Source organism: Hyaena hyaena, unplaced genomic scaffold (assembly GCF_003009895.1).
Source record: "Hyaena hyaena isolate Hyena2069 unplaced genomic scaffold, ASM300989v1 scaffold_1168, whole genome shotgun sequence".
NCBI classification, from domain to species: domain Eukaryota; kingdom Metazoa; phylum Chordata; class Mammalia; order Carnivora; family Hyaenidae; genus Hyaena; species Hyaena hyaena.
In genome coordinates this window covers 262,346-406,524 of record NW_024081800.1, presented here as the reverse complement: position 1 = coordinate 406,524, position 144,179 = coordinate 262,346, and positions in this window count along the sequence as shown.

The following is a 144,179-nucleotide window of genomic DNA, read 5'->3' as shown; positions in this document are numbered from 1 at the left end:
AGAGAGAGAGCAAGAGCAGAAGAGAAGTGCAGAAGAAGAGAGGGAAAGAACGTTAAGTAGGCTCCTTATTCAGCATGGAGCCCTATACAGGATTTGATCTTACTACCCTGGAATCATGACCTGAGCTGAAATCTAGAGTGGGTCACTCAAATGGCTGAAACACCCAGGCACCCCAAACATCTGTTTATCTTTAAAATGGGTATGCTGATAGCTTGCACTATTCTTCTGAGTTAAGAGAGATGCATATAAAGGGTTTAAGATAATAACCAACACATATTGGTTGGCTCGTAAATGCTAGCTATTATTAATATATTGCTATGCTCAGTCTTTTAGAGCTGCTATCATTAATTTTAAGCTGTCAAGTTTCACCTCCTGTGAGTCATCACAAAATCTTTATTTTCATCCCTGATGTCTCCTAAGTTCTGGTTCAATATTTCCATCTGCCTCCTTCGTAGTTCCACTTGAATTTTTTGCTTTTTAATGTACTATCACCACTGGGAAATGTTGTAGTGTAATGGAATTAAACCTAAAGTGAGAATCAAAAGATTATGTTAAAAAATAAAGTTGTGTTTAAATCTAACTTTAGCATAAGTTGTGTGACCCTGGCATGCAATTTAGTTTCTTCCTTTTCAGTTATTGAAAAGAGAAAAGGAGAGAATTTAATTCAGTGAGGTGTAGAATGATTTTCTAATTCTAGACATAATTCTGCATTCAGATTATAGATTTATGAATCGTTGATGGCCTTTCTCAATCCCTTTGTTGTCAAAAAACCCCAAACAAACAAAGAACTCTCATGATGGTTTTCTTCCATATGCCCTTCTATTCTTCCTTAATACTACCTTAGTTTTGGGTGTTATTGTTTAATATCTGGGCTATTACAGTATCACCCTGGCTGGCCTCTTTGACCAAAGCCTCCATCCTATCCAATCAATCCTTCATGATGCTCCTGCTTGGTTGTCCTAAAATATTGATTTGATTATTTTATTCTCCTCCTCAAAAACGTTTATGACCCACTATGACTTTCAGGAAGAATAGAACTATTGTATTTGACATTCAAGGACAAGCAAAGCAGGTCTAATTTTTAGCTTTTTTTTTTCTTGCTCATAGTTCACCATTTCAAACAAGCTGTTTGTCAGCGTCAATCATGACTTGTGCTTTTTTACCTCCATGACTTTTCTCACACTCATTTATTTCTTTTTATTTTCAACACTCCACTCCACATACAATAGTTCGAATATAAATTTCACCCATCTTTCAAAGTCCAGCCGAAGTGCCTCCCCCTGTCTGAAGCCCTTACAGAATGTTTTCTTTGAGCTGCTTTAGAACTTATTTCAGTACAACTAATATATCATTTATAACATATTAGTCTGCTTTATAATTATTTGCATATATATCTTCAGACCTCTATTTGATTTCAAATTTTTGGATGAAATAAATCATCACCACTGCACCTCGCATGATGCCCGGCATGCTGAATATCTTATAAATATATATTACATGACTTAATACATTTTTTTCCTAGTACAAAATAAATAGGGCTTCCTTTCTTTCACTTTAAATGTTACCAAAAAGTATATGATGAGGCCATTGACATTTTGCAGCATAGATTTACCATTAAAATATATTTTGTTTAGAAACAGCAATAATATTAAGAGGTCTTCACATTTATACATCTTAATGTGCACGAAAGAATGAAAACCATTCAAAGATGCTGTTCAAAGAACAGAGAAATAAAAACTAAATGAGAAAATATTAGTCAATGCTTTCTAATGAGAATTTTTTTGAAAATACACGACAATTAAATAATTACATAAACTTTGAATTTGTCCGCAAGCTTGAATTAGCACAGGGTAGCAGAACTGGATTCCTTTCAGAATGAAGTCAAATGATAAAAAATTCAAAAGCACAATGTAGCAAATCCCCTGGAATAATCATATTAAGATAAACCTTTGCCTGGAATTCTAACTCTTGAGTAGAATACTAAGACGGTCCACAAAATGATAAGCAGGAGAGCCTTCATCTATAAAGATAAAATGACTCCGTAAAATATACAGTTAGTGTTTATACATATTCTGCATCTGACTAATGATATTCGCTAATGAAATACGTGTTTGGCTTCAGGTGATAAACATTTGTTAAACAAATTTTTCTTCTGGTAGAGGGATCTGGGCACTAAGAGGTGCTCCTTGAAATTTAAATATATTTTTTTCTTCACCAATAAAACACAAAATATTTAATTATGCTTATGTGTGAAGCAACTCGCCCTGAGCTTGGTGATTGCTGTCTGATGACATCTTTTCTTAATCACAAGTTCTCCCAAGCATTCGGGACAAAGGCTGTTTTTGTCCCTGATATGTTCTTGTGACATGAAACCCCCACACTAGTGGAGCATACTGGTTTGCTTACTGATGAAACTGGTTCCGTTAAGGATGACTATCCTAGGAATACTTAAAAGGGCTCTTGAGAAATAAATGAAATGAAAAGAAAAATATTAGAGCTAGGACAAGGTTAAGACATATCGGAAGATTACATATGTGATGTGTGAATAAAACGTAATACAAAATTGAGAAGAACACTTCATATAAATAGTAAAGAAAGGCAATGACATTGGTTCCTAATTAAGTCTAAAAATGTGGTTTTTCAAATTCTTAGACATTGCTGTAATGTTCCTAGCATATAGGGCCACAAACAATGAATATTTTCTTGACAAATGAGTTCATTGAAGATACAAAAGAGATTTTCCCATCAGCCAAGCTGACGTTGTTTTATGTCTCCCCATGTCACAGATATCTTGATCTTACATAAATAGTTCTAAAAGTGACAAAATATGCTATATTCTAGAAATCTCGGATCCAACAAAAGCATAGCTTAAAATTTAGATCAGAATGTAGTTCTAATGGAAACATACACATAGAAGATGTTTACTACTTTTCCATTAAAGTTAATTTTCCATATATAGGCTATTTATAGCTTTAAACCAAGAACTAAAAACTTCAGAAAACTACATTGAATATAGATAGCCTGTATGATATGGCTACTTAAAAAGTGTTTTTCATTTTCTTGTCCATATTTATTTCATTCAGAATTTCTTCTTACTTGGCACCCACAGTTTAAAATACCACAATTTTAAATATGATTAGTGTCTGAAGATTAGATGAGACTACAAAAAAAGCAGTAAAATACTTGGAAGTAACTTAGGTCTTTTATTATTTTTTTTTTCCTGGAAAACTATAAGCATTGTATCACTGAGATTTGGCAGGCTTCCCTACCTTCCTTGATAAAGATGTGAAGCTTGGTATTATTGAGAGGATAGTGGATCTTTTCCACCCTTGGGCACATCAGCTGACAGAAGGGTGCTTAAGAGAGTAGAGCTGCTCCTTCCTTTTCACAGTACTTGAAGCACTGGGACAGTACCTGTCCCAATGAAAGGGATAGAAGATGTTAACACCACAGGCAGAGGAGAGGATCATTCTCCAACTTGTCTACTCAAAACAACCAAAGCTGTACATTTATTATGTGTGAATTCCAGTCAGTCCTGAAACTGCTTAATTGACAGTTGGAGAATTGAGCCACGGGTAAACCTGAACTTCTTCAGAGTTTTATATTGTTTGACTAAGAGAGCAATGAAGATTAAAGGTTTTCTGATCATTGACAGTATAAAACTATCAATATATGTGGAATAGGGTAGAAAAAAAATTGTAACCTAATTAACTTTTTTTTAAGGCTAAAGAATATATTAAGATATGCTTATATTATAAAAGCCCTAACTTTCAATTTGTCTAGCCATAACCAATACCTATTGATCCATGTATCTATCTATCCTTTATCCATCCATTCATCTATCCATTAAAGAGATTACATGAAGCTAGCATTATGAAGATATATGTGACATTCAGAATTCCATTACTGACTGTGCCTGTAATCGTAAAGAAACCATGTTCTCCTTGCAATGAGTAAAAAGTGATGATTAGAATTATACTCAGATAGATTTTCTTTGACATTTCAGCTGCAAGCTTTCTATCTACTTCTCCAATCTGTATTAATATTAATGTAATAACCCTCTCTGACCCATAGCTGCAGGCATTCTAACTGAATCTGCATCTTCTTTGCACAATACTACCAATTTTAGGGATGTGAAATTAGCAGGAGTTGCAGTGCAATGGGTAAGTGCCATTCCTCACCCCACTCTCTGAAATCTTACTGAAGCAAGAAAAAAGATCAGGAGAATGGGATAATCTTGGGTCCTTCCTGAGTGCCAAGGTCAGAAAATGTGGATATTAAAGGAAAGGGAAGAACTAAAGTGTTCCACAGCAGGTAAGCAAAGATACCATGAGATAGGATCTAAAGTTAAGCAAGAGTCGTATATAATAAGGGTTGCACATTAATTTTTTATTTTTTATTCTATAACTTGTAAACAAGTATGGTTACCTATAAAGAATAAGAAATATTCAGTTAGGCAATGATTAGTCATATCTATATATCTATACCTGGACAGAGAGAGAGAGAGAGAAAGAATTTTTGCTAATTTGTTTGGTTGGGCTTTTTTCCCTCTTTTTGACCTCTGTGTCTATGTGTGGAGGTCCACCACATTTCCTTTCTTTCTCAGTTGTTTTCATCATCCCCGTGGGTTTCTTAACACCAAGAAAAGATGTGTACAAAACACTAACATATATCCATTTATTCTGTAGAAAATTTCCAGAACAACTACCTTTCTGTTGGTGAGTACAACTGTCATAAACCTCATGGGAAAAACTCTCCCCTACATTGTAGAAATAACTTCTGTGCTTGCTACACACAAATAAGGTTGTAGGAGAAGTAAACATATTAAAATCTAACTTACTCCCAAGAGACTCCATAACATTTTTAGAACCAAGAAAATCAGAGGAAAGGTACAAGCATTCACATAGCTATATAAAAGTTTAAAAAGAAAAAGAAACATTTTTTTCATCAATGATTTCATATATTCCTCAGGCTACAAAGGAAACCAAACTAACTGAACAAAAAATTGTAGAAGCATACAAATACTCAGATGATGGAGATGGTTAAATGTACATATTTTAGAAATATATTTCCATTCCTAATTCCCTCTATGTATAAGAGATAGAAAACCCTTCAACATTATAAGAAATTTTAAAATGGAAGGGAAAAAAACAATCACTGTCCTCCTGAGCAGCATACTTTCCTCATCACATCACATAATGCTGTTCTGGCTGCCAACCATTCAGTCATCTACCACAGGCAGGATTTCCTCTCGCTGTGCACCATTCAATAGAGCTTTTGGACTGCCAGCTATCTTGGCCGCAGATTTGTTGGCTGTCTGTTTTTGTCTTGAACCATATATACCCTATTCTGCATGTTTGATTTCCAAAAGCACCCAGCAATGTCTATTTACAATAGATTCACATTTGCATGTGGAATTTCTTATTGTTTGTCACACAAGGAAGGAAAGAGATATACTGGTAGGTAAAAAAAAAAAAAAAATTTAAGGCGGTAGCTAAGACTCCTGGATAAGGAAAGTAATATAGGTAAAGCTGACATTTCTACTGACACTCAATGATTCAAAACACAAAATGAAAACAAAAACACAAAAAAGTGTTTCTCTTTACTCTAGCTCTTTAGGCTTCCACTGTGATTCTCTTTGCCTTATCTTCCCAAAATATCAAAACATCTCATGGCATTCACATGAAATCCAGAGGAAAATTCTATAGTTTGGTGAATCATGTATAGAGGTAGGCATAGCAGTCCTAAACAAAATTTCATCTATATTCCACACACTTGGGGACCATAATATATTTCATTTGTATACATATTCTTTTATCCTTTAATGCAATAAGTATGACTGAATAAATAGAGAAGCTCCACAATATTATTTACTCTCCAGTCCAATTCCTAACCCTGGCTGCAAATGTAAATCACTTGAAGCTAAGCTCTGTCTCCAGAAATTTCATTTTTAACTTGACTGAGATTTCTTTTAATATTTAGAATTGATCTAATATGGGTTAATCCTCAAACACTAAACCACTGAGTCTATTCATAATCCTACTAAAAAAATAAAAAACAGAAACAAAAACACAGAACTAAGTATACTGAAAAATAAAAGAAATTCCCAAAGGGTTAATCTCTCCTGAGTTGCTACTTACAGGCTGCTCCCTGATTCACCAGTACTCTTCAAATAATGGTTTTCTATTTAGTTATTTTAGGAGGCAAAATAATGCCCCCAGAAGACAGCCATGTCATAATCCTCAGAACCGGTGAATAAGTTGTTACTTGGCAAAAGGGCATTAGATTGTGGATGGAATTAAGGCTACTAATCAGCTGACCTAAAAATAGAGAAATTATCCTAGTTCACCCACATGGGCCCAGTAAAACCACAAGTGACCTAAGAAGTGGAAGACTGAGGCAGAAGAGGATCAAAGAGATGTGATGACAGAAACTAGGTCAGAGAGGGTCAATATTAACTGGCTTTGAAGATGGAGGAGGGATGTTATGATTGAAGGAATGTGGACAGCTTTAAACAGAAATGGTAAGGAAATAAATTTATTCCTAGAGTTCCAGAAATGAAGGCACCTCTCCTGACACATGATTGTACTCCGGGAAGTGGTGGATTTATAACATACAAAACTATAAAATAACACATTTGTGTTCTTTTAAGCCACCAAATTTGCAGCAATATTAGAAAACTAATACAACTTATTTATTATGGACCTTTAAAGTTTGCTTACCAGCATTAAAATAAAAGTGTAATTTAATTATTGTAAACAATTTAAAGCAACTAGCAATAAGCCAGAGATTCATATATTCATGCCAGTTGGTAACCTAATCAGTAAATTCAATTTCACATAAAAAATAGAAATCTTCATATATGTGTGGATTACTTATAAAAACAAATTTTGGAATTATAAGCAAATAAAAACATTTATTAAAATAGTATTTCACCTTTTTAAAAAATAGAGACATAAAAATTTAAGTAGATGGGCATGTAAATCATCACCTAGATTGCTATGTGAAAGAGATTAAAGCACCAGACTTGACAGTTAAGTGAAAAAGAACTACATACTACTTTTGCTAAAACTAAGAAGAGATATAATTTTCTCTTATATTGGAAGCATTAAGTGCTCAGCAGGGAGCAGAATGATTTAGGATAGTAGAGGTAGCATAATGTTCTGGAAAAGAAATTAAGATAAAATTAAGCTGCATATCAGAAATGGTCTCAACAAAATGCAGTAATCTCCCAAATAAATTGGTAGGATCTTTACCACCCGAGAACTTTACATAATAATGACTTTTAAGATCAAATACTTGTTTCCTAAATATTACCAAAGACCTGGGAAAAAAAATTGCTTAGGGTCATAAAATTATATACCTACCATTTTCAGAAGGGAGGTATCCCCTAATATTTACATCAGAACATACAAGCATTTAAAAATGTACATATGCACTTGACTCTTGAACAACACAGGGTTGACAAGAAGACCTATTAATAACAAAAGTAGTAGATTAACAAATATTTTATGTTATCTGTATTAAATACTGTATTCTTGCAATAAAATAAGCTAGAGAAAAGAAAATGTTAAGGAAGAGAAAATATATTTACAGTACACTGTATTTATTGAAAGAAAATTGCTTATAAATAAACACAAATCAAACTCATTTGTTTAAGGGCCAACTATATATATTATACACATATATACACACATACACACATATTTATATACACACGTATACACACATATATACACACATATATGTATATACACACATAATATGTAAAATATATGTATTTTTAAAAATTTGTATATATGTACACACATATATACATATATATGTACACATATACGTATATGTGTATATATGTATATGTGTATATATATGTAAAAGATACATTTATTTTAAAGACAATCTATATATCCTTAAACTGCTACAATTGCAACTACTAGAAACCACAAGTTATGGCATCCCATTGTACACATGTCACTGTTAAGAAAATATTGTAAATAAGTATTGAATATTGAAAGTATTCTCCACCATAAAATAATATCCATGTTTCTATAACACAATGAATTCCACCTATATCTAAATGTCACCATACATGATCTCAAAATTATACAGATCAACAAAGACATGGAACTGTGCCTGTCCCCAACAGCCATAACTGGGTAGAGTACTCTACAGGGTTTTGCCTTAGTAGTACAGAATAAATAGCTGAAGTTAGATATGGCTCTGGTTCTATTATTAAGAATAAGACCCAAAATGATCAAACTGTTTCCAAGTAATATCAATGAATTCCAGAAAAACCTCAAGAATATTTATGGGAACACAAAAATATTCAGCATCCAACAAAGTAAAATTTAGTGTCTAGCATTTAATGAAAATCACCACCCATTTAAAGGAGCAGAAATATATGATCCATGTTAAGGAGAAAAAAACAAATTAATTAAAACAGAATTAATTATTACATGTGTTGAAAATAGCAGACAAAAACAATAAAGAACTTATTATAACTATATATCACTTTTAAAAAGCCAAGTAGAGGGGCATCTGAGTGCCGAATCAGTTGGCTAAGTGTTCAACTTTGGCTCAGGTCACGATCTCACGTTTCATGGATTCGAGCCCCACATCAGGCTCTGTGCTGACAGCTCAGGGCCTGGAGCCTGCTTCATATTCTGCCTCTCTCTCTGCTCTTCTCCCACAGGTCTCTTTCTCTCTCTCTCTCAAAAATAAACAAACATTTAAAGAAGTTAAAAAAAAAAAGCACCAAGTAGAGACATGAAAAATATTTTATAAAGATCCAAATCAAGGTTCAAGAGATTAAAAACTACAGGGGCGCCTGGGTGGCTCAGTCGGTTAATTGTCTGACTTTGACTCAGGTCATGATCTCACGGTTTTTGAGTTTGAGCCCCACGTTGGACTCTGTGCTGACAGCTCAGAGCCTGGAGCCTATTTCAGATTCTGCATCTCTCTCTCTCTCTCTGACCCTCCCCTGCTCACACTTTCTCTCTCTCTCTCTGTCAAAAATAAATAACCATTAAAAAAATTTTAAAAGAGATAAAAACTACAGTACAGGAACTGAAAAATACACTGGTTGAGAATAAGAACAGATATGACATAGCAGAAGAAAGGATTAGTGAACTTGAAGACATAGCTATAGAAATTACCCAAAATAAAACACAGACAAAATAAAAAAATAAAGAAGAATTTCACTTGGGAAATATGGAGTAGATATACATTTCCAGAGTTTATTTCTCAGTTCTTCTAAAAGCCTTGGACATTATACATAAAACAAGCATAAGAAGACTCTATATGAGAGAAAAGATAAAAGATTGTCTAGGAACCTTGGGACCAGAGGAAAGACATAGTGATAATGTACCTGGATTTTCTTTTTGCCTTTTTTATGCAACATTAGGTGCTGAGAAAAACAGCAATCTTGAAATGCTAACAGCAGCAGATAAAGAATCCCCAAGAAAATGCTCCTCACTTCAGGTAGTTAAAGGATTAGGAAAGGAAGAGCCTAACAAGAGTTTTAGATAATAACCATTCTATGTCAGCCAAACACCACAGAAGAGACTGTGATCCTTCTGCCCAGAAAAGGATGATTTCCACCTTCACCACGCTGTAACTAGTACCCAAACCCTCCTTCCAAGGTGGTTTCAGAGAAGGTTGAGTAGATAATCACCACTAAGGTTGTAATGAAGCCACCTACTTGCACACTATGATGTCAATGGAGTCCATGTGGGGAACCTGGATTTCTACTCTATCCTGGTGATAATAAGGCATTCTTCTTCCTCCCCATTGGAAGGGGAAAATGTCAGAGGAAGCTCAGGAGACAATCAGGACATGCACCACTGTTGAGTAGTAACAAAGACTCTTCCCCCCCACCCCCACCCCCACTTTGTCTGTTAAGGCCATGTGGGAACAATTATGAGTCACCGTGCCCTTTCCAGACAGGGTAGAATCCACAGAGTTCTCATGGGGAAAAGGACCCCCAACCCTATCCAGTAGTGACAAGGAATACATAAATAACAAATATCAGGAGCAAAAGAGCAGATATCTCTATAAACTCTGTAGACATCAAAACATAATAAGAGAATGCTATGAATGACTCTATGCACATAAATTTGACAACTTAGTTAAAAAAGACCAAATTCTTGAAAAGTAAAAACTACACAACTCACTCAACTCGAAATAGAGATGTGACTAGTCATCTGGTGCACAAATATTTTTTTCTGGATTTTTAAAATAGTGAATTCAGTTCCTTCAGACCCAGATGATTTCAGTAGAGATTCTACCAAGTATGTAAAGAATTAACACCAATTCCACACTCTTCCAATCTGTTCCAGAAAACAGGTAAAAGGTAATACTACCCAAAACATTTGTAAACCCAGTATTATACTGACATCAAAACCTGATAGAGCTAAAATAAAAAATAGTAACAATACCAAATGCTGGCCAATACCAAAGGATATAGAGGAATTGGATCTTTGGTACATTGTTGGTGGGAATGTGAAGTGGTAAAGGGACTCTGGAATGTAGTTTGACAATTTATTAGAGAAACAAAACCTATACTATGACACTATCTGCCTGGACATTCACTCCAGAGGATCAAGAAATTACATCTACACAAAAATGTACACATGATTATTCACAAGTGTTTAATTGTTAAAAGACTTGTATTCTGCATATATGAAGAACTTTAACATTCAATACTAAGAAAGCATATAACCAATAAATAAAATGGGTAAAGTATTTGACTAGACATTTCACCAAAGAAGACAAATCATGGCAAAGAAGCAAATGAAAAGATGCTCAATACTTTAAAAGATGCAAATTAAAACTATTATATAATATACACTTATCAGCATGCTTACAGTTAAATAAGGATCATAACAAGTGCTGGCAAGGATTTGGAGGAACTGAAGCCCTCATACACTGCTAATAAAATGGTATAATCACTTTGGAATAATTTGGTAGTTTCTTTAAAAGTTAAACATTCACCTTTCATCTGATCTAGTCGTTTTACTGTTAGGTATTTATCCAAGAGAAATAAAAGTATATGTCCATACAAAGACTTGTACATAATGTTGATAGCAGTTTTATCTGTAATGGCCTGAAACCGGAATCAACCCAAATGTTCAGCAACACCTGAACAAGCAAACAAAGAGGGGCATATCCATGCAATGGAATATTTCACAGCAATAAAAAGGAATGGATTATTGCCACACTCTCCAATGGATAAACCTGAAAGTAATTATGCTGACTAAAATAAATCAGGGAAAAAGAAAGAAAATATAGTATGCTTCTAATTACATAAATTTCTAGATAATACATTATTGTTTTCAGGCATGAAATGTTTCTGTAATAAAAATTTTCTTTAAAAAAATTGAGAAACTGAATGATAAAGACAATGCAACCAAATTGAGAAAATGATTACAAGGGTATGTGTATATCTGACCGGTAATATCTCTAGCTGTTTTCTTTATGGAAAGAAATGTTTGAAAAGACTAGGAAATTATAAGCAAGAGTCAATATAAAAATGGGGAAAACAATAAGAGTAAACACTAACACATAATAAATGTGTAAAGATTAATATAGTTTAAGCCTAAGAAATATAAAACAGAATCATGATATTCTTACAGTTCTGGAGGCTAAAAGTCTGAGTTCATCAAGCCAGCGCAGTCAGGTTCTGGTGAAAGTTGTCCCCTGGGTTGTAGGACACTGACTTGTTCGATCCTAACATGACAGAGACAGAAAGAAAGAAAGCTCTCTCATGACTCTAGAACATCAGTCCTATTCATAAGGGCTCTATCTCCATGGCCTTATCTAATCCTTACTGCCTTCTAATACCATCATATTGGAGGGGTAGCATTTTAACATATGAATTTGGGGGTCAATATAAATATTCAGTCTGTAAAATCACTTGTCATCTATCATATTGGGCAATATTAGAAACCAATATTAAATATTGACAACTAGAATTGCTATCTGTCGAGTGGTGAATGTAAAATTTTAACTTGATGAATTTCACAAATTGCTCTCTTAAGTTACTGTTCTAATTGATATTTCTGCCAGCACTGTGAAAAATCCTCTCTTCCTAGTCATCCAAAGCTGGTACTATCATATATACTTTTTATATTTTTCAAGTATCATGGGTGAAAACATTGCCCTAATTTCATTTACGTTTCCTTTATAATCTGTGGGGTTGAGCAATTTTGCACATGGCGTCATTTTCTGTACAAACCTGAACTTTGAAACATTACCTTATTGTAACCTAATTTGTTAAACATAGCGGTGTGAATGTTCTACTAATTAATCCATATGGATATTTTCCAGCTAATAAAATTATTAACAATGAAATAATATTAACATGAATATACACCAAAACATATATCAGTCATCAGATAATTATATATTGAGTAATAAGTATATATATATATATGTTTTGATATATATATAACATATATAGATATATATAGATAGATGGATATAACATATATATATATATCTATCTATATATATCAGTGAGTTCTAATCCTTTTATTAGTGTGATCTCATAGTACTTAAAAATATTTAAAATTACTTTCAACTTAAATTGAAAGTTTTAATATGTTATAATATTTTCAGGTAAAAAAAAAGTACTGTCTTTTTAATTTACCACTAATGTTTAAACTCCTATTCTTTTCTTTTTTTTTTTTCATGTTTATTTATTTTTGAAAGAGTGAGAGAGCATGAGTGGGGGAGGAGCAGAGAGAGACAGAGACAGAATCCGAAGCAGGCTCCAGACTATGAGCTGTCAGCACAGAGCCTGATGTGGGGCTCAAACTCAGGAATAGTGAGATCACGACCTCAGCCAAAGTTGGATACTCAACTGACTGAGCCACTCAGGCGCCCCTAAACTTTTATTCTTTCATTTTAAGAAACACAGTTTGAACTAGTAATACAAAACAGGCAGATAGCTGTCAAAAGGTAGTTACCTTGGGACCACTTATGTGTAAGATTTCTGGTACCAAGTGTTTATATGTCATCATTCAAAAACTCAGAAAAATGAAGAATTTGTTAAATTCTTAAAAACACAGACATGTTCTTTAAAAGCCAAAATGTATCATAAAGAATACTAACAAAAAACCTTTTGTTTTTATGCAGTAGTCTTTTATACTAGAAGTACACTATTTGCACCCAGTTGGCCATTTAACATTGCTTACTTTCACTTAACACTCTGTTGTGTGACTAATGAGAAGGGCGAGGAAATGAGCAGAATAATGTTAAAGTAAGTTACGCTCCTTTCCAATTTTCTTTTCTACAATTGCACAGGCCATTGATATTTGGTGTGATTCATATATGTATTAAAAATTCCCCAGAGCACAGCATTCTCTTGTTTATCTCTAGGAGCTCTGATGATCCTTTTGATTAATTCCAAATTCAATTTACAGAAAGCTTTAGAAATGCAAAGGCATGGTTTCGATTTCTCCAGATCTTATTTGTCGAAAACCTTGTGCAATCTCTGCTAAAATATCAAGGATCACCTTTGATAGGTAATTCATGACCAAGGTCAAAGAGAGAGCCCTGCTCCCTGAGGGACCACCCACCTAGGGCTGGAGTAACACATTGTGAAAAATGATGTGAATTATGCATGCAGCAGTATAGCCATGACACTGTCATTTAGTTGATTCTAAAAAAAGATTTGGTGCACAGTAAATACAACTGATTTTTATGTATCTTGGAAGATGACACTTTATTATAAAGTATGTCACAGTCATCCTCTGGCTGTTAAGACATCTAAAGTCATGTTGGTTTTACAACCTTCCCTCCCAATTACAATTCAGAAGGGTGGTTAGTGACAAGTGTGCAGTGCTTTGTCAAACTATTCAGTTTATACAGATGGAATGCTGTTCCGCTCACTAAATCCATTACAAGTGCAAATATGTGGCTAAATGGGCCAGCGTTTGTTTTAGACGTGAGTGCAGCCAATAACCAGAATGTTTTAAAGAACATCTCCTATAGCTTTATTGAACACAACTCAACGTTCCACATTTCTTTCCAGTGATCATCTGCTCCCATTAACCCTTCTGCATCTTACCTTATTTTCAGTGCAGCACAAAAACAAAACAAAACAAAACTAATTCTCATCGCAGCTCTCCTAGGGGTTCAAACCCCTTTGGTTACAACTTTTGAAGGACAGAATGGGTCTAGCATTTTCGCATAGGGCTAGCTTGGTCTTATTCCTCTGATTTCAAAGGTAACTTTAGAGATTACTAATGATCCAGCTTATAAGTGAAGATAAGAAAACATGTTCTTAAAAATTCCTAGGGAATAGAAATTCTTCTCTCTTCAAGGGAAAATGCTGTGTTTACTGGACATCAGTCATGAAGGAAAAATGGTAGTCACATCAGCTATTTAAAATCCTGTTTTCATTACGCTGCCAACTGAATCAGGAAGCAGAGAGTAATGCAAAAGGGAAAACAAACGGTGTGTCCCTTAATACAGAAAATGCGCAGCAAGCACCATGCTGGCTGGTTCTAATGTCATTAATCTTTTCCTACAGTGCAAACTGTCACCATCAGGGCTCCAGCAACACATTTTCCCAGGTTCACATTAAGGATGAAGAACCACTGCAATGTTTTGAAATCTGTCTAGCTTCATGGGTAGACTGTCTTCTTCTTCCTAGATAAAAATCAAAACAAATCCATGGTAATGGATAATAGATCTGAATAGAAAAATATTTCTTGATTTTTTAAAATGATGTAGCCCAATTTATGTCTTTCTGAGCTAGAGCTAAGGGCCCTCTGTCTTAAGAAATTTACATTAAGGCTTGGCAGGGTCTCAAGTAATGACATTCAAGAAAACTTGAAAATGACCTTGCAGATGTTTTATCTTTAGATCATGTAAATAGAATACACTCTGTCTCCTAAATCCATGGCCTGGTTAATTTTTCTTTAAGTAATGATAATGCCAAAGATTTCCTAAAATGCTTGCCGAATGCATTTTCTGACTAAGGCCACATTTAAAAGATTTTTATTAGTAAAATATTCTTAATTAAATGATATTAAATATGAAAGTGCCATAAGCATAGGGCTTTTGTACAGGGTTCTAAAATTTGTCATTTTCCCCCTAGTTATCTGTTTCTTCTTCCATTTCAACATTCTATATCATCAGAAATCCATCAGGGTGATGGAGACCATACTGAGCAGAGTGATGAATCACAAAAGCTTCAGAAACCCCTGCCAAAGAATACACCATTTCTCACCGAAAGAGGAGCGAGTACAATCATGGCCAAAATGGCCAGTCTTGCTCCAAAGCACAATTGCATAAATCCACTACATGTATTTGTCCAGGAAGTTAACTGTGGAAAAATAATGTGACAATAAAATGGTGAGAAAGCAGAACAGTTGTGGGGAAAAAATTTGAATTGAAATATGATGAAGATAACAGAACATTCATTTAAAATATAATAACAATATGAAAACCACTGGGGCTATTAGCCTCAGGAGAAGTTCTAAAGCCTGAGCCTGGGATTTCTTCCCAAAGCAAACATGGAATTCACGAGATTTTCAGGTTTCTGTTGAAGATGTTTAGAATTTGTTCACTGAGGGATAAAACTGGGTCAAACAAGTATAGAAAACTTAGTTAAGTACATTAGGTTAAATTCCCTAAAAGACTTCTATTTACCCATATATTTATCCAACTGTATTTATAGTTTTTCTTTAATGTTTATTTTTTGAGAGAGAGACTGAGAGAGACAGAGAGAGACAGAGCATGAGTGGGGGAGGAGCAGAGGGACAGGGAGACACAGAATCTGAAGCAGGTTCTAGACCCTGAGCTGTCAGCACAGAGCCCGTAGCAGGGCTTGAACTCACAGACACTGAGATCATGACCTACTGGAGATCATGACCTGAGCCAAAGTTGGATGCTTAACTGACTGAGCCACCCAAGCACCCCACAACTGTATTTATATTGCTAAATACAAACCAATCATCCAAACCAAGACACACATTTTCTGTTTGCCTTCTGTCATGAGTTGGCTAGAATGAAATATATGATTTGAATGCTTGGACAATTTAAGAACATAACTATGGGAAAAAAATAGAATCCAAAGGTTTTAATTTCTAAGAAAAGTAAGAAAATAAAGTAGGCTTAATCTCAATGAAAAGATAATAAAATAAAGATCTAAGTAAAGAGGAGAAAGAAACAAGGAATGGTAGAGCAAAAGAAATTAACGTCTATATCTTATCCTAGGGTTGAGCAAGGTGCTTTCATTTGCCTTGCAGACTGTCAGATGTAATGCATGGAAAGGGTGAAGAAAATATGGCCTTTAGTGCAGTGCCATTGCAATCCACCCCTTAGAGTTGTGAGTTCAAAGGGGGAAAAATGAAAGTATCAGGTACACAGGAGAGACATGCTAGTTACATCGGGAAGAGTCATTAAGAGAAAAATATTTTAACAGACTATGGGGCAGAAAGGACTTCACACTAATAAGAAAGGGCAAACAAACCACATTTACTTAACTCAGTTTGGGTTATAAAAAAAAAAAGGTAGAGGAAAAATGCCACACATAGACCATGTGTTCATGCATATCAGCAAGCACGGAATATAAACGAGACCATTCTTTTTGACCTGAGTTAATAAGTCTAACAAGAAAGGAGAGAAAAATGTTATTTTACCCAAGTCCGAATGAGTTACATGTTATTAATACATGTGAGCAGGTGCCCTGTAGCACCTGGCTCTGCGAAAATTAGTTTTATGTTAGAAAAACACACACAAATAGCACTCTCAACCCTGTACCTACCAATCACATATGGTATACTCAGTTTTGACAAAGCCGAGGCAAATCAGATTGCCCAAGAGAGAGGTTGTCTTCTGTGAGTACCAAATTCTTTGCTCGTCCCTTTTCTGTTGTCATTTCATCCTTAAACAGCTCTTTCTGGACCCTCCTATCTCAAACAAGGTGGAGAACTGCACTGCACAAGAATATGGACTTTGCTTAACTGTAAGAATATTCAAAATGCATAGAATCTTCTTCCTGGGTCTGATGTTTCTTCCAGAAGGAGCAGGAAGTCTCGGGTCCTAAGCATGAAGCGGGCTGAAGCATGCTGACAGTTTTGACCTCAATTAGCCCCTAATAGAGCCCACATTTTACTCATTTTCCTATTAACATATGCCCTTTCCTTGTAACTAACGCATAATATAGCATCCTTAGTCTTTCATCTTTTTATATCTCTTTGGCAAGTGCTGCCTTCATCTTTTGAACAGTTTTGAACAGTGACTCATTTATCCGTAGATTGGCAACTGGCAACGAGAAAGATGATACGTGGGCATTAAACCAAATCTAACTCAAATCCAAGTTTTTAGGAATCGCTAACATAAACATTTCAGTTTCCCCCAAATTCCTGCCAAAGCAAAGGCAAAAAATAATTTTAAAAGAGTGATGTTTTTACATATACACACATTAACACATAGAATGTACAGTCAGTCAACTGGATCGGAAATATTATAAGCCTATAGTTATATACAAACCAGTAGGTAAGTGTTTCTTGAAATCTAAAAGTCATATTAAACTACAGTAGTTATCTTTAGGGGCATTTCATTTGTTCAGTGCTCAATATCCAATTGTGTTCTAATTTACCCACTTTCCTGAGTATCTGCCTCCTAATTCCAAACACCTGTGGATATCTCAAACTGGCTTTCCTGCTAGAATCTCAATTTTGACATAAGAAGAAAAAAAAAACCCATCATCTTCATAAACTTAACTGGCTCATTCTCCTGTAATCTTTGTGTCTGTGTACAGACAGAGCCACTGTCCTTTCCATACAACTACATGAGTTTAACCTCTGTTTTGTTCAGGAAGTCATTGATCCCCCACCCCCACCTCTCTGCCTCTCCCCTGCCTCCTTTACTCTCTTTTTCCACCCATCCCCACCTCCATCCAGCCCTCTATCAATTACTTTCTGAGTGTGGCTCTGCTATGGGTGTTATTCAGGTTCAAGGTCTTTTTATAAGCTGATTAGTAAGCCCTATACCTTGCATAGTAATTTGCACATAGGAGGTAGGAGTAGATTATTTAATAGCCTAGTAAAAATTTTAGAAATATTTATGTATTTATTTTGAGACAGAGAGAAAGAGCACGTTAGCAGGGGAGGGACAGAGAGAAAGGGAGAAAGAGAATTGCAAGAGGGCTCTACACTGACATTGAAGAGACCAATGCAGGCCTCCTTCTCAGGACTGTGAAATCTTAACCTGAGCCAAAATCAAGAGACGTTTAACTGACTGAGCCACCCAGGTGCTGCAAACCTAGTGAAAATTTTAAAGTGACTTGCTTATACTCACTATGTATAAAATTAAACTGTATTTTCCCATAGAAAATACTAAAAGCAGTCCAACTAATGCTATAAAAATCAATATTTCCATAGATTTCTTTTAAAATTATACTTTTTTTCTTGATAAGCAATCCTAACCTATGATTGGGATAGTAGACAAGAAAGAAGTGTTTTTTAAAAGAAATTTTAATTCTACAATAGATAATTGTATTATTTTCTTCCATATTCTCTTGTGGTTTTATACACATAAATATATATAAATACATATTTATTCCCAATTTTTTATATTTTTGTTAAAATTGGGAGTGTAAAGACAGTTTGTTTTGTTTATTTATTTTTGAGACATACACACACACACACACACACACACACACACACAGTGAGAGTTGGGGAGGGGCAGAGAGGGAGATACAGAGTCTAAAGCAGGCTCCAGGCTTTGAGCTGTCAGCACAGAGCCAGGCGAGGGGGTGGGGTTTGAACTCACAGACTGTGAGATCATGACCTGAGCTGAAGTAGGATGCTTAACCAACTGAGCCACCTAGGTGTCCCTAAAGACATAGTTTTCAATCTGTTATTAACATTTTACCTTGAGAATCGGTTCAGAAACAATTATGACAGCTGTGCAAAATTCCTCATATGTGAATCATAATGTGGATCTTGTCAGAAAAGTTGAGTCAACGCATTTTTTGAATTTGAGTTTCTGAGTTTTTGAGTTTACTTTTTTTCAGAGCTTGAGTGCTCTGGTCCTTGTATTTTCAGCAACATTAAAATCATTATTAATTATTATTGCTATACTTTTTAATCTCTTTCATTACAACAGCCATACTGCCTCTGCTGTATCTCACCTCCATCATTTAATAACTGCTGGCCTCGGGCAAGTTATTTGAGGCTTCTTGATGCTTCTTTGCATCAGGTTTTTCATCTGTAAGATGACACTAATAACAGTACTTTGTTCATAATGTTGTTGTGGAAGGTAAATAAGCTAATAGGTGTAAAGTCTTTAGAACATTGCTTGGCATATAGTAAGCTATATGTACATGCTGTTTTTATTTATATAATTTTATTTTAATTTTTAAATTTTTTAAAGTTTACTTCTTTCTGGGAGAGAGATAGAGTGCAAGTAGGGGAGAGGCAGAGAGAGAGGGAGACACAGAATCCAAAGCAGGCCCCAGGCTCTGAGCTGTCAGCACAGAGCCTGATGCAGGGCTCGAACTCACAAACTGTGAGATCATGGCCTGGCCTGAAGTCGGACACTTAACTGACTGAGCCAGCCAGGAGCCCCTATATAATTATAAAACTTTTATAGTATCAAATACATTGATCATTTCCACTGTGAATTCTTTAATAACTTACATGCTTACAATTTTACTTTAATATTAGTTTATAGTCTTATACCTTCCTCCCCATTTGTCCTAAAGGCTACATTTTCTGACAGGGCTGTGTAATTCCAAAAGAAAATAATTTGTAGAGATATTTATTTTCTTTGAATTCAGAGTAATGTTTACTATCTCTTACAATCTTTTTAAAGGCTCTACATTTCTTCCATTAATTGATTTGTTTCTCATGACTCCAGAAAGCAAAGCTATCATATATGCCAGTCAAGGATTTGCTAGGAAGTTCAAACTATGGAATATTCGGTATTGGCTTGCACTTGTGTGCTCACATATGAATCTGGAGATCGGGCTAACCTGCCCTTTGGAGCCCAGTGCACTCTGCATGCTACCATTGTCCAGACACTCTGCAGTAGACTGTGAGGGCCTTGGCAATGGGACCAAGTGCACCTTCATCTCTCCAGTCCCCCTGGTTAAGTGTCTTGGATGGATAGGCCACTCAGTCTGAATGAAAGAACGAAGGATACACAAATGTTGATCTATTAAAATATTCTGTCTTTCCCTTTAAGTAAATAATCAAATAATGTGAATTTGCTCTATAGATCATGACAGTATGGTCTGTAAACTTCAAACCTTCCTTCTTAGTTTATCAATGAATCCACTGCTTCTTGTGCTTTTCCAATTTCAAAGAAAAATATCACAGGTGCCTGTTGGTTGCTCTAGTCTAGGCCCTCAGAAGCAGTATGTGGTGGCCTTGAAGTTCAATTGACAGGTCAAGTCCAGACTTTGCTCCCTTCTAGTTGTGTCACCTTGCTCAGGTGACAATCTCCCTAGTCTCAGTTTTCTCATCTATGGACACAGATGACATCTACATCTAAGGATTGCCTTTGAGGAGATGGGGGAAAAAGCTCTAATGACATACCTGGCTCATCAGAAAATCTTAATTAAGAGCTCATATAATTCTTTTTTGTCACAGTCATTATCATTAATGATTACAAAAGAAATTCTAGGGAAAGAAGGAAGGCATGAAACTATTTTCTCTGAGTTGCGTAAGCCACGTATCAGAGGAAAAAAAATCACTGTGTATTTTAAAATAAAATCCCTAATTTCACATAAAATGTGTCTGGAAAAGACACAGATTAGTACCCATATATGAAAAATTTCCTTTTTCTGAATTTCCTTTTAGGTCTGTTTTTTTAAAGGGCACTAAAACAGAATAGCAATAAGGTAAGAAGTAGAAAACCATTACCTCAATCCAGGTTTTCTATTCCAAAATGAGCTAGTTTTCATGCAGATGAAGAAGTCTCAATATGTAGACTTCCATTAAATCTATAAATAATAAAACACTATCAATTTAAAACAGTGAAAGAAATTGTGTTATAATTCAATTTTCATTATATGGTATCTAATACATACAAAAAACTGTATTGGTGAAAATCGTACCCTTCATTACTTGCACTAATTTTTCCATTTTCTTGCCTCAAGGGAAGAACATTATTAGCATGGTTCTCCATCCACCACAACAATATTTATAATTGTCAAGGAAATGAAGTTTTGCCTCTTGATATACCTTCAAAAAGCTCAGCAGCATATTTCTCTTACTTTGGAAATAAGGAAACCTAAGCTTTTTTCATTAAAACAAAAGAATTTGGATTTAGACAGTTAATTTCATACATAATAATTTTTTCAACACATGAGCGCACTTTTCTCTCTGCTGTGTAGTATATCCACTCTTAATAAGGGAGAGGTGGATTAGGCTAACCTAATTGCAACATGAGTGATAAAGACAATTACAAGGGAAAGCAGTTACCATTTTTTGTACTCTAAAGTGGAACGGAAAGGTAGTGTTTTCTATTCTTCAGTTAAATTAATTTTGACAGAAGACAAACTATATTTAATTTTTCGAGGGGCGGGGAGAATAACCTTCCAGCTTTTCCTCATGTTTTGGTAGGAAAGTTCATTCTCTTGGGTATGTGTTTGAGAGTCATTTACTTACACTTACGAGGAATGCACTGGTACAGTCACTTTTGCTTTGCCCGATTCTCTGACTGTACAAGACTTGCTCCCACTCCATTGGAGGGATAGTGAAGCTAATAAACACACAAGCAAAATCCTGAACAAATCTGTGTTTTCAGTGACACGGGGAGGGAAGAGGCACATGCCCTCAAACTACAAAGTCAAGAATAATGTAGACAGACTTACCCCAAGACAAGTCACCAAATCGAGCAGGTATATCTGCGTGGTAACACCACCGCAAGAAACCTCCTTCTAACCTACAGTTTGAATCATCTGCATCCCTTTGATACACTGCTATTTTTTAAGGCTTAAGAATTCATTTGATGGAACAAACCCTTGCGTTGAAAATAAAAATATGTCTGGGAGGAGTCTAGATCCTTCACACATGTATTTGAATTTGTCCAATCAGGTTGCATTCCTTCCAAAAGGTAGCTGAGATGGATACATTGAACAAAATGGGAAAGACTTAAGGGTAGCAGGTAAATGTAAATACTATGTACACTGAATGAAATGAGGATGGTAGAACACAAATTGAGTTTCACAGAATTTGGCCTAGGGCAAGAAGAAACAAGGTACTGAAATGAGGCATGGAAAGTTGTTAAATTAATTAAAATAGGAGGTCATTAGACTGATGTGGCTCTAAAGCCGGGCCACCTGCATTAGCAAACCAAAATCTAAGACTGTAAATATCTCAAGCTTAGGAAACTGAAACCTAAGGACAGCCAGTCACTAACAGCCTACTAGGATTTAAGCTATAGCCAATCAATAAATTCCTTACATTGCATCTGCATTTCCTCTATGAAAGATTTTTCCTGGTCCCCTCAACAGAGCTTTCCAGTTCCCCTCAAAACCATTTCCAGTTTGGCACTGCATGATTTGAATTTATTTTTGCTCAAATAAATTTTTTAAATGTTAATATGCCTTAGTTTATCTTTTCATCAATAGCAAACTTCTGTTGTCACAATTTCAGGTTTAGTCCTATGTCCTGGAAAAAGGAGGCTTTCTTTCCTTATCACTGGACCACTGTAGCATTTGTCTCTGCTATTAGGGGCCAGAATATTTGGGCTGTTAATATAATTCATTCAAGCTATAGCTTCAATCAGCTTTGGGTTCGCCTAGGGCCCAATCAACTGATTATGTTCTTATTTGTAAGTAAAAGATGGGTCCAGTGTTCAGACAATTTAAGGATTATGTGTTACTGCTTTACTCTGAAGTATCACTATGATATAGTGAAACTATCTATAATCTGTTATGTTGTGATATATTCACTGAAATATATTTATTTATTTATTTATTTATTTTAATTTATTCATTAAAAATTTGTAGGGGCAAATCCAAATTAAAAATAAGAGGCTTAATATTCTATTTTGAAAATGAGGGAAGATATTCCCCTCCCCTCTTTTTCTTAGAATGGTTACATTAGAAAACTCAAAAGTACTTTATCCTCTCTTTGAAATGTGTGTATCCTTTTGAAGACTTGATAGGTCTTTTGTCAACTTAATGACCCAGGAATGTCTTTCTCAAGGATCTGGGAGCCATCTCTTTGAAATGTAAACATCAAGGAAGATGGTGCTCCTATCTCCCAGTTTCTGATGGATGTATGAAGCTTAACTTCAGTGGCCTTCTCGCTTCAAGTTGCAAAACTATCTCCTGTCATAAATATATGAGGAGTTTGTTTTTCCTCTGGATAAAACCAATTAGCTAACACATGATCATAACTCTAGTTATTAGAGAGTTAGGATGATCTATAGGTGAAAAATGGTGCTGTTAAGTCCTCTTGATGAAATTTTGGGGTGATGAGGGGTTCGTAGGGTCCAGAGCTGATGCCCAAGAAAGAATTCTTGAAGATGGCTTTGGTGCAAAGAGGAGATTTTATTAAAGCATGAGACAGGACCCATGGGCAGGAAGAGCAGCACTGCAAGTGTGGGGGTGACTGTTTTATGGAGTCAGGGAGATAAAGTCAAGAGGGAGTTTCTAAAGAGACTTTCACATGCTAAAGACATTTAACACATACTGCATTAAACAAAATACATTCTTAACATTTAAAAAAAAGACTTATTGGTGGCCTAGCTATTGTCAAGCTAAGGTTGCTTTTCCCTCTAGAAATACATTAAGACAGTAGGGAGTTCCTGGACTTTAGGCTATGATGGGATTGCCTTTTTCTGGCAAACTGGTGGAGAGTCGTATCAGTTTAACCTTTTTTTTTTTTTTTCCTTTCCTGTTTTGGGTAGCCTGGAGTGTCCAAGGAACACCAGACATGTCCCACCAGGGGGTGGGGAGTTGCTGTTAGCCTGAACTTGGCTCTCAGTTTGCTCCAGGCCCCCTCATTCCTCTTACATGAGCACTAGGTTTGGTTTATCTTGAAAACACGCATGTAATGGGTTGTATCTGCTTGGTTATAAAAAAAGAGTGTCTCTACAATCTTTTGGTTTGATAATCTCTTGTTAAATTGCCTGTGATACATGCCACATTCTGGTTTTGTTATACCCAGATCGCAGTATCCTCAACAACCAGAGACCACAGGGAGACCGAGTCACGCATGCAAAGGCAAAGGGCTTTATTACGGGCTCAAGCTCGGGCTCACAGACTTCACCAGTGCCGTGGATCTGTGCTGACAGCCCAGAGCAAAGACAGAGTGGGGTTTTTATAAGGTTTGTGACAGGGGAGTTACAGAAGTTGTGACGTGAGAACAGTGATCCAATCGTAATTATACAGCATTGTTGACAGCGGGTTTAACCATACATGTTATCCAGAGTATCTGTTACTTTTGGCGGGATCCAATTACAACATTTAGAGTACTCTTAAATTCAACCAACCATAGACTAATGGGTTAACTTTTACCTTAGGCAGCTAAGATTTATCTATAGTTGCTGGCCTTTCTTGATTGGGCTTTGCCAAGGTAGTGTGGTGGAGTGAATTGGTGGGCAGTTTCTTCGGCCTTGGGCTGTGTGTAGCTGCCTGATAGTTCCAGAGGGACTGAAACTTAGGCCTTCTAGTTTAGAGGAGAAACTTAAGGCCTGTCATGGAGTTTGTATGGTTTAGACTTGTGTCCTTACANATAGTTCCAGAGGGACTGAAACTTAGGCCTTCTAGTTTAGAGGAGAAACTTAAGGCCTGTCATGGAGTTTGTATGGTTTAGACTTGTGTCCTTACAGTTTCACATAGAAAAGTGTGTTGTTTGTTCTCCACTGCCTTTGGAGATGGTTTCTGGGTTGTGAGAAGATATTGTTTTTAATGACACTTCCCCAAGAAACTCAAATTTGTGATATTACATGATGCCAGCACTTTAATTTATAACTACCCTACCTTACACAGTATTTGAAGTCATTTATAAGCATAAATATCTTTAAATATTAACATTAACAATCAATTAATAAGTAAAAGATGCATTGATAATATAAGAGATTTTTGTAATGCATAAATGCATTTATAAGGCCTAAAAATGAAATAAGTTGGACTTCTCTATGGGCAAAGAATAAGGAAAACATGATCACTTCTAATCATAGTGGCCATGAGACAACAAACCAATTGCTCAGCAAAAGTGAAGATTTCCCTGGCACTGAGTTCTGCGACACATTTCTTTTGAATATTCATAAAAGGCATACCCAGTGATCTTGTGGAAAATAACTGCAGCTTCCTTCCTATATTACAAAAAAGATGGAAGAATTCCATGTAGTTGTTTTTATAGAGTCCATCAATGTGATTGAAGAGAATGATATCAAAATGAAATGTACTAAGAGCTGAAAGAAGGAGTTTCAGATTTATACTCCCTGACGGTCTGACTTGAACTGTGGTTAAAGTTTTGAATTTTGAGAATACTGGACTACTTCTCATGCATTCATCGTTGAATGTTGTTCCTTCCAAGCAGGCAAAAGTAATTCAAAGTTATATTCTCTCCCAAAAGCCTCGATTGCAGGCATTCTCTGCTGATACCCAAAGGCAGATCTACATACTTTAAAAATAAATCAATAAATTAGAGGTAAATTTCTTATGGAAATAATATGATCCAACCAGTACTTCTTATATTTAAGTGAATAGCTGAGGAAGTAGTGGCTAAAAGTCCATATATTCTTGAGACATAGCAAAAAAAGAAATCTTTGTGATAGAAAAAGTAAAATAAAAGGAAGGCAAAAATAAAGAACCTAGAGAAATTATGTAAAATACAACGATCAGCTTTAAAATACACAGATGAGCTTTCAAGAAGAAAAGTCCCAGGGTCCCCAAATTAGAGGAAACTGCAAAACAAAGAGCAATAACCTGATGCTGCAGTGGCCTAAGGAGGTTTGTCTTTCTCAGAATCCCAGAGGCTTTAGTTTAAAGGCCATCTGGGAACAGGAGATGAAGCTACAGAGGTGAGGTGAGGAGCTGGTACCAATGTCATCATATAAATCTGGGACACATCACTATCCCAGCAGTGATGGAGTGGAATGGTCTGGTTTACAATGTTTTCTTACTTCAATCCATACCCACATTTGCTAGATAACTAACTCCCCACCCAAAATGTAACTGGAAACCTGGAAAAAATCATGTGTCAAATGACTGAAGGCAACCACCCTACTCATCGGTAGATGATTATTTTCTAATCCCCTCTTCTGACAAACATCTGGAATTGCCTCCTTTCTTTCATTAGTATCAGCATTCTTTGTGTCATTCAACTCAAAATGTAGGAATCATCCTTTTAACCTGCATAGAATTCTTCTTTTAATATGTTTTTTTTCAGACCTAAGGGTTCTCAGCACCTTGATTTCCACACACACACACACACACACACACACACACACACAGAGACAGAGACAGAGAGAGACAGAGAGAGATAGTAAAAACTTGGTTTGTGAGCATAATTCATTCCGGAAACATGCTTGTAATCCAAAGCACTTGTATATCAAAGCAAATATTCCCAGAAGAAATAATGGAAACTCAGATGATTTGTTTCACAACCCAAAAGTATTCATATAATAAGATTACAATACTGCAATATAATAAAAATAATAAAGAAATTACAAAATTTAAGGAATAATAAACAAATTAACCTGCACTTACCTCTGAAAACCTTTGTGGCTGGTGTGAGAGAAACAAGAAAGAGGAGGGCTATTGTGCAGGACAATTTTCACTATAACTAGTGGAATCACTGCTATCTATTGGCTCAATGGAATCTTTTTCTGCCTAGAGGATACTGTATACATTCTCATGGATGTTGACTACAGTACAGTATTAATAAACTCTTGTCAAATACTGTATTTAATGTAACTGGCAAGAAAGCAGCAGAAGAAAGGATCTATATCTGCAGGAAGCCTCACCTAGAATAAAGCAAAGCATTCCTAAGCTTACTTTTGTATAGAAAAGCAAAGAATTGTCCGTAGGTGCTTTGAAGTGACAAAAAGATATGCTAGTATCAGTTGTGGGCAACTTCCAACATTCTGAAAAAAAAATCACTGATTTCTACTAAATACTTTGGCCTGAGAGTGAGCATTCGAGCATGGGAGATGATCACCCACAATCCCACAGAGGAGAGAGATTGAGAAAGAGAAAAGTATTGGCTCATACATTCGGCATCATGTACTACTCATACTGCAAGGTATTTCTCATTTATCAAGTTAAAATTTACTAGAAATGTTTGCTTATCTCGTGGAACACATGCAGAACAAGTTACTCCCAATCCAAGGTTTTACTGTGTGTGTGTGTGTGTGTGTGTATGAAAAAATAGAAGGGGAAGAAATATACATTTATTTAATTAATTGAGCACAAAATTCCCATTAATACAGATGTCAGATCTTACCTGAGAACTTTCATTTCCTTACTATAAAAGAAATATAATAAAACCAATTTTAGCTTGCAGTTGGCAAATGTCCTGAATATTTTTCTATTTCTAAATGTCTCTAAATTAATTTCTTTGCATAATTCAATGTTTCTTAATATAGGGTTTAGATAGGAGTAATTTCATTTGAGTTTTCTGTGGTTCTAGCCCAAATCCTATGTGCCTGAACCTAGGCTCGAATTTAATGACTAAAGAATCTAATAGAATTAGAGATAGTCTACTGCTGGTGACAGGGTGGAGGGATGGAATGGTAGAATATGAAATCAACAGCCATGTGAAGAGTAGGGTTTTTTTTTTTAAATAAAATTTGGAAGAAATACAAAGGAATTATGAAATTAGTGAGCTCAAGTGAGTCATTACCATTAAAATTTGTTTTGTACTTTTTTAACTGCTTAAGAAAATCATCTAAACCTTCTGTTTTTCAAACTTCAGGAGAGCTGGTAATCCAATTCATTAGCTTTTTCATAACAAATATTTGACATTTAATTTTAACCTGTTTAACCTTTAGCAAGTTTATGTAATTCTGTATTTATTCTCACACATATGGAAGGCCTTTATACATTATAATACCATCAAGATTCTATAAATTTGACTAAAAGAGCAGTTTATAACATTTATTCTTATATTATGAACAAAAATTTTAACAAGACTCGAAAATAATCATTGTGTTAACATCCTTAATTTTTGAGAAGTCTAACACCACCCACTGTACTAAAATCTTAATTACAACATAAGCAATCTAAAGGCAAGCCACAAATACACCAATAGTAAATGAAGATTGGCAAATAGCTACTAAACATGAAAAATATTCCATCTACTATAAAAATATACCACTACTCATCAGGAGAATGATTTCTTGTTTTGATTTTCATTGTCTTTTGCTAATAAGCAAACTAATAGACAAAACTAACTATAGTAAGTAATTCTTGCAAAAGCCCAGTGGGATAAGCTCTCACATCTTGTTTGTAGGAATGAAGGTAGAAGTTTTTGCAAAGTATTTTGGGAAAGCAGGCATACTCTGTTTAATGTTAGACCTCACAATGTGAATTTGTAAACTTGTTTCCAAAGCATTTTCTTTAAAAAAAGAAAGATAGATGGATATAACTATACACAGGTGTAGATACATTCTTTGTAGTGTAATCTTAACGTATATTTATTTTTATGCTCTGATTCCATGAAAACATCACCATTGCCTCATGTTCTGAGCCAACGAGAATCAGCAAGGCAAACACCACTATGTACTTTCGTCCAGTGAATATTAAAACATCACAAATGCTGTGGTCCACAAGTGCTCTGCATTAATCTAGCTTGAGTTAATATGATCTAAAATTGTGATGTTTACTTAACTACAGTCTTTCATTCTCTTATTTACTTCTTTTCTCCCATACTGACTGATAAACTGTAAAAGTGGGTAGAGTAGAGGAATAAAGAAAGTGTATAAATCTATAAACCTTCATGATAATTGAGCTAAAGACTGAGTCTGACACCATCCAGGAAATGGGGGAAGAAATGGAAGATAGGGATTAGCAAATGATTAGGGTTGGTAAGAATTCTATGGGATTATGTGCACATCACATTTGAAGCACAGCCTAGCTATGAATGGAAGTTGAGAGACTATGACCCGAGACACGTATAATGGAAGATCATTTGGCATCGTAAGATATCAAGAAAGGATCTCCATGGGGGCCTATGCTATACGAGCCCCTGTAGCTCTGATTCAGTTAAGAGCCCCATATCCAAGAACTCCTCTCCTGAGCTACGTTGGAGCATCAAAATATATATAAAAGTCCTTTATTAGATATTTATGTCCAGACAGCTATTTTCACTCACAGACATATGCCCTAAGAAAACAATCAACACTTTTATGTAAGAATGCTTACCACACATTACTTATGGTAGCAATAAATTATTTATGAGTAGATATTTAACAATATATTTAGAGGTGAACAAGACGATGAAATGCATATGATCAATTATTGCAGCTTATAACATGCTATTTGGGTAAACAAATAGCTGACATGAGGCAATGTAATGTATTATTGAGTATAAATCAAAGCAAGGTATATATAGGCAGTATAGTATTATTTCAATTTTGTCAATATCCTATATACGTGTGGAATTACATTTTCCACGATATAGTAGAATAAAATTGCAAAAAATATTAAGTGACCACTGGCATCAGATAAAAATATTAATAATTTTTGTATTTTTCTTCTGAAATTTCACATATATTATCATGATTATTATTTTTTTATAGAATACGTATTGACAAATGTCAATATGGCAGCTGCTCAGTTGCTCAGCAGTTTAAATTTTTTATGATATTTATTTATTTTTGAGAGAAAGAGAGACAGACAGAGCACAAGCAGGTGAGGAGTAGAGAGAGAGGCATACCCAGAGTCTGAAGCAGGTTCCAGGCTCTGACCTGTCAGCACAGAGCCTGATGCAGGGCTCGAACTCATGAACTGTGAGATCATGACCTGAGCTGAAGTCAGATACCTAACCAACTGAACCACTCGGGTGGTCAGCAGTTTAATTCTAAATTTATTTTTGTCCATGCTCTATGTGCTATATGTTGATCTACCACCACCACTGGTGAATTCACTATCTATTTGAAAACTTGAAATGTTAAATTTACAGATCACAAGCAAAACAAGTACAGTGCCAAACTTCATATACTGTTAGCATTTGGAGAGTCCTTGAGAGATTGTTTTTAGAAAGAATGGGCCTTCAGGAATGCACCAGTTTCTAAATAACTAACAACTTACAGTATTTCTGACCTTCCAATTCAAGAGAATAGAACTCCTACTACCCTACAGTTTCAAAAATAATCCAAAAGTTGGAAGATATTGGTGGGCAAGAATGTCTTCCCTTTGTCTCTCAGTCATATTCTGGATACTTGGCCACTTCCTGAAAACGTCTTTCCCTGTGAGCTGAATTTCTATGTGAGCAGTGGCCTTATGTTTACCCTGCCCCCTATCATTCTATATGCTTAACATTTCATTTTTCCATAGGATCATAAATTCACCAAGAGTGGTGGTGGTATGTGTGGTGTGGTAGACGTGATGGCCCTATAGTTATAACATTAAGAAGATTAAAAAACAAAAGGAAAACTTTTTAAAAACTTCAACGTTTTAAAACAGGGAATCATACTTAGTGATTTTCTCCTAGATTCATGTGTCGGTAGAAAACAACTCTTAAGTATCCTGTCATCCTTTCCTGTTACTGAGCAGTCATTGCCTTATCTGTACCTTTTCTCCCAAATAAACCCAATTATCGACCAGCTTTGTTTTATCACATAACCACAGTAAAGCTTCCTGCCAATCAATTTCCTTCTTCTTACGAGTCAGTGAAACTTTTCTCTCTCCAGTCCCTCCCTACCTCCCACCATGCCCACCTCAGGACCAAAAATAACATCTGGATAATTTTATGTCATTTTGTGTAGCAGAGTCTGTTCTTCAAATTGCCCTAAGCAACAATAACAATAACAACAATAAAAACCCCTAAATAATTGCAAATTACATACAAGCTGTAATAAGTGCAATTAAACAAAATTCACTATGACCGTTAAGTCACTTGCTTTTTAGTAAGTAACATTAAGGCTAGAGGGATGACTGGAATTCATTTAACATAATCAAGGAGAGCTAACATAAATCACACTTAGAGAAAGCACTCGAACAGAGCCTCAATTGGGGTGAGACCAGGCAAATGCTCTTATGCCGAATACTTGCACAGGCAGAAAGAACTCAAAATGCTTTCCTTGGGAGTTTGGCAAAGACTGAGGCTCTTGCTGTGTATTTTCCATTATTCTGGAATAATTCATTAGCAAACATTACAAGTTGGTAGTATCACAGATATGCATTAGAAAAAAATTATTTTCTCCTTTGAGTTCATAAATAAAATACATTTAGTCAGTAACTCCAGCAAAAGAGAAATGCCACTTTTAAAACTATGTTATTCACTAAGTTTAATGAAATTTAGTTAGAAGTAAATTAACTGAATGTCTTCTAAAGCCGGGTACATAAAAAGATATCAGGACTTTTACTTGCGAAGAGTAGCTAATGTTTACTATGTTTGTTATGTGGTAAGTACTATTCAAAATATGTTAAATGTATTAACTCATTTAATACCCCTAAAGATATTAAGCACTGTTATTATCCCTGTTTCATGGATTTAAAAAAAGTTAGATGGAGAAGCTAAGTGATCCAACGTTACACAGCTATAAAATAGAGATGTGTTTCAAATTTAGGCATTCTGGTTCCAAAGTCAATAATGTTAACTGTAGGAGCACCTGGGTGGCTCAGTTGGGTAAACATCCAACTTCAGCTCAGGTCATGGTCTCCCAGTTCCTGGATTTGAGCCCTGCATTGGGCTCTGTGCTGAAAGCTCAGAGTCTGGAGCCTGCTTCGAATTCTTTGTCTTCCTATCTCTCTGCCCCTTCCCTGCTCATGCTCTGTCTTTCTCACTATCTCTAAAAAAAATTAAATAAATTTATTTAATAAATTATTATTATTATTATTATTTTAACTGTAAAGTTATCCTTCCTTTCAAGGTTTAATGTGTGTATGTGAGCCCACGTACTTGAAAGAGAAAGGGTATCATCTATACTCATATCTTCATAAAAAGATTTTTGGTGTATAATATCAGAGAAAAACAACAAAATACAGGATAGAATAGATTTTTGTCCAATACTGTATCTTTATTTTATAAATATCAATCACTTAAATTAGTAAGATGATAGTTTGAGGGACTGAATTATTTTTCCAAATAAAAGTTGCTAAAATACCAACCCCATGTAATATTTATCATGTCCCAGGCACTGTGTTTTATGATTATCTCAAGTGTTACCAATACCCCACATCATGAGGACTGTTATAACTCCCACAGATTAAAAAAAAAAAGTGAAATTCAGGAACACAGGAATTATCCTGGCTACTCCTACTATGTGGTTTATGCCATTCAAATACACATAAAAAAGACATTTTAAAAAAAGATAAATGTAAGTGTGATAAAGAACACTTAGGAAGAATAAATGGTGGTGTGGAGAACCAGAGGTGGAACGAAATGCCCTGTAACAGTTACTACCTGTATAGTCCGCTCAGGTGACCATAACGAAAAAGGATGTTATACTCACACAACAGAAATGTATTTTCTTACAGCTGTGGAGGCTGGAAGTCCCATATCAAGCGGACAACCACTTAGTTTTCTGGTGAGGCCTTTCTTCCTATCTTGTGGGTTGCTGCCTTCTTTCTGTGCCTTCATATGTCCTTTTTTCTGTGTGCTCATGGAGGGAAAGAGGAAGACAGAGAGAAAGAGAGAGAGAAAGAAGGAGAGAGGGAGGGAGGGAAGGAGGAAGGGAGAAAGAGAGAACACATGAATAGGAGAGAGTGAGTTCTGGTGTCCATCTCATTATCACAGGAGCCTCTCCTTTATGACCTCATCTGACTTTACCTCCCCAAAGGGCCTAATCTCCAAATATATGGTCACGTTGGGAGTTAGGGCTTGAGCATATGAATTTAGATGGAACACAATAGAGTACACAGCACTCTCCAGCAACCAAAGGTTTAGGTATAAGGGGAGAAGATGTGCTGTGATCCTTATCTGACACACAACAACAACAACAACAACAACAGCAACAACATTGTGAGCTCCTCTGGAAAAAAAAATGGATGTTTCATGGGTGTTTAAAGGATATGTCATGCAGAAGTTCACTGAGTAACACAATGAACTATTTCCTTTACTATAAAAATATAGAAATGTTTTTTATAGGATCATACCTTACTCTGTCCATCAAAAAGTCACCATTTTAGGAAGCTAAGCAATTATAATTCAGATGGGAAAACCTACTACTTCTGTATTGTGTGTCTAGAGTTCCAAAAAATACTTTTTTTTTTACTCATATGACAAAGTGGGGTGTCATGTAGCTAAATTTCATTAAGTACATTTATGGATAAAGGAATATGTTATGTTATAGCACTAGAGGAAAACTAACAATATTCATTTAAAATATTAATATTGTGTCAAAAGCTCTATTTTTAAAGTATTTGTATTTATTTTTTCTCCTTAAAGCTCAAGTTATACTTCTGTGAAATCCAAAGTCAGAATATTATTATATCATTTATCACTGATAGTCTGAAGGCAAAAGGTAATTTTATCAGTCTAAAATGAGTACCTATTATATGCCAGACATTACCTGAGATATTGTCTCAGACCCTGTCTAATTGATTTAGCAAATATTAACCAACTGCTATGTAATAGGCATATATGCTTACAAACATACTGTCTTGTAATGTACGTGGCTTTGTTAAATTAAATGATGTTTTTGGTGTCCCATATTTGCATCGTGGGAAAAAAAACATTAAAAACAACAGACATAATCATTAACATTTATTAAGCATGTATTCTGTTGAAGGTACAAGGGCTTTTCGAATATAGAATATGAATTCAGCCTGATGAAAAAATATAATGAAGGTTGTTATGCTATTTTATAGATGCAAAAGTTGTGCCTTCGAGAAATTAAATAAGTTGCCTTGAAAACATCATTAGTAAAGGTTTGAACAAGAGTATTTTTACTCAGGAGTCCAAGTTCATCACCACTATGCATTATAATGACTAAACTTTTAAACATTTTTGTAATGATTTGAGTCATATTCATAGTTACTTTCTTCTGACATATTATTCTCATTGTGGTTAGATCTCTTGACTGGGAAAAAATCTTTATTTCAACTGTTGCTTCTCAGAAAAATAAGAAAAAAATGTAAGATTTTTTCCCTTGTACAGATAACCATTGCAATGACATTTTAGGGAAAAATTTAAATGGATAGTAGAAAAAATATACACTATTAAGACTTGAATTTTATTGGTTTATAGATTTCATGGAGCATTGGCCCACGTTGTCGATACGTTTGTCAGAGAACTACTTAATTTATATAGAGATCTGAAAATATGGCCACAATGCCTTTCTTACAATATATACTTTGTCAGCGTGAGGGCCATCAAGGGTGGTGATGCTGATCTGAGAGGCACCCAGTGGTGGCCAGACGGTCTGGCCGGTGTCAGATCATCATCAGAAGAGTGGGCAGTGATCTGTCCTTCCCTTAAGACATACTCAACCAGTCACCCAGCTATTGTTCAACAACTTCAATGAAAAAGCATTTGTCTGAAAAATTGAAACCACAACCGTAACAACTTAACAAAGGCTGTAATTGGCAAACAATGGCCTTCTGGGCTCTCTGAGAACTACTTTAAATATTTAAGTCAATCTTATTATTAAAAATGAATGAGAAAGATCACAAGATGGAAGAGAAGAGGTAAGGAGTTTTACAAAACAATGTTTGTCACTATATGCAGGACTTGTCCTGGGCATACATTTAGTTTTGCTTAGTTTTATTTTATGAATTAAAAGATTATTATGCTCAGGCTGGTAGCTGACACAGAAATGAGGCTACCATGGAGACTTAAGAAAGATGTATTTTACTTGTATCAAACCTGGTACCATTAAACCAGGTTTATTGCACAAGTCTCGAGAATTTCAGTTTATTCTTTCCAATGTTAGGAAACCACGATAAATAATGTCAATTTCAAAAAAGATTAACACTTCACTGTGAATCAAATTGTATATATTTACTCATTATTTTCGGTTTATACAATCAACAAATATTTATTGAGCTCTATCTTAGGTATCTTTTTTCATTTAAGTTTATTTTTGAGAAAGGGAGGGAGGGGGAGAGAGAGAGAGAGAGAGAGAGGGAAGACAAGTGGGGAAGGAACAGAAGGAGAGGAAGAGAGAGGGAGAATCCCAAGCAGGCTCTGCACTGTCAGCACAGAGCCCAATGTGAGGCTCGAACTCATGAACCATGAGATCATGACCTGAGTTGAACTTGGACGCTTAACCAATTGAGCCACCCAAGTGCCCCGTATCCTAGATATCTTTCTTAATGTTAAGAATACAGTGGAAAATATGCAAAAGGTCTCTGCTGCTTATATTCTACTGAGGGGAAAATAAAAACATTAAACATGTAAAAGACCATGTCAAATGGTGATAACTGAAAAAATAAAAAATAACTGAATTGAGAAGGCCTTTGATAAAGAGGTCTCTCAGGGCACCTCCATAGTAAAGACATAAGAGAGGATGCCTAAATAAAAATAGGCATGGAAATACGAGGTGAGCATTCCAGGCTGGAAAAAGCCCTGATATGGAAGTGATCATAATGTGTTTGAGGAGTAGATAAAAATCCAAAATGGCTGGAACAAAGAGAGGGGAAGGGTGGTATGGCAGAATATAAAGACATGAACAACAGCCAGCTCTCTAAGTTCAATGTGAAGCCACTGTAGCATTTCATAAATGATAAATATATTTTAATATGACTAAAAACATGTTTTCACTACTGTGACAAAAACAGTGGCCTGAATTGCCAACAGTGGGATCTGGGTCTGCTCTGTCCAATATACACATGAGTGTTTCCAATACAATTTAAAAAATTCAAAATTTCAGTCACACTGAACACATTTTAAGTTCTCAATGACCACATATGGCTACTGGCTAGTGGGACAACAATGACACAGAACATTTCCGTCATTATTGCCATTCAATTTAGGTAATGGATAGCAATGGTGATATTGCTGCATTGGCAGTGAAAATGAAGGGAAATTGATGGATTTGGGATATGGCCTGAAGGTGTGTGTGTGTGTGTGTGTGTGTGTGTGTGTGTGTGTATCCCTGCATATCAACCATTATTAAAATTAAATGTAGAAAGAACTCTTCTCAATGATAAGATTTAGTAACGCTCAAGTTATTGATAATAAATAAAAGTACAACTATACCTGCGGCTCAAAAATAAATGCCATTCAAGTTTTCAGGTGTATAAACATGTCAATGTAAAATGACAAAGAATTTTAGGTCTCAAGAGACTATGTAGCTTACTTAGTCCAGTCGTCTGGAAATAGAGGCCAGAAGACGTTGAATGACTTGCCCAAGTATTACACTGTCAAGCACTGGAATTGAGAGTGGAAAATAGCTCTCCTAAGTCTCATTCAACGCTATTACAATAATATGCTTCCAACTCTATTAGTTGTGTGATCCATCACCAATTTACCCTCCTTGGAGACACAGATAACCTCATTCTTGTATCCTTAGCACCTATCACATTGGCTCCTAATAGATGACAATGAAAGTCAATTGTATATCTGAATACTAATGATGGAAGAAATAAAGAAGAAGAAACAATTAAAAGGCCTTTTAAATTTGTGTTCTGTGTGGAATGTATAATGGGGGATGCTATAGTTTGAATGTTTGTGCTTCCCTTCAATGTATATGTTGACAAGTAATGCCCAAGTTAAGCATTAAGAAGTGGAGTTTTGGGAGGTGATTAGGTCATGAGGCATTTGCTCTGGAATTAGTGCCTTTATTTAAAAAAAAAAAAAAAAAAAAAGGCATTAGTTCCCTGGCTGCTTCTACCCTTGGAAAATATGAGAAGTCTACCATTTGGAAGAGGCCACTCACCCGACCATGCTGGCACCTCCATCTTATACTTTCAGCCTCCAGAATTGTGAGAAATAAATTCCTGTTGTTTATAGGCCATCCAGTCTGTAATACATTTTCATAACAGCCTGAATGGGTTAGGACAGGTGGCAAAAAATTCGTGGTGATAAAAATTAAATCAGTTTACATATGTAATATCTCATTTATTCATTTATTTTTATATCTTTCACTGGAAAAAACATGGCATTTTAAACATATGTATAAACAAAATATATGACAACAATATTACAGGGTCAGGATGAGAGAAAAGAAAGTATACTATTGAAGGTTATTATATTGCATATGAAGTGGTATAATATCTCTTTTTTTAGAACAGCTTTATTGAGATAGAATTCATAAACCATCACATGTTTGAAGTGTACACTTCAGTGGGCTTAGGAAATTTACAGAATTATGCAACCATCACCATGAAAAGAAACCCCATATCCATTACTGGCTCTTCTCCATTCCCATTACTTCCTTTCTCTGGCCACCACTAATCTACCTTTTGTCTCTGTGGATTTGCCTTTTATGAACATTTTACATACATGGAACCATATAACATGTGGCCTTTTGTAACTAGTTTCTTTCATTCAGCATATTGTTTTTGAAGGTCTGTCCCTTATATTCTATATATCAGTGCTGTATTCCTTTTTATTGTTAAAGAATAGCCCATTATAGGGATATACCACATTTTATTTATTCATTCATCAACTGATGGATATTTGGATTGGTTCTATTTTTTTGGTGATTATGAATGATGCTGCTATGCTTATGTACAAATTTTTTGGTTTTTGTTCTTTTGTGGATATAATGCCCACAGTTCTCTTGGGATATAGTTAGGAGTAAAAATGCTAGATAAAGTGTTGACTCTGTTTAACCTTTTTTGAGGAACTTCCAGGCTTCTGCAAACCAGCTGCACCAATTTCCATCCCCACCAGCATTGTATGTGGGTTTCAATATGTGCCCATCTCTCCTTATTGATTCCACCCATCCTACTCAGGGAGGGAAGTTTGATTTCTTGATGGTTAAGAAGTCTGAGCACCTTTTTGTGTACGGATGACTGTTTTGCCCCAACATTAATTAAAATCCATTCCTTTGGTTACACAGGGCAGGAAAGAAGAAAACAGAGGATGTCAAGAGCACTAATTGATGTGACAAAAGCCAGAACTATATTTCTTATCAGAAATATATACTGTAATTTCTTGACTATGAGTATAGTAGTTAGTAAAGTTTTGAAAACATAACAGCAAGAGACAATGCACAGAACTATCCATTGTTAGATTTGTTCTGAGGCTCTCTTGTTAGCAGTGATGTTCCCTACCTGAAGGTTGTCTTTTTGGGCATGAAACAAAGAAGCAAGTGCTGAGATGAACAGTCACATGGTTGTGGATGCCACTTACCGATACTCTGCAAAGGCCAGTTATTTTGGAAGATGAGATGATAAGTAAGAGTGCTACCACTATTCACTGGACAAGAAATGGACTATGTAGGATACAGTGGTGTGTCCAGAAAAAGAAGTACAACTCCTAAGACTGGTGACTCGTGAAAAGGACCATATGCTTAAAAGTTTACCTAGGTTTAGCAGGTGAAGTGTATACTTGAAAGCTGGTCAAAGCAAAGCAAGTGGAAACCCTAGGGGAGAACTCAGCAATAAATGGTGTAGCACAGAAGCCCAGAAAAAATGTAAGGGTAGTAAATGCAACAGTAACAATCAAGGCTGGTGCTTTTCTGTGGTGAGGACAGTAATCAGACACGAAGAATGCAGGAGCTCAGACACATCAGTGGTAAAACAGCAAGGCCCGTAGTATACTCCAAGAAACAGATAATGTAGGGCTAAGATACAGGAGAAGATACAGAACTTAAAAAATCACAAAGATGCCTTGTTTCCTGGTTAAAACATTTTCTGACAAGAGGAAAGCACAAGGATTAAAGAGCACCACAAGTATGTTACACACAATCTAATTGTTTGTTAAATAAATACATCTATTCCTCCTCAGTGCTATGTTTTAATACAAATTAAAAAAAACATCTTGAAAATATTTACATTGGTCATCTTGGTGTCTAGAATGTAACTGATATTTAGGAGAGTTTCCAGGAGTGACACACAGACATGTTTACACAGGGAACTACTCTGAACTTGAAAGCTGATCAGCAAGGCCCGCCAATGAGTGCAGGATTGCACTGTTTTTCTAACATATCTGGTGTTCAATACTTATATGTTAAATGAATTAGACTGAGAAAATGGCAATTGTGTGAATTACTGTGAATGAGTTAGGGCTTACAAATTCACAAATACATATGCATTTTAAACATCTATCCCCAGGAAGACAACATAAAGGTAAAGTTGCATACTGCTATAGACATTGGAAGAACATTGTTCAATGAATCATATAAACCTTCTGAATCCATCAAACATCTCACCAAGCTTGGAATATAATCTATAACATACCATGTTGTGATGGTTTATTTTATGCATCATCTTCATTGGACCATGGTGCCCAGTTTGGTCCACATACCAAAATACTTTTTTTTTTTTTTTTCATTCCAAGCAAGCAGGTCTGGATAATGCTGTAAAAGGAATTTTTTAGTTGTGATCAGTATTTAAGTCAGTAGACTTTGAAGAAGGTAGATTAGAAGATCCCTCCATAATGTGAGTGGGCCTTATCCAGTCAGTTAAAGGACTTAAAGAGCAAAGCCTGAGGCTTCTTAAAGAAGGAATTCCTCTCAAGACCTCAACATAAAGTATCCAGCCTGAGGGTCTTGAGTATCTGGCCTGTCATACTGTCCTATATATTTCAGACTTGACAGCTCCCACAATGTGAGCCAATCCCTAACATCAATAAACAAAGAAGGAAATAAATAAACAGAGGAGATATATACACATAATAGGCGATATATCATCTCCTATTGGTTGTGCTTCTCTGGATAAGTTGAATACACATGTTTTACATTTTTAGTTAACTATTATCACCCAAACTCCCGGTTTTCAGTCCGGGAGGCCTGCCTATGTAGAGCTGGACAGTGATTTTGTTTCTAAACACAATATTAGTAATAATAAGACTACATTTCCCAATCAATAAAGATAATAAAAATTAGTTCCTAACATCAATGAGATGTTGTAAGGATAAATGAGAAAACATTAGAAATTTGTTCTGCAGTCTCCAGGGGGAAATGATTCTATATAAATAGAAAGTGTTATCACGTTATTCAAATACATATAAATGATCTAATACTTCATATCAAATGAAAATCAAATACTTTCATAGCATTCGCACATTAGATATTGCACTGGTAGGAAAAGGAAGCTTAGAAAAAACCTGATTTTTTTATTTGTTATATTTAGATGAATTGATACAGGAAGGTGACTTATGATCTTTGTGGGGTTTTTTTGGTGTTTTAATAAATACCTTAATATAATATAAATAAAAAGGTAATGGGAAAACGATGGCTCTAAATGTTAATTGAGGCACTTTAGAATTAGGGTAAGTTACTCAATAATGATTACCGATAATTGTTCTCTGTGTACTTGGAGAATGGAATTAAAATTCTACCCTGTTGATTAACACGTATCAATATGAGGACTTATTCTTTCCTGAAAATGAGTGGTAGTCACTCGATAAATTATGTCCTCTCCATCAGGACTTCTATTGGGGACATGGAACAGAACTATTGAAAATTCTTCAAACTTATGAGTATGTAATTGTATGTTGCAAATAAATTACACACTGGTGTTTGCACACATGCACACATGTGCGTGTACACACACACACAAACACACACACACACCTAACTTGATATATATAAGAGACCTTACTGGTACACCTGAGTGGGGCTCAGTCAGTTGGGCATCTGATTCTTGATTTCAGCTCAGGTCATGATCCCAGGGTTATGGGATCGAGCACCAGGTGGGGCTCTGTGCTGAGCATGGAGCCTGCTTAAGATTCTCTCTCATTCCCTCTGCCCTTCTCTCCAGCTTGTGCTCTCTCTCTCTCTCTAAGATAAAATAAAATAAGAGAGCTTTCTTATGTAAAATGAGTATATTATAAAAAAGAAAATTAACATAAAATGATCCTATTTCTCCTGACAATTGTAAGATAAAAAATAATGGTAAAGACACATTTATTATTCTATTAGAAAGCTAAAATGACAAATTCGTAATACTATAATGTCTACCAACAGAATATTTTCACTATTTGGCTAGGACAGGAAAAGTAACAGGCAAATCTGAAGTACATAATTACATAAATGCCCAGAATACCAGAAATGACTTGAGCTTTTCTTCCAAAGCAAAATTATTGAGAAATACTGCATTCCTATTAGAGTTCACAATGGGAATTATTGACAAATTAGGGGTGGACGTCACAGAAAGCCAATAATTATTTTGGTCTAAAGTGTCCACAAAAGAGATAGATTATTTCAAAATTGAATGAATATTAAATATTTGGTACTAAAGAAATAAACCTACATTCAATTGCAAGGGTAAATAAAATGTATAAAAGTAGGGGGGTGTGGAGAGTAGCTGGTAAGCTCTTATCTGCAAATAGCACTAGTAAATGTGAGAGTAAAGTGATGTTGGAAACGGTGTCCCTCCCATGATAATAGAGTCATTTGAGAGATGAGCCAAATGAAGCCAAGAGAATTAAAGAGGGAAATAACATTTACACCAAACCCATCCTCAACATTGTCAATATGGATACTAAAATCAGCTAAGATTAATAGGCTCTGTGATTCCAGAGAGAGTAGAGAAGGAAAATCTATAAATTCATTAAGAAAACTTGTGGTTTCTCAAAAAGGTCTGTAAATTAAGTGTTGCTAAAGTTGTATGCTAAAAACCAATAGATACATACATAGAGACAAAATTGAGATGTCTTGATTTTGTAGTAGAATACACTTTAAAAAGATTTAACTCTAGCCACCACAGCCTAAAACAAATTTTCACTATATAAGCTAAGGAAATCAGAAGATTTATGAAGCCCCAAACAAGATTTTAATTGCATAGTAGCCTTATTATCAAGTTAATCCAAGCCATTTCAAGAATGTTGAATTTCCCATTAACTCTGCGGTCTTGATAATAATTATTAATTAGCTATAAAATATCATTAGACTATATTACAAAGAACTTAATATACAATATACAAAAATTTTAAAATTTACAGATTTATATATTTGGGTTTGTACTCCACTTAAGGTATAAATACACGTAAAATGATAAAACAAAGTACTTATGTATTTTAGGTAATAGCTTATCTTTTTTTTGTTAGTGCATTTAAAATATTATCTTTGTATCTCTAAATTCCTTTAACAAAAGTATTAGAATACTCTAACTAGAAGTGACACAGGAAATGGGCATTTCTAAACCCTCATCATCTTATGGATAAAGAAACTAAGGCTCAAACACATAAAATACATTTACTGCAATTGTCATAGACTTTTAGTTCATAACCAGGATTAGAAGAGAGTGCCGTGGAATGTCATAGTAGTGTGATAATTTCTTTATATTTAAAAACTCTATTACTTCCACAGAGTGAGGTAAATTCTGTCTTCAAATGTAGCCCATAGGTTGACTGGCTGTGTGACCATGAATTAAATACCTTACTTTTCCAAGCCTCAATTATGTATCCATAAAATGGAATCATCCTAACAGTTAACCAATTCAGGTGGCTGTTCTAGGTAAATTCCATCAGCAGATCCTAAGCCCTGGGCCTGCCACATACTAAGTATCCATTGCCTCCTAGATGTCATCATCATTATTATTATTATCGCCACTCTTCCTGGCAAATAGCCACACAACAAATACTTGTTGACTGCTGGGTGAAAATAAGAAAAATAGAAAAGTGATTTTAGGGGCGCCTGGGTGGCTCAGTCAGTTAAGCGTCTGACTTCGGCTCAGGTCATGCTCTCACGGTTTGTGGGTTCGAGCCCACGTTGGGTCCTGTGCTGACAGCCAGCTCAGAGCCTGGAGCCTGTTTCGGATTCTGTATCTCCCTCTCTCTCTCTGACCTTTCCCTGCTCAGAGTCTCTCTCTTGCAGAAATAAATAAAACATTTAAAAAAATTTTTAAAAAGTGATTTTAGAGTATACCAAAATATATACTTTAAAAATCCATGTATAATTGAACAAAATGTGAAGGAAAAGTCCCTAGCTACTTTGCCTTCATAAATAGAGAATTACTTTTTCATTTCATTTTTTTCTAGAAAAGCTTATTTTTATTCTTTCAAATATTTGACATTAAACTATCTGTAGGTTTTGTGGATATGCATTTATTTCTTCACTGGATCTCATACTTAATGTCTCAGCCTACCAAGTATAATAAAAAGATTAGATATTCACAAATTCACTTCAAAGGAAGGCTCGCTGAATCACCTCCATTTGCTGATGCAAGGTAATCAATCAGTACCGACCAGCAGAACCATTACACCTTTCTCCAAAACAGGGCACAGCTTTTTTGCATAAGTCATTTTAACAGGAAAACACTCAAGTATTTCTATATTTCTTCTCAGAATTACTATTATCCACTTTATTTTCTTCTGTGATAAAGCAGAATATTAAGCCATAGAGTATAGACAATCCAGTTTAAAGGGAGAAGTAAGTTCACAATTCAAATATTAAAATACAATCAAAATGAAAAGACACTCTATGGAACGAGAGAAAATATTTGTAAGTCATATATCTGATAGGGGTTCATATCCCAAATATTTGAAAAGCTCATATAACTCAATAGCAAAAACAAAAGCTAAACAAAGAAACCTAATCTGACCAAAACATGGGCAGAAGATGAATAGACATGTTCCTAAAGATAGATAAATGGTCAACAGATATATAAAAAGATGCTCAGTATCACTAAGCATCAGAGAAATGCAAATCAAAACCACAACAAGATATCACCTCACATCTGCACCAGCGGCACTCATCAAAAGTCAAGGGACAGCAAATGCTGGTGAGGATGTAAAGAGGGAACCCTCGTGCACCGTTGGTGGGATTGTAAGTTGGTGCAACCACTATGGAAACTAGTAAGGAGGTTCCTCAGAAAATAAAAATAGAATTTCCATTTGATTAGCAATTTCACTTTTGTATATATAGCCCAAAAATTAATAATAAATAAATAAATAAATAAATAAATAAATAAAACCACTATGTTAAAGAGATAGTGTCACCTCTCCCCTACCTGGTGAGTCATAGACAGAGACTGTACCAGAAGGAGTTGCCTCATAAAGTCATCTTTATTTGCAGCAAATAGCGAGATCCTGGGAAATAAATTCCAAAGTTGTGACTCCGGGAACTGGGGCCAACAGACTCATTTTATTCGGGCTTGGGGTGAATATTCAGAGGGGAATTTTAACTTTATAATGAAGCTGGGTAACTACTGGGCACTTTGTGATGTAATGGAGGTTGTCTTCCAATAATTCTTTTCCAACTCCAGTAATTTGTTAGTTTCTAAAAGATGAAACTGATGGTTAGCCAAAGCTTCTAGGAGTTTCCTAACTTCAGGGTGTTGGGGTGTCATGCCAGTGACAATATCTGTAACCCCATTTTCATTGTAGCATTATTTACAGTAGCCAAGAAGTGGAAACAAGCTAAGTGTTCATCAGAAGAGAAATGGATGAAGAAAATGTGGTATATATCTATACACACACACACCCACACACACATGCACACATACACAATGGAATACTATTCAGCCATAAAAAAGAAGGAAGTTCTGCTTTTTGCAACAACATGAAGAAACTTGAGGTCATTATGCTAACTCTAAATATGTCAAGCAGAACAAGACAAATACTATATGTTCTCACTCATATATGGAAATAAAAAATAATGAACTTGTAGATCTAGAGATCAGATTTGTGGTTAGCAGAGGTGAGGAGGAGTGGGGGGATTGGATGAAAGTGGTCAAAAGGCACAAACTTCTAGATATAAGATACATATTTACTGGGGATATAATGTACAACATGATGACAGTAATTAACACCGTTATATGGTATATTTGAAAGTTGCTGAGAAAGTAAAATCCTATAAGTTCTCATCAAAAGGAAAACAAAACTCTCACTCTCTCTCACTAAATACAGTATATGAACAATGGATTTTTTAAATATTTTTATTTATTTCTAGAAGAGAGAGAGAGAGCGTGAGCAGGGAGGGTCAGAGAGAGAGAGGGAGATACAGACTCTGAAATAGGCTCCAGGCTCTGAACTGGCAGCCAGCACAGAACCGGACGCGGGGCTCGAACCCACGAACCGCGAGATCATGACCTAAGCGAAAGTCGGACGCTTAACCGACTAAGCCACCCAGGCGCCCCTGAACAATGGATTTTAAATGAATCTATTGTAGTAATCATTTTGTAATATGCGTAAGTCAAGTCATTACGCTGTACACCTTAAATTTATACAGTCCTGTGTGTCAATTAGATCTTAATAAAACTGAAACAAAAAAAAATTAAATGTAGAAGACAGGTATTCAGCATTGTCCTATTGATTTTTCTGTTTCTACATTTTTGTGCTTTTTTTTCCCCTTTTCCTCTAATTAATGTCCTATCTTTTTTTTTTTTTTTAATAAATGTTTTATTTATTTCTAGGAGAGAGAGAGAGAGAGACAGTGTGAGCAGGGGAGGGTCAGAGAGAGAGGGAATCACAGACTCTGAAATAGGCTCCAGGCTCTGAACTGGCAGCCACCACAGAGCCCAATGCGGGGCTCGAACCCATGAACCACGAGATCATGCCCTAAGCGAAAGTCGGATGCTTAACCAACTAAGCCACTCAGGCGCCCCTCATTTTTTTTTCTTTACCTGGAGGTAAAAAGCTGTAGAAACTTTTCGTGATGACTTTCTTGAGTTTATAATTTTAATAAATTTCTTTGTATTCCCTTTCAGCTGTATGAAGCTTTAAAAGCTCATATTCAAGGGGTGCCTGGGTGGCTCAGTCTATTAAGTATCTGACTTCAGCTCATGTCATGATCTCACGATTTGTGGTTTCGGACCCCACTTCAGGCCCTGTGCTGACAGCTCAGAGCCTCGAGACTACTTCAGATTCTGTGTCTCCCACTCTCTCTGCTCCTCCCCTGCTTGTACTCTGTCTTTCTCTCTCAAAAGTAAATAAACATTTAAAAAAATTAAGCTCATATTCAAAATAGAGACTATCATATCCCTTTCTAAGTATCCACCTAAAAGATTTGTAATTTCAATTACTTTAAGTTATTATTTTATCTGTAACTAATACAGCATAGATTCATAACACTACAGTCACTTTCTAAAAAGTACCTGTATAGATAAATTTTTTTAAAGTTTGGATTTGGTTATCTAAATCAGAAAGTTCACAAACTTACTAAGGCAACAAGGGAACTAATAAATATTATCACCCCAAATCATCATGACAGTAAATTGAACATACCCATTTCCTTCTTTGCTAAAATAACATTGTTTAAAATCAAACTACTAAAACAAAATAAAATTTCAGTTACTTCTAAAATACCAAAATTAATGTTTGTTCTTGAAGACCTGAACAAATCTATGGATTATGCAATTTCAACAGCACCTCTGCTTGAGAAGACACTATCCAAACACAAAAACAGATGCATATTTCAAAACGTGGAAAGAACTTCACATTCTTCAGCTCCTTTGTGGTCTCTGCTCTTTGCTACTGACATTTGTAAAGAATACATGCTTATAATCACAATTTCAACACAGAGTACAATTTTTGGAACATATCAGATGTTCATACAACAACCAGTAGTTGTGGGTTTATAGCTTTGAGCTATGTGTTTTGAGCATGCAAATATTCATTCAAAAATAGGCACTTTAGAGTTTGTGCAAACTCAGGCCTTGTCAGCCTGTAAGAAAGCAAGAACATTTATTTTAACTAATGGATTAGGTATTTGCCTAGTAAAACCTTCTAAGACAATTGGCAAATTAAACTGTCTTTTAGTTCTACCATCACCAAAGCATTATTGTTACTAACATAACATGGGATTGATATGTGCGCAAGCAAAAAAGACAGTAAAAAACAAAGGGGATAATACTCTAGCTTCAAGGGAACAAGCACACAAGAAAGTTGTAATCAAACATGAGGAAATTATACGTATATGTGGAAAAGTTTAAATAAAAGATTTGGTTGGGAATGAAGAAGCTCTTCCTTTGCGATTTCATGGAGTACCAAACCTAGAAAGAAGACAAATTTGAAAGACATCGCGTTACTTCAAGTCCTAATTGTACTCAGTTAATATATACATAAAATAAACATTTGGTTTTTGGCCTTCCTTAATTATGTTTTAAATTATATATCTTAACAACTTGTAAATACTGGATCCTTTAGAGCAATAGTAAATATTTTTAAACCCCAACAAAATATCTCAGACCTCAGCATCTGGTAAGGTGTAATGATATACATTTGTCTAGTATTCTGGAAGAGTAAATTTGCTGGTTTCACTCCATTTTCTTCTTGAAGTATTATACCACGAGGCATGTTTAAGTAGATAGTTTGTATCCTCACATTTAGTAAGCAGCCATTTTCTTTTTCCTTGTGAAACATCAAAGGCATAAGTGAATAATCTGTGATTCTTCTAAAACCATAACTATTACTAATAGAAATTACTAAAATGTTATCAGATTTGTAGTTTAGCATTTACTTAAAAAAGCAAAATTGAGTCTGGCAGATACGGAGAGGTTTAGGAAAATTATAGCCATCTGATTTGAAAAATCAACAAAAGTTTTCTTCACTAGTCTCAAAACAGAAAGATGTTACACATTAACAATTGGAGCCTGGTTCTCAATAATCATCTAGACTTAGAGAAACATCAGCAGAACTGATACTATTAGGGAAAATGACTCAATTTAGAGAATGCTGAGTGGATAACACTCGAAGATCTGCTTGATAGATATGAATTAGATGAGAGTGAAATGTGAAAGAGTGTGTCATTCTCTGCCCTCAACTTCTCTTGTCCACTTCTGATAATCACAGCTAATCGGGATTCCACTTGTCAAAATACCTTGGCATTAAGATGACAAGTGAAGGAAGTAGAAACAGAGGCAGTGGTAGGTGGAGATGAGGCACTGAGAGCAGCTAAGTGGACTCTCATATCTCATAAAAGAGGGATCAAGAGGGCCAAACAAAGAGAACCGACAGACTTCCAAACAGTAATTTCCTGTTACTTTTCCATAGCAGATAAATTGCAAGGAGTGGGCATGTCAGCCACTGTTCTGTTGGAGAATGAGTGAATGCAGGATTTGTAAAGGGTTTACACGGATTTCTTGAGAGGGACGGTAGTGAGGCAGTGAGGCAACAGGAGAAAGGGCCACCTCCAATCTGCATCCCTCCTGAGAGGTGTTCCAAGTCATGGCTGGGATGGAATTCAATCTCAGATGTCTGTAATCCGATTACTCCTCCAAACCATTCTCCTAAACTATCATCTCCTGATGGAGTCACTGCAGTTGCAAACAATTATGAGAGAAAAAAATCCTTTCCCTCAGAGGTTTTTTGTTTTTTGTTTTTAGGGTAGCAAATCTGTACTTTCCTGTCCATAAAGAGAACTATCAGGGAAAAGGAAATACAGAGAGAATTTATAGTTTCAAAGCCATTTACATGGACTTTCAGTTCACTCTCTTTTTCCACTTCTCTGTGACTATCAATGTTGTGTTTATCCCTAAATTCATATATGGTTTTTTTGATGACCAGAATACAATGATAATAATGCTTTCTGACCAGGAACTTAAAAAACAAGAAGCAGAGAAGGAATTAAATATTATTGGCCAGATGGCTATTTTCCACTTAAAAACCAGGCAAAGCACACTATAACTCTGCAGCTATATCTGCATTTGTTTTCTTTAAATTCACTTATCAATTGCATTATACTTTATTTCCTCAGTTTGAAAAGTTGTTTTTTTTCCAAATCCACTATGGGTGCCACTGTTTCTAAATTAGGTTCTGAATCAGAAGGTAGGTCAAGAGTATTTGTTTTAATGTTAGATTGTGCTCTTCTAAATGTATTCAAATTCAGATCAAATAGATACATCATCCTGTGGGAGGAAGCTTGGAAAGTACCTAGTTATCATGGTGTTTAAAATGATATACCGTATGTGGAAGCTCTTGATAGTCTTATGTTTTTTCCCATTTTCATGCACAATAACAATACCTGACAAGATTTAGAATGGCGCAAGTATATTGTCTGTCAAAGGTGCTTCAAGATTTATTTGGCTCTTAGTCGACTCACATTACTACAAGCTCTTTGATACACAGAGCACAAAGCAGCTTAACACTGTTGCTATTAGTGTTCAAACCACACTGAAAACACTTCATTAAACAGCCTACTGCAGTGTAATTGTTTAATAATATTTTGATTAGGTTGTTTAGTAGACAATCCATGCTGTAAAACATTCTCTTGCTGTCAAGTGAATCACTGGTAAAAAGGCAACAGCAAAATACTTAAGAGAGTCTCTTAGAAAAGAAACCAAAGTGAAACAAAACAAAATAAAACAAAACAAAATCCTAAGTCACTGTGCTCTTATTACCCACTGTATTAGTTTCCTATAGCTCCTGTAACAAATTAGCACAAGCTCAGTGGCTTAAAACAACATGGATTTATTATCTTACAGTGCTGGAGGTCAGAAGTCCGACATGGATCTCACTGGTTTAAAATCAGTGTCAGCAGGGCTGTGTTCATTTCTGGAGGCTTTAAACCAGGATCCATTTCCTTGTTTTTCCCAGCTTCTAAAGGCTTTCCATGTTCCTTGGCTCATAGTTCTCTTCCTTCATCTTCAAAGTCAGCAGTAATCAATGAGCATTTCTCATATCACATCAATCTGACCCTGATTCTCCTGCTTCTCCATACTTGTAAGAGTGGCCCACCCAAATAATCAAGGATAATCTCTTTATTTTAGGGTTATCTGATTGTTGATCTTAATTCCTCCTTACCATGTAATATCCCTAGGTGCTAGGGATTAGGATATGGACATATTTGAGAATGTGGGGGGAGGTTATGGTTATTCTGCCTACCATACTCACCATATTGCCTCATAGAGTCACATAAAACTCATATTTCACACGGAAACACACTTCTTTGGGTGAGTGGAGTGGGAATTTTTTTAGAGTTCTAATATTCAATCATCTTTATTTTATCACAGAATCCAGAATCTAATTTCAAAAGTTAATGTCAAGGGAGTGGATGTTCTGAACTCTTTTATTCAAACAATTGTTATTAGTTCCTTAACATGTGGAAGACACGATTCTATAAGCATTAGTTACAATGGTGAGAAGGACATTTTGTTCTTAGGAGAAAACACTAGGTATGATGAGTGATCCCATTTTTTCACAACACTCTCCCTACTGGTTGCTATAGCTCCCAAGAAGGAGGACATAGATATTGTTTTCATGAGTTCTGCTTTCATGGTAACGATTTTGGACTTTTTCATGATTGGAGGTCTTGCTTACTCTCACTGCTGGCTTCAAAAAATCCCAGCAAACAAAGTCCCAGTGAACCAGATGGCTTCACAGGCAAATGTTACCAGAATTTGAAGAAGAGTTGATACATATTCTTCTCAAACTATTCTAAAAAATAGAAAAGGAAGGAAAACTTCCAAATTCAATCTATGAAGCCAGCATTACCCTGAGACCAAAACCAGATAAAGATTCCACCAAAAAAGAAAACAGGCCAATATCCCTGATGGACATAGATTAAAACACACACACACACACACACACACACACAAAAAAAAACACCTCTTAATAAAATACTTGCAAACCAATTCCAAAAAATACATTTAAAAAATTCATTCACCATGATCAGGCAGGATTGATTCTTTGGTTGCAAGGGTGGTTCAATATTTACACGTCAATCAACATGATACAACACATCAATAACAGAAAGGACAAAGACCATATGATCATTTCAAAAGATGCAAAAAAAAAAAAAAAAAGAACCACCTGATAAAGTAGAGCATCCATTCATGATAAAAACCCTCAGCAACATAGATTTAGAGGGAACACCTCTTAATATAATAAAGGCCATATATGAAAAACCCACAGATAATATCATCCTCAATGGGGAAAAACTGAGAGGTTTTCCTCTATGGTCAGGAATAAGACAGGTCTGTCCACTCTCACTACTTTTTTCTTTTAACAGAATACTGGAAGTCCTAGCTACAGCAATCAGACAACAAAAAGAAATAAAAGGCATCCAAAAAGGTAAAGAGGAAGTAAAACTTTCACTATTTGTAGATGACATGATACTCTATATAGAAAACCCAAAAGACTCCACTGAAAATCCACTAGAACTGATCAATGATTCAGTAAAGTCATAGGATACAAAATCAACCTACAGAAACCGGTTGAATTTATAGACACCAATAATGAAGCAGCAGAAAGAGAAATAAAGGAATCAATCCAATTTACTGTTGCACCAAAAACAATAGCTCTACCTAGAAATAAAGCTAACCAAAGAGGTGAAAGACCTGAACTCTGGAAACTATAAAACACTGAAGAAAAAAATTAGGCAGGACATAAAGCAGTGGAAAAATATTCCATTTCATAGATTACAAGAACAAATGTTAAAATGTCTGTACTACCCAAAGCAATACTACCCAAAGCAATCTACACATTTAATGTGATCCCTATCAAAATCCCTACCAAAATACCACCAGTGTCTTTCACAGAACTAGAACAAACAATCCTAAAACTTGTATGGAACCACAAAAAAACCCCAAATAGCCAAAGCAACCTTGAAAAAGGAAAGCAAAGCAGGAGGTATCACAATTCTGGGCTTCAAGTTATATTACAGAGCTGTAGTGATCAAAACAGTATGGTACTGGCACAAAGGCAGATCATAGATCATTAGAACAGAAGAGAAAACTCAGAAATAAACCACACCTATATGGTCAATTAATTTTTGACAAAGCACAAAACAATATTGAATAGGAAAAAGTCTCTTCAAAAATGGCTTTGGGAAAACTGAACAGCCACATGCAAAAGAACGAAATTGGACCATTTTCTTATACTACACAAAAGTAAATTGAAAATGGATTAAAGACCTAAGTGTGAGCCCTGAAACCATAAAAGAAAAAAAAAAACAAAACAAGAGGTGAACACAGGCAGTGAACTCTTTGATATGAGCCATAGCAACTTCTTTCTAGATAGTATCTGGAGACAAGGGAAACAAAAGCAAAAATAAAAACAACAGCAAAAGACAACCTATGGAATGGGAGAAGATATTTACAAATGACATATCTGATAAAGGGTTCTTTGTATCGAAAATATATGAAGAACTTACAAAACTTAACAAATGAATACTCCAATTAAAAAATAGACAGAAGACACAAATAGACATTTTTCTGAAGAAGACATCCAGACTGCTAATAGATACATGAAAAGATGCTCAACATCACTGACCAAAATCAAATCAAAACTACAATGAGATATAACCTCATATCTGTCAGAACAGCTAAAATCAACAATATAAGAAACAACAGTTGCTGACAAGAAACAGTTGCTGAAATAGGAACCCTTTTGCACTATTGTGGGAATGCAAACTGGTGCATCCATTCTGGAAAACAGTATGGAATTTCCTCATAAAGTTAAAAATAGAACTACCCTACAATCCAGTAATAGCACTATGAGATATTTACCCAAAGTACACAAAAACAATGATTCAAAGGGAGACATACACCCCGATGTTTATAGCAGTATTATCTACAATAACAAAATTATGGAAACAGTCCAAGTGTCCATCGACTAATGCATGGGTAAAGGTGTTGTGGTATACATACATAATGGAATATTACTCAGTCATAAGAAAGAGTGAAATCTCACCATTTGCAATGACACAGATGGAGGTAGAGTATTTTGCCAAGTGACATAAGTCAGTCAGTGAAAGATAAATACCATATGATTTCATTCCATGTGGAATTGAAGAAACAAAACAAACAAGGAAGGGGAAAAGAAAGGGAGGGGGAACCAAAAGACTCTTAATTATAGAGAACAAACTGATGGTTACCAGAGGGGAGTTGGGTGGGGGAATGGGTGAAATGGGTGATGAGGACTAAGGAGTACATCTGTTGTGATGAGTACCAGGTGTTGTATGAAGTGTTGAATCACTATGCTGTACACCTGAAACTAATACTATACTGTATGTTAAGTAACTGGAATTTAAATAAAAATTATTTTAAAAAGTAGTATTCTTTAGTTTCACATAAAATAGTCGTTAGTTTCTCAAATATTTCTTAATGGCAATGAATGTTTACTGTAAAGGTTTGTAAAATTCTGTTGGATTATTAAATTTTGATATCATTTTGCTCAGTAAACAGTGTAGAAGTTTTCTAATTCCTTGATATTTTAGGCATAAATACATAAAATTTGAAATCTAATGGAATATTTTAGTTATATTATCATAAATTTCATAATAATAAAGTGCTTTAAATATTATGTACAATAACTTCCTAAGGTCACCAATTTGTGTCCCAAACTCTGGTTTTGAGTTTTTCAAGGTAGGGGAATCAGATTTCTGAAAACTTGTTCCTTCTTTATGAGTTTTGAATATTAAAGATATCTTTTTATCAAGCCCAGTTCTTTCACCTTAACACATTAATCTGTTTGGTGAAGTCGTGTTTCTAGAAACTCTGATAGTTGTCTTTATATCACTTCTGCAAATAGTTAAAGAAAGCTACACTTTGCCCTGGGATCGAATAAACACCCCCAGTCCGTATTATACTTTGTAGGTTTGATCCCTTCACCACCCTGATCATGGATATCTAAACCCAGTCCAGTTTATATCAGTATTTCCTTTAAATTCTTTTTACTAGAAGGAAATAGTATATGCTAAGTGAGATCTGATCAGATTTCCTCCAGGTCTGTGCTCAGATACTACATGTCCATTGATGTAGGCAAAAGTCCTGTTTGTGGTGTAAATCATCACAGTTCATTTTTTATCAGTATATATTCAATGAAAATTGCTAGTATTTTTATTTTGCTTTTTACTTCACTTAGTTTTAATACTAAGCTGCTTCTGTTAAGCCTTTTTCATTCTCTATTGGTACTATTAATTTCTTTTATTAATCTATTTTTAGTCTTTTATTTTGAATCTGAAAAACAAACCTCTAGATATGACTTCACTTAACTTCATCTTATTAGATGTAGCCAAGCTGACTGAGAGCTGTTGAGATATTGATTCTCCAAACCAAACCTGTGCATTTTCCTTCCAAGGGTCATGTCAACTGCACAGTTCATTAAGTGCCCTGGGTATCTTTATTAAAGTCATGTATAAAAAGCTGAATGGTCTTACTCCAAAGATGCCAACAAGGGTGGTCTTCAGTGCATGAAGTAACACACTTCCCACAATATGCACCTGGCTAGAATATTGGCTATTGCAGTAATCTTGAGGGCCCTGGCTTGAAAGCTAGAAACTTACAATTTTCAATTTTGCAAAACAACAACAACAACAGCAACTATAATTCAAACTTCATTAAATGTATGCTGTGAACCAGTCAGCCTCACGATCAGATCCACTCTCATTTGATTAATAATTTCCATTTGTCCTTTCAAAATGCCGACTACTAGTATCCACGTAACTGTTTGTTGATGTCAGATTTCATGCTGGCGTATGAAACTATGATATTATCATATTATATTAAGCAAAATATCTAGTTCTTGGTCTAATTGAATATTACCATCAGAGAACACAGAATTTAGAATTATTTAATTACTTCAGCCAGTAGAGATTTAAAAAATATATATATGTTTATTTATTTTTGAGAAAGGGAGGGCCAGAGAGAGAGGGAGAAGGGAGACACAGAATCCAGAGAAGGCCCAGAGCCCGATGCTGGAACTCACAGATAGCGGCGAGATCATGACCTGAGCTGAAGTCAGACGCTCAACTGACTGAGCCACCCTGGTGTCCCTAGTAGAAATTTTATTTTTAATGTTGAGTATGGTTTTCTGATTTTACAGAGGAGAAAACTATGTTCCCTGGGAAGTGAGAGAACACTGTTAATGACACACAGCTAAATGTTATCAGAACCAAACCCTTATTTGGTGGTCTTTCTTATGTTTTACACGGTGGCATGGCTTTCTGCAAACCTGTGTACCAGGTATGTTAAGAAAGTGAAAGCTGAAAACGTTGGAATGCAGCCAGGTCTTCCTGTTGCCCTAGTCATGTATGAATATTAGTCTCCATGCTTTCAGGAAATTACAAATTTCGACAATAAATTTCACGAAGGTTTACAAGATTCTGTGACTGTTTTAACTAATACTGCATTATCCTTATAGAGTTGGTATTTCAATGTAAAATGTTTCTGAGGAAAGGAAGGGCATAAGAAGGGAGGATCTGCCATCAGTTTATATGAAAATTTGCTGGTCTCTGGGGAGCAACCAAGATTTTATCCGTCATTGAGCTACTCCATGAGTAGAATATTTTTGCAAGATTTGAACTACAAAACCACTTACTCATTTTCATAGAATATCATTTATGTATGTATCCATGCATATATTAACATGTATCTTAATGTGACAAAGAAATAAAAGGCCACTTAAAGGCAGTGCTCAGTTAATAATCATGATAACAAAAGTATTTGTGCCAATACTCTTCATTATCTATTGAATAAAAATTATTAGAGTTCTTAGATTTATCTGCTGAAATATATAATCATCTGTTATTAAAATGATAAAGAGACTGCTGATCTAATAAAATTGTATCTTTAATATTGGGCAACAATAGTTTTTTTATTTTGTTCGTTTGTTTTTTTTTGAGAGATAGAGACAGTGTGAACGGGGTAGGCGCAGACCGAGAGGGAGACAGAATCCGAAGCAGGCTCCAGGCTCTGAGCCATCAGCGCTGAGGCCGATGTGGGGCTCGAACCCACAAACTGCGAGATCATGACCTGAGCCAGAGTCAGACACTTAACCAACTGAGCCACCCAGGCGCCCCGGGCAACAATAGTTTAATGACAAAATTAATTCCAATATTTTTTCTGGCTTTTAATGCATTTACTTTGTTTCAATATGTTGGACTCTACTATCTAAAGAGGATCCACTGAGTAAAAGATCTGCATTGAAGTTCTTGTTTTAACAACATCTCAGTGCATTAAACACGTTCTGAAGAACAGGAGATGTTTTAAAATGTTTATTTACAGGACACTTTGCGATATGAAATTCCACATAGAAATAAGAAACCCATTGAGAAGAGAGGCTTCATACAGCATGTATAGTTTGGAAATTTTCAAGTATAGTTTTATTGTAAAAAGTGCTACAATGACAGACTACATTTAAAAAGAGTTCTGGGGCACCTAGGTGGCTTGGTCCGTTAAGAATCCAACTCTTAATTTTGGCTCAGGTTGTCATCTCAAGGGTTTGGTTTGTGGGATCAAGTCCCCATGGCTGGCTCAGGATGATAGCATGGGGTTCTCTCTCTCTCTCTCTCCCTCTCCTTCTGCTCCTCCCCCACTTGCACTCTCTCTCAAAATAAATAAACATTTAAAAAATAAAAAGTAAATAAAATGAGTTCTTAGAAAAACAGTAAGACCCAGTATATGGGTTAAATGAGAAAAGTCTTGCTGTGAGGAACAGCCTTATATTTGGAATTTAGAAAGTTAGGAGAGTCCATTTTAGCTACGAGAAAGATTTAAAAGTGATTGTTTTCAGAAAATTTAGAATAGCAGACTAAGATAGAAGAAACATCACAGCAATAGAGTCATCATAATTTATCGCCTTCTCATGAAATCTTTATTATTTATATCCTAATTGACTTAGGAATAGCTTAATGTTGAACGTATTTGTGTTAACAGGATCCAGTAGTTATACATCATTTTTGGAAGCATAACTAGTTAATAAACTTAATTTTATGTGTGTACTTATACATAATATAAAGTTCTAAGAGCTCTGAAACATCTATTTTCTTTGATTAAATTGTCATCATTTTCCTTACATGATTGCCACCAAGTGTCATGTCTTGCAAGTAGCTGAGAGCCAATGTAATTCCTCTGTTATCATGGATAAATATCTTGCATAAGAAACGTGAAGAATTAAATGATTATCCAAGTCATTACCTGACATTTAAAAAGTGTGATAAATGTATAGAACAATTACTAAGCTGACATAGTTCCAGCAAAACAAATTAGCCTAAGATATGCGATCATGCTTACATCCTCATGAGCTGAACATTAACTATAACTGCTCCCAACTGGGAGTCTTTAAATGGTTGTGGCTCTGGCTTATAATAAAATCAAAATGATAAAACAATATTTAACTATTTCAGAATCATAAACCAGTATGGTAAAATATGCTGCAGAGCATGGTTCACTAGTCAGTCAGCACTTAGTCAGGTTTAAAAATCATTATTGAACTTTCACCTAATGGTTTCAAGTCTTAGAGTGCTTCGCAGAATAGGTTCAGTCAAAATCTAAATCTAATCACGGAAGTTCGTCTAACTAAAATAGAACAGGAGAAAGATTATGGTCACATCACTCTTTCCAGTGGTAAACACATGCATGACTAATGCATATTTTAAATTAACACCTGTGAACATATTTAACAAATATAACAAATCAAACATAACTCTTAATACGGGATAAGCTTAATCAAGCTTTGAACCTGGAAACTCTGCCTTGTAGGCAACTTAGCATATTGTCACTGGAGAGGAGAAAGAGTTTTAACTGTTTTTAATGACACTATTGGGAAGTGTCATATTTCTCCTTAATTCATTGAATTTGGATTTTCACCTAAAAATCACACACACAGTTTCGCTATAGGAAACTAAAGCAAAAACAAACAAGCCATGCTTTCATCATTACTTTACTTTCAGAACTTTTTAAAATATCTTAAGAAACAAAACAAAAATTAGCATAATCTACAATGCCAATGTGGCTAGAACTTAAAAATGCATATTAAGGTTTGAAATATTTTCAAGGAAACATATTTTAAATTGTTAATGACTGAGTTGCTTTTTGGCTACAATCCTAATGATGCAAGTTCTTCCCTGCAACCGGAGTAAATATAAAGGGCAATGTAAAATCCTTTCCTAATTCCAATTTTCCATTATCACTGCCCAAATATTTCTGGAGGGTAGTGGTGATACAAAGTTAGTGACCAATATAAGAATAGCTATAAATAGCTATTTATATTTACTTTATAACATCTGTCTCCAAATCAAGTTTTTTTTCTCCCTAAGACATGTGCTTCAATCTTTCTCTGTAACCATCTTTTCCCAATGATATGTGACAATATGAGGCAAAGCTATACCTACTGGAGCTAATTATAAATTCGATCTATTAAAATGGAGACTCCATCTTGATTAACCTGCAAGGCTAGAGGGTAAAAAAAGAAAGAAAGAAAGAGGAGAAACTTGAGCATTTAAACAGCAGAATTTTAAATATGCCAATATTGCTATCAGCAATACAAAGGTTTTGGTGATTAGATGCATATGGACACACAGAGCAAAACTGGTTCCAGATCAAATGCTCTTCAAGGATAAATGAGTTGATCTTGTAAGAAATGGAAGTAATAGTTAAAGAATAGCTTGCTAACTGAGAAAGGCCTCCACTGCCCCTAGGCCCTAAAGAAAGAGAAAGAGCTTCAAATAATTCGTGATACCACAGGGGCCCCTCTCTCACTGCCCAGCTCAGAATTCAATTTACTTGCTTGTTTTCGGTTGGGTTAAGTCAGAAAACAAGACAGATAGATGTGTCTTCTGTGTCGATGTAATACATTTACCTGATCTAAGGGAAAATTCAAAATTGATTTTCACCATGCTTTTGAAGTCAGATAAATTTTCCACATTCTAGAATTCATGAAGAGGTCAAGTCATTGATTCCTGTTAAAATTAAACAGGTGAGTAGCCTGTTTCAGAAATTAGAAAAAATAAAGTCCCTTCTTTCTAACCATGACCCAGTTGCACTTCTGGTGTATCCAGTCTATTAGTTTGAAATCATTTGAAAATTACTTTATAATTTTAAACTTAATGATCTCCATCATCTATGATTCATCATAGATACCTAGGAGATGAGAGAAATCAAGCTTGCTTTGAAAGTACCAATGAAGTTGTTGCAGTGCTGTGTTAATTCATTGACTCCAGCCCTTATCAATTTTTTAAAAAGGGAGACCTAAAAATAAATATGCAAAGTTTGAATATTATCATTTTAAGACTTAAATGACCCTTTCTCTAGATGGAGTCTCTTTAGAAAGTCTAATTAGGTCTCATAGACACCTAGAACATTATTGACTGTGTTGAACTGTCTATACTCCATTGCCAAGGTCTCTGTGGTTTTATTGTCCCAAATTGGCATCATGCTTTATGTTGTCAGAAGCAATTTATGCATAAGAGTAACTACTGTGGAGCAATGAAATGAGATCCTGAGTGATGAGTGATTTGGAAGATGCAAAATTTTTCCTTTAAAACATCAGTTACTAAATCCTGAGTTAATAAAAGTTTTAAACATATAAGTGTGTGTAGAAATATGAATATATGCCCAAATATCATAAAAAGCCATTGACCTATCACTCTGTTTAAGAAAGAAAAGACATTGCTGTTACTTTTTATGTGGTTTGTGTGTCTCTCTCCAAACAGATATCTTACCTCTCTCCTCTATATATGCATACATATTCGTGAGTTTTTGTAACCATTTCTGTGCTTTTCTTTATACTTATATCACCTATATTTGTATTCCTCAATATATACTATTTACTTATGTATAACATTTTACTTGTTATAAATGGAGTTGTACTGCTTATAGTATTCAGCGACTGGCTTTTTCTCCTCAGCATTATGGTCTAAGGTTTCATCCTGGTTTCTTAGAGTTGAAATTAATGCATTTTTTATATTGAATACTAAACCACTCCATGAATATGCCAAGAGGTTTTTTCTTCTTTTTACTATTGATATTGACTTGTGTTTTCATTTATGTTTTGATGTTTCTATTAAACACTTTGCTATGAACCTTCTTACTCATGTCTTCTGGTTCACATTTGAAAGAATTTCTTCAGGTCTATAGTTGAGAATGGAATTGCTTGGTTTAGAGTTAGCCAAACTTCACATTTATTAAATAATGTCCAATTATTTTCCAAATTGTTTGGTACAAATTTATACCATACAAGTATCATATGAGAGCTTATCATTGCTCTACATTCTTTCCAACATTTTTATATTGTTGAGGGCCTGATATTTTTGCAAATCTAGTGGGAGTGAAATTATATCTCACTGTAGGCTCACTTTAAATATTCCTAAATAATAATTAAGACAATCATCTTTTTATAGGCTTATGTGCTAGCTAAGTTTCATCTTGTGTGAAAAGACTCGTCAAAACTTTCTCTACTGGGCTGTTTGTTTTAATTATATTGATTTGGAAGAGTTCTACATGCTAATCCTTTGTCAGTTATAAAGGTTACATGTCTCTTCTCAGTTTATCTGATATTTTTAATTTTATGATGCCTTTACATAACATAATTTCTTAATTTTAATGAAGTAAATTTTATCAATTCTTCCTTAACGGTTTGTGTGTTTTCTGTCTCATAAATATTTTTGTGCCCAAAGAATATGTAGATATTGCCCTATTTTTGTATATGGTGTGAGTTAATAATTTCCTTTAATGTTTTTGTATATGATTAATCAACTTTTCCAGCATTATATATTGATCAAGAAAGGCAGAAAAACCTAAATTTGTCCACCTTTTGGTTTTATGCTTTTAAAAAAATTTTATTTTATTGTGGTAAGAACATTTAACATGAGATCAACCCTCTTAACAAAATTCTAGCTATAAAATGCAGAACGGTTAACTATAGGTACAATATTGTACAGATGATCTCTAGAGCTTAACCATCCTGGTTAACTGAAATGTTATACCTGTTGATTAGTAATTTTCCATTTCTCCCTCCTTCCAGCCCTAAGAAGCCAACATTCTACTTTTGATTCTATGAATTTGACCATTTTATATATGTCATATAAATGGAATAATACAGGATTTATTTTTCTATGATTGGCTTATTTTACTTAGCATAGTGTCCTCAAGTCTCATCCATGTTATTGCATATTGCACAATTTTTTTTTAAAGGATGAAACACATTCTCTTGTGTGTACACACCACATTTTCTTTATCCATTCATCCATCAATAAGCATTTAGATTGTTTCCACATCTTGGCTACTGTGAATAGTGCTGCAATGAATATAAGAATTCTGATATCTCTGTAATCAGTTCTTTTGGATAAATACCTAAGAGTGAGATTGCTGAATAATATGATAGTTCTGTTTCTAACTTAAATAAATTTTTAAAGTTTATTTACTTATTTTGAGAGAGAGTCAGAGAAATCAAGCAGTGGGGAGGAACAGAGGGAGAAGGAGAGAGAAAATCCCAAGCAGGCTCTGTCAGAGCCCGACATGAGTCCCAAACCCACAAACTTCAAGACCCTGACCTGAGCCAAAATCAAGAGTCAGATGCTTAACCGGCTGAGCCACTCAGACGCCCCACTCTGTTTGAACCCCCACACTCTTTTCCATAGCAGCTTAATTACTGTTAAGTATATTGAGTCTTACAGCCATTTAGTTTGTAAAGGGACCAGTTCTAGTCCCGTCTTGAGGGCCCAGTTTTTATGATCACTTCTGATGTAAACTATCTCAGCCTAGATTTTCCCTTCAATGAGGGCTTCTAGGTAAAGTTACATGTTCAAGTAGTTTCTATGGAAATATGCTTCCAGGGAATAGGAATGAAGGAAAGAGTGATTGACACATGAAATAAAGGATGCATTATCAACTTGGCTATAGAAAAATTGAAATTATTGAAATGTCTTATAAAACGTAACTCAGGATCATCTAACAGAGAAAAAAAAGGAAAACATTTGTCCATTGGTTTCTATTTTCTCTTGGTGACTAGATTATGAATTTCAAGATAGTAGAGAGGGATTTGTATCTGTTTCATTCCCATTCCTATACACCCTGCACTACAGTAGACCTTCAATAAATATTTATGGGATGAATAAATGAATTTTTTCATAATTATAATCCATTATCCCCTCAGATTTGCTTCTGCCTCTTTCTCCTTCGCCTCTGATCATAGAATTTTAAACATATGTAAGTTAGACTTTTTCATTATATCTTTTTTTCTGTTAATAACTCTTACATATTTATCATACTTCTGCCTACTATATAAAAGGAAATTTCTTCAGATATATCTTTTAGTTCACTACTGTACTATGCAGTTATGTCATAACTAAAATTTTCATTTCAATGATTATATTTTATTTATAGTGTCTATGTGGTTTTTCTTCAAACCTACCTGGTTATTTAAATCATTTAGTTGTTTTTGCTCATATTTTCAATGTGCTTATTTCATTAAACAAAGTAAGTCAATTACATATTTGCAATTTCTGATATTGATTGTCTGTTCTGAGCTTTCTCTCTGATTTCTCTGCAGGCTAGAGCTCATGGTAACTTATTCCCTTTGTATTTTGTAACTTTTGACTATGAACTTGTATTGCATGTAACAGTCTCCAACAAAATAATTTGAGGAGCTTTGAAGGCAGATTCTACAAAGAAGATTTGTATTTGTTTCTGTAAATTCACTGGTAGCATCAGTTAACAGGAACAACTAGCTGTAAACTAAATTAAAAGATTTGGAATATGGAGTCATATGAATGCAGACTAGAGGCCATAGTACGGTTATGTGAGTTGTGCTATTCAGAGAGGAGATCTCTTTCTGTTACAACACATCACTAACCATTTTAAATAAGTGAATTTGGGGGCACCTGAGTGGCTCAGTTGGCTGAGTGTCTAACTTCGACTCGGGTCATGATCTCAGAGTCTGTGAGTTTGAGCCCCGTGTCAGGCTCACGGCTTGTCAGCACAGAGCCCACTTCGGACCCTCTCTCCCCCTCAAAAATAAATGCAACATTTAAAAATACTAATAATAATAAATAGGTGAGTTTTTATGCTTTGGGGGAGTAAGTTTGGTCAGGTTTACTCTTATATTGATGATGATGCCGTTTTGGCTTTTGGGCTTATGCAAACAGGTACTCAATTAGACTACTTAACTTTAGTCAACTCTGGATTTGAAATTTATACTCCATTTTCCATATATCACCAGGAAAGAAAAAAACAAGTTCACCTATTTGGCTCCTGACACAAAACCCAGATTTAGTATCAGTCTACCATTTCAGGATACTAGATTTACTTAATTTTGGGCTTCTTGATATTCTTTGATTTCTGGACAGCTCATTAATACATCTAAAAAACCAACAATCTTAGTGAATATTTTTAGATGTTTTCAACAAGAGATTTTAGCAATGGCATCCAGTCTGACCCACTTCTAGAAATAAAAGATTAATGTGTAGTTCTTTATGATCTGCTAAAAATAGTAAAAATTATAATAAAATTACGATGAAGTATTCATTTATTGAATCTATTCTATATACCTGGCCTACAGTGAATCATTCGTATATATCATCTCAATTAATTTTTTATCAACATTAGAAGATAGAATGTTGTAAGGATTCCCAGCTCAGAAATGTATGTAATGAAATGCTGAATATCACGCAGACTGGAAAGAGAAAAGTCTGCATTTAATAGAAACTTGACTTCAAAAAATGGAACTATAACTGAAGATTTATTCTTTTGGAAATGATTCATTCTTTCAAGAATACTGTTAAATATTTTCTGGGAAATATAAATTTATTTATAGGCCATCAAGAAAAGAGCATAGGCCAGTTTTAGATGGACAATGAGCACATTTCACTTTGCTGCTGCTGTCCAATTGTCGTTCTAATCACTGCTAAGCAATTTATAACCCCAGAAACCCAATCACATATCATTTTGCATCAATCAACATGACAAGTCTATTACACCCTCACAAGTAACTCCTCAAACCTTGTTTCCCAAACCAAGATGTAGGGAACATTCATTCATCAGTGATGCCAAACTATTATATAATTCAAGGTAGAGGTAATTACCAAGTGTTGTTTCAAAGAAAAAAATGCAAAATGAAAACCAAATGAAAAATAAAATCCATAATCAATTTCTAAACAATAGTTTCCAATATCACAGAATATCCTACATATTTTACAATAAGTTAATATCCTTTATAAGATAAATTGCCTGATACCCTGGAAATCATTTAATTGGTACTCATTACCTACCCGAAGTACAGTGATAACAGAGCCAAAAATTTAACAAAAACAATAGCTTTTTCATAAAAGGTTTTTGAGGTACAAAAATGTATTCCATAAAAGATCTGTATGTCTTTTGTTCAGAAGTTACTAAAAAATACCCAGTAAGATAGTCACTGGAAGCATAAAATAATGACATATTTTTGATAAGCAAGAAACAGATAATGTTTAAAAAATAAGATACAAAAAGCCATGAATTTCAAGAAAGGAACAAAACCCCTTAATATCTCCCAAATCTATCAGTAAGATAAATGAAGATTTATAGATGGTTAAATTCCATTTAATTTGAATATTCACAAAAATATTCTTATTATTTTTAAATTAAAACAATGTTACGACAATGTTGATGTTCTTTAATTATAAGTATTTGTGAAATAAGTACTTACATTTAAACTATCAACAGTTGCTCTACAAATATCCTTTTTAGTTTTATCTCATCCCCATGTCTGCCTGTTTTAGGAACAGTATCTCATTTTATCTGAGTGCTGTTTCCTTCTTCCACTCCAAAGTTAATCAGTGACTTGAATATGGCTTTGATCCACAACCATCAATAGCTTCAGGGTGTCATCTGACGTTGATGAATTAAATGATATTCTTCTATTAGATTTTTGAATTTGAGTCCAAAGAGAACATTAGGTATACCCTTTTTCCAGATAGAAGAAATGAGATATAAAGTTTGGACAATTTCAATAGCTGTGTTTTGTATCACGTGAAGGTAGTCAATTGGTGAGAGAAGAGATTTTAGTAGTAGGAGGTCAACAAATGATTGAGGCATAAATTTCCTCCTTGTTATTTATTGGTTTTGTTTTTTGGGTTTTTTTTCTTGCTAGTTTTTTTTTTCCTTTTTGTAAACTCATTATTCTAGTATAAAATGCTTTTGCACATGGTTTTTAAAAACCTTTTCCTATAAAGGAATATTGCTTTATAAAACCAAAACAGTTGGGTTTCATGAAGAATGTTAAAAGTAATACCAGCAAAAAGTAATATCAGTATCATGAGACTTCCTATTAAGCATGTTGGATTGCCCATATGCCATAAATGCTTTTCTTCTTCAGGCTTCACTAAAAAGATAATAATAGTAATAAACTAAAGCATAATACCTGAAAACAAAGAGAAAGGCAGAGAATATACCAGTAGATAATAGATTTTAACCACCTTTGAAAAACATAGCTAATGGTCAAGTGATTAATCATCAGAAGCTATTTCCCATAACCTAAAGGCAAACAAGTATCCAGATTGAAAGAGTCCTTCAAATGCTGAAAGCCATGAGTGAAACACATGCACACGCACTCGCACCTACATTATCACAACATTTCAACCATTATAGAGAAAATCCAAAAATATAGAAGTGAGTTTCAAAGACAAAAAAATAAGAATTAAAATGGCTTCCCATAAGCAACATTGACTATTAGAAGATAACATTGCAATATCTTTCAAAATAAAAAAATATTTTTCAAAATGAAATTCTAAAACACACCCCAAATCTAAGACACAACACCATCACTCTCTATTTTCCTAAATTCTCTTCCATTTCTTCTTATTCACACTACTGTGATTTCTTCCTAACTCCTATACCTGTGCTTTTAATGCTTCCTGTCTGGTTTTTCCTTTTTTCTTCACAAAGGAGCCAGAGTGATTTTTTTCCAGAGTCATATCTTTGACATACACACCCAAACATGTCCAGTGCCTGCTGAACATGCTGTGATGGCTTCTCACTATTCTTAGGAAAAAGAAGATGTCCATATGTGCACTCCCTCCTCTGCAGTGCTTTAGCCCCAACTTATTTCTCATTTAACTTCAATTTTTCCCTCCCTCTCTGCCACAGATTTGCTGTTCTCAAACCCTTATCTTTACTGTGCTCCTTGCTGCAAGAATTTTACACGATACTATTCAGGGAACAAACTCTTCTGTTCCTTCTTCACATAGTAAATTCATACTTATCCTTCAGCCCCATATCAATAATCACTTTCTCAAAAAAAAAAGCTTTCTATTATACAACCTGATGGTATCAAGCACCTCATATATGAGGTTCTTATAACAGCTACAATTTTATATTTTTTGTGTAACTAATTGGATACGTTTTTTGGATACAATATGAGAACAGAGGCCTTGTTAATTGTCATATTCCCAAAATGTAGTAGAGTGCCTGAATCTCAGTAAGTCTCAATTATAATTTGCAAGAGAGATATATTGCTAGATGGAGGGATCAAGAATGAATAAATGAATGAATTAGTGAATGAATGAGTCCTGAGTCTTACCATATAGGATAGTGTTTCTTAGCTGAATTTAGTCATTTTCTTCATAGAGATCCTAGATATTTAGATCATATTTAGTAAAAAAAAAAAAAACATTTTTCCCCCTAAATGTTTATTTGTTTATTTTGAGAGAGAAGGGAAGGGGCAGAGAGAAAGAGAGGGAGAGAGAGAATTCCAAGCAGGCTCCATGCTGTCAGCACAGAGCCCGACACAGGCTCAATCTCACAAACCCTGAGATCATGACCTGAGCCAAAATCAAGAGTCAGGCATATAACCAATTGAGCCACCCAAGTGCCCCCAATTTTTGTTTCTGTAATGAATGGGGGTTTCTCCAAGCAGTTTATACTTGGTAATCATTTATGAACTACATTAACAAAATGGCTAAATCCACCTTCCCACCTGTCTTTAAAAATAAAGTTTTATTAGAACATGGCCATGCCCACTTATGTACACATTGTCTATGAAAGCATCAGTGTTACAGTGTTGAGTGGTTCAGACAGAGACTTTATAGTCCACGAAGTCTAATATATTTACTAGCTGTCTCTATACAGAAAAAGTTTACAAACTCCTGGACTAGAGTATAAAAATAAATTGAGAATGACAATGGAGATAAAAGACATGATATGGTTTTTATTTTAATGGGAAAGCCTGGAGAATTTCCTGAGGGAGCCAGAGTCTCTTTGCATATATAATTCTGGTTATTAGGCATCGATTTCAGCAGCATGAACACATCTCTCCACTCATCTACTGCCTTATGTTGTTGATGCTGAGGCTTTCAGAAATCTAGTTTCTATTTGCCTTCAAGCCATTTGTTTTTCCTCCCTAGTAACTTTTATGCTCTTTATCTGCCTTTTTTCCTCTAATAAATGGATTTACTCTTATTCACCCTTGGGACATAGTAGGGCTACTTCAATCTAAATTCAATATCTCTTTTGGTCTGGAAACTTTCTCAGTGATTAGTTCTTTGATTAGTTCTTAGCATATCCCGTATTTTTTCCCCTTTTTTTTAAACCACAGAGAATTTTTTTTCTATTCTCCACATTTTTAAACTTCTGCTTTTTTCCATCTCTTTTTTCTCTCTAGTCTTCATTCTTAGATATATTCTCATTTCTGTCATTTTATTCAGTTCTTCATTTGAATCAATAGTAATATTTTTCCATCTACTGGATTTTTTATTCTGATGACTCTTATTTTATTTCTAAATGCAGAATTGGTACATTTTCATATTCTGTTCATGATATTCTGATTTTCTTTCCTAAATTCTAATAGGCTTGGATTTCTTAGAATATTTAAAATGCACATTTCATTAATATAGTTCTATATTATCTATTTCCTTGAGTCTAACATCTGTACTTGCTGAGTTTGTTGATTGGTTTTTAATGCTGCTAAAAACAGACATTTCAAATTTTCCTTTTGTGTTTTATAATTTGTGTTTAGGAATTTCTGTTCAGTAGGAGTGTTCTTACTTGGGTGCCCACATTTTCTGATTGCAAACTATTTTGCAGGGGTGCCTGGGTGGCTCAGTGGGTTAAGCGTCCGACTTTAGCTCAGGTCATGATCTCACAGTTCGTTGGTTCAAGCCCGGCATCAGGCTCTGTCCTGACAGCTAGCTCAGAACCTGGAGCCTGCTTCAGATTCTTTTCATTGTTTTCTTTCTTAAATAGTTTATTGTCAAGTTGATTTACATTGCTTCGGATTCTGTATCTCCCTCTCTCTCTGACCCTCCCCTGCTCACGCTGCCTCTCTTTCTCTCTCTCAGAAATAAATAAAACATTAAAAAAATTCAAACTATATTACAAAGCTGCCGTAATCAGAACAATGTGGTATTGGCATTAAAACAGACATATAGACTGATGGAACAAGATAGAGATCCCATGCACACACAGTCAGTTAATCTGTGACAAAGGAGCCAAGAATATACAATGGTCAAGGAATAGTCTCTTTCATAAATGGTGTTGGGTAGCCATATGCCAAAGAATGAAATAGGACCCCTATCTTATACTACATACAAAATTAACTCAAAATAGATTAAAACTTGAATGTAAGACCTGAAACTCTAATACTCCTAGAAGAAAAGATAAGAGTAAGCTTCTTGACATTTGTCTAGGCAATGACTTTTTTGGATTTGATACCAAAGTCAAAAGCAACAAAACAAAATAAACAAGTGAGACTACATCAAATTAAAAATTGTACACGTTTTAGCAAAATAATCATATACTTAATTTTCTATTCATATTTATTTGTTCAAACAAGGCATGAGCTATTTTTTATTTTGCTCTTTGTTTAAGGAGTCACCTTTATAAAGCTAGACATAAAGTTCTGAGTTTTTCCAGTGGTCTTTTAGTGTTCCCACAGAGTGAATACTTAACAGCTGTAGCTTTCAAGTAGCAAGGAATCTGTAATCAGTATGTTTTTTATAAGTAAGATATATTGGTGAAGATAGACTACTGTAACAAAAAACATAACAAAAGTCTATTTCTTACTCACATCTCAGTCCAAATATAGCATCTGCCACACAGTGATTCAGGGACAGCGCTTCTTTCCATATAGTGGCTTTGCTATCTAACAGGGTCTCCTTATCTCCCTTTGAATTTTGCAGTTTGGAGATGAAAGAATAGGCGCCATTTTGGACATTGTATGGAGATTTTAAGGAGCCATTTCTAGAAGGGGCAAATTTTATTTCCATTTACGTTGCAGTGGTTAGAATGTAGTCACATGTCCTCGCGTCACCTTAAGGGAATCTGAGAGTATCTCTGTACCAACAAAAAGAAGTAAGCTTGATTATCTAGGCACATGGCATAATTTCTCCCACTTAAGATAATTGACGTTTCATGTTGGTATGTGTTTTTATAAGGGGCTTTTGTGGCTTTAAACAGTAGACTGCAGTTAAAATAAACTTTATAGTAAGAAGTATTGTAGAGGATCAGAATAACTTACTGATAGAAATGTAGTAATTTTTCAATAATAGATAGGCTATTCTGTTTAAATATTTTATCTGTAAACAGAGATAACCATTTATCTTCCCTGCAAATTTACACAATAGAATTAGAGAAAAGGCACGTCAGATTTGGAATACGTCTGCTTCCCCTAGGCTACATAGGAATAACCAAGGATAAATTAAACTCATTTGAAAACTACATGGACTGTTTCCTAATTGTGTCAAAGAGTATTATTTATATTTTTAAACTACTTGAAAAAAGTTTTATTTGCACACACAGATACATGTTAAATTGTTCAAACAACTGCTGCCTTTTAAAAATTAGATTAATTACAAATAGAATGATTGAGTCAAACAGTAATTTTCAGGGTTTTGGGGGTCTATTTATTCTTTACTATGTCTCATTTGCTCTGTCCAATTACTATGTTTGGCAGAAGTGAATATGCTTGAGGCAATTTCTTATATCTTGTATATATACCAAACAATGTGGAAAATTCATCTTCTATGTAGAAAATTTTATTTGCAGGTTTCACATAGAGACAATACAGTCATTCTAATTACAAAAAAAGGTATTTTGTAGAATTTAACATAAGCCTTGAAGAGGCTTAAAATATTTAGGTATTTGTCCCAACTCTCAATTTCCTTTGTCTGTATAAACTGTAGACTCACTAGAATGTCTAACTCTAAAGAATTACTTCAGCAATACCCGCAGAATAATTTATGAAGTTACCATTCCTTTTGGGGCTGGTGTGTAACTGGTAAAATGATCTTCCTCGTCCTTTTTCCTCAAGGCTGTTTCCTAAGGTGGCAGAATGCCTCTATTATTGTTTTACTGTAGCTATTTAAAAAAAAAATCTAGGCCCTCAGGATCTCATTCAAACTTTTGTTCCCAAGTACTTTAGATGAAATCAAATATCATGAAATATTTACAGTTTGTACTCCAGCTATGAAAGAGCTCTTTGGGAGAGGAATAGGGAAATAAAGACTAAAGATAAGAGAGCATAGACTGTAACCACATTCTGAAAAGTTTGGGCTCTGCTTGGTAGAAATTGTCTGCGTGGCTTAGATACTTGCTTTTGGCAGTTTCTGTTTAATGTCATCCTCTGTTGCAAGACCCAATTGCCAATAGCTGAGCGGAAGGTCCCTGGTGCCAATCGGCATTTCTGTTGCTGTTTCTGTTTGGAGGACAATTTAGGAAAAGAGAGTTGATAACAAACAGAACAGACCTCTTGAATTGGAACTGATGCCCATTATGTTTGTGACTTCCTACGGAAATGCTGATATAAAAATCATCTTTATGGGGGAGAAAGAATAGTTTATGTTGTCCTCGTGAAATGTGAACATGGTGAGCTCACTGCTGCACTGTCAGATTACAACAGAGTCCAAATTTAAATGACTGCAACCAACAAACAGAAGAATATATGTGAGCAAGCATAACACATTATGAACTGAAGGAGTTACAGGCCATACTTACATGCATTCAAAAGATTTGGACACATACTTACTGTGTATTCAAAACAGCACACAGGTAAACGCACACTGATTCTACTCCTACTTTAGCTACTCATTTGATATTGATATCTCCGAATAATCATTTTGTGGATGATAAAATTAAGTTCCCATCTAGTTTCAAAACTAAGACTTTGTGCCAATTTTATTTTAGCTCATTATAGGTCAGGATTATACAACAGAAACATAATGTGAGCCACAGATCGAAGCCACATAAATAATTTGGAAGGTTCTGTAGTATCCACATTAAAGAAAGCAGAAAGAGACCAGTGAAAATAATTTTAACAATATGTATTTTTAAGCTAGTGGATCCAAAATATTATCATTTCAATGTATAATCAATACTTTAAAGTATTAATAAGATACTTCATATTTTTTAGCACAGATTCTTTAAAGCTCTGTCTTTTATTTTGAGATCAGATCTCAATGTAGACCACCCACATTTCAAGAGCTCAGTAATCACATGTGGCTGTTGGCCGCCACGTTCAACAGCACAACTATATACCATCTTGATATCTATAGTTGTGAACAGAATAAGAAATAGTTTATTTTATCATTTAATAGCTGCATGAATGGATCAGCAACATCAAATCTGGTGGTTTCGTTCACACAGACTTCAATACTCTCACGGTTTTATCAGTATAATTTTAATATATTTCAAGAACACATTACATTGATGACTGACCATCCCTCTTTCTTTTAGTATGATTATTTTCTACGATACCCTGAGCTTTTATAGATATACACCATAACCTTCAAATTAAGTCACTTTTCTCTTAGGAACACCAACACTTTCAGCACGAAGGCTATGATAAAGTAAACACTTTAACAAACAGCTTGTTTCACAACGTATGAATACTAACAGAAAAATAGCATACAGCATGAGCTAATGGAACTAATATTTAAAACTATCTCCCTGAAAGAAAACACCAGGTATTATTCCCTTTATAGTGGATATTTACCAAGAAGAAGGGGAGGGGGTGGAAAAGAGGAGGAGAATGAAAAGGATGAAGAGAAGAAGAAAGTCAAGGAAGAAGCAGAAGCAAAAACAGAACGACATTCAACAAAGCAGAAAGAAGGGGGAAGAAGAGGTAGAGAGGAGCAAGAATCAAAGAAAAAGAAGAAAGAAACCCAGGATGAGCTTGAATTCATTCACTGGCATAAAATTGTTCTTGCATGCACTGCATTCCTTTCATTCAAACCACAGCTCCTGAACATCTAATGTTTTGAAGAAGGCATGGCTCTTGCTGAGAGCACCTGAAGATAGAAAGAACAGGTAGCTGGAGCTGAAAAAGACTTTGAGATCCATGCACACTGAGGAATTCCCTCTGCAGCCATCTTGACAGGTGTTATCCACTTAAATACTTCCAATAAACAAAAATTGACTACCTCTGAGGCAAGGCATTTTATCTGTAGAACATTGCATTCGCTGCTGAGTTCCCTTGTGAGGCCGCGGTAGATCACTCGTGCTCGTTGTGCTACTCTGGCCTCTGGAGACAATATAAATCTTTCTATCTGCTTCATAAGAGAATCCTTAAAATATTTGAAAACATTTTTCTCGTTATCAGCATCTTTTTATTTCTTTCTTCCTTCTCATAAAATACAATTTTAGCCTCCTTGCCATCCTGATCTTTGTACTTTATAGGTGCATTTGATGAATTCTATTTTTAAATGTTTTGCACAGCACTAAATATTCTAGATATAGTCAGTGATAAATTTATTGGATTGTAATTTTTCATTATCTGGGCATTATAAATCTGTTAAAGTGGCCTAAGAATGTGCTTACCATTTTATTAGCCACATTGTAAATTCAGTTCACTCATTGCAGATATTCCCTGAGAACCTACCATATGTTGGACTACGAGGGGTGGTTACAAAAGTAAATAAAATACAATTTCTTGGGGCCCCTGGGTGGCTTAGTCGGTTAAGCGTCTGACTTTCGCTTGGGTCATGATCTCGCGGTTCGTGGGTTCGAGCCCCGTGTCAGGCTCTGTGCTGACTGCCAGCTCAGAGCCTGGAGCCTGTTTCAGTCTGTGACTCCTTCTCTCTCTGACCCTCCCCTGCTCACGCTGTCTCTCTCTCTCCTAGAAATAAATAAAATATTAAAAAAAAATTTTTTTAAATAAAAAAAAAATACAATTTCTTCCTTAAGTAGTTTATGGTCCAATGGGGCAGATAGCAACTACTATACTCACAGGCCCAAGGTGCTGTAGGTATAGATGAGGAAGGTGCAGGCCAGTGTGGAATAGCATTGATCACATAATAACTGATCAACAAAAATCATCATATATTTTTTTTTAAATTTCTTTTAATTAATTTATTTATTTTGAGAGAGACAACATGAACAGGGGAGGGGCTGAGTGAGAGAAAGAGAGAGAGAGAGAGAGAGAGAGAGAGAGAGAATCCCAAGCAGGCTCTGTGCTGCCAGCCCAGAGCCAGATGTGGACTCAGTCTCATGAAACTGTGAGAACATGACCTGACCTGAAACCAAGAGCCAAATGCTCCGCCACCTGAGCCACCCAAGCACCCCCAAATCATCATACTTTTTCACCTGTAATGCCACCAAGTCCAATCACTTGCTACAATTAGAACTTATACAAAGTGGTTACTGAATCTACATGAAGGAATTTACACTTATTCTGGTTAAAATTTATCATTTTTCATTCACTTGTAAAATAGTGTGGAATGTGAATTCTGTCAGACATCTTTTCTGACTTTTATTTATCTGCAGGGTAGGTACTCTGTTTCACTCACGTCACTGATACAACTCAAAAAGTACTGGGAGCTGGGACACTACCATTAGGCAGAAACTAAACCACTAATTACCACTTATTAAATTGACTGTTCATGCTTCTGTGAATCCACCTCATTGGTCTCTCTCTCTCTCTCTTATTCACCAGAATGAGAGAGAATGCTGTCTCCAAATGATTTTTGAAATAACAGGATACTCATGACATTCCTCAATGCACCAACGAACCATTTGTAAATCAGCCTTGGATTTGACTTGGCATGATTCTTCTTAGTGAATCTATGCTGACTATGAACCCCTTAAGGTTAACTCATAGAGGTGACTGCCCTTTGTCATCTTCCATATATCTTTACAGATTCATATGAAAATAATTAAGAAATTAATATAATATATATATTAGAAATATATAGTATCTATGGGGCGCCTGGGTGGCTCAATCGGTTGAGCATATGACTTTGGCTTAGGTCATGATGTTGCGGTTCATGGGTTTGAGCCCCACGTTGGGCTCTGTGCTGACAGACAGCTCAGAGCCTGGAGCCTGCTTCAGATTCTGTGTCTCCCTCTCTCTCTGACACTCCTCTGCTCATGTTGTCTCTCTCTCTCTCTCAGAAATAAGTAAAACATTTTTTTAAAAATTAAAAAAAGAAATATGTCATATATAATATACTATGTAACCTATATAATATTACATTAATGTAAGATAGTAATTTACTCTAGTCCCCAAACAGTGATTGTTTCTCAGCTCTATAAATTATATCCATGGCTAAATGAAAAAAAAATATGTTTCCATGTCTAAAGCAAGGAATTAGGAGGTTTTTTCCTATTGAAAATTGTTATGTAACGGTCAGATATATTCAGAATGGTTCGGCTAACACAATATTTTAGGAACATGATAGGTTAAAAGACTTTTCAGAGCTGGTCAGAGAGTTTCACTAAAATTTATAGCATTATTTCAAAGAGAAAATGGGTTCTAAAATCCCAATAATGGATTTTTCAAAATAACTCTTTTAAACACAATCCAATTACAGGCTTAAATTGCCTGAAGTGTAGTTTCAGTTTCACAAAAATCCAAATGTATGTGTAGTTGTGTGTTATGAATACTTGTTTTATATACATTTCTATAAAGTGCAGGGAGAAGTGAACTTTGTGCACTTATAATAAATGCACAATTCAAAAAGATTATTATTTGCACTAAGATTATGCATTTTTAAAATTTCCAATCTTATCCATACATGAAATAAACTTTGATTATTTAGAAATTATCATTGATAAAGGATAATTCTCCATACATACTGCAGTATCATGACCGTTATTTTCAAAGTTTAAAATTTTTAAAAATTTTCATGTCCTCCATACATTTGAAAGATGTCCTAAAAGTAAATAATGATAAATATTAGGGCAATTTAGAGCTAAAATTCTATTCAATCCATACAAGTTAGCATGAATTTCAGTTGTTTTTAGGTAAGGTAAGGGATAAGGTATTTTTCTATCACCTACAAAATATAAGTGGACAAGTTCTAATATTTTAGTGAACGCTCAAGATACTGAGGTCAAGTGCCTCAAATATGTAGATTCTTTTCATTTCTTTGAGAAAAACTTCAATATATAACTTAAAAATAATAGTTGTGCTTTTTCCTATAATTATTAATAGCACCATTTACTGAATATTTCTGTGTAATCCTATACGTGCTTTAGGGAAGTACCGTCATTCCCATTTAACAGATGAGAAACTGTGGTTCTGAGAAATAAAACACCTTCCAAGACCACATAACTAGAAGAAACAATGAGGTTTTGATCCTGGTTCTCCTTGATTCCAAAGCCCTTGCACTTACTCACCATGATATGTGGCCTTTTAAGACCGTCATTATAGCCATTACAGTAATTACCTTATTGTTATTATGACAGTCATGGAACTACATTATTAGGAAGATGTTTGTCACTTCTTTATCACCAGACATTTAGAATTTGATTGCTGGGGTCAAGAGGCATTTCACAGACAGAAGTTATAACGATCGAATCCACAGAGGACGATTGTTTTAATCTCTTGCCCTAGCCAATGACAGTTGTTCTTTTGCTCACTGATTTCTACTTTTCTAACCTGTCTGACAGGCACTTGCCCGTCACTAATTCCCCTTAGGAACACAAGTGGCATTGCAGTTTTTCAAGACCACTCAAGTCTCCTGGATTCTATGCATGACATATGGTTTCAGTAGGGAACTACTGATTGCACGGTGAAGCCTGTTATTTCTTTCACTTTTCACTGCTCTGCTCACAGCGTGCTGGCAGCTGAACTGCGAACAGGATTTTAAAGTTCAGCATGAGATCCAGGAGCCCTGAAACAACAACAAGAAGAAAAGTGGGCTCTGGTTTTATGCTGGAGGCAAGTTCTGCTTTCTGTATTCAGAACTTTTTGAAGGGGAGCACTGGAAGTCAAAGAGACAGGAAATGAAAATGCTACCCAGACCCCTGCTTTCCACAAGGAAAAAACTCTTGCTCCTTTGAAATTGGAAATTTTTTTTTCCTTAGGTACTGATGGAAGCAAACTACAATACAGCTTTATTTCCTTTTCTGTGATGTGAAATGCCACAATCCCAGCCAAAGTTTTAAGAAATGCCATGACACACACAAAAACAGTTGCTGAAGGAATCCAGGCACATTTTTCTCTCCAAAAACATTCGGCTGTATTTTACATGAAAAATTACTACAAATACATTTGTCAAAAGTCCTCCCCGCTGTGACCCCTGGATCCTGTGACATCGATGGATTAACACTTGTAACCTTCAGTTCTAATTGGAATAAAGTCAATGTCTGCTTTTAGAGAAAAATGATTTCAAGAAAACCACTGTGCTTTTAACAACAAAGGTGAAATTCTTTGTTGTTACATAGGCATGAGAAGGATGATTTAGGTCTCTGTACATATTGGCTACGTGAAATGGTCTTACTCATTTGTATAGGGTATAACACTGACACTTGCAAACAACCCAAAACAATCAAAAGTGGTAAATTCTTGGTGACTGGGCCTACAACTAATGTAGAAACAATTTCTGACTCCCGAGCATATGCTATATAATTGAGAAGGAGACTGGGAGGAGGCACTTAGCATCTTCATCAGCAATGAGTAGTAAGGATCTTAGAGGCAGTATGGTCAAGTCAAATGACTCAGAATCACAGGAATGAAGTCACATTATGTCTTGTTATTTACAACCTGCTCGATATGAAACATGCTTCTTAAATTTTCTGAAATACAGTTTCTTTATCCATAAAATAGGGCTTAACATCATCTATCTCATCTTGGGAGATATTTCCTCATGGGTCTCTCTTATTTCTGCACATCTTCTGAGCAGAAGCGTTGGTAGCTTTGTTCTGCACTCCCTTTGCAAGAATGTCTGTACACTAAACAACACTGGACATGAAAAGATGGAGACTTTCTCTAGGGGAGAGGTAACTTTTATTTGTTCTCCTGGATAATAAAAATAATGTCTCCCTCCAGGGCAAAAGCTAGAAAGCTTTGCTATCAGCTTCCTTATACATACTTGTTGTTTCTGAAATTTGGGGTTCTTTTCCTGGAATGCAATCCAGTGAGGATAAAGATATCACATGGTCCTTGTTGCATTGCTCTGTAGGAACAAGGAACTGGCACAAATGATTTTACTCGGGCAACAACTATTGCTTTCACTAATACATTGGACTTTGTCTCTCAGCCAAGAATACCACACTCAATGGCCAGTACTCATGAATCAATGGAAGACTAACTTGTTGGTTTATAAGTAGAGTAAAATCTCAGACCCTTAGCACTTCTTGACATTTGTAGTTTCTGTGAAAATTAAAAATAAAATTGTTCCAAAATATTTAATAAAGTATCTTAAAAATAGAAATTATTTGATTAATTTTAGCTAACATTATTACTATCAACATGGCAATGATAGTGATTTCTATTCTGAGTACCTTGTTATTATGGGAAACAAATGAAGTAACTTATAAGCAATTAATTACTTTAAAATATTCTAGAAAAATAGACTGAGTTGTATGTTTAAATGAAGAAGCATTTATTAAACATCTTTGATGGAAGTTACCATCCAAAGATGATATAAGCAATTTGCAGCCTGTGGAATTGGAGAAAATACTTGCAAACCACCATCTGATAATGAATTAATATCAAAATATAAAAGGAACTCAATATATATACAACTCAATAGCAAAAATATATATATCCAATTTAAATATATATATACATATATATTTTTTTGCTATACACATATATGTGTGTATATATATGTGTGTGTATATATATATATATATATATACACACACATATATATATCCAATGGCTCTTTACATCTTCTCCAAAGAGGTCCAAAGAGGACATGCAAATGGCCAAGAGGTATATTAAAAGATGTTCAGCTTCATCAATTATTAAGGAAATGGAAATAAAAACCACGGTGAGATATCACTTCACACCAGTTAGAATGGCTCTTATCAAATTATACAACCGTTGGTGAGACTGTAGAAAAGAAGGAACCCTTGCGGACTATTGGTGGGACTGTCATTACTCCAGCCATTATGGAAAACAATACAGAGTTTCTTCAAGAAAAAAAAAAGAAAAACAACGAAAAATACACTGAGCACATAACCTAGTAATCCCTCTTCTGGGTATCTATCTGAAGAAAATGAAATCACTGTCTCAAAGAGACATGTGCACCTGCAAGTTCACTGTAGCATGATTATTAACCACAGTAACTAAAGCCTGGAAACAACATAAGTGTCCACCAATAGATGGAGTTATATATAAAATATACATTCATATATATTACATATTATTCATAGATTACATATGTATGAATATTTTTCAGCCATAAGAAAGAAGGAAATCATGTAATTTGCAATAATATGAATGGATCTTGAGGGTATTATGATAAGTAAAATAAGACAGAGAAAGGCAAATACAACATGATCATTTATATGTGGAATCTAAAAAAGCTAAATTCATAGAAATAAGAGAGAAGAATGGTGATTTCCAGGGACTGGAGGATGGGGAAAATGAAGAGATATTGGTCAAATGGTACAGACTTCTGCTAGAAGATGAATACTTTTTGGGGATCTCATGGTTAGTATGGTGATTAAAAATTTTTAACCAGGGGCGCCGGGGTGGCTTAGTCGGTTAAGCGTCCGACTTTCGCTTAGGTCATGATCTCGCGGTTCGTGGGTTCAAGCCCCGCGTCGGGCTCTGTGCTGACTGCCAGCTCGGGGCCTGGAGCCGATTTCAGAGTCTGTATCTCCCTCTCTCTCTGACCCTCCCTGGCTCATGCTGTCTCTCTCTCTCTCTCCTAGAAATAAATAAAAATATAAAATAAAATTTTTAACCAAAAAATTTATATATATATACATTAATATTAATTATTAAATTAATATATACATATAGAGATAGATATAACTTTAAAAATTATAATTTTTAAATTCTGTGCTCTCAAAGACCTCATATACTAGATTGAGAGACAAGAATTAAATCTATTAAAAATAATTAATAATAAAAATTTAACCTATAATCAAGAAGAGAGCTGATGTCACAAAATAATTTGTGATTCATTTGCCACATAAGTGATATATATAGTAAGTAGTTTGGAATTTAGACAAAGAGAAGTCTAAATGATTGCCATTCCCAAAGTCCCTCCTTATGGTAGATATTTCCTTATGCCAGGCATTTCACTTATTACCATAATCTCATTACTTTGACCCCTGGTATTTTAAAAACTAGGTATCTGATTCAAAGTCTTACAGGACCTAGGAGAGTACCCCAAGCTACTGTATTCTTGATGGTGATTTATGAATTGGGTCAAATCTTCCTTATTAGGGAGTTATATTGAACAGTAATACAAAATAGGAGATAGAGGGAAAAATAACAGAAATTGTGAGTTAGAAAATCCAGGAATCAGAGGAATGATGTTGAGAGAAAAAGAGGAGAGAATCAAGTAGAGGCAGGACGATAGCGGGACATGAAATTAGGAACACCCACTTCTCAGGAGGCAAACCAACCTAACAAGGCAATCACTGCATTGTTATGAGAACTCCTTCCAGGCTAGGAGTAGCTGTGGTAATTTCCTGAAGGTCCCAGTTATCAGTGAGTTCTGGTTGAATCTGCTGGGATTTCTTCCAGTCTCCCTTACTTGTCCATGCACTCTTATAAAGCCCTCATTAATTAAAATAGTTTGAATCACCAGTCTGGAGCAGAGAATCTAACACGTGGCTACTGAGAATAGCAAAATCTGTAAAAAGACTTCCCAGGAGGGACACTGACATAGCCCAAAATAAGCAACGACGTGGACAGACGACAATGAGGAGACCCATTTGTCTGGAAGAGAACCTCAGAGACAAGTTAAGAGTTGCAATCCTGTGCCAAATAGCAGAGAACCTTAAGAGCATGCCTAGGAATTCCAAATATTATGCAATTTATAATTAAGAGTATGAGATAAGTTCTTTTTGTGATGTAGAAAAAAGGACAAAGCCAAGGCTCTTCATCAATAGGTACGATGGGGACACTAACTCAGTGCAGAGACGTAATGAGTAAGGGCCCTAATGCCGACCACCATCTCTGAACTCTGAAAGGCAGGCGTGTAGCCCAGATCCACTTCCAACTAAAAATACTGTTTGTTTTAAAACTTCTCCTCTTTCTCTCTCCACTTTCCCTTCTCCTAAGTTTTATTTCTATTTGTGTCTCCCACCCCCACATATATGAATGAGGACACTTTCAACTTAAGTTCCCTACTGTTCATTTATATAATGCTGGAAGTTTTATAGCTATTTCTTTTAAACCCATTTAAACTGAGTTGGTTTTAATTTTATGTGTCTGTTGATCAGAGCCTGTGCTATAAAAGTTTCCTCACCCCCACCCCCAGGCTTACCTGAGCACACTTTAATCGGTAAAGGGAACCTCCATACTTCCATCATTACTTTGCTTTAATCATCATCTCCCCCATCTGTCTCGTCTGCTAATCTATAAACTGTTTTAAGTGAAAATTGTTTTTTAATCATCTACATGTTTCCAGAGACTGGCACAGTGCCTGCCATATTATAGGTACTAAATAATTTTTGAGTAAATGAACTAAATCGCTCTCCTCCAGTTTAGCATAAAATTTAAGAGATTCACAGGTAATGGTCTATAAGAGGCTATGTAATTTGCCAAAATCAATAATCATCGTCATTTTTGTTTCTGTTACACTAAATGGAATTGCACTGGCTAGTATTGTTTCTTCTTGATTTATATCTTCCCACGTGTCATTGTCTCATAGCAGCTGGAGGAGTACAAGAGATTTATGTCTTTTCCAAAGGCATAAAATTAATCTGATTTTTAATTATTTTTCCCAATAGCATATAAGCTTCAATTTAGTTTCTACTTAGGATCAATATTGATTTAAGTTACTTTAGCAGTTTCACCTTTTTAAAAAGGATCCATGCCACAGCCAACCTCATAAAATTATGGTCTAGTGCTCATGAATATTAATCACAAGCATTACATTTAATTTTCTCTTTGGGGTTTGGGAATGTATATGAATAGGCAAGGGAGGCAGGTCCTTCTTCACTAAATTAAACTGAGATCTCTACCTAGTGGTAAGCATGGTCCCTACTCAACCTCAATGTGCTTTCTAGTCTATTACTAACATACAACTTCCACAGGTGCTCAATCGTATTGTTGGTCATGTAGTTTATGCCTTAGGTACATCTTAGAGAGGACGAGAATGGTTTCAGCACAGAAATAATGACACCTTGCTATCTTTCCATATGGAAGACCAGCCGGGCCCCCACTGTTCAAAACAAGGCATGTAGAAAATATAGAAGAATTACATCTAACATAAGGTAAACAAGGCAATCCATGGGGACACGGGTGGCAGCCTGGAGCATCCATGCCACAATTCCTCTGTAACCATTCCTCCACTCTGTATCTGTGACCAATATGAGCTTGTTTGCTGAGCCTGGCCTCACCTCACAACGCTGCACAGACAATAACTCCTTGCACTAAGACTAGCCACCAGAATTAGAGCAAGTACATAAAGTTACCCTACAGTATCATATGGGTAGTCTTAGTCTACAAAGATTAAAACTCTCCTGTTTTTTTAAAAAATTATTTTTATTCATTTTGAAAGAGAGAGAGAGCATGAGCAAGGGAGGGACAGAGAGAGAGAGAATCTTAAGCAGGCTCTGCACCCAATGTGGGGCTCAAACTCATGGACTCTGAGATCATGACCTGAGCTGAAGTCAGATGCTTAACCTACTGAGTGACCCAGATGCCCCCAAACTCTTCTACTTTAACTGCAGGCTATGGGACAGTATCGCTGGATATGAATGTGCCCCTGATTTTTTCATACAGTGGTATACCATGGAAATCACTTACTGTGTTTCTGTATTTTGAAACATGTGCTCAGATTTTAACACTTCTGAAACTGAGATATGCACATGCAATGCTCTAGTGTTTGTTGTTTATCATTATGTTGTGTTCTGTTTTTGTTTAGTTTGATTTGGAAATCATTAAATTGATGATCACTTATGTAATAGAATATCAAATTTGCAAATTTTCAATCCTTTTGAGGGGTAATTGCTATAATATCTCATTGGGAGTATATTTTGAAATACATAGTGTCATATAATAACTCACAAGAAAATAAGCTTTATTATAATTAGCAAATCAGATTTCAGAAGCTCCATGATTATTTACAATTTGGTTTGCCTCTAACACACATTATAACTTAGCAACTAACTAGTAGAAATGGAATAATAGAAAATGATATGACAGAACTCCAGTCAACATAGATCAAAAGCAAAGATATATCGCTCAGTGTTAATATATAATAAAATAATATTTTCTCAATCATAAAAATAAGAAGATATATGACAAAAGTAGAACGTATGAGGTAGGTTTTATGAAATGACAGAGGTAGGCAACTTTGGAAGAATATAACTTGCCTCATTTTTATATTTGCCTAAGGCCTTGCTAGCAGGAGAGGTGCCTATATTTATGGAATATATAGACCTTTTCTACTTTTATCAGTAGTTACATAGAAATATTCATATATATATTCATATATATATATATTGTTCTGAGTAAAATGTATATGTTGTTGATAGTGTTCTAAATAAAAAATGTAAGCTAAATCTCCTTTTGCATAATTATTGTTTTATTTGCAGCAACAGAAAAGATAAGTTTATTCTTTCCCTCAGAGAAGCTTACAATCAAATCAGACTGGAATATTTATAGAAATGGAAAAAAGTATAGCTACAGTACACAGTCTAGTCACTAAGAGTGAAGTAGATAATGGATTTGAAAAAGAAAAGAAAAGGGTTCAGGCTAGATAAGATATTCTGCAAAATCTTCCTAGAACAAAACATCTAGAAACTCTAAGTAAAGCATTACAATATATCATTGAAAATGTCTATGTGTGCTTACAAAACAGATAGAAATTAACTAACAGCAGCGTAATAAATAGGCTTTCAAGTCACCAGGCTTTCAAGTGACCAAGAGTGCTTGCTGATATCAGAAATTTAGAGCTCTAGATTTCATGGCTTTTTAGGGTCAGGAGAAAAGTCCTTGGTCCCCATAATTTGAGGGGTTGTGGCATACATTCTGCATACAGCCAGGGCCCTTGAAAGGTACCTTTTAGGAAAAGAGAATATTGGATAAAATATCACTCATGAGCCAAGGGAGATTTATTTTCTCTATCTGGAAAGCCTCTTCTGAAAATTTATTAGCCCAGGCTTGCTTTCACACAGATGCTAGCTTCTACCTAAATGTTGTTCTTAGATACCTCCAAAGGAACATTAAATTAAATTAAATTGATCCTGGATTGGTAGAGTTTTTATAGACCTGAGAGAAACTCAAATTCTTCCTGAAGGAATATACCCTCAAAACAAATGTTGGTGTTCCCAAAGATAAACTCAACCAAACCTGAGTTCACAATCCAAAATTACAGAATACCTAAGGCAACAAGTTACTGTAAAGAAGAGTTGGGAAAAACAATTAAATAACAGTATTTTCCCACTTATCATGACTGCAGATAAAAGAATTCCTGTATCTTAAATATAAAATCATATGCTTTACACATTTAATAAAAAAGAGAAGATGTATTTTAAGTGAGCATGAAAGGAAATACACTAAAAATAAAAAGAGTTAAGCACATTTATGGGGTGATTGGGTGGTAATTGCAATTAGGCATATGACTCTTGATTTCGGCTCATGTCATGATCTCATAATTCAAGAGATTAAGCCCCACAGCAGGCTCTGTGCTGACAGCACAAAACCTGCTTGGGATTCTCTTTCTCCCTCTCTCTCTGGCCTTCCCTTTTAAAAATAAATAAATAAACATTAAAAAAAAGAGGCACATCAAATAACTAAATAGAAATCCTATAAATTAAAGAAAAATCAACACAGTAAAATTCAGTTGATCAGATAAATAGCTTTATAGGCTAGAGCAAAAGAAAATCTGTGCTCTGGAAAAGAGATCTGAAGAAATCAACTAGAACACTATATAGAAAAACTAAGTGGTAAAAAAATATGAAAAGATTTTAATAAACTAATGGGATAAAATGAAATGCAACAAAAATCAAATTGAAAGTAAAAATAGTTGAATAGAAAGAATAATGTGATAGAGAGAATAATGTGATAATGCCCAAAATATTTCAATACTTGGTGAAAATTATGAATACCCAGAGTCAAGACATATGAAAAGTATAAAAATTAAATAGAATCAAGAGGATAGAAATGGATTAGGAGAATTGTCAGAGTCAAACTCATAAGGAGACCACCAAAGACAAAAAAGAGTTCGAGGTTTAAAAAAAAAGTTTCCTTCAAAACCAATGTGCATTATTTTCAAAGTGTTGAAAGGAAATAACTATCAACCAACTATCTCTCATTAGTACTAAAGGATAAGTGCTAAATATATATGATTTAAAAAACTACATATCATTAATAAAAGCTATATTTTAAGAAGTAATATAATTGTGAAAGGAATGTCTAAGAGTAGGAAGACATGTTAAACAAATAAATTAGGATATCAAAACAAGTATCAACAATATGTATAACAATGATATGTCCTTTGTGAGTTTAAAACACAAATAAAGCTACTATACTAGATAACAATGTAAGATGAAGAAAACACTCAGAAGGTATTATGTTTTTGGATCATTCAAGAGGAAAGTCCAGTCATTAATTTACTGTAGGCATGATGAAAGTAAGATTTGTGTATTATTATTTCTCAGGTAATAGTCTATAAAGATAGTGTGGATATTACACCTATGTATAAAAAATGGAATTAAGAATTCAGCCGATCCATAAAGAGAAAGACAGGAAAAATTCAAAACAAACAGACAAAGCAGGACAAATAGAAAGCATAAAATAATACTGGGTCTCCTGAGAAGCTCCATCCATTAAGTGTTCGACTCTTAGTTTTAGCTCAGGCCATGATCTCACTGTTTGCGAGTTGAAGCCCTGCATAGGTTCTGTGCTAACATTGAGGAGTCTGCTTGGTATTCTCTGTTTCCCTCTCTCTCTGCCTCTTCCCTTCTCTCAAAAGTAAATAAACATTTTTTTTGAAGAAAGAAAGTATAAAGTAATACAAGCCAAAGGAAAAAAAAACAAAGAACTATTATTTTACTCTATTATTATCATACAAATATACTTTAAGGAAAAAAACATTATTAATCATAAAAGCCTAAATATCTAAAGATAAAATTTCAGTTTGGTAGAAAAGCAAACATTGTAATATTGATGCATGTGATAACATAACTGAAATATATATAAATAAAAATTTGATATAATTACAAGAGGAAATAGAAAAATCACCACAGAAAATTAAAATTCAGTTTTAATGATTGATAAGCTGAGTAGAAAACAAATGTATAAAGATATAGATTTAAATCACACTGTTAGTAAACTTGACTTAGCAAACACACTGTATACCACCCGAAATCCAACAATTATCCTTTTTATAAACACACATACAACATTTATCTTCAATGTCCATATGCTCTAGACCTATGCTTTCCAAATGTAGTCACTTGTGGCTGTTTAAATTTAAATCTAAACTAATTAAAATTAAATACAATTTATAAATGATATTAGTCACATTTCAAGTGTTCAATACCCACATGTAGCTACTGGATATTATATTGGGCAGCAAATATATAGAACATTGACATCATTGCAGATAGTTCTTTTGTACAATACAACAGCAGGAAAAAATTATATAGACATTTTTGCAGTACTAAATAAAGAAGAAATTACTGCAAATTCAAAGACATGAGTATCAACTCTGAAGGAGCAAATGACCCCTAATATCCAAGCCAATTATAAAAAATTATCTCTCTCGTGTAAACATTATTTCGTGGGCTTCAAATAAAAAAAATGATGAGTAACTTGGAAAAAGGATTTCATTATGCATAAAATCTAATAAAGAAATGATCAAACTATTAAGTCACAAAAGATTAGAAAGACTCATGGTAGACTAATACCTATTAACTAGCATTCTTTAAAGAAGAAAAAGTATGATTGTAATCCATTGAACTTTGGGAAGTTCTAGGAAGCAAGACATGCATTCAAAATATTCTTGACTAAAATATATAGAGTTAGATCACTTTTCTAATTCTTTAGTACTTTTCTATAAAAATACCTCAAAATAAATCTATGCAATATGGTCAACTAATCTTAAACAAGGATGCCAAGAATATAAAACAGGGAAAAGATAGTCTTCTCAACAAATAACGCAGGAAAACTGGATATCCATGTGCAAAAGAATGAAACTTGGTCCTTACGCCATACACAAAAGTCAACTCAAGATGAATTTGAGACTTAAACATTTGACCTGAATTCCTAGAAGAAAACAAAGGGGATAAGCTTCTTGACATTGATCTGAGAAATGATTTTTATGAGTGTGACACCAAAATCATAGGTAACAAAAGTAAAAATAGATAAGTAGAACATCAAACTAAAAACTTCTGCAGAGCAAAGAAAACAATCAATAGAAGAAAAGGCAACCTACTGAATGGGAGAAAATATTTGTAAACCGTATCTCTGATAAGAAGTAAATTTCCAAGGTATATAAGGAACAGTTACAGCTCACAACCTAACTAATAAATGGGCTAAGAACATCTTTCCAAAGAAGACATACATGTGGCCAGTAAGTATATGAAAAGATTCCCCATGTCAGTAAGCATCAGGGAAATGCAAATCAAAAATTACAATAAGATATCACCTCACACCTGTCAGGAATGCCATTATTAAAAAACAAAAGACCACAAAAGACAAGTTTAGGTGAGGATGTGAAGAAATTGGAATGCTTGCACACTGTTGATAGGAACGCAAAATGATGTTTCTGCTGTGGAAAGCAGTATGCAGGTTCTTCAAAAGCCGAAAAAAAAAATAGAACTACCATACAATCCACTACTGTGTATTTATCCAAAGGAATTAAAATCAGGGTATTGAAAAGATATCACTACTTCCATATTTATTGTAGCACCATTGGCAATAGCCAAGATGTGGGAACAACCTAACTGCCCATCATTGGATTAAAGATGTTTAAAAATGTAGTATATAGGCAATGAAATATTATTCAGCCTCTAAAATGAAAGTAAATCCTGCAATATGTGACAAAGGTAACATGGATGAACCTTGAGGACATTATGCTAAATAAGCCAGTTACAGGACAAGCACTACATGATCCCACTTATATGAAGGGTCTAAAATGGTTACACTCATAGAAGCAAAGAATGAAATGGTTGCAAGGGGCTGGAGTAGGGAGAAATGGGAAGATGTCAATTAAGAGGTATGAAATTTCAGTTAGGCCAGAGAAGTAAGCTCTAGACATCTGCACAGCATTGATGCCTATAGACCACACCACTGTATCCTACACCTAAAAATCTGTTAAGAGGCTAGATCTCATGTTAAGTGTTTTATCACATTCAAATAATAAAAGAAAATACTCAGACAAATCAAATACTCCCAGTGGAACTTAAACTAATGCTGATGCAGCTCCCTGGAAAGCCACAAATTGTGTTGCTTGTAGTAAGTTGAATACACACCCAGAAGATATCTCATCCAACTCTTCACCCTGCTGACTTGTGAGCAAGTCTTTGGGTCTTTTTAGGTCTCAAGGGAAAAACTCTGCAGCCCTAGTTGCCTGAACAGGACCCAATACACAGTAGGAGCCAGGAGAAAAATAGATGCAGAAAGGGATAGATGAAGGGGTAAACATTTTCCACATCTAATATTCTATGATATCATGTTCTCTTTTCAGCATCACTCGGGGTTTTAGGAGTGGTGGAGAAGGTCAAAGAATTTCTGGAGAGAATCAACCTCATGCCATGAAATATACTTTCATTTCTCTTCCTGGGGGAATTCTCAGTCCTTTCTTCCTGAGATAATAAGAGCCCTGGAATTAACTCCTACTGAACTGGAGAAACTTCAGCTGAACACACAACGTACCCATGATGGTTTTCAACAAAAATCTTCATTCTATTTTGAAATAAGAAAGATAGTGACCTTTTGAAAATACTTCTTGCCTATTCACAACAGAAGTCCTCAGTGGAAATTTGCTTTCTACCAAGATAACTCAGAACTCTGAATCACAAGAGAACGCCAACAGAAACAAGCTTAAACCGAAATGCAAATTTATTTGTAGATATTCAGGTTTTGTGCATGGGTTACAGAAATGCAGTTGACTGACAGGGTTTCCAGTACCATCAGAGTTACCTTCCTTTTGCATCTTTGCTCATTTCTCTCTCTGTCTTGGTTTCCATTGCACAGTTACCAGTGGGAGAACTTGGCCAAGCTTCAGTGATGTGATCATGCCCAGCTTTGATGAATTGCCAATGCATGCACCAAATTAATTGTGGCCAAAAGAGTAGAGGTGATTTAAGAAAAAAAAACAAAAAACAAAAAAACAAAAAAGAAGTCCCTCTACAACTATGTTGAACAGGAGAATGAGTTTGCCTGGAAAAGGGAAAGATGAAACACTGGGCAGCCCCCAAACAATAGATGGTTTAACACTGCTTTAATGGGCTATTTTCCTACATACGCTTGTATAGAAAACAACTGAGCCTCAATAAAACAGTCCCTAAGCAGCTTGCATTGATTCTTCACATTAAAAACAAGTAAAACAAGACTTTTGCAACACACATTAAAAACATTTGTTTTCCCACATGTAGGAATACCACTTATAACACCCAAATGTACACAGGTCCACAGTTTTCCTAACTACTTCGACCTGCCTCAATATCTTCACTTTTGACAGCCATTCAATGTCACAGAAACAACTCTGCATTTTTACTGGGCTCCTAAAATCCATTCATCTAGACTTAATATCATAAGCGTCAACCCTCAACACTGTGCTTGAACTCCCCAAACTTCTGCTTCAAATTTCTTTTTTTTAAATATTTTTAAATTATTTTTTGAGAGACAACATGAGCAGAGGAGGGTCAGAGAGAGAGGGAGACACAGAATCCGAAGACAGGCTCCAGGCTCTGAGCTAACTGTCAGCACAGAGCCCGACATGGGGCTCGAACCCACAAACCATGAGATCATGACCTGAGCTGAAGTCAGATGCTTAACTGACTGACCCTTCCAGGTGCCCCTTCAAATTTCCACGAAGCTCTAGGCAAAAGGGATGGGCCTGCATAAATGGTGCAAAGATTATTATGACAATGACTGGGGTTCATAGCAAGTCCCCTTGAGCATAAATAATAAAATAAACACAGACAATTTGAAAACGTAATAAATTTAATAAAGTATGGGTGGGCCAGAACAATACAGAGGGTAATATGTAGCATGCTTTTAATATCATAACTCTAGGATATACACTATACCAGATCTGCCTGAAAGATATTTTTCCCTGTTATGATGAAGCAACCCTCAATAAATGTTTATTTACTCACTCAATATGTTTTGTCTGAGTACAGTATATCAACATTTAAATAACATCGCTTTCCACATATAATGTGCAAAGAAATGCTCGCATCATAGAAGCATGTCCTTAGTGACCTGGAGATATTTATTCACTTCAAAAATAAATTTACTACAGCAAGGAATAGGTCCCAAATTATTCAATAAAAAGGAAATTATCTTCACTAAATTTTTTGATCAATATATACCCTTCGCTGATTTCTCATTATAATGCTGTCAATATTCAGAGGGAAAAGATCAACAAACTGCAGGACCTCCCGCTCCAGGAGGATTATTTGCCATTTGAAGACACTGTATTGCTCATAGTAGATTGGTATGTTTCCCTCTAGTGGTTAAAAGGCATTTAACTCCATCAACCAAGTCACCTTTTGAAAAACAAAGTAGGAATTGAGAACAAGGCAGCATTTAGTGGGGCAAAAATTAACATGGGTCTCAAATTAAGTGATTTGCAAGTAGAATCAAGTCTGGTTATGATGGAGAAACTAATTCATAGTTTAAATACCTGATCAATTTCCATGGGATGAACAAGGACAGAGAATATTTTAAACTCTGGCTAATGAGAGATGCTGATGATGAGTAAGGAAATGAAAATCAGAAGGGGAAACAATTAAAATACTTAGTAAAACCAATTCATTTTAATGTGGCATAAGATCAGTAATGAAGCAAGATTAGCAATTTTTAATACCATGCTGAATTACTTATTAAAAATCCTTTATTAAAATAATTCCATTTTGGAAAAATAAAAATTCATCGACTGGCTTCATTCCAGTGGTGACTGACTGTATTTCTCTTGTGACCTTGCAGCCTCAGGGTGGGGAATGTTATACTTCACAAGGAGGAAAAGCAGTGACACTAATCACAGCAATCACTTGCCAAAATAGAGCAACGGGCCTAAAACATTCCACTAAAGAGGCAAGGGAATTTTTTTGCGGGGGTGCTGGTTAGTTGCATTTAACTCTTTAAAATGCACAGCAATTACACAAAGGACTCTAGCTCTCTTCTTCTAAATGCTATGAGCACGTTAGTCTATTGACAATCAACAGCAAAATGCCACACCAGCTCCAAACATGCACACTGGGGTTCCTTGAGCAATCAAACTTGCTGAAATTAAGGGTCAAAAGATCAGCACTGTAACTTTAGGCAACCCAGGGGAAGACAACAATCTTCCACCTTTGTTGTTTTCTGTGAACTGGCCATGATCACAGAATGTGAAAAACAGCTATCAGATCACAGGATCATTTCTGCGCCAGAAAGCACCTGCAGTTATTATGTACAAAAGAGGCTCACAATGCCAGGCTTTCAGAAGCACATAAAGCTAGCTGCCCTTCCAATTTCTCATAGGGAAATATGTGAACGATATAGAGCAAAGAAAATGCCCATGATAGAGACACATACACATAAATCCTTCCCAGCTCAAGTATTCAGTTTGGTTTACACTATGAATTATTGAAAGAGCATGAAAAAGAAGAGCTAAAAACAGAAGCTAGAAATTATCAGCTCATCACCCATAAAGAGGCCATAGATGCTCAAGGAGAAAGGCTGAACAAAAAGGAACAATTATTCTACAATTCTTCTTTGGGTCTAACAGGTTATAAACAACGTTGCCAATAAATGTATCTTGCCTTTCTAAAGCAAACAAATGGATGGAAATGGAACAGCATTCAGTTATCGATCATTTACTTCATTTATTTATCCATGGTCCACAATGAGCTGTAGAGAAAACATGAGAAGAGTGGTTCCAGCCTTCTAGAAAATGGAATCAAAGGGACAAAAATACAAATCTGCTATTTAAATTTATGTTTTGTTTATATTTAGCAGCAACTATGCAAAACTATAGGAGACTGAACAGAGGTTTCATGGGTTTTTTATAAACCTTTGAGGTTATCAGGTGTGAAACACAATCTAGGAAAATTCAAAATACACTTATTTTTCCATATTGTGGTCAGCTAAAATAGATCGGTCACCAAATATGTTAGTTACTGAGTCACGTTGGAAAAAAAGCAAAGGCATGCAGAGGGCTTTAATTGTAACTTGTGCAAAAGATAATGTGTAAAAGCCTCAAGCAATAATAGAGCACTTTAACAACGAGAAGTTCCTTGTATTTTACTTTGATTTTTAAAAAAAAATTCTATCAAATTTAGGGACATCTCTAAAATCTGAAAAAATTTTTTGACCTCTTTAGTAAAGATGATGTTACAGGATGGGGAAATTTCATGAAATGTGTTCTGATATCTATTTAATAAGCTGTTTCAGTGATCTGAAATATCATTTGGCCTTTCTAGTTGACATGACATTAAAAATGAAGCTTGTGTTTTTGCATGCAGGATGCCTAATTTAGTCATTGTAATTGCATAGAATTTGATAGGTATATATAAACAGAAGCATTGCTGTGTATGTCATAATCATCCTGGGAGAAATCCTACACTATGTTTGAAAAATAGAGCTTTTAATCTCGGAGGTCTTTCTTTTGATTGTGATATTGAGCCAAGAAAGATCTGGAGCTTAAGTTTCTTGACATAGTCTTGTTAAAATGAAGAAAAAAAATAAAGCAAAAGAAGGAAGGAAAGAAGGAAGGACAGAAGGAAGGAAGGAAGGAAGGAAGGAAGGAAGGAAGGAAGGAAGGAAGGAAGGAAGGAAGGAAGGAAGGAAGGAAGGAAGGAAGGAAAAAACGAAAGAAAGAAAACCCAAGGTGATCTTGGTAAAATCCTATTGCACTGGAAGGCAGAAGATGGGCGATGAGATGGGAGGGGCTGTGGGAAAGACAATACACAGATGAAAGAAATAAAAGATGAGCAAATGAGATGTAGAAAATGGATGGCAGACTCCAAGTGCTTCTAGAATATCTTTCATGGACAGAAAAGACCAATTGTCAAGAACACATATTAGAACTGTATCATGTTTTTTTTTTCCTCCCACAGCATACTAATTTCATTTTTTGAACAATGTGGAAGGAACCTTCTCTCTCTTCATCTCCTATAAATTATTCTATACCAAGTGCTGCCATATGGACAAACAAAGGCACAAAGAAGCCGGGGCGTTAGTGTTTCCCAGGATGTGCGTAGGGTGTCTAATGGAGGTAATGAGTGCCCTGTCCGGGAGCCAGAATGACAAGCCTCAGCCATAAAGTGCTGAGTCAAGTGCAAGAGAACCACGGACAAGTGTGAGGACCAACCAATCATTTTTGCTGAACAAAAATTTTTCTGCCACTTATAACCAGTTAGCTTATCCCACCACCACCTCCCCGCCAACCCCCGCCCCATCCCAGCTGGGTGGCTATTTCCTAGGCTGTTCTCTCAGCAGTGGCATTGAAATGCCATTTAGCATAGAATGGAAAAGCGGGATGAAAGGTGCTAAGTGTTTGGGTATGAGGACAAAATGAGGAGAAAGAACCATCTTTTTCTAATTGTAACAAAATGCTGCTTTTGGCCTCTGCCTTTTGATGTTGAGATCCAGACTCCAAAGAGTCAAAAAGATCTTTTAACATATCAAATGCACCTCTAAATTTTCCTTAACACTGATGGCACAGATTAATTCTTAACAAATGCCAGTAAAATAGCCTGATGGCCATGAAAGTGAGATAACATTTGTTCAATTATCTCTGTGACTTCTCATGGAATGTAGTTTGTAGAATATTACACTGTTTAATAAGATATCTATTATAAAATATTATCTAGTCTTTCCCACCAATATACTTTTTCTTTCACATATTCTAAAGCTCCCTCTCCACTTCTCCTCCTCCCTCACCCTCTCACCATTACAGGTAGAGAAGTAAACAGCTATACCAACTCATTAGATGCTAACACTGAAGAACTGAACACCAGGGACACTAAACTGTCATGTGCGTGCTTTATTTACACTTTCACTATCAAGCCTGAAGAATGCATTGAATTGGAAAATGCTTTTGAAAGTTTATTAAAAAAATATATTCCTCACATTTTGTAGGATTTGCTTAAATTATCTGTATTGGGTGCCCATATAAATTACATAGTCCAGCTAATCAACAATGCATACCCTGACTATTCTAAATATAATTAATGAAAGTCACTCATACAGGATTTTACTAGCAAATCCTGAAATCTTCCTGTAAGTTCTTTCTAACATAAGTTTTGTAAGTACTGTGTTTTACAAGTAAAAAACCAACAGAATGCAACACTATTTAACTATAAGTCTGAGAGAGTAGCACTAAGAGATGAAGGGTGGTTCCTAGAGGATTTAATTGGGTCAGAAATGAATCTTCTGGCTGAAAGAGAATGGGATATAGAGACTGCACAGAAACAAGATGGCGACCTCCAAGTAAAGGGATTAATACTACTTTCTACCTTCTCCAGCCCTATCTTCTTTCTGAACCACTGCAGAAGGGCAGAAATTCCTCATGATTTTCCTGACCGGAGAACTCTTATGGTTGGGTATAAGGCATGTTAGACAAGCTACATTTAGAGATGAGCAGATTTTCCAGAGTGTGAAGAGACCATAGACCGATGTTACCTGAGAGGCAGAACCAGTAATATTAGCTCAATATATAAAGAAAAGTAGCATTTCAATTTAAGAAAAACTGGAAAGGAAATGTCAGCCTTTTCTGAGATTCTACATGAACAGTTAGCATTACAAAAAGGTCAAAAATGCTGAACCCTTAAGTCCCCTGCACCCATGCAGGAAAAGGAATGAAGCCTTTAGTGCCATAAGAGGAGCCAATAGGTGCGGCTGACTACCTACAGTTCCTCTAAGAATTCTCAGTGTTTATATGCAATCTATATTCTTCATGTTGGATTATACATGTTATATATCTTCTGTGAATTAAACATCTTAGCATAACTTTCTGGCAGAATTATATGTCTTATAATTCACATATTTCCCAGAGTGCTGCAAAGTAACAAGAGTTGAATTTGCCACCCAGCAATATTCCAGGAAACTAATTACCTGGGGGAATTCATGAAAGATTGCATAGATTACTGTGCCTCAACAATAAAGTAATGAGAGCGGTTTCCACAAGGCATACATAAAAATCACATCTATCTGGTGTATTGATTTATGCACACATTTTAGATCTATGCAAATCTTACCTGACTCAATCCTTTCCTCTTTACAAAGGCATTCCTACGGATGAACCTGAACATCATATTTCTCTCCCTGGACTTACTTTGCATGCCACTCATTTAGAGCCCAGTGTTTACGCAGCTATTTGTAGTTATCTTGATATGTGTGCATGTATTACCCATTCAAAACTGCCCTTCCATTACTATGGAAACTCTATTAGTTATCTATTGCAGCACAACAAATTACCCTCAAACCTAGGAGTTTAAAACATGTCTTATCTTATGCAGTGTTTTAGAGTCAGCCATCTGGTAGCAACTTATCCGGGTGGCCAGTTCGGTGGGTCTCACGGGGCTTCAGAGAATTGTCACTCAGGGCTCTAGTCATCTGAAGTCATCACCTGGACTGGAGGATACACCTACTAGTTCCCCACTTGCTAGAAGCCTCAGTTCTTTACCATGTGAGCTTTTACATAGGGATGCTCATGACAGGGAGGTTTCTCAGAGATCCAACTTGCTAAGAAATAGAGACAGAGAGAGAAAGTGAGAAGGAGACAGGCACAATCAACCCAGAGCCACAGTGTCTTTTATAACCTAATCTCAGAAAAGACACTATTATCCCTTCTCCTATATTCTAACATTCCACTAGACCCCATAAAAGGGATGACACAATCGTGTGACTACAGGAGGCAGGGATCACTGGGAACCATGTTAGCAATCAGCTCACAAAAGCTACTTTGCTTCAGGACTCTCCCTTTTAGAGATTCTAATGTGACACACTGTGTCAAATAAGGAGTCAATAAATGTTTGTTAAATTTATTATGATCTTTCATATCCTTAAAATATATTATTCAATAACTTCTTTATTTTTCACCAGTAATCTGTACTTAAATACATTAATGATATAACATTATATTACTCTCAGTCTGTATACCAGCAATTACAGTATTAGACTGGCACTAAAATGATACTGGAACATTTTTACCACAAACACAGATGACTTTTAGTTAAATGATTCGGTAATATTTTGCTTTTTATTTCTCAATATTTATTCATACAAGAAATATTACTGACCATTCACATGCTGCTAAGGACATGAAACTATAATACATTCTGATGAATATTATGGTAAGGGCAATAAAGAATCATGTCGAATCATAAATCTGAGTATACTTTTCTTATAACATTTAGCAAAAATTTAAAATATGAAATGAAAAATAGAAAACAGGTCTATAAACATGCTACTATTTCAAGGAAAAATTAAATCATGTTTCTACAAGTTTGTGATAGTGTTGATTGTACCAAAAAGCATGACAATTGGATGTGAAATTGGAATAGTAGAACACACAGATCAGAGTTTGCACATATACTTTTATGAAAGAAGGGAATGAAATGAACATATAGAACTGTGTGGAAGCTGTACTAGCAGATAGTGTTGATAATTTACCTATCCTTCAACTATTCATCTCATTTTCTTTCTTGAGAGATACCAATATTGTTTAGATTTCTACCTCCCCCCAACAGAATTCAGAGCCCAAATGATTGTACTCAGTTCTATTTGAATAGTTAGTTCACATCATTTTTCCACTAAGTCTGAAAATTTCATGGATACAGTGATCAGGTTGGTCTTAACAAAAATTTGGAATTAAGTGAAATTTACCCTTAGCTTCTGTAGTGAGTTGAACAGTGGCTTCAAAAGATATGTCTATGTCCTAATCCATGTAATTAAGGACCTTAATCCCCATAAATATGACCTTATTTGAAAAAAAAAAAAAAAAGGTCCTTGCAGATGTAAAAATTAAGTTAAAAATACTGAGATGAAATCATGCTGGATTAGTGGGCCCCAAATTCAATGACAGTGTCCTTATAAGAGATACAGAGAGACACACAGACAGAAAAGAAGGTTATGTGAATATGGAGGCAGAAATGAAAGTTCTGGACCCCAAAGTTAAGAAACTCCTGGAGCCACTAGAAGCTAGAAGAGGTGAAGAAGGATTTCTAGAGCTGCAGAAGAGAATATAATAATGCTGGTAACAACACAGCTCTGTCAATTCCAGATTCCTGGCCTCCAGAACTAGGAAAAACAAATATCTATTGTTTCAAGCCACACAGTTTATGGTATTTATATAGCAGCTGGGAAATTAATACCTCCTCCAACCCAGATAATATCTCAATTCTAATAACATTCTCAAGTTCTTTTTGTAGTAGGCTCAGTCTTTCCCAAAGCCAACCTCGGTAAATGCCAACACCTGTATCTACCTTTCTCTATGTGAGCACCCACTCTACTTGGAATTCTCTTTTCTAGTTTGGGTGAGTCAGCTTGTCAATAAGCTAATCCAAACAATTCATTAATAAATAAAAATACATTAATTGATTCATACCCATGTTACTTTTGCAAATAACATAATTATTAATGGGACCTTTCTAATGGCTATTTTTTCTAATTAAACAATTATTTATCAAGTGCACACTATGTAAGACACTTTGCCAGTTCAGGGGAAATAGTGGTAAACAAGATAGATGGATAGCCACCCATAAGGAACATACATGTTGTTTTTCACCTCTATGTAACATACACTACAAAGAAAAACATACGTTATTTAACTTAATTTTTACAATAATTTTATAAGAATGATTATCCCAGCTTGTAGATGAAGAAGTGGAGGTTCAGAAGGTTTAAACCCTTTGTCTATGTTTGCATCTCAATTAAGCTGCCCTAGGCAGGTCTGTCTGACTCTAGAATGCACACCTGAGCAACACTGGTAGAGTTGGTTCCCTGAGCTGGCGGTCCTTTTTGGGAGCCTAGCCCCTTCCCCTGTCTTTACTCCTCTGCCTTCATTCCACTCACTCTTCTCTCTTGATAAATGGCTAGTGAGGTGTTGGCAATTTAATTTTTAACCACTCCCAGAAGCATTATCTTTTAACAAAGGACCTCAAAGAAAGGGAGAGACTTAGCAGTGGGCTGAGTCCTGCTAGTGAGGGTAGCAGTGGTTAGCGAAGTTTATCTGCTTGCCAAGGGCTCTTGCATGCATATTTCCCCAAGGCTCATCCCAGCATTTTTTTGTGTGTGAGGTAGTCATTGTGCCCCCGTATTAGGGAGGAAAATACAAAGGAGAAAAAAATTACTGAAAGTGGTGGAAATAAGATTTGAATCCATATTTATAGACTCCAAATCAAGTATGTCTGTGAAAGTCTTCTGTAAGTGACAGAGGATTCTGCCAATGTTTGTGCAATATTTGTTCTAAAAAAATTACCTTTTCCATTATGCCATGTGGCCATTTAATGGCTATTTTCATTACATTAACTATCAGACTATTGCAGCAGGTCAGTGACTGATAAAACTCGGCTCTTACCACTCAATCACCTCCCATTTATTGTGTAGGCTTACTCCCTGAGATAAATGTGGGATAAATTGTGGAAGATGAATGAAAGAAAGTAGTTTAATAACAACAAAAGATATTATTTGTGAAGAAGTTGTGACGAGTAGAAAATGAGAAAAGTAGCATAGAGACTAATGGAAAGCTTTCAGAGTAGTGTTTTCCAGAGTGTGATTCAAAGAACAATGGTTTCAGAAAAGGCTTGTCTGGAAGAGTGTTGTCTTGCAAAATAAGCAACTGTGTAATAACTCCATTTTGGAGGTAAAGATGTAAAGTCATTTCAAAATGTTATGTTGTTTTAAAAAATCAGTGGAAAAATGAAGATTGAGAGAGATAAAGAATCTCAATGATCATTCTTGGTTACTAATTTAGTTAGGGTTATAATATCAAGGTAGAAGAATTTTGGAATAATAGAGACAAACCTGTTCATCATCTACTACCCACCAGCTAAGTGACCTTCAGCAAATTACTTAACCATTTCAGCTTCTTCACATGTAAAAGAGGGAAATATATATATATATATATATATTATATAATATAAATTATAACAAGGGAAGACAAGGTAACCTAATAGATATTTAGGTAACCTAATAGATAACTAATAATTCTAATAATTCATATTATAACAAGAGAAAGTGAAACACCTATGCTTTTTACATGTAATGTGTCCTATAGTCATAAGCTCTCAATACATGGCTACTATTTTATTTTGTTATTTCTGTGATTATTATGGTAGTCAGTAGCTGAGACTCTAACAGCCAATATCTCTGCTGCCACCTATCCCACTCGCAGAGATGCAATTATCTGAGAGGTTACAGTTTTGAAATAAAAAAATAATTGATCCCAGCAGAGATGGCAAAATAGACAGAGCTATTACTTCATGTGGGAAACTTTTAAGAAACCTGAAGGAATTTATTAGCATATCTAAAGAAAGATTCAGTCCATCAAATAGGGCATTGGACACCCTTGAAAGTCTAGAAAAGGAGACACAGAAAGAGAAAGCTTAGCAATCATGTCCAAGAGGAAGAACTTCAGCCAAGTTTCCCAAGTGTTCCGGTGCTTGAGACAAAGTCAAATTGATTGTAGAAATGACTGTGGAATCATAGCCACTCAATTTAAGATGTCTTTACCCTTTAGAAAAAATGGTCCTGGTTTGTATGTTTGTAATCAAGCTACCAATCTCAATATATGACCCTGGTGCCATTAACACTGGATTTATCTAGCTTCCTGTACTGAGTTGAAAAATGTGCTCCCCAAAGTCATATCCACCAGGAACATGTGAAAATAGAGTCTTTACAGATGTGATCAAGTTAAGATGATGTTGTACTGGATTCCGGTTGGCCTTACCTCCAAAATGACTGTCCTTATAAGAAGAGGGACTTTTGGCCACAGAAATGCATAGGAAGACTATCCAGAAACAACAAGGAGAGATTAGTGAGGCACCTACAAACCGAGAAAGTCAAGGATTGCCAAACACCAGAAGCCAGTAAGAGGCAAGGGATATCTTCTTCTAAAACCTTCAGAGAACATGTAGCTCTGCCTATATCTTGATTTCAAGCTTCTTGACTCTAGAACCATGAGAAAATAGTCTTAAGCCATCGAATTTGTGGTCATTTGTTATGGCAGCCCTAGGAAACCAAGGCACTTCCCTTTGTTATGACATCATGTTCACCAAGCAGTTTTCTGGATAAGATTAGTTTCCCAAGAAGGTGAACACATTAAAGGAAATACTAATACTTAAGTATACACAAATTTTTAAATTCCTCTCTCTGTGATAATTGTTTCATTTTTCCCAAATCAGAATTATAGCTTTTATCCATTCACCTTACGAACTTTTTAAACAGTCTACCACTGGAAGATAAATCTGCTCTTCCAGTATGTGGACCATATCTGGTTACTATCCTATGGCAAGAGATAATGAAAGCAGCTCCTCTTTAGGGCTCTAGGCCTGTGGTCTGTCTTGCAGATCCTGACACTATATATCTTCCATGGTCCCATGTTGGCAGAGCGGCAAATAATTTTTCTTCAATAACATCTTATTGAAGATGTTTCTCAACTTTCTCACTCAGAACCCATGGATAGATTTAATTACCACTGATGTAGTGGCAAAAAATCCATCATAACGGTAATTTCAACAAATAAATGTTAGCTTTTATAAACTTAACCAGACATTTTAAAATATAAGATTTCTCTTCTTTAACATTTCATGCTTTTGTATCTTAGAGAAATAATAAACATTTTGGTATTTTGGATATAGCTGAGGTAGCAAGATTAAGAAACAATCATAATCATACCCACAATTTCAGCACACAACTTTCAAGCCAGACAAATTAAAATAATACAAATATATTAGAATGTCACATTGATTTTCCCAAGGAATCACACTCATGATACAGTAATATGGAAAACATTTTTCCTTCATTATTGTATTCATTAAATCAATTAAGAGACATTTTTTGAGTACTTACAATGGGCCAGGAAATACACTAAGTGCTGGAAATACAAAAAATAAAGAGGACATATGATCCATGTCTTCAAAGAACTTATTCTCATAGGGAAACAGATACAAACAGATAATTACAGTAGATTGACTTGAGTGCTATCATAAAGGTATAAACAAAACAGTGTTAGGCCCCTGAAAAAGAGAGCTAATAACTTCTTGAGGGAGGAAGAAAATGCTCCTTCAGTTTCTTGGTAACATTATGCTAAACAAGTATAACACTGCCTGTTTGGCAATAGATCTATAACTTCTAACCAATTTATTTAAATCAATATTCATCATGGCTTTTTGAATGGATTGAGTTCTGAGCATTTGTTTTTTAATTAAAAAGCAAATTCCCATAAAATTCACATCAATTAAACCAATCTTCCTTTCCATGACCCATCACACTCTAACAAAATTTCTGATAACTCAGTTGATTTATTTCATCCATAAATATTTTGCCGTGCATAGCCATGGTGGCATCATCTTGGATTTCTTTTATCACAATGTATCTAAGAGAAAAATCAGTTAAAAAAAAGTGAAGCCAGAAACTTCAGTTTCAGCTCTGACATGTAAAGAAATTAAAAGTCATAACTGCCATTCCAATAGCGAGTAAAAAGGTGAACAAACTAAGAACTGACTCTTCTTGGGCCTATCAAAAAATCAGTCTGGAAGGCAAACCACCAACCACCCTGAAATTAAGAGAAGCAGGCAAATAATAGCCAAGATCTGCTACTTAGAGCAGAAAGAATAAACTGATAGGGATTCAGTCTCCCTCGTCCTCTGCCCCCTCCTCGCAACTCACTTTCTATTTCTCTCTGAAAATAAGTAAATAAACATAAAAAAAGGAAGTATAACATGTCCTTTATTTGAGAAAGTTGTTTCCCATGTGATTTAACAAATTCTAATACTGCTATACACGCATACTGGATTTAAATAATTATCTTACTGAATGATGGATGGTGAGAGTCAAATTTCTCAGTATTCAAATAGGAGTTTACAGACAAGCAAAAAGGAGGTGTGGTAACAGACTAGAGGGGGAGATATCGGGATGAACTCATATTTAATTAATATAGATACAGATGGTCACATATAGAAAATTTTACATGGGCTCCTGGGTGGCTCAGTCAGTTAACTGTCAGACTTGGGCTCAGGTCACAATCTCACAGTTCACAGGTTTAACCCCCACATCTGGCTCTGTGCTGACAGCTCAGAGCCTGGAGCCTGCTTCAGATTCTGTGTGTGACTCTCTCTGCCCCAATCCTGTTCATGTTCCGTCTCTCTCTCAAAAATAAATAAGAAAACATTAAAAGTAATTTTTAAAATATTTACAAATATGTATATATATATAAAGATTAGCACATACACCTATTTCTTTGTTCTGACAGTTAAGAGGACCTAAAAGCAATGACCCCCTAATAACAATGAGCATTATCTGGCACACACATGTTGGTTTATAATACCTTTCTCTTTTTTCTAAAAGGAACCAACAACTCTTACATCAACAGCTGATTGCAGGACTGGGGCAGGAAAGACACACTTTGAGTCTTCAGGATCTTATAAACCCTGAAAGTGGCTTTACAATGTTGGGGATCTCAAAGGACACAAGAGCCAACTGAAAGTTCCTGGCAACCACAGTAGGAACAACTTGATAGACAAAATATGTAAGTGGCATTGAATTATAACTAAGAGTATAAAATGAATATCCATGAGTCCATACTGCTGTTAATGAATGATTGAACAATTAAATCAGAGGGAAAGAAGAAACAAATCTCCCATGTTGAGGAATTCCAGCTAATTTATGACATACTCTGCCCTAAAGAAGGGGAACATAACTCTCTACTCCCTAAGTGTAGACTGTGCATAATGACTTCTTTCCAAGGAGTACAGTATGATAAAAAGGGGTCTTCAACTTTACAGTGGAGAAACCTCACAAACAAATGCTGCTTCAGCTAATGATAAGTCAACATCAACAGTGACATACCATGTTGACAGTTTGTACTATTGATACAATGTGAAAATGATACTTTACCTCTGTGGTCTTCCTTATGAAACCCTGTAACTCCTACCTAATTATGAGAAAAACATTAGACAAATTCCAATAGAGCAGCATCCTACAAAATGCCCAACCAGTATTCCAAAAACTGCCAAGGTCATAAAAACTAAGAAATTTGGGGACACGTGGGTAGCTCAGTCGGTTAAGTGTCCAACTTCGCCTCAAATCATGATCTCACAGTTTGTGAGTTTGAGCCCCATATCGGGCTCTGTGCTAACAGCTCAGAGTCTGGAGCCTGCTTCTTATTCTGTGTCTCCTTTCTCTCTGCCCCTCCCCTGCTTGTACACACTCTCTCTCAAAAATAAATAAATAAACATTTTAAAGTTTTTTTCCTTTTAATGTTTATTTATTTTTGAGACAGAGAGAGAGACAGAATGTAAGCAGGGGAGGGGCAGAGGGAGAGAGACACAGAATTCAAAGCAGGTTCCAGGGTCCAAGTTGTCCCCACAGAGCCCAACTTGGGGCTCAAACTCATGAGCCACAAGATTGTGACCTGAGCAGAAGTCAGATGCTCAAGTGACTGAGCCACCCAGGTACCCCAGTAAATAAACATTAAAAAAAAAACCCTAAGAAATTCTGAGGTGCTGTCACAGTCAAAAGGGGTATAAAGAGACACGGCAATTAAATGTACTGTGGTATCCTGGATAGTACCCTGGAAACAAAAAGAACCTTAGGTAAAAACTGAGGGACACTAATGGAATATGGACTTTAGTTAACAGTAAGGTCAATATTAGTTCATTTGGTTTAACAGATGTATCATGCTAATGTATAGGTGAAACTGGATGTAAGCTATATAGGAATTCTCTGGACTATCTTCCCAACTTTTCTTGAAATCTAAACTGTCCTAAACAATAAAGTTGATTAAAAGAAAGAAAGAAAGAAAGAAAGAAAGAAAGAAAGAAAGAAAGAAAGAAAGAAAGAAAGGAAGAAAGAAAGAAAGAAAGAAAGAAAGAAACACACTCCCTACTTAAAACAAAAGACACTAATTATTCTAACTCTAATAAAATATAAAGCAAGAATTACTGCTTCCCTATGATCTCAGTGCTTTTCTATTTTGGGGAGGTTTTGCCCCTAAATATGCAACAATACAGGAGCATTTTCAACTGTTACAGTTAAAAATAGTTACTTTCAAGCATGATAGGAATCAGTCACCTTCAGTCAGCTTAACTGTCAACATACCAAGAAAACACTGCAGTTTAGAACTAGGATCTCTCCTTCCTCCCCGTGAATGTGTGAAAAATATTACACCCTTCCTTATTTTCTGTAGTCATCCTGGAGTATTTTTATCAGGAATGTGTTAGTATTGCAAGATGCATGAAGGATGGCAGACAATAAAGGCTTTACATTAAGTTGTACTGCAATTAGTCCTTATGAATTTTCATTAACAACAGGATGTATGAATATTTGTCACTCATAAATTGTATTTCTATTTTTTCTATTTATTTATTGTAAGAATATTTTAAAAGTTACTGTTTATTTACTTTTGAGGGAGATGAAGAGACAGAGCATGAACAGGGGAGGGGCAGAGAGGGAGGGAGAGACAGAATCCAAAGCAGGCTCCAGGCTCTGAGCTGTCAGCACAGAGCCCCACACAGGGCTTGAATTCACAGACCAGATCATGATTTGAGCTGAAGTCGAATGCTCAACTGACTAGTCGAGCCACCCATGCACCCCTGTTATTAAGTATATTTTAAACAAAATATACTTGGAATAAAAAGTGAAAACTAAAACCTAAAAGCAGTTCAAATATTTTCAGAGATAAAGACAATATGATAGGTAGCTCTATGTTTAAAATTATGTGTTTTATTAAAACAAATGTTAATAGGTTGTCAATTATAAGTGACTGATAAAGTGATGAAAATAATCTATTAAATAAATATTTTACATATTAAACTTCAGATAAAAATAAAACCTTTCCAGCAATCTATTCATTTTTTGATTATTCTATTAATATATAAGCTAAGGGCTTTGCAGTAGATATTCAGAGATATCAATTACATTATTTTGAAGAGGAAGGTGAGGTAAATTACTCCTGATCTCCCCTTTCTCCGACCGCTGCCTCTTCTGACTGCTCTCATCCAAAGTCCATTCATTTTTTTGAGGTTTAATTCTCTATACACTTAATCCACAATTATTTGCTTAAATGTTCCAACATTAATTGAATTCCTACAGCTGTTCTAACTTTGTAGTGGTCATCCCATAAATTGTTATGCATTATTAGGTATTATACTCTCCAGCAATATTTTAATTTTTTAGAACTTATGTGACATTTTCAGCAAATTGTATATTTCCTAGAAGAACAGAACCACATCAAATACTTCTTTGATCTAGCTTCCATTATCTAATAAAGTACCAAACACTACTGAGCATTAAAGAAATACTTTCTGATCAATACAGAAATACTACAATTTAGTCTATTCATTGAAGCAAGAATTTGTAAACAGCAATGTTTATTTACACATTGGCTTTATCTAAAAACCATGGTTGAAAATATTTTCTGAAGTTCCTTAATGGAATATTTTCTTTCTTAATTATTTTAGCAAAAATCAAATAATGTTTGAACATTTCATCACCATTTTAATATACCAAAGATTATCATATAAGTGAGACAATGCGCTTAAAGAAAGAACATGTTTCTTTTTGATAAACAAGTTAAATATTAACAAAAAACCCATATATTACCCCACGAATAAAGCCTTGATAAACTTTAAAGATTTAACATTTATAGATTATGTTCCTGGACAATATGTAATATAATTTGAAAGCAATAGTGAAAGGATTGCCAGTTTTCAGTAAAGGTAGTTTCTGAAGTTTTTGTTTGTTTGTTGTTTCCCACATTCCTACTGAAACCAACTAAAAATAATGGATAAAATAAGAGAATAAGCTTCATAAAGGCAGCACAAATCTGATGTATATTAAGGAATTCTCAAGTAGAATCTAAAAGAAAGTAAGAACAAGAGAAAGGATGAAGACTAATCCACTTTGCCGTAAGGCGCTTGTTGTGGCTGAACCTCTCTGTGGCTTGGAAGGGGTCCACAAAGCCTAGGGACACTCAAGATGAGGACTTGGATTAAAGAGTCTAGAGCATTAGTTTGTAACACTAAAGGCTACGTTGTCATAGTAAGATGAACCCAAAGTAAACCCTCTATCTCTTTGAACGGGACTAGGAAGAAATCCATCCTTGAGTGCCTATAAACGCATGTAATCTTCGCGGTGTTACAGAGCTAGACTTATCAGGATTGTCCCCAGATAATTTGAGGACATAAACTTAGTTTAACATGTTCCTAAGATGTTAATGCCAGTGGACACTGGAAGAATTTAATCCACTTCCCTCTGGAGAACAGGATCTCTCATTTGCCCTTTGAGAATGCTCACAAGAAAATGTTTATGGTAGTAAACTCAAATGGAAAAATAATAAAGAACACAAGATAATAAGGCAATGTGTGTGAACTCTAGCAGAAACCACAGAAAACAGCAACAATGTAAAAGTCTTCAGATAATTTAGCAGCTGCAAACTGTTTTTTGAGAAAAAGAGAAATCGGCTTACTCTATTTCTAAGAAAAAGAGGACCCGTTTGGTGATAGCACATCATAAGAAAATATTTTTTAAAAATGCATACATTATTGTAAAAGAATTAGAATTACAGACATGAAAAATATAACTGAAATTTAAAACTCAATGCATGAGAGTGGCAGTAATCACAAAAGAAGAGGAAAAAAATAGCCAAAACAATTCTGAAAGTAGCACATGGATGGAAACAAACAAGAACAAATTTCAAAGGTATACATAAAAGAGTGAAAAAGGCTAAAATATACTTATTTTGGTTTCAGAGAAAAGAGAAAAGAAGGGGCAGAAAAGTATTTCAAGAGAAAATAGTTGAGAGTATTCAGTGGACAAAGTAAAAAAATCCCAATTATGTTAAATTAAAAAAATGCAAACTTTGACATAGTTTAATAAAACCGCAGAAAATAAAAGACAAGGATTTAAAAAATCTTAAAATAGGAAAAATTGCAATGAGAATTAGATTGATATTGAATTTTCAAATGCAAAAAATGGTAGATATTGATGTACCATTCAAATATTAATCAAAACACAGTTCATACCAGACAAAATTTTTGGAAGAAGAGGGCTTCGTAACAATATAACATTTTTTAATTTAGGAAAATACTATGACAATTTTTAATCTGTATAGTTTGAAAAACATAGCCTTAAAATTCATAAAGGGAGAATATACAAATTTGCAAAGAGAGGTAGACCTTAATCTGCATGAGAAATTTTAACATACTTCTCAATAATTGACAGAAAAATCAGACAGAAAGGTCCATGAGCTTCCCTTCCATTCAGCAATTAAAGTATTGAATGTTTATTCAAAGAACACAAAAATATTAACTCAAAGGGATACATGCACCCCTACATTTAGAGCATCATTATTTACTGTAGCCAAGATAGGGAAGTAGCCCAAGTGTCCGTCAATTGATGAATGGATAAAGAAGAGGTGGAATACATATACACTAGAATATTAAACAGCCACAAAAATGAATGAAATCTTGCCATTTGCAACAATATGGATGGAACTTGAGAGCATAATACTAAGCAAAATAAGTCAGAGAATGACAAATACTATAGGCTTCACTCATGTTAGAATTTAAGAAACAAACAAGCAAAGGGAAATTGGAAAGACAGAGTAAGAGGGTGTTGAGGGGGAGAAACCAAGAAACAGACTCTTAACTATAGAGAAAAAACTTATGGTTACCACTGGGGAGGGAGGTAGAAGGGTAAAGTAACTGATGGGGAATAAGGAGTGCATCTGTCATGATGAATCCCGGGTGATGTATGGAAGTGTTGAATCACCATATTGTACACCTGAAACTAAAATAACACTGTATGTTAACTGTACTGGAATTTAAATAAAAACTTTGAAAAAAAAGGGGGTGAGTTTATAGAAGTTATGAATGCACAAAAACATGCATGCATATACACATATGAAAACTTTTTTTCCTAGCACACACAGACTATTTACAAAAATTGATTTTACACTGGACCATAAAATAAATTTTATAAAGTTTTGAAGGTTAAAATCATGTTAGGATGTTCTTTCATTATGAAACAATTAAGAAATACATAATCATATAACTAAAAATTTTGCCTATGATTGGAAATTGAAAATTTGATTTAAAAATTATCCATGGATCAAAAGTTTAGAAAAACAAAAATTAGAATTTCCTTTCATCTCATCTTTGTGAATTCAGCTAAGACCATACTTATGGGAAAAAAATTAAATACATATGTAGAGAAAAATAAGCCTCAAAATTAATGAATTAAGAATCTGTCTCACCAAGTTAGAATAATAACAATAAATAAAGCCAAGAAACTGCAGCCGACCCTTGAACAACATGGGTTTGAACTACCTGGGTCCACTCATCTTTTTTTTCAATAAATACAAAACAAAACTGTAAATGTTATTTTCTATTCCTTATGATTTTCTTAATAACATTTTCCTTTTTCTATCTAACTTTATTATAAGAACACAGTGTATAAGACATAGGACATACAAAATAATGTGTTAAATGACTATTTCTGTTACCCACAAGACTTCCAGTCAACAGCAGGGTATTACTGGCTAAATTTTTGCAGAGTCAAAAGTTACACATGAGGAGCGCCTGGATGGCTCAGTTGGTTTAGTGTCCAACTTCAGCTCAGGTCATAATCTCACAGTCTGTGGGTTCAAGCTCCTTGTTGTGCTCTGTGCTGACAGCTCAGAGCCTGGAGCCTGCTTCAGATTCTGTGTCTCCCTCTCTCTCTGCCCCTTCCCCATTCACTCTCTGTCTTTTTCTCTCAAAATAAAATAAAGACATAAAAATTTTTTAAAATATAGTTACATATGAATTTTCAACTGCACAGAGCACTGATACCTTTAATTCCCACATTGTTCAAGGATGAGCTGTAGAATGAGGAGGAAACGGTATTAAGAGCAAAAAGGAATAAAATTTTTAAAAGCATACTATAGAAAGGATCCACGGCCACAGAGTTTATTCTTGGAAATTGTCAAGGAAATTGTCTTTATCTCAGGAAACTAAGTCAGAAAAAAAGGCAAGGATAAGCAATATCAGTAATAAAAGAGGGAACAGAGCTACAAATGCTACAGACATTAAAGGAATATGTCTTATAAAAATGTTATGCCAATAAATATAAAAGTTTAGACAAATATAAAAATATAATGTACCAAAAGTGATCGAAAAGGAAATGTTAATATTACATAGTCCAGGAGGCTGAATCAGTGCTTTTCTTCAAAGAAAACTGCAATACGAGACGTGTCCACAAGTAAGGTCTAGTACTTTCTATCTTACATAAACTTTTCCAGAGGGGAAAAGAGTTAGAGAGAAGGGGAAGGAGGTAGAAGGGAAGAGTAGGGGAGGGAGAAGGGAGTAGCCAAATTAGGACAAAAGTTGTTCAAATTGGATATCACAACATTTCAATTTCAAAAAAACTGTTTTTCTCCATTTGGCTTTCTAGCAAGCATTATGCTTAAGGTTGAGTTTCACTTACTCCCCAAATTATTCTTTTCTTTTTCTTATTGATATTAAAAAGATTTTTTCTTGTTAATGATATTTTCCTGCTATAATATTTGAAGGGTAGCCACAGGAAAAGGAAAAACTAAAATCAGTTCCTTTAAAAAATTGCTGACATTTAAAATATCATAGCAATAGTTAAACACTCTAAAATTCCAAACTCACTGTGACCCAAAATTATGGGCCCTAGTAATCTCTGTGAAAGGGTGAAAAAGTATATTCTTACAATATCATTCTATACTTTGTAGCCCTTCCAAACTTTTAAAAGATATCTTCCAGAGTTGCTGAGAATTATTTCAATGTTTTTACAAAAATGAGCTAAAAGACAGTTCAATGTATTTAAATACAAATGTATTGATTGATTGATTGCTGGACAGAGAGAGAGAGCATGAGAACAGAGTAGAGGGGAGAATCCCAAGCAGGCTCCCCACTCAGCACGAAGCCCAATGGGGATTCAGTCTCACAACCCTGGGATCATGAGCTAAGCCGAAATCAAGAGTTGAAAGTCCAAACAACTCAGCCACCCAGGTCCTCCTAAAGTTAAAAGTTTTAAATAAAAAGATGTCTATGTGAATCCGTGAATAATTTAAAAGTCCAAAATAAGTAACTCTGAGAAGTTTAAAATGAAAAGAAAAATAACTATTTTTCTACTACTACTAAGGTCTTCATATTTTATGTGTGCAGTTTTGGAAGTAGGATCAGGCAAAAGGAGAATATCTGTCCACAGCAGGTAAAGAAGTTTCTCTTGGAGGCTACTCAAGGAAAGGGGTGAAGAGCAGTGAAGGAAGGAGAAGGAGTGATAATATTACCAGGGAAGCATTGGGAGATGCACATGTGCTCCCCTTGGTCCAAATATTCAGTAAAGTCCGAGTGAAACTTAGGAAATGTTTGGTACAACTAATTCCTTGTAAAAACTCCTAAGGGAGACAGCCTGTCTCGATTGATTTGAAGTACGACACAGATGGCATACAGGTGTAGGAAATGAAAGCAGACGAGAGAGGAGGAACCACACTCAGACAAACACACATTCCCAAAAGCATATGGACATTCGAATCGGCAGAGATGTGTAATCTTGAGTGAGGTTGTAAGACTTGCATGAGCCATCGAGCTGGGGTTGAAGATTTGCTCAAGGCAATTTAATCCATATCTCATATGGCCCCATGCTCACAAGTTTTTATAAGACATATGCAGGAAATAACTCTTATCTTCATGCTTGGGTCCTGTAGCCACTCAAGCACATCTTGGTACCATCAGCTATGAGGGTATTAGACATAGAACATTCAAAACTGGAGCACTAGATGTTTTCTTACTTTTCTTCTTACAGTCAGACATGGTAAAACTTTGAAATAGCATAATTTCGTGTTGAGCAGTCCCTAACCTTTGATTCAGCAACCTCTTCCTTATGCCAACAGCCAAAGAGAGACCTGATTCTTTTACAGGAGGCCTAAATATCCTAGGACTCCACCTTTTCTAAATGTGCCTCACATACTTCTTTTCTCTCACCTCTTTCTGACATGACTAAAAGTATAGTTTCAGCAAAGACATTAAAGGCTAGATTTTTGAGATATCTTAACTATATTTTTTGTCTATAAATTAGGTTCTTTAACCCACATTAATAATAAATAACAAATGACACTTTAAAAAACTTTTAATGTTTATTTATTTTTGAGAGAGAGAGAGAGCAGGAGAAGGGAAGAGAGAGAGGGAGACACAGAATCCAAAGCAGGCTCCAGGCTCTGAGCTGTCAGCACAGAGCCCAACATGGGGCTTGTGAAGTCACAAGCAGTGAAATCATGACCTGAGCCAAAGTTGGATGCTTAACCAACCGAGCCACCCAGGTTCCCCATAAATGAAAATTTTAAATGAGGCATTTCAGGGTCCATAGTGGAAGGTGAAGGTAAATGACAAAAATGTTCAATCCATTTCAGGCCAGCAAGGAGGGAGATCTGTGTGTGTGTGTGTGTGTGTGTGTGTGTGCGCGCACGCACACATGTGTTTGAGAACAGTCTGTGGCCCTCAAAGCAAACATACACGTCACTCTTCTCAATCAGAAGAATCTCAGATTTTATAGGATAGAACACAACACATCAATTTCTACCATTCATTTCTATATAGAAGCAACAAAATCAGTACAGAGTCCTCCCCACAAGATCATTTTGGCTTCCCTTTCCTCCTCACTGTGAACCTTGCCCAAATCCCATCAGATGAGTTTGGGTTCCCCCTTCCTCCACCTGCAACATGTCGTCGGATGATGCCTTGAGAAGCTCTGTCCATCAAAGCCATTAGCATTTGAGCCTCTGCCCTTCTTGAAGTTCCCAGGCATCCTTAGAGGGCTGCCTACAGCTTTCAGTCATCCTCCCGAACAGGGAGACCAAGTCCCTGTGCCTAACGATCCCCATCATTAAAGTAGAGAAGATCAGGATAGAAGAGTAAAGAGGGATCGAAGGCCTGGAGGGAGAGAGCCACTCTGAGCCAATAAGCAAGGCTCTGTATTTACTTCTAGTTGCAAGCAGCATGGCAGTGACTTATGACAACCACACAAACTTCTGTTTTCAGCTCATCCAAATCCTTATACAGGGTAGCAACGACATTATTGCTGACACCATCAATTTTGGGACTCTTATCTCAGCAGTCACATTGCTTTCTGCCTGGGCCCAAGAGGTTTGTTTGACTGATTCAGGCTTGACTTGCATGGCACAACCTTTGTTCAGGAGTCCTTCTTAATCCGTGGCATCTGTTGTCATTACAAGCATAATATTTCTTGTTTTCACTCAGTAGGAAGAGTGACTTTTGTTATCTTCCCTTCATATAAAGGTTCTTTTATGCCAAGGAAGTCTAGCCTTTCAACAGTCACATGATTTCTTTTGTTTTTCCTGTGCCATGTTGACATTCTATCTCTGTTGCTCTCAGCCAATAAGCTTAAACTGAGGCTATCTCTACTTTAAAATGTTTTCTAGGATAGCAAGGTTGATTGAGTTAGTTTATCTATGCTCCTTGAGGTCAGTTTCTTATTTTGTGGTCTGCTTCATCAGCCTTATAAACCCAATCCAAGCAGTAAGAGCCCAAACACTAGCCAGTGCCTCATGTGTAATTTCCTGTGGGAGTTTAGTTCTCTCATGAATTGTCCCTGAGAGTGACAAAGCTCTCGCACAGCAGCCAGGACCCACTGCAAAAAAAACCTAAATAAATTTAAGATTGGCACGATAGACTGTAGGAGGTGCTGAGCTGTAAGATGGCTCCACCATTACTATTCTTCTCAACAAGGCCTATGTGCCTGGCCCCCTTATCCCCCAAGAAAACCAGCTAAGATTCTAATGATTCTCTAGGTGTCTGCAACAGAAGTCATGGATATCTCTTGTTTTACCTGTGTGGTGCACATCTTCATAATTGTTTTCTTAAGAGGGTCAGAAATATCTGCTCTCCCCGCCCTCTCAAATAAATCTTAGCACCAGTTGTTATAATGGGGTAGACCTGAAGGTGACTGCCGGATTGGTAAGGAAGTCCTCTCCCACCCCCAGCCTAGGAAGCAGTTAACAATACCGAGGCAATACCTGGGCATCCATCTTTGAACGGACTTCCTGGTACTCATCCTGCAACCATCTCCCAACTCCTTCTCAACAAGCAATAAAGTACGGGACCATTTATTGCTCACATAACTTTGTCAATACATCACTATGATGCCCACGGATTTTACTCAAATCCTATTAATTCGTCCACAAGATCTTCATCTTTCCTCTTCCAGAAAGCCTTGCCTCTGTGAGCATATTACCTACGTTGTCAAAAGTCATCAACAAAACTCTGAAGCCCTCCAACTTCATGGATGCTGGCAGATGACACTTGACTCCAGAGGCAAAGATAATAGTTGGTTTATTACAATAGCAGTACTAAAGCATCAGCATTTGATCCATTTTCCTGAACCCCAATTTTTACAAGGGGACACGAATTGGGCCGTATGGTCTCTGACCTATATTACAGGAGAGGAATATTTTGTACTACACAGTGAGCATACCTGCCTTTTTCTCCAGAGAGGGTCAACCATCTCAATCCTCCAGGCCTGTAAACAACCCTGTTACTTACTTTGGACATTAACTCTACCATCCAACCCTATTCTCCATAACAATATCCTTTAAAAGCTAGTCTAGAACAAAGGGAAGTCAATGTCCCTACTAGTAAAATATACAGAAGTAAGAGACCCACAGAGAATTGTCTCCCAAGTTATAAGAAGAGAATTTCAGGAATAAATTGGTTTATATAGTTAATTTTTGTAACCAGAGAGCTATTTGACCATACTCTTTTTGTTAGGATTATTTGGATGCACACTGATCCCATGCACACAAATATAACATGCAAGGTACAAGGACTTTTTTTTTCCATTTTTTTTTCCAAAAAGAGACTTAAAGCCACTTTTGGAACTAAGATTCTTCAGAGATGGATCAATAGTGCATATTATCTACATCAGATATTAGAAAGGGAATGGAAGAAGGAAGTAGAAGAAGAGTATAATGAAATAACTGCAAGTACAAATGTAAAATGATACAGAGTCAAGAATGATGGAAGAAAATGAACACTCGATTAGATCAGCACAATGGAGTGAGAACCAGAAATCCATGGAGCAAAAACATGTTTTGGCTTTGCAGCTAACATAGATTTTGGCAGGATTAGGTTTATTACTCTGAATTTTTTCTGTCTTTTGAAAATAAATATTGAAGATGACTCTATAGTGTTGAATGATATAAGGGAAGTAAAACAAATTTTGCACAAATAGAGATAGCTCAGTTTTTAGTGTAGGAGGTAAGAGAGACAGTATTAAAGTAGTACAAGAAAAACAAAGCAAAGCATGTGAATATTATGAAGTCTTTCTTCTTTGGGAAAAGAATACTTCTATGAAAAGGAAGATGGGGAAAATCTCTCTCCCTAACTTTGTAGATTTAAAAAACAAAAGAACTCATTTTATGTGACTAAAATGAAGCTAACAAAGAAACTCACATTTAAAATGTGCATGAATTTAGATTAACTTAGAACTTCAGAAAAGTATAAAGGGTCATCATTCCACTTGCATTCTAATCTCCATACCTGACTTCTGAGTAATGTGAATGCAGAAAGGGAGAGAGACAGAGCTAGAAGAAAGAGGAGGAAGAGGAATGTGAGGAAGGTGAATGTGAAGGAGGGAGGAGGAAGCAAGCAAAGACGACAGAATAAAGGACTAAAAAAAAGGACCAAAAGAACGAGAGAGACAAGGAGACAGAGACCTCATTTTTAGTACCTACATGCATAACCTATAGTGGTGTTTCAGGTAATGATATAAGATTTAAAAAACTGTAGGCTCTAACACACTGATATATGATGCTTGGTGCCTTCATTCTGAAAAAAATAAATAAATAAAAGCAGCCTGCAATTCTGTATCAGTAAAAGAAAATTGGAGGCAAGTTCAAAGCCAGGTATCATTATAGTAGATGCCCAAGCCCACTTTCCCCCAATTCTTTTCCATCCAACCTCAGCATGTACTCCTCAGACCACAGCAGGAAAAAGACTTGTCAATATTTGTACTGAATCCTGGTGTTTAGACTTCTTAAAAGATAAATGATTAAAAGGTTAGAATCAAATGAATTACTGAATTCCTTATCAAGTTTCCAAATCATATTTGATATTTTCCAGGACTGTGGCAGATTTGTTTAAATGTATTAACTTAGTTTTTCCAAGGACTTTTGACTCAATAAGTTACAATCAAAATGTTTTATTGTGGCACCCTCTTTTCGATAGGAAGGTTGTTAATAAGTGTACTATCAGTTGATTCCTTAGAAATAATTTTAGAAAATAGCATTTTTATCAGTGTTATTAGAACATTAAGAGATTTATTTGTATAGCTAAAATTTACTTTAATATTTGTCTTCCCTCTATCTTACAAGAGCAAACAATGTACTCCCAGAAAGGCTGGGTTAATATTAATATCAGAAGCAGTAGGTTGAAAGTTGAATTGTATTACATTTGATATTCCTTAACTGACTACACCTTTGAATTTTGTAGTGCTATCCAAATGATATACAATATAAACTGTTTGACATAAAATCCCTTTAATAACTTGAGAGTCTGTCAGAATTCAGACATTTTGTGTATTGCCTGCTATTCAACGGAAAATTATTTGCACTATTTTGGTGTATTGATTTGTCTTCTGTGTTGTTTCCTGGAGAGATTCTATTATTGAACTGAAAGAAATATTCAGCAGTCACTTTGCTCTGACTCTCAGTACGAAGGAATTGTTTTAATATGATTATAAATTGAAGAGTAGAGTAAAATCTACCATAACTTTCTTTGTCAGCTCAGGCTTTCTTTTTCAACTGAAACTATCTTCCAAGAATTACAAACAAAGTATCAAATACCTGGGAACTTAACAGTTGTAGGGGCCTACACTTTCCATTCTAAAATTACAGTTTCCATAAAATATTTCATGAGAGACCTGACATAAACTCAAGTATTGCATTGCTCCTTTTAAGATCTTCTTTCAGATTATTTAATAAGGGGTAAATAAGATTGAAAATGCTGGTGAATTTGAACTCATTTCTTTGATTCCATGTGCGGCCCCACTGTTGTTCTGAAAATAGAAATGACTACTATCCGTTCCCTTTCAATGAGGCCAAATCCTCTCCACCTGGCCATGCCTCATAGAAGCATCACCCTTTATTTTCGACTGCTAAAAGCTGAACATGTCAGGCTCTCTACCCTAAACTAAAGGTGATAGCTTTTAAGATTGTTTCCTTTGCATCCCACTAGATGTTTCCAACATTTCCCTTCACTAATATTCAAACAGTCTAATATAAAAACGGAAGAAGAGAAGAAAGAGAAATGTTCCTTCAAGGGCCTGAAGGTCTTGTCACCTTTGAAATAGATTGGTGGGAAGTAGGCTTCTCTGTCCCTTCATCTTCCTATCAATCTACCAAACAGCGTGGCAGCAGTCACTTACACACCAGGAGGAAATAAAGTCCCCAAACAACTGCTCACTCACTGTGTTATTAGCTCTCCCAATGTCAGTCGAAAAGTGTTTTCATTCTTCAGTGTTTTCTCAGCCTGGCAGAAAAATGGGTAATGGATGATGATGTGTATGACAAAGTGCATGGACTCTGGAACTGATGAAGAGGAGAGAGAATTTGATAAGAAAAGCACCTCTGAGGCCACAGCATTATGGAAAAAATCTCACACATGCCATGTGAAGCCCCTTTGTCCCTTCTGTGTTGTTTAATGCTCTCATCTCCCAAATTCAGGCCATCTTCTCTCTCGGCTTATGTGTGGCGGTGAAAAATGCAGACCCAGAAAATTGGTTGATGATAAGGAACCAATTTTATCATTTCTCCAGTAAGTGTCTAAGGTAGATTTATAAATCTTTGCATTTTCAATTTCCATTTTTTTATCTTTTAGATCGCTGTGGGAAACTATCACTAGCAATAATTCCTATCGTGCATATAAAAACCAAACTGCATGAGAAGTAACCTAAACTTACATGCGCCAATATTCAGATACCTTATCATGGTGGGATGTATTGCATATTTACACGTTAATCAGAGCAGCCTCTTGGGTGGTGAATTGTGTCACAGGAGTAACTCTGGGGACGTAACCATCATAGAAAAGGGTGAGGTTACCGTGTCAGGGGAGCAAAAGGAACAGAATATATTAACTTGAATAATAATAAAAAAAATTGTTCACCTGTCAATTGTTCTTGATTCTTTCTCTGTAATCCTTTCCAGCAATACTCTTCCCTCTACCTTCTCAGTCCCTGCTATTTTAGTCCTTGTTGTCTTTGTAGTTTCCCTAACGATCGCTCCTCCACAACACGTGCTTAGTATTTGTGTTTTTGGAAAGAGGGATGTTTCCTTGCCTCTAACCTGTACTTATCCACTTTGCTTCAGACTCTTTTCTGGAACACCTGTGATGTGCCTGGTGCTGGGTTACAAGGACAGCAGCACACCGGCCCCAGGCCTATGTGCTTGATAACACAGCATGGGCCCTCACAGACGCTCACACAAGACTCACTTTATTTGCATCTTCCTTTAGTGTCAAACAAGACCCATGGGCTTTCTCATTTTTTCCCTGTTAAGGTTTGTTAATGTTTAAGTTCTCAGCTTAAACATCATTTTCCTTCCAAAAATCTTGTTCATGTCAGTTTTATCCTACGAAGAGCTGCATTTCTAGTACCTAATACTTTGCCAGGTAACAAGTGTTCAATATATTTACTTCTTGTTTTGTTTTTTAACACTTATTTTTATTTTTGAGAGGCAGAGCATGAGCAGGGAGGGACAGAGAGAGAGGGAGACACAGAATCTGAAGCAGGGTCCAGGCTCTGAGCTAGCTGTCAGCACAGAGTCTGACACAGGGCTTGAACCCATGAACCGTGAGATCCTGACCTGAGCTGAAGTTGGACGCTTAGCCGACTGAGCCACCCAAGCTCCCCTGTTCATGTGTTGTTTTAATGGGAACCACGAAACATAAGCTGAAAAGTGGCAAAGGTTATAGAGTTTTTCATCAAAGTTTTATTTTCAAAGAAAGCATTAATCATATTTAGAGCTAAGAAGGACAAGTATATACATAAAAAAGAGGTCAAGATCCAATTAAACAGAGTATGTTAAACTCTCATCCCACCCACCCCCATCGTTGGCTCATTAAATAAGTAAGCAAACTGCAGACATCTTGTAGATTAAAAGTATGGAAATCTATTATATATATTTCCACCTTTTGTTGGAGCATGTAAGTGAAAAGTATCCCAATGGCTGAGACTAAATGAAATTATGTGTGTAATTAAAGTGAGTGAAGTGTGTACTGATTTTACTTAACAAGCTATACAATCAGCAGTGTCCAACCTGAGGGTTACGAAATTATTGCAAAAGCTCCATATATCGTGTTTGCACTGAACGCTGTGTTTAATTCAGGTAGCCATCCTGGTCTTCCCTGGCCATCCAACACAAAGCCAACTCCAAACTCTACTAACTCACTCAACATAATCAAAAGCCAGGCTGGTGATCAGCATCATGAACAAGAGACATGGTGTTAGGGCAACTGGGTGGCTCAGTTCCTTACACGTCTGACTCTTGATTTCAGCTCAGGTCATGATCTAATGGTGTGTGGGATGGAGTCCTACATCAGGCTCTGAGCTGACAGCACAGAGCCTGCCTGGGATTCTCTCTCACCCTCTCTTTCTGCCCCTCCCCCACTCTCTCTCAAAATTAATAATTTTTCTTTTAAAGAGAGACATGGTGTCTATGTACCGTAGTTATAATACTAATATGCAACGCAAGTGGAATTTTTGTGTTAGTGTGCATATTAATACACACTATTTCTAACTATCATTTCAGTTCATTCTGACCCCAGTAAGAGTGATATGTGCTTCCTATCTGGAATGGATTTTTCTGTCCCTCCTACCTTCAAAGAATTCCTGGACTCTATTCATAGAGTCATTTTTCTCCTTAGATCCTATTTCCAGGTGTAATGAGGCAAAAAGACAAATAACCCCTCTTGCCATTTGTCCAACACAACTGCCAGTGTGACAAGTAAGGTAAAGAAATGCTAATTTAATTTTTTTACTTTTATCTTCTGGGATGAAAAGTAGATATATAAAATAAAGCATTAAAAATATAACAATACAACCCCTACAATTAATAATTATAATGCAATGTGAGATTAAATCACTTTCATTTCCCTGCAAGTCAGATGGAAGTTGTTTGATGCTCATGTATAACAACCTGAGGCATTATCTACTTTTAGAGCCAAAATGTTTTTCATAAATGGCTACTTCAACATTTAAACTAAGTCACAGCCCTTTGCCACATATGATAAACTAGCATTACTGAGGTAAAGAAAATAATTCTTAATTTTGAATAAATGTTTTGTGTCTTACACTCATTTCCAAGGGATAAAAAATACTATTCTGGTTGTGCCTGTAAAGGAAACAGATTAGTTTTCCTATGTGAATCACTAAAATAACCAAATTATTCTGTAATTATCATTTCTCTATTCTTTAGTGCTCATAAATTTTTAATTAAATCAATACTTAAGATAATTTTCTACTACATAGGTTTCATGGTTTTCAAAACCTCTAATGAGAATTTTGGTCTAAATAAAATGAAGACATGTGGGAGGTGATGTATTCTCGTCTTCTGCTAAAACTTTCAGTCCTTTCTCTTGGGGCCTCTTGATTTTTCATATCTGCCAAAGATTTTAGCAGCGACTATCATTTGCAACTTAAATATGTTTTAAGCACCGTTTTGTAGTTTTTAGTATAAGGTGTAGTTAGTGAGCAAAATCTATCACCTCTGTCAAAAGTTTGCCCTCGATTTTTTTTTCTGAGTCTTTTATTTGATACAGAAACTTTAAAGATTTGAAATAAATTGTTTACTTCTGAAAATAAAATCAGCATAACAATTCACTATCCACCTATATTTCAATGAACGTATGCCTCATTTCCCAATCAATAACATACCTGATAATAAGATAACAGAAAATACCGAAAAATGTTAATCAATGGGGGGAAATGCATCCAATAGTGATTCAGAAAAAATCTTATTTTTATGCTTCAGGGAGTAGCATATTTCGCAACTGAAACTCTTGCCCGAAGATGGTGCTTCAAATAAATAAAAGCCAATACATAGAGGGCTGTACATTAAAGGGATACCGAGGGAGGGTTGGCATTCTTATGATTCTGTCCTGCCAAGATCTTTAATCAGAAAAAGACATGGGAGGTCATTTACCTTCCCATACAAAGTCAGGGGCAAGTCCAGCTGTAGCAGCAGTGCGAAACTTTCACGGAAATGCTACCTGTGCATATCAAATGCAGAGCTGACATTACTTCTATTATCAGAGACTAAGCAAAACCCTGTGATTGCCATATAACTCTAAAATGTTAAAAAAATAAAGTGAGGGTTTTGTTTCATAGTTGCTAGTGTTGGCACAAATGAAATGTTACTTTCGCAGCATAAAATTGACAGTTCTTCCCCTTCTAAAATTGCAGACTCTTATTAACCTTTTGTGTATAAAATGTGCAAAATTTAAGAATCCTTTGAAAATTTGTATCTGTAGATGGGTAAGCATATAAGTACTTGCAAATTGCACAAATTGTACAATAGACACTACAGTTTCTGGTAGCCTTTTTCATTTAATGCTGTGATGTGGCCATCTCAAGAATCAAGGATTTATACATATTTCCTTTTCCTGGCTTTCTCATTTCTTTCCCATGGTTTCATCTAGGACTGTCATCTCCCCTACTCTGAATGACAGGTGTTGCGTTATGGAAAACAAACCATTTTAGGTGGTGTGGTCTAGTTTTCCACTGGGGAAGGAGAAGAAGCGACAATTCATTGAAACCAGATTTTGGTTTGAGCACAATTTTGAGATGCTTCTAGCAGTCGACTGGGACTAGGTCTCCAGGTCATTTTAGTTTTACCCAGAGCTGATTTCAGCTTTTCCAAGTGGGGGGAACTTCGAAGTGGGGGAACTTTGGTGTGACCCTACGCACACATGTCCTCTGTGGCTAAGCCATTCATGCAGGGGAAAAAATCCTTTCAAGTCATAATCACATGAGGACAATCATTTTCTGAGAATTAAAATGGAAATGAAACCTTAAAAAGTTGGTATTTTCTTAGTGGATACCATATTTAAAAATATGTTTAACATAATAGTCCAATTTAAAGAAAAATGCTATCATTACAGATGTAAGATAGTAGTCTTTTATTCTTAACTACACACTAATCTCAAAGAACACAAAGTATTTTCAAATACTAAACCTTAATATTGCAATCTGTTCTTATTAAGCTTTCTTTCCTCTCCTTTGACTCTCTCATGTACTAAGAAGACCCCATAAGGAGTTGAGAATCCTTTAGGATTATAACGCACCATGAGAAATAGTCTGAACACATATACTTTAGTAAATATGTAGAACCACAGAATGCAACTCTCAAAATTTAAATCTATAAATAAATCGCCATTCCTATGGCAGCCAACAGTAAAGCAAAAAGAAAAAAAAAATGTTTGGTCTCTCTACCAACTTTTCTTTTTCATTACAAGGTCAATAGATGTAGGTGGGAAGCTATTTTGGCTTTTCAGTTTCCTGATTGCTCTAGATATATCAACTCTTCACCTTCATGTTAGTGACTTCATTAAATTCTGATTTAGAAACTAATTTGAAAGAAGCCTGACCTTTGAAATACAGAGGGCGACAAGAGGGCAAAGGAAGGAGGTGGAGAAGACACTGCCTAGCAGATCTCAAATCATATTTATGCTTTAAAAGCTACCTTATGAGCCATTCGCCACTCACAATTTAGCTTTTTAATCCAAATTTTCACTTGAAAGTAGCCCCCGCTGTCTCAAAAGTGTTATAACATGCAGTGGCCGGGTGGGGGAGAAGTGCAACCTTCTCCCTTTGAAGACTGGCTGCCTGAGATCAATGGGACTTCACAGGTGGCCACACTTCAAAGAGGAGGCACAGAGTCTCTGTTTCCGGCCAGCCCCTGGAACAGTTATTTTCCCCCCAGCAGCTCGGAATTGCCTTTCATGTTCTACTTTCACTTAAGAAAGTAAATGACGAGCATTAGAAGCAGATCTTGATTAAAAGAATTTTAAAAGAAGCCAACATCTTGAGAGGACTAGCTACCTTTTAAACCCTATTAATGCAAATGCTGGGTAGAAGGAAAGGTAAACCTGCAGGGGAGAGTTTTAAAAGGAACCCTCTGACATTTTAGCAACTAAGCTGCCTCTCTTCAAGGAACTATTTTGTTTGGCTCAAATTATGCTTAGAGACTGAGCTTTGTCTTTGCCGATAATTTATTTAACACAGGTTCACTGCAGGAATTATACTTTATAATAGTAATATTTCAATAGCATGTAGGATAATACCTCAATAAGCCAATAGAGAAGTAACATAGTCCAAACCAATGAGAGATTAGTTACACCATTCATTGTTCCAGGCAAATGGGAGATGAAAGACAGAAAGTCAAATTTAGTTGAGGTGTATCTTTTTATAGGTTGGTTCTTGGTAGAGTTAGCCCTTCCATCTAAAATCTGGGCACCAGCTTCTAGCTAAGGTCCCCAGCTGCTGGGGCATGTGGCTAGTGGGTGACAGCGCTGGTACTGGCAGGCATGGTGGGCTGCTCTGAAGCTTAGTACTCCAGGGACCATCACACAGCTTGAGACACTTGCCCATGAGGAGTAGCCTCACCAAGGCAGCAACAGATGGCTATGCAGTTTAACACCACTGCCAACCAGGGGTAGACTGGCTACAGAAGGAGCAAGCACCTCAGGATCTTCAGAGAGCCATTTAGATCAACAAAGAAGAGCCTTGCCCAGACCAAACACTGTCGGCAAGGTTTCATAGATTCTTGGTATTTAGAGTCTAAATGTCCATTACTCTATAGTCACTTCTCCACACATTTGTATTGATAAGTATCAGGTAGCATGACAACTCTGCCAAGATCCTCCTGACTCAGGCCTCCAAATTCACCCTTAGATCCAAACAATTTAAGCCATGAACAAGGAGATCAAACCAAGTCCACGTAAGTCATAATCAAGTGGATATGAAATCCTAACAAACCAACATGACACAAAATACAATGGTTGTAAGCACAATAACCATTTTGTAGTTGGGTATATATTCAATAGCAGAGCTAGATTGAGAAAAGGCCAACAGGTAAGTCCAAGTGGAAAGAACTTAGTGATATTAGTTGAAAAATAGCAATGACCAAATTTTAGCCATTAAAGGGTGTTTCTTTATAACCAATACACAAGAATGTAATTCTTGAGGGACACCTAGGTGCCTCTGTTGGTTAAGTGACTGACTCTTGATTTTGGCTCAGATCATGATCTCACGGTTGATGAAATTGAGCACTGCATCAGGCTCTGTGCTGGGGGATTCTCTCCCTTCCTCTCAGCCCCTTCCCCACTCCTCTGTCTCTCAAAATAAATAAACTTTTTTTTTTTTTTTTAAATGTAGTTCTTGGGGCACTTGGGTGGCTCAAATGGTTAAGAGTCAGACTCTTGGTTTCAGTTCAGGTCATGATCTCACCTGAGTTAGAGCCCTGCTTGGTTATCACTGTCTCTCTGCCTCTCTCTCTTCCCCTCTCCTGATTGTGCTCTCTCTCTCAAAGTAAATTAATTAAGGAAATAAATAAAAGTTAAAAAAAGCAATGTAATTCTTGAGAACATTTATACATGACATTCACTGAAATATGTAAATGTGATATAATACATTTAAGTATATCATATATACTTCATTGTATAGAAACAGATATCTAAAATAATAGTGTTCCTGTTGTGACAGATAAATAAATTGTGTAAATCCCAATAATTTATATAAATAATAAAAAACTGAATTATTCATAATCCAGAAAAAAAATCTATCTCAGTCCTGGCCACATGTTGAAATCATCTGGCACGCTTTAAGAAAAAAATGATACCTGGACTTCATCTGGTGATTTTAATTTAATCTGGCGAGAGTGGGCCAGGGCACAGGAATTTGAAGAGCTCCTCGGGTGATTTTCATGTGCACTAAGAGTGAGAGGTGCCCACCTAGAACAGAGTCTCTCAAATTCTTACATGTATATAACCACCTGGGGATTGTGTTAAACTGAATGTTCTGATTCAGTAGGTCTGGAGTGGGGTCTGAGATTCTGCATTTGTAACGTGTTCCCAGGCAATGCCAAGCTGCTGGTCCCCAGACCACTCATTGTGGAGTAATAATTTAGTGTGTCTCAGCTCAGGAAAGGGGCATAGGTTGGAATCACGAAGGCATTTGGGTTGAAACTATATTCTCATAACCTCCAATCTAAATAGACATCCACAGGGGTGCCTGGGTGGCTTAGTCGGTTAAGCGTCCGACTTTCACTTAGGTCGTGATCTCGCGGTTCGTGGGTTCGAGCCCCGTGTCGGGCTCTGTGCTGACTGCCAGCTCAGAGCCTGGAGTCTGTTTCAGTCTGTGACTCCCTCTCTCTCTGACCCTCCCCTGCTCACGCTGTCTCTCTCTCTCTCTCTCTCTCCTAGAAATAAATAAAACATTAAAATAAATACATAGACATCCATTACCCCAAATGACCCCAAATGCCCCACCTCCTTCTGCCACTGTTTCTCATCTTTCATGGTAAGCTTGTTGCTGAAGGTCATTAAATCTGGTTTCTGAAATAATCTCTGGAAGGTTGTGCTGGGACTTTAAAATGCAGTCACAACTAGAAATTGCATACTGAGATAGTTCAAAGTAAGAAACTGCTTACTAAAGGTAACTAAAAGAAAGCAGTTCTGCATTATTAAATTTCTACTGTCTGTATGTTGATCTCAGTGCCAGCAAGAAGGCCAAGTGGGCCTTTATTCTGATTGGTCCATATTCATGACATTTATTCAAGGAAAGGATCGGCTGAGTGAAAGAGCCATCTCAACCTTGGAGGAGACCAGATATCCAGATTGGCAGAGGTCAGACCACTCTGTACGCACAGCAGGGATGTTTCACCATGACCTGCAGTACACATCTCCAGAGTGGCCTGCGTGTGTCCCAGGCTGCTGATGTGCAGAGTGCTGCAGCCCTGCGAGGAGACTTTCAAGTTCTTTACCCACAGACCTTTTAAATAAACTACAATATTGGAGAAGTATAAGCAAGAACCCCACAGACTCTCTCTCCAATCTTCTTGTGTTCTACAACAATGTCGTGTTAGAAAGATTATAGGCTTTTGAATATGAAAACTTGAGTTTTTGAGTATGGGCTCTGAAAGAATTTAAGTCTCTAGATCCTAATGTATACGTGTCTAAGCCTCCTAGTTACCTACTGAGGATCCTCCAATCTTGTAATGCCCTGGCTACCTGGAAGCCTCAGTCTTAGATTCTGCAAGGGTAGCTTTTCTAATACCTAGAGTCAGTGTCTTTCACACTCCAACAATGCAGTGAAATAACTGGGTTTAAGAAAACTTTAACACCTACCACAAATTGTGATGTGACTTCAACAGACCCTTTCATTGCAGGACAGTCAGTGGATTAAAGGTCCTTTCATTTTAGTTATCTCTTCCTTCCTGCCATCTGCCCTTACCTTGGGCAACCTTAATTCTCCTGGACCAGTCTTCCTTATTCTGAATCTTGGGGACAATAATTGGAATTTATCCTTTCCTAAGAGATCTCAAGGAATCATATGCAGATTGACCCACCTGCTCCCTAGATCTGAATAAGGAAAACCAAGATGATATTGCTAAGACATGCAAAGAAACAAGTTTTGTTAGTTCTGGCCCTAGGCATTACCTTACTTGGCGTTCTCTTATTTAATCAGTTGCTTGCCTACCGGATGGTAGACTATCTTTCAGAAACTGAGGATTTAGAAATTAAACATATGAACAAAACCCCTGTCCTTAAACTGCAGATTCTCTAGATTAGGGGAAAATGTCTACCAGATTACAAGAAAACTGTACTTTATTGCAAATTTACCATTTACCGGGTATCATATTTAGAGTCTTTTATAGATTTACTTACTTATTCCTCCCAACCATCTCTGGAGACATATATGGAGGAGAGGAAACTTAGCAGACATCAGAATCACCAGCAGAACTTGTTAAGCTATAGCTTGTTGTCCCTACACCCCCGGAGTTTCTGAGTCAGTGACAGGGGGAATAGAATTTTCATTTATAAGACATTCTCAGGCGATGTTCATGCTACGAGTCTGGAATCAACACTCAGAATAACTGGATGAGAGAACATTTATTCAACAAATAAATATAGCCAACATTGATGAAGTACCTAGTGCATAGAAAGTACTGTTTTAAACATTTCATGTCAATTATCTCATTTAGTTCTTACAACAATATTATGAGATAGAAATTATTATTACCTGCCCAATCTCACAGATGAAGAGCTGAGGAATAAGCCAGTGATCTCCCCAAAGTCACACAGTTTGCAAATCTTTAATTCTCTTGGAGTGTAAACTCTGTGTGAACCCTATATTCTTTCTTTGATGCAAATAGGTGGTGCTTCTCACTAGGAAGTCCTACCTTAGGCGGGAAGGATCCAGTAATGAACAAGACTAACAACATCTTTGTTTTCACAGAAAGAAGGACTGGGTTTGCTGTACTTTTGGATGTGGTGTATGAATTAAAGCAGGAAGAATGAGGTGATGGCCACTCAGAGAACCAAGGAAAGGACTTTAAGAACAGACAGAATAAGAGCAAAGGACTTTATCTGACATTGAGTGGCATCTGAATATCAGAAAGCAGTCAACTATGGGAAGAGTGGTACAGAATGTAGTCAGAGAGGATGCATGGGCCAAATGGCCGAGCTTTGAATGTCACTGTAAAAAACAAAACAAAACAAAACAAAAACAGTTAAACTTACTTTCAGGGGTGTACAAACCAACTGAAATAATGGGATCTAATTTTTGTCTTTAAAAAGACTATGTTTGTGGCTGCAATGAGAGGAGGCTACGAGAAGGCAAGTTTAGAAACAAGAAAGCCAGTCAAAGGACTATTGCCAGAGACCAGATGAAAGATGACAGAGCCAGGCTGATGTCAGAGGCATCACAGGATACCAGGCACTAAGTTAGTGCTTAATAAATGGTGATGAGTATTAATAATTAGTCCAAAGAAGAATTCTAGGATCCCTCTGCAGTGTTCCCACCAGGCCATTGTCAGCGGCCGTAGCCACCATTGCTGTCTTACTTTCCCAAACAGCAGGAAGCATTTCTTCACTCAAACCAGATTGTCTGGAATTCTGAAAAAGCATTTTAGTACATTGCTCAGTCTCATTATAGGATGCTAATTACAGTATTTAAAAATTCCAATATTGGCATAAATTACTAAGTATAATTAGCTAAAATCTTCATTTTTCCTTGATCTTTGTTCTCATAGACTGGCATTTGTGAATAAAAGTGAAAATGGATTTAAGTTACTCTATATCCGCAATTCCAAAAGGTTCCTACTTCTTTTAATAAGATTTACAGTGTTTGGAGTTGGGAAACCTTTCAAAATTATGTGCCCAATGAAAGGAATAGTGTTTCTTTTTTTCTGAAAAATTGTGGTAAGTAGGCAGTATATAATTCAATTAACATATGCTTGGAATAATAAGAGTGTTTACAAATAATAAATACAACCTGCTGGATAGAGCAGGGTGCATGTAGTCACAGGCTGTAGCTTATTGAACCCCATTCTTTGCCATTTTCTAGCTGTGTGACATTGAGTGGTTTATTTAGTTCTTTAAAACTCAGTTTTCCCATCTGTGAAAATGGGAATAAGAGTAGTTCTAAATTCAAAAGTGTAGAATGAGAATCAAAAGACACAGTATTTGTGGAATGCACAGCATAATATCAGGTACCTGTTAAACGCTCAATAAATCTTCCCCTCATTATAATTATTATGTATCCTTTATCTACAGAATTATTTTATTTTATTTTTTTTAAATGTTTTATTTATTTCTAGGAGAGAGAGAGAGAGACAGCGTGAGCAGGGGAGGGTCAGAGAGAGAGGGAGTCAGAGACTCTGAAACAGGCTCCAGGCTCTGAGCTGGCAGTCAGCACAGATCCCGATGCGGGGCTCGAACCCGCGAACCGTGAGATCATGACCTAAGTGAAAGTCGGACGCTTAACCGACTAAGCCACCCAGGCGCCCCTAAGAATTATTTTATTTTAGACAGTTGTACTAAGATATAACTGACCTAAAATAAATGCATATATTTAAAGTATACCATTCAACAAGTTTCATGTATCTATACACTCATGAAATCATTACAAGTAAATACATACATACATACATACAAAATAGAACAAACCCCATAATCCCCATACATTATCGATTAGTAAATGAGACAGCCTTCTCAACACAGTGAGGTAATATTGAACATGACTTTTCCCTCTGCAGCACACAGCGAATATAACAGATAAAAATTATGTACTATAGAAATTGAAACCTATAGCTGTAACAAAAACCCTCTAGTGCTATGAAAATTTTCTTCTTATATAATTCAGGAAGAAAAACTTCTAATGTTTTAGAATATTGTCCAAATTTGATAGGAGAACAAAAAGAGTAAGCCCAACAGAATGCTGAAAGAGTGTGATTAACCTGTGGCTTAGAAAGACTTTCAGTAGGACCGCAGTGTTGTGCAGATTTCTTTCAGGGTAAAGCTTGTGAACATGTTCTCCATTTAAACCACTATCATATCACTTAGGGCTTAAGAACAAATTAAATAGAAATTTTTTTTCTATACTATACTGAAAAGCTCTAGTATAATATAACAATGCTATAGGAAACAATGCAGGCAGACTACTGCCCTTGTGATATAAAATCTAAATGCCATCATTTAAATTATCATCATAACACTGAACAATTTTCAATGTCTCATGTTTGCCCATTTAAAAAAATTCGTCCTAAAGGTTGACTGTGAGAATCTTTGGGAAAGGTATAAATTTCCACCACGACTTCCATTATAAATCCACTTTGTCATCTTCTGTCATTGCAGCTTAGTTTCTTTGGTGTCCAGTCTCTCAAAGAATTAAGTAGCTAAATCCTTTGCATGGGATATTTATCACAAATTCTTTTTCATATGAATAAGGACCACTAATTAAATTTCTTGAGTCATTTCTGATATTCAAAGATACTCCTAAATGAGCTAGTTAATGTATGTGCTATCTGGAGGCAGAGAGCCTCCTTTAGCAAAATGACTTAAAGCATATGTGGTAAAACAACACTTCTTGCTCCACATATTCAATGTTCTAGCCATGAGCAGGAATCATGGAAATTACTCCATTAGTGTCAACGGTTGAAAAATAATGTTACCTTTATGTATTTGTGTGAAGCACTGAATACTATTCAGAAATCTTGCCTATAAACTCATTCCTTACACCTGAGAGATATTGCACATGGTTGCTCTTTATTTTCCTGCCCAACTCTATAGCTTAATATAAATGATCAATTCATTACCTAGTATGTTTCATAAAATATATACAGCATTTACATTTTCATTTGTTTCCAATTATGTGTCTAGTATATTTTGCCACCCACTATAGGGAGCAAAAAAGAATGACCTTTCCTGCTATTCTCTTTATTGCAGGTTTGACTTTTTCCTTTTATTTCCCCTAGAAATGACTAAAAGGGGGAAATTCAGGAAACAGATTAGAATGCTGATTCCTAGGATCACAGCCTTCTTGCTTTAATTCAATCAGTAAATCAATGCTTTCTCTTTGAAACAGTGGGCTTCCTTAAAAAAGAAATAAATGGGCTCATTTCTGTGCAGAGCTAGATAAGGACATAGTAGAGAACCTTTGGATATAGTGGATAGCTGTTAGTTGAAAAGCCAGCAGAAGCAAAAAGATGAAGACAGTGAGCAAGCAGTTGAAGTTGGTAAATTATGAGCTATAGTGGACACGTAGTGGAACATCAAAGCTGTTTGCAGGGCGAGTATAAAACTGTATTGTTCAAGGCACAGCTCAGCCTTTTTGCTTCCTCTTGACTTTGCTGCACTCATCCAATCAACTAGGATGGCCACGATTCATCCAGACCATCTCCCAAATCCCACTCTTCATTTCCTCTAAATGATCCGTGTGTAAATCACCTTCATCTCCTAGCTGTCCTTCTTTCTTAAAAGTGGCCCCCACCTGGGGCGCCATGGTGGCTCAGTCGGTTAATCGTCCCACGTCGGCTCAGGTCATGACCTCATGGTTTGTGGGTTCGAGCCCCATGTCGGGCTCTGTGCTGACAGCTAGCTCGGAGTCTAGAGCCTGTTTCAGATTCTATACCTCCTTCTCTTTCTGACCCTCCCTTACTCACACTGTTTCTCTCTCTCAGAAATAAATAAAACATTAAAAAAAAAAATAAGTGTTCCCCATCTAATATCATCCCCAAACCGATAAACAGAAGTCTGTTTTCTACCCTTAACTGGATCTTCCCACTTCCCCCTGCATTAAACCCTTTCCTGCTTATTAATGGTAGTTAGAATAAAATCTGAATTCTTTATCAATCTTTTGATCCCAATATAATTTGTGCCCATATTCCTTTCTTCAATTCACACCCCCCTTCCCTTGTCTCTCAAACTCCACTCACACCTGGCCTTTGTTTTAGTCCTAGAATATAAGAAGCCTGTTTCTGCCCCGAGTCTTTTCAGGGTTTCTTCCCTGAGATATTCTTCATCCTAATTTTCACATCCTCCAAATATTCTTCCTTCAGCTTCTCTTGTCATGAGGTCTCAGCTTGAGCTACATCTTCTTGTAAAGAACTCCCCTGACCATTTGATCTTATGTAGCTCTTATTTCAATCCAGCACATTTCCCAATTATATATTTCTGCACAATAATCATCAATAAAATATGTCTTCTTCTTCCTGTTTCCCATTCTGTTTATCATCTGCTTCCTTTCTTCCACTATATTATAAATTCCACAGTAGCAGGAACCTTGGTTGTTTTGTATGCTGTTCTACCTCTAGGCCTAGAAGAGTACCTAACATCTACACAGCACTCGCTGACTACTGAATGAATGAATACCTTACCTCTGCTCTTCACCCCATTAAATTAGGGTTGTCTGTGATCTGCCAGAATTTCCTTTATTATGTCTTCTGAAACTTCTTTATTTCTATATAGAGATCCTAGGGGTGGGGAGCTTGTAGAGTATTTCTAATTTCTAACATGACCAATTTTGATTGTCTTAATTCATTTCAGTTAGCATTTACTAAACACAGAAATGTTAAATGTACAGTATACTTGAAAAACCCTCAAATTCATGTACAGTTTGAAAAGTCCTTATCAAACTGAATAAATATTTACTCCATGCACTTGGAAATCATTCTGACATTTGCTAAATAATTTTATTATGTTCTTTTTTTTCTTTTTCACCACAGCTTGTCTTAGCTCTATATGTCTCTGTGCGTTTATTATTACCCACAAACCCTAAAACATTGAGCAGTTTAATTATGTGCACACTTAGCATTATAACTAAGTATCACCCTCTCAAAATCATTTCTTTTATGTTTTCCTTGTGTAGGTATTGCAGACAAGTCCATTTTGGAGAAGACTGCCTGCTTAGAATTCTTCCTATTATGTTTTCAACACCTGACCTTGGAAGTCTGACAGGCTGCAATTTCTTCTCCTATTGAGGATATAGTTATAGACTGACATATATATAAGTATCTAATGTCTGTCCAAATACACACCAAATATTTATGTGCTACTGCCCACAGTCTCACCAAATACTGCTACAATCAATCCTGTACAAGGGAGATTTTTATATATTCAAGCAAACTTGACACCTAAAATATCCCAAATTACATACAATATAAATAAGGGCATGGTTATCAGTGAATAGTTGTAAACAGAACAGAATTCCAGAATTTTTGCCTGAATAATCCCCTTAGAAGTCATCTACTTTAACTATCTCACTGCATAGTTTAGGAACCAGAAGCTCCCAAAAGAAAAGGTAGATTTGAAATAGATTTGGGAAAAGCAGTAGAATAGTATCTATAAACCTGGTCACTTGATGTTCATATCCCAAATCTAAGAATGATTTAATTGCTCGGCATAGAGTATGTATTCGATAAATACTGAGTTACTGTTAATGGATTACATTGTCCGTTCCAGGTTAAAACAAATCACAGTAAACCTCATGCAAAGAAAAATTTTTTTCACTGCATTGCATGATTTTGTATTTGTAGCATGCATTTAAAAAAATATTACTGAGTGAAGCATGCCTGAGTTCTCATCTTAATGAGACCTTAATGAGAGGCCAATGTCAGGTTTCAAACATACAAAGACTATACACTTCTAGGTTAGGTCCTCAATTTTAACAGTTTACAATTCCCCCTTTTAAACGGATTGATCATAGATGTGCTTGAGGTTTAACTGAACTGACCAATGCAGCAGTCAGAGAAATATTATCCTTGGGTTTAGAGTTATAGCTACTCTCTGCAGAACCTGGCACAGTTTGCATCTCTGCCTTTTTGAATCATGGTCAATGCCTTTGCTTATAAAAAACCACTCCATTTGGGTTGCTCAACGCCAGATTGTTCTCGCTGCTATTGTCTCTCTCTCAGCAGGCCAAAGCTATGTAGCTTCCTTTAACATGGAAGGGTGTGTCGACATTGTCAGGTCGTCATATTTATAAGTATTGCATTTGTGGGGATGAAATATAGCCAAATCCATATCATATCCAGCCTGTCTTTCCCGTAACTGTCATTTCTTTGGCTTGAAGTAGGTAATGCTTACTTTCCAGGGAGCAAATCTAGTCTTCTTTCAGAGTGGCATTTGGAAAGGGATTTAAGTTCTCACACTAAACAGACTTCTTGTTCTAAGAGTATCAAGACTCACTGTAGTAACAAGAAGGAAAAAGAAGGGAAAAGGATGCTGAAAAGTCCAGAAACATTTTGGAGTTTTTCAAAACACAGTGGGATTGAAAGCTCTCACACACTAGCAAGTATATATGATGTTTATTACATTTGAGATCAATTAAAAAACATTACTTGCTTTAGCACAGAAAGATAGCACACAATTCAGTTCTGCAAAATGTTATGAGATTCAGAAACATGTTTGGTTTTGTACAACATGTAATTCGAAAACTACCTGCAATGTGATAGAAGGACCGAACAAAATTGTAAGAAATACAATCAGAAAGATGTAAATTTATTAGCCTGGAACTGGAGCATTAAGAGGTCTTAAAACTTTCACCCATTATTAATTCCAGATAGTAAATTCTAAGTAAGTAACTGTCACAGAGAAAATCTGTATCTTAAGATAACATTCCAAGAATACTAAATCACAATAAACCCATGAAAAGCTGTAGGGACCAAACACACACTTGACAGTGTGTGGGGCTGATCACGAGTAAAAATGTTGACAAAAAGTCAGCTGACAACCACGGCTTTATGAATCAAACTCAATCTACCACTGTTTCAAAGTATTCCTTTTTGACTTGTAATGATAAAACATTGTTAAGAAGGTATAATTACCTACTTATTAGGATACATTATTATTAATACTTAATGGACTGTTTCATTGGCTTCAGATGAAAACAAAGTGTTGTAGGTTTATTTGAAGTAAATCCAGTTATTTAGTGAGAGGAAATATGAGGTCAGTTTCTGTTATTCTAAAGAAAGAAAACCGTACCATTTTAAATAGGGTTTTTAAACCTAAATTAAGCTAGAATTAAATTATTTTAGGAATGATCTGTTTGTGATACAGGCAATACCCTTAGGGTACTGTTTTATTGTCTTAGAGTTATGGTTTTTTGAAGATCTTTTACTTTTCATTGTACAACATCAAGGTTATTTTATTCAGGGGAAGAAAAAAAGCTAAAAACACACAGATGATGTAGGACAATAAGAGTGCAAACATTATAAGAACATTAATCATGTAAGTAGTTCAGCAAATATTATCCGTACAGTTGCAGCCCATTTGTCCTTTTTTGTTGTGTCTTATATCACTGTATTATGATAAACTATGGTTTCACATCATTCGTCAGCAATTGGATTATAGCTGTATTGCAATTTGCTTAATTGGTATCAAAGCAAAAATTATGCTGTACTGGACAGGTTGTTAACAGAATGTAACAAAGGTAGAAAAATGTAGTCTCTAGCTAATCTGAACATCACAATATATGCTGTCCCTATCAAGGCAAGTGGATTGGCTTTAAATGTCATGATGAATAATTAGGAACTGTGAGCATGATCTGTGATCATTCAGAAAGTATTTTTTTAAAATACTGTACACTTCTGGCTAGAAACTTTGAATTTTTAAATCATGTATTAAAAAAATGAAAGAAAAGAAATCGTATTGTACCATCAAAAGGAGAAAGGTAAGCTTTCCTGCCTTAGGAACAAAGGGGCAATATATATATATTTTTAAATTAGGCTCTCAAAATGAATGTACTTACCCCAGGATGGACAAGAGCTTCATTTTTCATCATCAGAATTCACATTTCGATCCTCTTTGAAATGTAATTTGAAAAGCTAGTAACCGATTTAAACATGGCCATATTCTAGTTAGATTCTTGACCTCTTTTTGCATCAAAGAATTGTGAAAAGAATTCTTAACGGTCATTAATTGAACAAAGTTACAGACTTTCAAAGATCTATTTTATTTACACACATTCACACATACACACACACCCTTATAACTAGATCTCTCTAGCTCATGTTCATCTAAACATAAAGCCTAAAAACAACTTTCTAAAATCTCTGTGAAAATGGAATATCAGACTAGACAATCATATAATAGACTTTTCATACATATATATATATAATTATTTGTAATACATTTCAACTGCCTAATTATATATTGAAGGCCTTATTTTAAAACCAAATGCATCCCTTCATCATATATTAATAGCAGAGAATGAAGATGTACCAGTTAATGACAATTGAGAATCAGCTTGCATTTAAAAAATAGAAATAGTGGTTTATAAAATATTTCTCATGTAAAACCAATATAATTGTGAGTTACATTAAATGCCTCATGAGATATGCTTTAACATATAAGTTTATATCTGTGTACAAACAGACAAATAGAAGTATGCAGAGGCAAGAGTGAACACCCCTATTCCTTCAATAAGCAATAGTTGAGTATGACTAACACGGCTCTTTGCTATTCCATCTGAAAAATTCAAAAAGGGCGTCATAGATTCATGGAACCTTGTAGCCAAAAGGGAATTTTGAAATCTTTTAGTACAAACTCATCATGCAGTTCAAAATGTCAATCAAAATATATTTAAATACATTATAGATGAATATTTTCATCAAGCAGATCTTATGATAATATACATACACATTGAGACAGCCATTAGTCATTCTCAATCTTGACTACATATTAGAATAGCCTGAGAAGTCTTTAAAAAATACTCATGCCTTGGCTCCCTATCTCCAGAGAGTTTGTTTAATTTGGTAATTTCTGGCCATCAGCGTGTTCTAAAACTCACCAGCAGCATACCTCCAAAGCACACACTAATGTGCAGCAACCAGGGTTGAGAACCACTGACCCACATGAATCATAGAAGTGTCACTGTTAGGAGGAGATATCAAAATGCAAATGCAAAATGTCAAAAATGAGCAAGGTCTATTTCCAAGTTAAAACAAATCGTTAATATTGCAAACCAGATTCATACATGTAAATTCATATAAATAGATCTTTCCATGTTTATTAAGTGAATCATTATGCATACATATTTTTAAATTTTTAATTAAGGCTATTTTACATTTCTATGGCATTGAAGTTGTTAAAAAGCACTTTACAAACATTAATTGTGCTTCACAACATTCCTATAAGCTACATATTATTATTTCTGTTTTACAAATAGGAAAACATAAGCATGAAGAGGCTAAACTAATTGCCCACAGTCAAGCAACTAATGAATGTTACAGCAGGGAAAATAAGGGGAGGGAGTATTCTAATTCTTAATTTCCTTATCTAATAAAGTTTTCCACAGGGGTCAGAAAGGACAAAATCCTGCAAAAATATTTTAAATTTGGTGCTTTCTTTTTTAGAAGGCACTCTGTCATTATCTACAAATATTTATTATGTAGCTTCTGTGGATGGGGTGACATGCTGGACACATTGAACATGAAATACTACAGGACCAAGAACCTCTATTTCATGCATTGAATCAAGAACCTTCATTCCACATATGGGACTGAGAAATTCCATTCCAAAAAAGGACTAAGAAATTCCATCTGAGGTGAGTACATACAAAGTGAACAGCCATGAAAGTATCATCTATGCTAAGAGCCAGATTCGTGCTGAAGAAAGAGCTATAAGGATTCAAAGGAAATTTTTGGAAATGATTGAAATCAAACTAGTGTAAAGAATGGAAAAATTACAGGGGAAAATATGTAAAAATATTTGGGAATGTGTAATTCCTTTGTTTCTTTTCATGGTGGAGTCTATGGAGGACAGTATAATTGGTAGTTTGGAAATGTGGTAAGGGCCAAAGGGTGAAAAGGCTTGAATAGCAATCTGAGAAGTCTGAATATTACCCTACAGGCAAAGGGTAAAAAACACTGATAATTTTTTGGTAGAGAGGTTTCTTTTTCTTTTTGTTTTTTCTGTTTTTAATGTTTTATTTATTTCTGAGAGAGAGAGAAAGAGACAGCCAGAGCAGGGGAGGGTCAGAGAGAGAGGGAGACACAGAATCCAAAGCAGGCTCCTGGCTCTGAGCTGTCAGCACAGAGCCCGATGTGGGGCTTGAACCCATGAACCGTGAGATCATGACCTCAGCTGAAGTCGGAAGCTTAACGGACTGAGCCACCCCAGTTTTTTGGTAGAGAGGTTTTAAAGGCAAAGGGCTACACAGGAATATTGATTCAAAACAGAATTGGTAGGAAACATTTAAATGGGAGAAACTAGAGCAAAGACACTACTTAGGATACAAATTGTTGGATGAGGTGACAAAAGGTCTGGTTAATAACAGAAAATGTGGGAATAGAGAGAAGCACATGGATTAACAAGACATTTGAAAGAAAAATAAAACACGTACACATAAAAACACACCCAACAAACAAATCAAAACAAACAAAAAAGTATTAAAAGACCTGGTAAATAACTGACTACAGAAAGAGATGGAAAGAATGTAAAGGTTATAAAAATCTATCAGCATAAGCATACTCTACATATCATCTAGCTAGGTCTTAAATACATTTTGTGTTGTAGAACCCTCTTTTATATGTGGCAGCCCATCTCATATTAGGATAGCCCTAATTACTAGGAAGCTTCCTTTATTTGGGAAAATATTCACTCATAACTTTCACTCCTAACTTTTATCCATCGTTTCTAGGTTTATGCTTATATTACTCTCGTTCACAAATGCAATTATTTTTTCTCTAAGGGGTCAGAGAGTCGAAATTTTAGGCCTTCTAGGCCATATGGTCCCTGTCACAATTACTCAACTCTGCTGTTGTAGGGAGAAAGCAGCCATAGACAATACACAACATGAATGAACGTGGCTTTGTTCCAATGAAACTTTGTTTACACAAACAGATGGCAGGTCAGTTTGGCCCAAAGGCTATAGTTTGCTGACCCCTGCTGTAGATCATACGCATGTTTAACATATTTTAAGGCACATTTTATCCTTCAAACTTTCTACACAATCCCCTTCTCCAGCTTAAACATTGACTATTCCTAATAAGACAGGGGAGTCATACTTCCATGCTTCTCAGCAATGTATCCATATATGTTTTAGACTGTGTCACAGTTTAATAAATCTCTCTCAAAATGGCAAAATGGTCAGATAAGCAATAGATTGAGGTTATTAACTCTTTTTTTTTTTTTTGGACACTGTAGTATACTAACAAACTCTCTGATTGAATTAACTATTCATGAACAGTCACATTACTCTGTTGACTCATACATCAGATTAAGACTTCTCTCTGCACTTTGAGGAGATAGGTCACTCTGAGGCTGCTATCCCTGCTCTCTGTGACTTTCACTTTTCCTAACTGTGCACTATGGCAACAAGATAGGTAAAGGCTGATGTGTGACATTCTAGAGAAGCAGATACAAACACCCAGTGCCTAATGGACTGGTTTCCTACTTCTAAAAACCTACTCCTAGTTATGCCTTCTTTGATACAGGTTCTAAGTGATTACTAATTCTGATGTTTCCTCATTGTCCTTTGAGCTGGAGAGGATCTGTGGAGTAATGGTCAGTGAGCCCAGCAGTCAGATTCATCCACAAGGGGCTGAGTTCAAACTGGCCATAGATAGAGGAGGCATTTGTTGTGACAAGATGAGTGCCATTTCCATCCCTTGGAGATGACAAACGTCTTGGACATTTAGCTGAATGATGTCTGCGTTTGCATCTGTAATTTTTGGTCAAAAGGTAGAATTAATATGTATCAATGATTTTTCATTACAAGTACTTTTTTTTCAACTTAAGGTTTAATGAAAACCATCTGAACAACTGATGCTGTTGCTACAACCAGCCACTCTTTATCAAGTCAGCCTTCGTAATTGTCTTCATAGCTATTTATCACTAGGTGATCTTTCCTCCTTCCTCTCTCCCTACCTTTCTGTCTTCCTTACCCCCTCTCTCCCTCCTTATTTATTTGTTTGTTTGTTTATATTCTTTCTCTTAGCAGAATATAGACTCCTAAGAGCAAAGGCTTTGATCTAGTAGCTGTAATGTTCCAGGAACTGTTTTGTGTAGAGGATCAGTGACAAAAAAGACCCAGGCTTTACCCTTAAGGATTTAAACTTTGGGGAAACAAGAAAATAAATTAATGAAATTATAACATATAGTTATATCTAATGTGCTTGTCTCCATGTTTTTGTATGAACTATATAATAAATTTTCTACTTTTTTACTAATAAACTTAAATTTTCATGTCTATTCTAGTTATCTGATGCTATGTCACAAACATCCTAAAACTTGACTTGAGACAACATGTATTTTGCTCCTGAATCTGTAATTTGGATAAGCTTCTGCCTCTGTTCCTTTTGAGGTCAGCTGGGATGGCTGGAAGACTGGAATGAAATGAAGGCCTATTCTCTCACAAATCTGGAGACTGAGTATGGCTGTTGATTGGAACGTTGGCTGGGGCTGTTGGCCAGAATTCCTAACTGTGGCCTGTCCACATGGTCTCACCTGTCTTCTGACATATGACACAAAGGATGATTTCAAAGAGGAGAATCTCAAGAGCGCTCAGTCAGAACTGTGCTGCCTTTTCTAACCTAGCCTCCTAGTCACGCAGTGCCTATGGTGCCATATTCTATTCATCAGAAGAAAGTACCTAACACTGACTCCCCTATTCCAGGAGAGAGGAAACAGTCTCATTTTTTTTTAATGGGAGGAATACAGACATGATTTAAAGCTACCATAGTCCTTCGGTGCACCACAGATTACTTACATTTCTCCAACATGAAAAATACCTCATCCATCCATTAGGCCTCCCAAAGGCCCTACAGCATTGGGCTCAAACTTGAAGTCTAGGATTTCATTATCTTTATCAGGTTATGGTCACATGAGACTTCTGTCAAATTCTAGTCAGGCACATGTTGCTAGTCCCAGTTTCTGGAAATAGTTCTCACAAGGTTGTAGTGTTGCCCTTAGGGCTCTGGACTCCACCCTCTGAGTCATCCTTCTTTTTACAGGAAACATGTCTGGTGTTTGTAGCTGATTACTTTCCTTGGCCTTCTTACTGCCCATAGTACTTCCAGAACCCAAAAGACTCTTTATGTGGTAATGTCTCTGCCTCTTTCAGTTCAAGCTGATACAATTAAAAAAAAAAAGTCCTTAGACGAAAGCTACCCACCCCTTCAACAAATTTCTTTAAGATGAATCCTGCTCTACTTTAAGTTCCCTGGAACACTGCTGTGGAGACTGTTCTCTCAAGATTCTTAGAGGGACTTTTGTCTATTTGAAAGGGTATATGTGGCACCCCCTTAAATTTTTCTGAGGTCTTAACAAAGGGATTTATAGTTACATCCTTGGTTTTATCTTCAGACCACGTTTCTCTGAGAGTGCCCTAGATTTGATCTTTGCCTGGAAGCTGTTATTTAATTATAGCATCTTTTGCAACCTGGAAAGTCTGGGAATAAGAAACCATTTTAGTTTTGAACCCAGAAAGGCCAAACCCCTTTATATTTAACTCTTCTTTCTTTCTATATTTCTCCCTTTCTTCTTTTCTTCCTTCCTTCTATCCTTCCTTCCTTCCTTCCACTTGTCCTTTTTTCTCTCTCTTATCTATTTTTCTTTATCTTTTCTCTCTACACTTACATTTCACTATAGAGCAAGTAGAAGAAGCTCAATGGCACCTTAAGCACTCTACCTGGAAATCTCTTCAGCTGTATCATTCAATTCCTTGAGTACATTTTCTGGTTTTCATCTTTTTGATGGCAGGGATTTCAAAGACATTATAGACATCTGTTAAAACCAACATAATATTTAAGTGCAATAAGAAACACAAGATTACGAAAGATTACTGGGCCATGAATCTAAATAGATCCTAACTCCAATTTTATTATTACCTGTAATTGGACCTTTTCCAGATTATAATTTAAAAAATATTTTAATAAATGAAAGTCTATGTGATTATTTTCAAAAAAAAGTTAGACATTTCTACCAGGCAAATAATTTTAATAAATGGAAAAACAGAATGAGATTTAGTCTGACATACTTGTTCATGTTGAAGTAATGATGACATCTATTCCTATTTTACAAAATATTCCCCAAATAACCAATTAGGAGTATACCAGGGGTTAACACCAAACTATCTTTTTAAAATCATGATCAAGTGGCCATTTACAGCTTTCCGATAACATTCTAGGTTTCCAGTGTCCCTTAGAGGACAGAGATAACAGCTCAACCTCTCACTGTAAGCTCCTCAGCACCTAAGATAAAACCTCTCACATACAGTAACACTGAAGTTATGTAAGTTAGCTAAAACATCAATTACCATTTCCCCATCAGTCCCAACCCTCAATTCTATTCCAGGGAGGTAAAATTATATGATTCTAGTATTAGAAAGAAGCATTATGCTCATCTAGCCCAATGAACTGCCAATATCAATGACACATAAACTGGGAAATAGGACAAAATGAAATCAAAACGGCCTTGTGAAGGCAAAGAAGACTTCCAGGCATTAGCCATTAGGCAATGGAAAAATTGTTGGGGAATTTCAAGCATAGAAGTATTGAGGATAGGGGAGTCAGGCTGGCTCAGTCAGTTAAGCAACTGATTTTGGGTCAGGTCATGATCTCACAGTTTGTAGGTTCTATCACTGCATGGGGCTCTGTGCTTTCATGGAAGAGCCTGCTTAGAATTCTCTCTGCCCATCCTGCAGTTGTGCTATCTCCTTCAAACTAAAAATAAATAAAACTTAAAAAATATAATAAAAATAATAAAGAATCAGGGGCCTAGTTGGTTGAACATCCAGCTCTTGATCTTGGCTCAGGTCATAATATCACTGTCCTTGGGTTCGAGTCCCATGTTGGGCTCTGCATTGGTAGTGTGGACCCTCCTTGGAATTCTCTCTCCCTCTCTCTGGCCCTCCCTGTCTCACATTCTCTCTCTCTCTCTCTCTCTCTCTCAAAATGAATAAATAAAAAAAAAATTTAAATTAAAAAAGTATTGAGGATAAAATAAGTTGGCAACTATATTATCATTGAATGATATGAATGTCAAAATGTTACATTTATTAAATATTCAATAGGTTGAAAGTACACTTAAAGATCAGCTTTAGGAGTGCCTGGATGGCTCAGTCGGTTAAGTATCTGATGTCTGCTCAGGTCATGATCTAACAGTTTGTGAGTTCAAGCCCCACATCAGGCTCTGTGCTGACAGCTCCGAGTCTAGAGCCTGCTTCAGATCCTGTGTCTCCCTCTCAATCTGCCCCTCCCCTGCCCATACTCTGTCTCCATCTCTCTCTCTCAAATAAACATTAAAAAAAGATTAGCTTTATATAATTTAAAATACTGTCCAAGACAAGTATATAATAATACTAACAGTTTTTTTTTTAAACTTAAAAAAACACTTTAAAAAGGGTAAGAACCTATATTTTGGTAAAAACCCTTAAGGATTCTTCATGCCTTGTGTGGTCTCAACTGCACCAAAAAGTGAAATACCTTAGAAAAATTCTCATAGTCTATGAAAACATGGAGTATTTTGCTAAAATACATACTAAATTTAACCTGATAATTGCTCTCAGTTAATCTATTGGTTGACCAAGTGCTACCAAAGCTATTAGATGTAATGTGTACAAGCTATTACAAGGACTAAGAAACTAAAGAACAGAAGACCCTCTTGTAGAGAGTCAGTCAGGTTCTTTGAGAGGAAATAAGATTAATTTTCAGTTTATAATAATAGGTTATAGTTTGAAATGTGATCTATTGCTTGGTATTAATAATGTTAACAAAGACTTACCAGAAAAGAGAGGTAAGAGTGATTTTACTTAAAATAATTAAAAATGATTATTTTTTCCTAAAGTGAAATAAGGTGCACGCAAAAACACAACAGTGGCATTCCAAAAAATATATTTACTGAAAACAGATTCAGAAAATAAAAGGATGTGCATGACTATAAAGAAAAATATTCATAAGCAAGTGAGTCCAAAATTAATTTCTGAAGGACTATTTTCTATCCATTTATTGATATGGTGTAATTTTGACTGAAGACATATTGGAACACAATGAGCCATTATTTGGACCCTGTAAACCACTATAATAAAACTCTATAATTCTGTTTTTCTCTCTAATATCCAAGTATTAAAATATTGAATAAAGACTAAAGGATAAAATATGGAACTATATACTATATTAAGAAATAGCAAAATCATGCCACATGCGGCCACAATGTGTGTATGTATATAATAATATTTTCTGTGTTGATTTTTAACATGATATGTAAAATTCATGGTTCATTTCTGAATTCAAGTGCCTATAATATCAGCTGATTGAGGTTTCTTCTGATTGAATTTAGAAAAATAAAATAAAAATAAAATAACATAAGAAACCTAGTGTAATTTGACATTACTAACAATAGAACACAGATATATTAAGTATCTTATTAGAATAATTAGTGCTATGTGCCAAAAATAAATTTAATGGAATACATACTAATTTATTAAGTCCATATATTTTCATTATGTTAATTTAAAAGTTGTTGAGCTTTCAATGGAATATCCAGATATGCACAACAATAATGAAATTCAGTCATTTTATGTATTTGTTTATTGTCACTTATCTTTCATATCTTTGCTAGCTTCTACTAATATAAAAATTATGGTTTATATGCTTTTATATTTTGTCATAATGAAGGTGTATCTTTGTCACAGTAGAAGATAAAATTATATTTAACAGTATCTTCATTTGATTTATGTGCGCGCGCGCACACACACACAGACACACACACACACACACACACAGTATGTGGACCTTCATTCTTCCCTTTGGATTTGCACATTTTCTGGGCAGGACATTTTAATCTCTCCAATCTGGATCTTTTTTTGCAGCTCCAGACTTCTCTTGCTTAACATCTCCAATATATTTTAAACTTAACATATCTGAAATAAAACTCTTTATTTCCTCCCAAATTTATTACTGTTCTCCTCATTTACATTTCAATATAAAGTACCTCTAAACATTTGGTTATCAATGTCTTCCGGAGGTCAACTTCAATACACACAATCTTTCATCTGTAGGAATTCTACATTCAACATACATTTTAAAGCCCTTCTATTTCTGCTACCATTACCTTAATCTAATCCATGACCCTACTCTAAAGTGTATGTTTTAAATTCTAATTCCGAAAATATTGGTAAGTATAATTTACATAACAAAGATTCATTAAGGTCCTCAATATTTAAAACCAAAACACTTGAATGCCTGTGGTAGACTATAAACTCAATGAGTATAGAGACCATCTGTTTTTCTTACCATTGTACACTAGCACTTAGCATAGCGTCTAGTAAAAGATATTTGTTGAATATATATATTCATGATTGATGAAACAGTTTCTGTGGAAACTGGAGATTTCATGGGGTGCAGTGTCATTCACTCTCTAGAAGAAACCTGTACTTTTAAGCGTGTTTTCACTAGGGTATTTTCATCTGAATCTCTTTCTCTCTTTTTTTTTTTAAAGTCTGATTTCAAACTGCCAGCTCCTATATTTTTCTGTGACTTTGCCACTGCCTTAATTACCTTTGAGGTCAGTTCTGCTTGGCCATTCAGAAAACATGTGGCTCTCCCCGGCTGATTGTTCCCATTTACCAACTTAGGGTTAGAAGTGGTTCTTGTAGAATGAGAGAAGAAAGAAAACAAGGTAAAAATTAAATCCATGGTATAAGTTTTATAAGCACACTAAGTGTAAAATAAATGATGGATGTAAAAAATAGCTATGTGGAAATTATGGTAACATGATAAGGACAGCAATTTTCAGCCTAACAGAATGTATGACCCTATCAACAGGATAATTTAAGTAACAAAATTATATTGATTATGATTGATGTTGTGGGCCTGCAAAAAGATGTGTTCATGCCCTGAAACTGTGAATATTAACCTACATGACCAAAAAAGAGTAAATGTTACCTTCTATGACAAAAGGTATGATTAAGTGAGAGGGTGCTTGTACTGGATGATCCTAGCAAGCTGTAAATGCACTCACTTGTTATCTCCTAAGATGGAGTTAGAGAAACACACAGCAGAAGAGAGGAAAGAAAAAGCAATGTAATTACAGAGGCAGAGATTGGAGTGATGTGATGTGACCACAAGCCAAGGAATGCCTGTAGCCA